Source organism: Atractosteus spatula, chromosome 1, assembly GCF_055471065.1.
Source record: "Atractosteus spatula isolate fAtrSpa1 chromosome 1, fAtrSpa1.hap1, whole genome shotgun sequence".
NCBI lineage: Eukaryota > Metazoa > Chordata > Actinopteri > Semionotiformes > Lepisosteidae > Atractosteus > Atractosteus spatula.
The window spans coordinates 6,516,785-6,650,883 of record NC_142706.1 but is presented as its reverse complement, the minus strand read 5'-3'; the positions used below and the strand labels follow the sequence as shown (position 1 = coordinate 6,650,883).

General features: G+C 36.0%; 8 protein-coding genes and 5 long non-coding RNA genes across 14 annotated transcripts in view; all 13 read right to left on the bottom strand.

The window, feature by feature from the left end:
• Positions 1–8,130: 8,130 nt before the first annotated feature.
• On the bottom strand, positions 8,131–9,705 carry LOC148840526 (uncharacterized). Its single transcript, XR_016090922.1, has 5 exons — positions 9,656–9,705; positions 9,390–9,456; positions 8,993–9,043; positions 8,483–8,585; positions 8,131–8,281 (listed from the first exon to the last, which is right to left on the bottom strand). It is a non-coding gene; the product is annotated as an uncharacterized LOC148840526 (long non-coding RNA).
• Positions 9,706–14,210: 4,505 nt separating this feature from the next.
• LOC148840525 (uncharacterized) lies at positions 14,211–15,698 on the bottom strand. Its single transcript, XR_016090925.1, has 5 exons — positions 15,649–15,698; positions 15,383–15,449; positions 14,986–15,036; positions 14,476–14,578; positions 14,211–14,274 (listed from the first exon to the last, which is right to left on the bottom strand). It is a non-coding gene; the product is annotated as an uncharacterized LOC148840525 (long non-coding RNA).
• A 4,503-nt stretch (positions 15,699–20,201) lies between these two features.
• Positions 20,202–21,663, bottom strand: LOC148840524 (uncharacterized). Its single transcript, XR_016091021.1, has 5 exons — positions 21,630–21,663; positions 21,365–21,431; positions 20,969–21,019; positions 20,476–20,578; positions 20,202–20,274 (listed from the first exon to the last, which is right to left on the bottom strand). It is a non-coding gene; the product is annotated as an uncharacterized LOC148840524 (long non-coding RNA).
• A 5,224-nt stretch (positions 21,664–26,887) lies between these two features.
• LOC148840523 (uncharacterized) lies at positions 26,888–28,487 on the bottom strand. The gene is made up of 5 exons (XR_016094321.1): positions 28,448–28,487; positions 27,977–28,043; positions 27,601–27,651; positions 27,160–27,259; positions 26,888–26,962 (listed from the first exon to the last, which is right to left on the bottom strand). It is a non-coding gene; the product is annotated as an uncharacterized LOC148840523 (long non-coding RNA).
• Positions 28,488–52,369: 23,882 nt separating this feature from the next.
• Positions 52,370–54,397, bottom strand: LOC148840522 (uncharacterized). Its single transcript, XR_016090806.1, has 4 exons — positions 54,310–54,397; positions 54,032–54,098; positions 53,198–53,275; positions 52,370–52,651 (listed from the first exon to the last, which is right to left on the bottom strand). It is a non-coding gene; the product is annotated as an uncharacterized LOC148840522 (long non-coding RNA).
• A 7,317-nt stretch (positions 54,398–61,714) lies between these two features.
• On the bottom strand, positions 61,715–66,831 carry LOC148840521 (uncharacterized). The gene is made up of 11 exons (XM_088915493.1): positions 66,744–66,831; positions 65,779–65,843; positions 65,633–65,677; positions 65,178–65,231; positions 64,720–65,028; positions 64,542–64,595; positions 64,309–64,434; positions 63,893–63,928; positions 63,669–63,770; positions 62,494–62,562; positions 61,715–62,029 (listed from the first exon to the last, which is right to left on the bottom strand). Exons 2-10 carry the CDS (start codon positions 65,830–65,832, stop codon positions 62,527–62,529), a joined length of 816 nt encoding a protein of 271 aa, XP_088771619.1. The 5' UTR covers positions 65,833–65,843; positions 66,744–66,831; the 3' UTR covers positions 61,715–62,029; positions 62,494–62,526.
• Positions 66,832–71,288: 4,457 nt separating this feature from the next.
• On the bottom strand, positions 71,289–76,035 carry LOC148840520 (uncharacterized). The gene is made up of 10 exons (XM_088924527.1): positions 75,979–76,035; positions 75,720–75,764; positions 75,552–75,617; positions 74,975–75,322; positions 74,339–74,386; positions 73,404–73,535; positions 72,898–72,933; positions 72,309–72,416; positions 71,956–72,017; positions 71,289–71,462 (listed from the first exon to the last, which is right to left on the bottom strand). The coding sequence occupies exons 1-9, from the start codon at positions 76,033–76,035 to the stop codon at positions 71,988–71,990; spliced, it is 870 nt and encodes a 289-aa protein (XP_088780653.1). The 3' UTR covers positions 71,289–71,462; positions 71,956–71,987.
• Positions 76,036–79,731: 3,696 nt separating this feature from the next.
• LOC148840519 (uncharacterized) lies at positions 79,732–85,134 on the bottom strand. The gene is made up of 9 exons (XM_088924058.1): positions 85,090–85,134; positions 84,726–84,792; positions 84,577–84,594; positions 84,201–84,326; positions 83,393–83,533; positions 82,784–82,855; positions 81,145–81,210; positions 80,852–80,902; positions 79,732–80,187 (listed from the first exon to the last, which is right to left on the bottom strand). Exons 2-9 carry the CDS (start codon positions 84,774–84,776, stop codon positions 80,173–80,175), a joined length of 540 nt encoding a protein of 179 aa, XP_088780184.1. The 5' UTR covers positions 84,777–84,792; positions 85,090–85,134; the 3' UTR covers positions 79,732–80,172.
• A 4,959-nt stretch (positions 85,135–90,093) lies between these two features.
• On the bottom strand, positions 90,094–94,895 carry LOC148840518 (uncharacterized). The gene is made up of 9 exons (XM_088924876.1): positions 94,829–94,895; positions 94,465–94,531; positions 94,316–94,333; positions 93,940–94,065; positions 93,132–93,272; positions 92,523–92,594; positions 90,866–90,931; positions 90,573–90,623; positions 90,094–90,172 (listed from the first exon to the last, which is right to left on the bottom strand). Exons 2-9 carry the CDS (start codon positions 94,513–94,515, stop codon positions 90,143–90,145), a joined length of 555 nt encoding a protein of 184 aa, XP_088781002.1. The 5' UTR covers positions 94,516–94,531; positions 94,829–94,895; the 3' UTR covers positions 90,094–90,142.
• A 4,312-nt stretch (positions 94,896–99,207) lies between these two features.
• On the bottom strand, positions 99,208–104,213 carry LOC148840517 (uncharacterized). The gene is made up of 11 exons (XM_088924110.1): positions 104,166–104,213; positions 103,907–103,970; positions 103,779–103,811; positions 103,210–103,317; positions 102,755–102,922; positions 102,544–102,630; positions 101,871–101,966; positions 101,443–101,487; positions 100,993–101,046; positions 99,897–99,963; positions 99,208–99,259 (listed from the first exon to the last, which is right to left on the bottom strand). Exons 2-10 carry the CDS (start codon positions 103,955–103,957, stop codon positions 99,925–99,927), a joined length of 681 nt encoding a protein of 226 aa, XP_088780236.1. The 5' UTR covers positions 103,958–103,970; positions 104,166–104,213; the 3' UTR covers positions 99,208–99,259; positions 99,897–99,924.
• A 6,021-nt stretch (positions 104,214–110,234) lies between these two features.
• On the bottom strand, positions 110,235–113,506 carry LOC148840516 (uncharacterized). Its single transcript, XM_088927170.1, has 6 exons — positions 113,432–113,506; positions 113,278–113,331; positions 112,537–112,758; positions 112,114–112,143; positions 111,126–111,161; positions 110,235–110,291 (listed from the first exon to the last, which is right to left on the bottom strand). Exons 1-6 carry the CDS (start codon positions 113,489–113,491, stop codon positions 110,235–110,237), a joined length of 459 nt encoding a protein of 152 aa, XP_088783296.1. The 5' UTR covers positions 113,492–113,506.
• A 4,623-nt stretch (positions 113,507–118,129) lies between these two features.
• LOC148840515 (uncharacterized) lies at positions 118,130–124,462 on the bottom strand. 2 transcript variants are annotated; one of them, XM_088922560.1, is made up of 8 exons: positions 124,332–124,462; positions 123,675–123,760; positions 123,382–123,414; positions 121,813–121,854; positions 121,153–121,188; positions 120,383–120,502; positions 119,338–119,381; positions 118,130–118,314 (listed from the first exon to the last, which is right to left on the bottom strand). In XM_088922560.1, the coding sequence occupies exons 2-7, from the start codon at positions 123,732–123,734 to the stop codon at positions 119,361–119,363; spliced, it is 312 nt and encodes a 103-aa protein (XP_088778686.1). In that variant the 5' UTR covers positions 123,735–123,760; positions 124,332–124,462; the 3' UTR covers positions 118,130–118,314; positions 119,338–119,360. The 2 variants fall into 2 exon arrangements, with proteins under 2 accessions (XP_088778686.1, XP_088778694.1); XM_088922568.1 differs by lacking the exon at positions 121,813–121,854 and having other exon boundaries at positions 118,156–118,314.
• A 1,072-nt stretch (positions 124,463–125,534) lies between these two features.
• sparcl1 (SPARC-like 1) overlaps positions 125,535–134,099 on the bottom strand; it is a 10,202-nt gene continuing 1,637 nt past the window's right edge. The window contains exons 3-10 of the mRNA XM_088916123.1: positions 132,906–133,643; positions 131,652–131,754; positions 130,798–130,919; positions 129,990–130,110; positions 129,305–129,441; positions 128,098–128,246; positions 126,727–126,875; positions 125,535–126,063 (exon numbers count right to left, since the gene is read on the bottom strand). Coding sequence (XP_088772249.1) covers positions 126,035–126,063; positions 126,727–126,875; positions 128,098–128,246; positions 129,305–129,441; positions 129,990–130,110; positions 130,798–130,919; positions 131,652–131,754; positions 132,906–133,643 — 1,548 coding nt within the window. The 3' untranslated portion in view covers positions 125,535–126,034. The remainder of the gene's footprint in view (positions 126,064–126,726; positions 126,876–128,097; positions 128,247–129,304; positions 129,442–129,989; positions 130,111–130,797; positions 130,920–131,651; positions 131,755–132,905; positions 133,644–134,099) is intronic.

The following is a 134,099-nucleotide window of genomic DNA, read 5'->3' as shown; positions in this document are numbered from 1 at the left end:
GCATTTATAAGATTTAAACTGATCCTATTTTGTTTTTGTTCCAAAGAATAAAAAATACTTTACATGTACAATATTGTACAGTATGTATTGGTACTGTACTGTACAGTATGTGTATTAAGAATACTCACAGCTCCAGGAAATACCACCAGGAGGATCAATAAGAATAATGAAGCTCTCATCTTGTATTCTCAGAAATTTAGAGCAGTGAACTGTGTCAGTGCGAGTACTGCAAAAGAATGAGTAAAGGTTAATTTTATGCTGAAAAGTAAAAAGAAAAGAGAAAATATTCTAATTGCAGAACTCCACAGCTGAGACTTTCATCATGTATTCTGTTATAAATTCTCCAAACTTTAGAAAACCAAATACTTTAAAATATGACTGACACCAGCACTGCTACAGTCAATTTCTAAAGAAGGTACATTTTATCTAACAACATCTAGTATTGTTCTAACATAATATAAAGAGAGACATAATATTCAAAATTTCTTATTATTTCCCTTTATATTATGAATATTATGTTTTGAAATAATTTACCTTACTTCTTAACAGGTAAAATAAATGCTTCTGATAAGACACTGGAAGACGTTTGTTCGTGTGATTTGTCCTGTGTGAATCCTTGAGAGATGACTGTACGTCATTTATACTGTATGTTCCATAACCAATGGCAAGCCATAAACCTAACAGGAAGGATTAGCAGTAGTTTAAAAAAGAAAACAGTCTGCTGACAATTGTTATTAAAATTGCATTAATATTAATTAATTACACATAACTGAAATTTCCATCAAGTTTCCTCTTGCACAATTGTGCTCATAGGGAATATTGTGTCATCATGTTAAGCAAGCTTTGTTGTCAGTTAATCCAGAAGGAAACTATTGCTAAGGTTATTTTAAATAAATGAAATGTATAAAAATAAATGTACAGTATATATCATTGATATTTTAGGTGTATATCTACATCTATACTGGATATATTGCTGTGAAGAATTCTAAACCGAATGTATTTCCAATCATATACAGTATATACCAGTATATACCAGTTTGGATCCACAATCTTTTCAGAAACTTTCATACAGTTTGCACAAACATTTTTTTTAAAAAATTTAGCAAGAAACAAAGTGGAGTTCCCTAGTTTTAAGACTGCAATGGTCATTTTCCAATTCAAAGTTAATGTCTTTAAAGAAGTTCACCACATGATTATTGTTTTAACAAAAGTTGTACAGTAAAATACAAATTCAGTGGGGAACAAGAGAGCATATTCTAAAAGAAGTGTCATTTTCAGTAGCTTAATGAGTAATACATAATCAGACTACATGTGGTGCATTAAGGCTGAGATGTCTTGTAAGAGTAATATCAGTACCCACATGTGACTAGGATCCACCAAACAGGGGAAGACAGTTGGAAAAGTGCCGCAGGAGAATGGTTTTATGAGTTTTATCAGTCAGGTGCACTTATTCCTTATTCTCCTGCAGATACAGGAATTATTGCTGGAAAATCAAGACCTAAAGAAATCGTGATCCCATTGTCCCCTGGACAGATGCCCACTGACATACAGTAGACAAAAGAAGTGGTCTCTTTCAAATGATTGTTGCTAGCGTTTGGATGGAATCCAGCATTTCTTTGGAGACCACCATGTGTGACTTTCCAATGGCTCCATTCCCTCTTCGCACAACACAACCCTGCCAAAACCTGAGGATAAGACCACTGATCACAAACTCTATCACTTCTGTCAACCACATAAGATATTCCCATTGTTTTGTTTTGAAATCATAAATCAAAACATTTATCCCATCCCGTATTTTTACTTTAAAATCGCATTTAATACATATATCATAACATATTGCATAAAGTATATTGACATTATAAGACATTTTTTTATGATTTATAGAAAGAAAGGCTTACCTGTTATTTTGGTTCAAACACATAAAGTCCTGTCAGGCGATTTGTTGCTCTTGAAGTTAGTAGTCATCTAAATGTATGCATAGCAATTACAGAACTTTAATTGTAAATAAACAATTTGTTTTTATTTCTGTTCAATTCAATTTGTGACTCTACGTCAGGAGGCATTCAGGTTACTCTTAGAATAAGTCTTTAAATATGGAACTGAGAAACAAAGCTTCAGGGGAAAATATTCCTAAGACATTCGAGTATCCCTAGTTGTTTTGGTTTTAAGTTACCTACAATTAACCTGTTTTTTTTTAGTAAAATACAAAATAATAACTACAGGTACGTTTTTAAGAAAAATATCTAGTAAATATCTTAATAATGTCTTTGTTAGTGTCAGTGTTATGTTGTGTTTTGCAATTAGGCATTCTTTCATGTTTTGATTGAGGGGCATTTCAAAACAAACAAGGACAAACAAATCGAATGATGCTGTCAGTGAATGCTTTCACAATGATTCTCTTTGCCACTGAATGTGTTGTGCTAATTCCAAATAAGCCATTCCACCACTGTAAACAGAATATTGTGAAAATTCCCCTTGCAACATTAGATCCATTTCCACACTAAGAGATCATTTATTATGCAACGCTCTTCTCAATCATATGTTGGTTGTGATCTTGTTAGTTTTTGCTATGCATGTGCCCAGTTATGGGAAAATCTGCAGGGCAATTATTATATGTGATTATATGTGCACACAATTACTTAATAACGTAAAGAAACAGTACATCATTTCCATGCCTCCCTTTATAGACAGACATATTTCATCCCAAGAGTTTGAAAACTCAAATAAAGCAAAGCCTCCCATAAATGAAGGAAAACAATATCAGATTTATTATAAAAATGAACATGTTAACAATTCAGATGATAACATTTCAGAGATGAGATATGCAGAGTAAGGTACAGTATATTTGGCAGTTGGCTCCATTTGTTAATAATACATTATAAAGCAGCATACATTAACAAGAGAAGTATGCATTGAGTAGTTTATTGAACATGCATGTCATATGCACATCTAAGCACATTCCCATAATCACTGAAAGGAAAACTATGATTCAACACAAAATCTAGAGGGAAGTAACAAGACTGTTGACGACTGATTTTAGGAAGCTGGAATTATTGTTATTGTTAATTCCTGGTGATTGGACAAAGTAAGTGGAAACACTATGTTTTTTATATAGGAGATCTAGTTATTTTTATAGAGGAGAATAAGACAATTTTTGATCACACACAGTGGGTGGCTAATTAACTTTTAAAATAAAACTCACTTACCATGTTAAAGCCCCAGTGCATCTAACAGGGTTTTCAGCATCTGGATAAGCTGGGTTAAGTTTAAAGATGATGTACCAGTAGTGGCAGGACTGATTACTCACACCTGTTGGATAAGGAAGAAAATGTTAATAGTTATGATTCCTAAAATTATCTTATCAACATATATTTTTAACAATAGATAAAAAAACATTTTGTTCAAAAGGTTTTTAAAGAAAAAATATTTTAGATGTTAAACAATGATTTATATATTTTAAGAAAATTTCCAAAATACATCTTTAAAGGCTAGTTATTATGGAAAAGTGACAATCTTGGTGACTGGTTTAATTGCTTATGGAGAAGACATGGTGGGGTCACCTGATTTGATATAAAGCAATACCTTTAGTCTTTAGTCTTTAGTTCTGTATTGTGGTAAGCATGTTTTTTAAAGCCACATAAGGAAAGGTACAGTACATGGTCTTTTTTGATCTGTTAAAATACTAACATATGTCAATCTGGTAATAGCTTTACTTTACAAGGTATTGCATATCTTTCTGCAGAATGTATGAGAAACTAACTAATATAAAGAAAATAATATTTTCTTTAGAAACATAAGTATAGAATAATGGTAAATTATAAACATGCATTTGAAATAATATACATATACAATATATTCATCTCTAGTATCTCTACAACAGTTTTTATTTTGCTAATCTCTGGAATGATTAGCCTTTCATTCACATAGTGAACACTCACTGGAAGAGCAATTCTCAGCCCAATGAGGAGCATCAGAAAGAGAACCTAGAGAACTCGTTTGTTGCGATGTCCCAAGCACCTGCCACAACGTAAAAGGGATCATCTTATTACAGCTCCCCTGTGCTGTTCTGCCCTGTTTTAGCGGAGCCAAGCCTTCACAGTCTGATCAGCCTGGTTGCACAGTACATTTCCCATTTGACTACCTTAATCAGCTTGCACATTGCATTCTCTGTTGTCTGTCAGCACAGATTGTTCCCTGTCTGGCTATCTTCGTCAGCCTGCACAATGTAACCCCATTCTCTCACCGCTCCTCCTGCCTTCACAGGGACCAAGCACATGCATTCATCATCCTGTCCTAAAGATGCAGCTCTCCCATCATTTAATTTCCACATCATAACACCCATAACCCACTTTGGATCATGCTATAAAACTCCTTATTGGTTGTGAGCTAGCATGCTGTGATTTTCATTTACTCTATGTGCACTCTCTTTAGATTATGTGTTCAGTTAATAACTTCTCAATGAAGACAATGAAGATGATTTGCATAGTGAGAAACTATGGTGGAGGAGTGGTGCCACAGATGAAAAAAAAATCAATATCATGAGAAATTCAGTGAGACAGACCATGCTACTATGGCTGTAGTCACTCGGTAGTCATTCTGATTGGATGAGCTAAACTAAAAACTACAAGCATTTCATTTTAAATTACCATAGCTGCAAACAAACATTATGTTACATATAGAAATATATATAAACAAAGAATAATTAATATTACTGATAAAATTACTGAATTGGTTGCAGAGGAAATGAAGACAAACTAATCTCAAGAATTTCAAAATAAAACAATACAAATAAAAACACTAAATAAAACTTTCACATAATTACAAAGAAAGAACTAAAAAAGCATACCATAAATTAAAACAAAACATTTTGTCCAATTATTGTGGTATTATTGTAGCAAAAATGTGATTTCCCTAAAAAACATAAATATTTTTATTATGCAGACAATCAGTTTGCAGTATTTGTTATTATTAACAAAGGAATTGTCTGACATCCACACACAGTTGCGGTTCATTAAGGATTTACTGCATCACCTGACAGTTTTACAGAGTACAGCAGTAATGCATCTGATGATTTGAAAAAATAAAAACTGGGAGAGATGGTTTGGATCACCATCCTGCAGCACTTACTGTGGTATGCTACCTGACACCTCACACATTTTAAATGGCTATGTCTGTATGCATGTAGCTAAGTGGAAGTGTGCAAGATTAAGATCCAAGTATCCTCCTGAATTTATATTACACTGTTATAACTCTAACATGTACACAAATTATTTTCTTTTGTTTTAAATTAAACAGTCTGATATTTCGTAAAACCATATACAGTACATATCACAACAGACATTGGTTATTTTTTTTAGGCTTTGTAAAGGAATATATATTGGTAGAGGAAATATTTCACTTGGATAAAGTCGGATCAGTTAAGATTAAGACAAATATTTCATAGTTAATATATAATGAAATTACTGACTATTATGTAATATCACAAATCAGTTTTGTTATATGGTTAAAAAATAATAAAGTGTTTATAATGAGATGGTATGCTGTGATTTTGGTAAAAATACTATTCCAGTGTTTGTTCTCTAGGAGTGTACTTTTGAGCAATGTACTGTATGTATCACAGAATGCCAACAGTTGAAGAAGGGTCAGGCTTATGGGCTGTGTTTAATTAAGATTGCACTTGGTGGCCAGGATTGCGTCAATGTGTGTATATCTGTCTGTCCTTCTCCTGTGTCTATTTGTTCCTCCAAAGTCTTCAGCTTCAGTGTTCAAATACAAGTAGTGGGGCAGGACACAACAAGGATTGAAGAGTATACTATTTCCCTAGACATAACGCAAAACACCACACCTTAGGTATTTGCACATAGAAGTGTGTGGGTTTTCTGAGCCAATTTGGACCAACGTGGGGCAAGAAAGGAAAAAAAGAAGTGATGGGAACAAGGACACCTGGACATCTGCACACTGACAATTCTAAAATGATGCAAGCTATCTCTTGATACTCAACTGGACACTCCTGTCTCCGATGGAGACTGTCAATAACCCCCTCTTAGGGAATTGGCTAACTGATAGCGAAAAACACATCTGAGCTTGAACAGATGGGCGTTCTCTCTTCCTCTCCTGAGCCCCTAGACACAAGACAGACAGAACAAGGGGAGCTGCTTTCTGCGAGACCGCAGGACAGAGTTGACAGTTGATCTGCGGAGGAAAGGAGATATTAGTGATAGAACCGAGGTACTGTGCCTAGAGAGCTGATATTGGGGCAACAGAAATGTTCAGCTGAGTGCAGCCTGTGAGAAGATTTTCATTACAGCCTGGCCAGTGCAGAGACTGGAGAGACTGGACATTGTGGAAGATGTTTTTTGGTGGTTCTCGTTTCTGCTTCTGAATGGAGGCTAATTTGGACAAATGGTTTCTTTCTGTTTGATTAGAAATATTTATGTTGTATAAAAAGGGGAGATTCCTGAGCCATTTGTTTTCATTCCCAAATGTGCTGTTCAACCACTAATAACCAACTGTGTCCCTTGGACATACTATTTGTGTTGAAGAAAGATATGAGATGTGAAAAAAGTGGTTAACTGATTTCTTTCTGCACACAGACTTCTTTTGGTACAAAACATTCCATGCTTTAGCTCTTTTGAGTTATGGCAGAGACGGGAGTTAACTGATAAGAGATTCCAAGTGCGAACCAGAGACTCCCTAACTATGGGAAGATGAGACCAGCCTTTCAAGGTGTTCAATGTATGGAGAATGTCCGAACACAGGCGGCCTGACCCCATTACCATGGTAACAATTTGCGTCAGAAATGGCTGAAGTTTGTTATATAAATTGGAGTACCTATAATCTTTGAACGATTTCGATAGTTCCTTGCATGCAATAAAACGCACTTGTTCAAATTCATCTCGGGGTCCAGAACTTATTTGTTTGTTACAACAGTGTCATGGGGTCTGTGTTTGGTGTAGAGATAATTGATGTGATTAATAAGAAAATAAAAGGGCAATTAAGCCATATTAATGTCTGTTTCTGGTCTGTGGGTAAATTGGTGGTTCTGGGAAATGTAAGGAACCTGTTGCAAATATAAAAGGATCTTAGCACTTTTAAAATTGCTATTTGACATACAGTAGTCTGCTACCAAAACAAAAATAATTCTTCTTTTTATGGGGTCACCTATCCATGATATACACACTTTAAAGAGGGACATGTAACGTAACCCCTTTAGTAGTATTGTCACACTCTTATGAAGGTGAAGAAGAAGCATGATTGAAACGTAAGCTTTTATTGGGGTAATTTATCTAGTGATCTAGGTGAACAACAACCTGTCCATAAGAATGGGACAGTCAGAACCACCCCAACTCCTTTATTGAAGGATGATCCAGGGAGCTGCTGCAAGATCAAGGATCTATGTGTTATGTCTATTTCCCTAGACATAACACAAAACACCACACCTTAGGTATTTGCACATAGAAGTGTGTGGGTTTTCTGAGCCAATTTTCTGAGCCATCCCTCCTTCCAGCCCCAAGGAGGGGCTGGAAGGAGGGATGAGGAAACAAAACACAAGCAAGTCCACAAGAGGCGTGAAAATTACAGAATTTATCGGGTCTGATGTTCTTTTGAATATTTGTTTTGAACTCCATTTATTATGTAAGACTCAGTAATGTAACACCTTTAATAAATGTTTTAGGGGATTTTAAAGGTATGTGCCTTTTGATTTTGTAATATACAGACACATTAAATGCACACAGCATGGCCATCTTTTCAAGTGTCACCTGAAAGCTGTCAATGCTTCAACCTGGCACAATAAAGAAGGAATGATGACAGCATTGCAGATAGTGACAGAGGATAGATGTGCTCTAAATTCTTCTGACCCACTTCAGACACGTGGTAAATCTATACCATATAAGTCAAATACCTGTAAGAAAATACGTCTTCTATTGGATATGTGATATATTGTATGAAAACTATGTGGCTCTAATATGCAGACCATAACATGACCCAGTTAGTAGTTTCCCCCCCAAAAAAATTTCTGCTACACCTGTAAACCCATTTGTTTATACATTAAAAATAAATGATAAAGCAGTACGCATTAACAAGAGAATCATGCATTGAGAAGTTTATTGATCATTGCATGCTGCATGCACATGTAAGCACATTTCCATAATCACTGAAAGGAAAGCAATAATTTTACACAAAATCTAGAAAGGAGAAACAAGACTGCGGACGGTTGATTTTAGCCAGCTGGAAACAGAGTTTGAGATGCTGCAGGAGTTTGTGAAGCCTCATGTCCTTCCTGTGGAACACAGAAGATTACAGTATATTGTTAGTTTTCTATGCTTATTTTATAAAGTAAGTGTGAACCTCTAGAGAGGTGTTATTTCTTTAAAAAAAGAGAAAGAAGAATAAGCCAATTTTGTACTTACATCAGTCAAAGCTCATTTTATGATCACACATAGTGTATGGCTAATGAACATTTTAAATAAAACATACTTACCATATTAAGGGTTTATTGTATTTAACAGGGTTTTCAGGATCTGGATAATCTGGGTTAAGGATAAAGATGATAAACCACCAGTGCCAGTACTGCTCGCTTCAGCCTGTTGAATAATGAAGAAAGTACAGATAGTTATGATTCTTAATTATGAAATTCGATAGATGCATTTTGTTCAAAAGGTTTTTAAAAACAAAAACATTTAAGTGTTGCACAATGACTTCTATATTACAAAAAAATAATTGAAAAAATACATCTTGGAATGCTAGTTATTATGGAAAAATAACAGAAAACTATAATTTTTCTTTTAACTATAATTGAAATTAAGATAATGAAAGGAAACTTTTGAAACATGAGCTGCTGCACATTTCATTCATCTAGACTGTTCTAATCACCTATAGACAAAACATGGTGAGGCCACTTGATTTAATATGAACCAATTTCTATTTTATTTACTCATCAATTTCATAAGAAGGCTTTTTTAAGCCAGATAATTAAAGGTACTGTACATACTGGTTTAAATATAGAGCTAGCTCTTGCTTCCCGGTGATGGTCTTCTTCGATCTGTTAAAAGAATAACATATTCAAACAATGTTTCATAGTAAAAATGTTGCTCTGGCAATACCTTTACTGTTCAGTAAAAAGTTTCAGCATTAGACAATTTGCTCTACAAGCTCTCTGTAATTTAAGGTATTGCACATTTTTTTTTGCAGTTTGTACAGTATGAGAAAGTAATATAAAGAAAATAATGTTTTCTTTATAAACATAAATGATAGATAAAAGCAAACAACAAACATACATTTGAAATAATATACATATACAGTATACTCAGCTCTAGTATCTCTGTGAGGTTATTTATTTTGCTAGTCTCTGTAAGTAATAGCATTTCATTTATGTAGTGAACACTTACTGGAAGAGCAATGCTCAGCCCAATGAGGAGCATCAGAAAGAGAGCCGTCTTCATGATTCACTGGATTCTAAGGAAGACAACAAAGAATTAAGTATCAAACAGTTTAAACAGTTATACTCCATATAATAAATGGATCTCTGATAATGAATGGATGCATTAATAGCATACATTTTATCTTTGAGCTTTTAAATACTATTTTGGATTGTCTAATACAGTACTCATAAATGTTTGTCAATGTTAAGGAAAAGAAATGTAGAGTTTAGTACCTGTTAATTGCTGTAATAGCTTAAAAAGAATAAGGTAGTGTGTGCAATATATCAGCTTGGTGAAAATGCTCTATTCCCCATGTCCTATTTATATACATTTCAGACTATGAATGACCAATGAAATTACATGTCCCAGGCCTTATTTCAAAACAGCCAACATTTCAAAATACATACAGTGTTAGCTAAAGGAGAGGCATACAGTGCTTAATACTTTGGATTAATGTCATACCTAGCCGATGATGACCTGTAACGTTTTGCAGTTTCTGGTGCACTTTACACCTTCAGTCTTTGACGTACACTGTCATCTATTTGAGAAACATGTTATATCATATCTTAATTTCATATAATTATCGTCTTGTATATTATATTATCGTATTAAGATAATTAACGTGTAATGCAAAAAGTATTATCTTAATTTATCATATTAATCAGTATTACATATTAGTGCAAAATTACTGTCCATACATCACTCATCTACAGCTTGGCAAGAGGAATAAAGATTTCTTGCCTTTATAAGCAAAAGCCTAATAAAAGCTGGATTTTCACACAATGTCAATCCAGTGATGGGTAGATTTAAGGTTGGATATTTAATTTACCATAATTTACAACTAACTAAATAAAAAAGAAGGCTATTTTAAGGCCATTAGTTAAACTAATAATCAATGAAAAAGAGGAACAATTATGACAAAATCATGCTGATGTTTGCTGTCTCACTTCTATGTACAGTATCTAATACACTACTTAATTCTTGCTGTTTTTGAAACATCATAGTGACAAAATACTGTGCCTTGCAAAAGTATTTGTGTTTCTATCTTACTCCAAAAGGTGCAAGAAATGTAATACTACATCTATAATTCACTGACAGAATAACCGAATTAAGGAAAAAAAGAGAAACAAATGATGTGGTCATTCAAGGAGGTTTTTGACATCACCTTGAGTATTACCTTCTCGATGTATAAAATTGCAAAGGCGGGGATAGGGCAGAGGAGGGGTACCACAGATGAAATGTGAAAACAGAAATTCAATATCATGAGAAATTCATCCAGACAGACCATTCTATGACCGTAGTCACGCGGTAGTCACTGTGATTGAACGAGCTAAATTTAAAACTATAAGTATTTCATTTTACATTACACTTCAAAGAAATATTATATTATATATAGAAACATATACAAACAACAATTGATTGAAATGACTGATGTTATGATTGCTTGCAGAGTTAGTGAAAACAAACTAACCTAAAGTATGTCATTCAAATCGCTACTTGTCCCCGTTTTTTTACGCTTATTTGCTTTTAAATACAAAATGTTTTAAAGCTGCCTTGTATATATTTTTAACAATTAAGATCTAAAATAATCAGTTTTCAATTTTTATTAAAATACGATTTGTCTGAGAACCACACACAGTTCATTAAGGAGTTACTGCATCACCTCGTAGTTTTACAGAGTTTGCAGTCCTGCATCAGAGTACTTGAAAAAATAAAAACAGGGAGACACGGTTTGGTTCACCATACTGCAGCACTTGTTGTGGTATGCTACATTGCACCTTGTGCATTTTAAATGGGTACAGTACATCTGTATAAATGTAGTTGCTCAGAATTGTCCAAGATTAGGAACTAACCATCCTGGTGAATTTATATAATAACTTTGTTACAATTCCATCATAAGTGCAAATGTTTTTTCTTTTGTTATAAATGAAAAAGTCTGATATTTTGTAAACTTATGTGAATGACAACAGACACTGGTGAAGCTTTTTAGGTAGGCTTTGTAAAGAAGTATACAGTATTTGGTAGGGGAAATAATTTAATTAGATAAAGGCAGGAAAACTAAAATTAAGATTAAGACAAATATTTCATAGTTGATATATAATGAAATTACTGACTATTATGTATTATCACAAATCAATTTAGTTATATGGTTAAAAATACTTAAAGTGTTTATAATGAGATGGTATGCTGTGATTTTGGTAAAAATACAATTCATTGTTTATCCTATTTGAGTGTACTTTTGAGCAATGTACTGTATGTATCACAGAATGCCAACAGTTGAAGAAGAGTAGTCTTATGGTCTGTGTTTAATTAAGATTGCACTTGGTGGGCAGGATTGCGTCAATGTGTATATACCTGTCTGTCCTTCTCCTGTGTCTATTTGTTCCTCCAAAGTCTTCAGCTTCAGTGTTCAAATACAAGTAGTGGGGCAGGACACAACAAGGATTGAAGAGTATACTATTTCCCTAGACATAACGCAAAACACCACACCTTAGGTATTTGCACATAGAAGTGTGTGGGTTTTCTGAGCCAGTTTGGACCAGTGTGGGGCAAGAAAGGAAAAAAAGAAGTGATAGGGTACAAGGTCACCTGGACATCTGCACACTGACAATTCTAAAATGATGCAAGCTACCTCTTGATACTCAACTGGACATTCCTGTCTCCGATGGACACTGTCAATAACCCCCTCTGAGGGGAATTGGCTAACTTATAGAGAAAAAACATCTGAGCTTGATCAGATGAGCTTTCTCTCTTCCTCTCCTGAGCCCCTAGACACAAGACAGACAGAACAAGGGGAGCTGCTATCTGTGAGACAGCGGGACAGAGTTGACAGTTGATCTGCGGAGGAAAGGTGATATTAGTGATAGAACCGAGGTACTATGCAGGACTGTTTTTTCTGGGACCCAGGGTCGAAAGTTACAGAGGAAGAGGCCTAGGGAGCTGATAGTGGGGCAATGGAAATGTTCAGCTGAGTGCAGCCTGTGAGAGGATTTTCATTACAGTCTGGCCAGTGCAGAGACTGGACATTGTGGAAGAGTTTTTTTGGTGGTTCTCGTTTCTGCTTCTGAATGGAGGCAGTTTTGGAAAAATGGTTTCTTTCTGTTTGATTAGAAATATTTATGTTGTATAACCTGAGCCATTTGTTTTCCTTCCCAAATGTGCTGTTGAACCACTAAGAACTGACTGTGTCCCTTGGACATACTATTTATGTTGAAGAAAGATATGAGATGTGAAAAAAGGGTTAACTGATTTCTTTCTGCACACAGACTTTTTTTGGTACAAAACATTCCATGCTTTTGCACTTTTGAGTTATGGCAGGGAAGGGAATAAACTGATAAGAGATTCCAAGTTTGAGCTAGAGACTCCCTAACTATGGGAAGATGAGACCAGCCATTCAAAGTGTTCAAGGTCTGGAGAATGTCCGAACACAGCTGGCCTGCCCCCTTTAGCATGGTAACAATTTTTGTCAGAAATGGCTGAAGTTTGTTATATAAATTATAGTACCTATAATCTTTGAACGATTCCGATTGTTCCCTGCATGCAATAAAACGCACTTGTTCAACTTCATCTCGGGGTCCAGAACTAATTTGTTTGTTACAACAGTGTCATGGGGTCTGTGTTTGGTGTAGAGATAATTGATGTGATTAATAAGAAAATAAAAAGGCCAATTAAGCCAAACTAATGTCTGTTTCTGGTCTTCGGGTAAATTGGTGGTTCTGGAAAATGTAAGGAACCTGTTGCAAGTATACAAGGATCCTAGCACTTTTAAAATTGCTATTTGACATAGTCTACTACCAAAACAAAATAAAAATCTTCTTTTTATGGGGTCACCAATCCATGATATATGCACTTTAAAGAGGGACATGTAACGTAACCCCTTTAGTAGTATTGTCACACTCTTATGAAGGTGAAGAAGAAGCATGATTGAAATCTAAGCTTTTATTGGCGGTAAATGATCTAGTGATCTAGGTGAACAACAACCTGTCCATAAAAATGGGACAGTCATAACCACCCCAAGTCCTTTATTGAAGGATGATCCAGGGAGCTGTTGCAAGGTCAAGGATGGGCTGGAAGAAGGGATGAGGAAACAAAACACAAGCAATTCCACAAGAGGCGTGATAATTACAGAATTTATCGGGTCTGATGTTCTTTTGAATATTTGTTTGAAACTTCATTTATTATGCAAGACTCAGTAATGTAATGCCTTTAATCGTGGTTTTAGGGGATTTAAAAGGTATGTGCCTGCAGAGAATATTACCTCAATGCATGCTTTAATTTTGTAATATACAGACACATTAAATGCACACAGCATGGCCATCTTTTCAAGTGTCACCTGAAAGCTGTCAATGCTTCAACCTGGCACAATAAAGAAGGAATGATGACAGCATTGCAGGTAGTGACAGAGGACAGATGTGCTCTAAATTCTTCAGACACACTTCAGACACGTGGTAAATTTATACCATATAAGTCAAATACCTGTAAGAAAATACGTCTTCTATTGGATATGTGATATATTGTATGAAAACTCTATGTGGCTCTAATATGCATGCCATAACATGCCCCAGTTAGTAGTTTCCCAAATTTCTGTTATAATTTCAGCTACACCTGTAAATCCATTTGTTTATACATTAAAAATAAATGATAAAGCAGTACACATTAACAAGAGAAGTATGCATTGAGAAGTTTATTGATCATTGCATACTGCATGCACATGTAAGCACATTTCCATAATCACTGAAAGGAAAACAATAATTTTACACAAAATCTAGAAAGGAGAAACAAGACTGCGGACGGTTGATTTTAGCCAGCTGGAAACAGAGTTTGAGATGCTGCAGGAGTTTGTGAAGCCTTCCTGTGGAACACAGAAGATTACAGTATATTGTTAGTATTCTATGCTTATTGTATAAAGTAAGTGTGAACCTCTAGAGAGGTGTTATTTCTTTAAAAAAAGAGAAAGAAGAATAAGCCAATTTTGTACTTACATCAGTCAAAGCTCATTTTATGATCACACATAGTGTATGGCTAATGAACATTTTAAATAAAACATACTTACCATATTAAGGGTTTATTGTATTTAACAGGGTTTTCAGGATCTGGATAATCTGGGTTAAGGATAAAGATGATAAACCACCAGTGCCAGTACTGCTCGCTTCAGCCTGTTGAATAATGAAGAAAGTACAGATAGTTATGATTCTTAATTATGAAATTCGATAGATGCATTTTGTTCAAAAGGTTTTTAAAAACAAAAACATTTAAGTGTTGCACAATGACTTCTATATTACAAAAAAATAATTGAAAAAATACATCTTGGAATGCTAGTTATTATGGAAAAATAACAGAAAACTATAATTTTTCTTTTAACTATAATTGAAATTAAGATAATGAAAGGAAACTTTTGAAACATGAGCTGCTGCACATTTCATTCATCTAGACTGTTCTAATCACCTATAGACAAAACATGGTGAGGCCACTTGATTTAATATGAACCAATTTCTATTTTATTTACTCATCAATTTCATAAGAAGGCTTTTTTAAGCCAGATAATTAAAGGTACTGTACATACTGGTTTAAATATAGAGCTAGCTCTTGCTTCCCGGTGATGGTCTTCTTCGATCTGTTAAAAGAATAACATATTCAAACAATGTTTCATAGTAAAAATGTTGCTCTGGCAATACCTTTACTGTTCAGTAAAAAGTTTCAGCATTAGACAATTTGCTCTACAAGCTCTCTGTAATTTAAGGTATTGCACATTTTTTTTTGCAGTTTGTACAGTATGAGAAAGTAATATAAAGAAAATAATGTTTTCTTTATAAACATAAATGATAGATAAAAGCAAACAACAAACATACATTTGAAATAATATACATATACAGTATACTCAGCTCTAGTATCTCTGTGAGGTTATTTATTTTGCTAGTCTCTGTAAGTAATAGCATTTCATTTATGTAGTGAATACTTACTGGAAGAGCAATGCTCAGCCCAATGAGGAGCATCAGAAAGAGAGCCGTCTTCATGATTCACTGGATTCTAAGGAAGACAACAAAGAATTAAGTATCAAACAGTTTAAATAGTTATACTCCATATAATAAATGGATCTCTGATAATGAATGGATGCATTAATAGCATACATTTTATCTTTGAGCTTTTAAATACAATTTTGGATTGTCTAATACAGTACTCATAAATGTTTGTCAATGTTAAGGAAAAGAAATGTAGAGTTTAGTACCTGTTAATTGCTGTAATAGCTTAAAAAGAATAAGGTAGTGTGTGCAATATATCAGCTTGGTGAAAATGCTCTATTCCCCATGTCCTATTTATATACATTTCAGACTATGAATGACCAATGAAATTACATGTCCCAGGCCTTATTTCAAAACAGCCAACATTTCAAAATACATACAGTGTTAGCTAAAGGAGAGGCATACAGTGCTTAATACTTTGGATTAATGTCATACCTAGCCGAAGATGACCTGTAACGTTTTGCAGTTTCTGGTGCACTTTACACCTTCAGTCTTTGACGTACACTGTCATCTATTTGAGAAACATGTCATATCATATCTTAATTTCATATAATTATCGTCTTGTATATTATATTATCGTATTAAGATAATTAACGTGTAATGCAAAAAGTATTATCTTAATTTATCATATTAATCAGTATTACATATTAGTGCAAAATTACTGTCCATACATCACTCATCTACAGCTTGGCAAGAGGAATAAAGATTTCTTGCCTTTATAAGCAAAAGCCTAATAAAAGCTGGATTTTCACACAATGTCAATCCAATGATAGGTAGATTTAAGGTTGGATATTTAATTTACCATAATTTACAACTAACTAAATAAAAAAAGAAGGCTATTTTAAGGCCATTAGTTAAACTAATAATCAATGAAAAAGAGGAACAATTATGACAAAATCATGCTGATGTTTGCTGTCTAACTTCTATGTACAGTATCTCATACACTACTTAATTCTTGCTGTTTTTGAAACATCATAGTGACAAAATACTGTGCCTTGCAAAAGTATTTGTGTTTCTATCTTACTCCAAAAGGTGCAAGAAATGTAATACTAGATCTATAAATCACTGACAGAATAACCGAATTAAGGAAAAAAAGAGAAACAAATGATGTGGTCATTCAAGGAGGGTTTTGACATCACCTTGATTATTACCTTCTCGATGTATAAAATTGCAAAGGTGGGGATAGGGCAGAGGAGGGGTACCACAGATGAAATGTGAAAACAGAAATTCAATATCATGAGAAATTCATCCAGACAGACCATTCTATGACCGTAGTCACTCGGTAGTCACTGTGATTGAACGAGCTAAATTTAAAACTATAAGTATTTCATTTTACATTACACTTCAAAGAAATATTATATTATATATAGAAACATATACAAACAACAATTGATTGAAATGACTGATGTTATGATTGCTTGCAGAGTTAGTGAAAAACAAACTAACCTAAAGTATGTCATTCAAATCACTACTTGTCCCCGTTTTTTTACGCTTATTTGCTTTTAAATACAAAATGTTTTAAAGCTGCCTTGTATATATTTTTAACAATTAAAACCTATAATTATCAGTTTTCAATTTTTATTAAAATACGATTTGTCTGAGAACCACACACAGTTCATTAAGGAGTTACTGAATCCCCTCGTAGTTTTATAGAGTTTGCAGTCCTGCATCAGAGTATTTGAAAAAATAAAAACAGGGAGACACGGTTTGGTTCACCATACTGCAGCACTTGTTGTGGTATGCTACATTGCACCTTGTGCATTTTAAATGGTTACAGTACATCTGTATAAATGTAGTCCCTCAGAATTGTCCAAGATTAGGAACTAACCATCCTGGTGAATTTATATAATAACTTTGTTACAATTCCATCATAAGTGCAAATGTTTTTTCTTTTGTTATAAATGAAAAAGTCTATTTTGTAAACTTATGTGAATGACAACAGACACTGGTGAAGCTTTTTAGGTAGGCTTTGTAAAGAAGTATACAGTATTTGGTAGGGGAAATAATTCAATTAGATAAAGGCAGGAAAATTAAAATTAAGATTAAGACAAATATTTCATAGTTGATATATAATGAAATTACTGACTATTATGTATTATCACAAATCAATTTAGTTATATGGTTAAAAATACTTAAAGTGTTTATAATGAGATGGTATGCTGTGATTTTGGTAAAAATACAATTCATTGTTTATCCTCTTTGAGTGTACTTTTGAGCAATGTACTGTATATGTCACAGAATGCCAACAGTTGAAGAAGAGTAGTCTTATGGTCTGTGTTTAATTAAGATTGCACTTGGTGGGCAGGATTGCGTTAATGTGTGTTTGTGTGTCTGTCCTTCTCCTGTGTCTATTTGTTCCTCCAAAGTCTTCAGCTTCAGTGTTCAAATACAAGTAGTGGGGCAGGACACAACAAGGATTGAAGAGTATACTATTTCCCTAGACATAACGCAAAACACCACACCTTAGGTATTTGCACATAGAAGTGTGTGGGTTTTCTGAGCCAGTTTGGACCAGTGTGGGGCAAGAAAGGAAAAAAAGAAGTGATAGGGAACAAGGTCACCTGGACATCTGCACACTGACAATTCTAAAATGATGCAAGCTACCTCTTGATACTCAACTGGACATTCCTGTCTCCGATGGACACTGTCAATAACCCCCTCTGAGGGGAATTGGCTAACTTATAGAGAAAAAACATCTGAGCTTGATCAGATGGGCTTTCTCTCTTCCTCTCCTGAGCCCCTAGACACAAGACAGACAGAACAAGGGGAGCTGCTTTTTGCGAGACAGCGGGACAGAGTTGACAGTTGATCTGCGGAGGAAAGGTGATATTAGTGATAGAACCGAGGTACTATGCGGGACTGTTTTTTCTGGGACCCAGGGTCGAAAGTTACAGAGGAAGAGGCCTAGGGAGCTGATAGTGGGGCAATGGAAATGTTCAGCTGAGTGCAGCCTGTGAGAGGATTTTCATTACAGTCTGGCCAGTGCAGAGACTGGACATTGTGGAAGAGTTTTTTTGGTGGTTCTCGTTTCTGCTTCTGAATGGAGGCAGTTTTGGAAAAATGGTTTCTTTCTGTTTGATTAGAAATATTTATGTTGTATAACCTGAGCCATTTGTTTTCCTTCCCAAATGTGCTGTTGAACCACTAAGAACTGACTGTGTCCCTTTGACATACTATTTATGTTGAAGAAAGATATGAGATGTGAAAAAAGGGTTAACTGATTTCTTTCTGCACACAGACTTTTTTTGGTACAAAACATTCCATGCTTTTGCACTTTTGAGTTATGGCAGGGAAGGGAATAAACTGATAAGAGATTCCAAGTTTGAGCTAGAGACTCCCTAACTATGGGAAGATGAGACCAGCCATTCAAAGTGTTCAAGGTCTGGAGAATGTCCGAACACAGGCGGCCTGCCCCCTTTAGCATAGTAACAATTTTCGTCAGAAATGGCTGAAGTTTGTTATATAAATTATAGTACCTATAATCTTTGAACGATTCCGATTGTTTCCTGCATGCAATAAAACGCACTTGTTCAACTTCATCTCGGGGTCCAGAACTAATTTGTTTGTTACAACAGTGTCATGGGGTCTGTGTTTGGTGTAGAGATAATTGATGTGATTAATAAGAAAATAAAAAGGCCAATTAAGCCAAACTAATGTCTGTTTCTGGTCTTCGGGTAAATTGGTGGTTCTGGAAAATGTAAGGAACCTGTTGCAAGTATACAAGGATCCTAGCACTTTTAAAATTGCTATTTGACATAGTCTACTACCAAAACAAAATAAAAATCTTCTTTTTATGGGGTCACCAATCCATGATATATGCACTTTAAAGAGGGACATGTAACGTAACCCCTTTAGTAGTATTGTCACACTCTTATGAAGGTGAAGAAGAAGCATGATTGAAATCTAAGCTTTTATTGGGGGTAAATGATCTAGTGATCTAGGTGAACAACAACCTGTCCATAAAAATGGGACAGTCATAACCACCCCAAGTCCTTTATTGAAGGATGATCCAGGGAGCTGTTGCAAGGTCAAGGATGGGCTGGAAGAAGGGATGAGGAAACAAAACACAAGCAAGTCCACAAGAGGCGTGATAATTACAGAATTTATCGGGTCTGATGTTCTTTTGAATATTTGTTTGAAACTTCATTTATTATGCAAGACTCAGTAATGTAATGCCTTTAATCGTGGTTTTAGGGGATTTCAAAGGTATGTGCCTGCAGAGAATATTACCTCAATGCATGCTTTAATTTTGTAATATACAGACACATTAAATGCACACAGCATGGCCATCTTTTCAAGTGTCACCTGAAAGCTGTCAATGCTTCAACCTGGCACAATAAAGAAGGAATGATGACAGCATTGCAGGTAGTGACAGAGGACAGATGTGCTCTAAATTCTTCAGACACACTTCAGACACGTGGTAAATTTATACCATATAAGTCAAATACCTGTAAGAAAATACGTCTTCTATTGGATATGTGATATATTGTATGAAAACTCTATGTGGCTCTAATATGCATGCCATAACATGCCCCAGTTAGTAGTTTCCCAAATTTCTGTTATAATTTCAGCTACACCTGTAAATCCATTTGTTTATACATTAAAAATAAATGATAAAGCAGTACACATTAACAAGAGAAGTATGCATTGAGAAGTTTATTGATCATTGCATACTGCATGCACATGTAAGCACATTTCCATAATCACTGAAAGGAAAACAATAATTTTACACAAAATCTAGAAAGGAGAAACAAGACTGCGGACGGTTGATTTTAGCCAGCTGGAAACAGAGTTTGAGATGCTGCAGGAGTTTGTGAAGCCTCATGTCCTTCCTGTGGAACACAGAAGATTACAGTATATTGTTAGTATTCTATGCTTATTGTATAAAGTAAGTGTGAACCTCTAAAGAGGTGTTATTTCTTTAAAAAAAGAGAAAGGAGAATAAGCCAATTTTGTACTTACATCAGTCAAAGCTCATTTTATGATCACACATAGCGTATGGCTTATAAACATTTTAAATAAAACATACTTACCATATTAAGCCTTTAGTGCATTTAACAGGTTTTTCAGGATCTGGATAATCTGGGTTAAGGATAAAGATGATAAACCACCAGTGCCAGTACTGCTCGCTTCAGCCTGTTGAATAATGAAGAAAGTACAGATAGTTATGATTCTTAATTATGAAATTCGATAGAAGCATTTTGTTCTAAAGGTTTTTAATGACAAAAACATTTTAGTGTTGCACAATGACTTCTATATTACAAGAAAATAATTGACAAAATACATCTTGGAATGCTAGTTATTATGGAAAAATAACAGAAAACATATAATTGAAATTAAGATAATGAAAGGAAACATTTGAAACATGAGCTGCTGCACATTTCATTCATCAAGACTGTTCTAATCACCTATAGACAAAACATGGTGAGGCCACTTGATTTAATATGAACCAATTTCTATTTTATTTACTCATCAATTTCGTAAGAAGGCTTTTTTAAGCCAGATAATTAAAGGTACTGTACATACTGGTTTAAATATAGAGCTAGCTCTTGCTTCCCGGTGATGGTCTTCTTCGATCTGTTAAAAGAATAACATATTCAAACAATGTTTCATAGTAAAAATGTTGCTCTGGCAATACCTTTACTGTTCAGTAAAAAGTTTCAGCATTAGACAATTTGCTCTACAAGCTCTCTGTAATTTAAGGTATTGCACATTTTTTTTGCAGTTTGTACAGTATGAGAAAGTAATATAAAGAAAATAATGTTTTCTTTATAAACATAAATGATAGATAAAAGCAAACAACAAACATACATTTGAAATAATATACATATACAGTATACTCAGCTCTAGTATCTCTGTGAGGTTATTTATTTTGCTAGTCTCTGTAAGTAGTAGCATTTCATTTACGTAGTGAATACTTACTGGAAGAGCAATGCTCAGCCCAATGAGGAGCATCAGAAAGAGAGCCGTCTTCATGATTCACTGGATTCTAAGGAAGACAACAGAGAATTAAGTATCAAACAGTTTAAACAGTTATACTCCATATAATAAATGGATCTCTGATAATGAATGGATGGATTAATAGCATAAATTTTATCTTTGAGCTTTTAAATACTATTTTGCATTGTCTAATACAGTACTCACAAACGTTTGTCTATGTTAAAGAAAAGAATGCAAAGTTCAGTACCTGTTAATTGCTGCACCTTAAAAATAATGAAGTAGTATGCCCAATGTATCAGCTTGGTGAAAGTGCTCAATTCTGCAAGTCCTATTTAAATACATTTCAGACAATGAATGACCAATGAAATTACTTGTCACAGGTCTTATTTCAAAATGGCCAACATTTCAAAATACATACATTGTTAGCTAAGGGAGAGGCATATTTAATACTTTGGATTAATGTCACACCTACCTGAAGATGACCTGTAATGTTCTACAGTTTCTGGTGCACTTTACGTCTTCAGACTAATATTAATCAGTATTACTGTACATATTACATATTACTGTACATATTTACTGTCCATACATCACTCATCTACAGCTTGGCAAGAGGAATAAAGATTTCTTGCCTTTATAGGCAAAAGCCTAATAAAAGCTGGATTTTCACACAATGTCAATCCAATGAAAGGTAGATTTTGGGTTGGATAGTTCATTTACCATCTTAAAGGGACAAATAGCTGTCTTCTGAAGTTTTCCTTCTCAAAACTTTGCTTCCGAAAGAGTAACTAACTTAATGAAAAAGAAGGCTATTTTAAAGCCATTAGTTAAACTAATAATCAATGAAAAAGAGGAAGAATTATGACAAAATCATGCTGATGTCTGCTGTCTCACTTCTATGTACAGTATCTAATACACTACTTAATTCTTGCTGTTTTTGAAACATCATAGTGACAAAATACTGTACCTTGCAAAAGTATTTGTGTTTCTATCTTACTCCAAAAGGTGCAAGAAATGTAATACTAGATCTATAATTCACTGACAGAATAACCAAATTAAGGAAAAAAAGAGAAACAAATGATGTGGTCATTCAAGGAGGGTTTTGACATCACCTTGATTATTACCTTCTCAATGTATAAAATTGCAAAGGTGGGGATAGGGCGAAGGAGGGGTGCCACAGATGAAATGTGAAAACAGAAATTCAATATCATGAGAAATTCATCCAGACAGGCCATTCTATGACTGTAGTCACTCGGTAGTCACTGTGATTGAACGAGCTAAATTTAAAACTATAAGTATTTCATTTTACATTACACTTCAAAGAAATATTATATTATATATAGAAACATATACAAACAACAATTGATTGAAATGACTGATGTTATGATTGCTTGCAGAGTTAGTGAAAACAAACTAACCTAAAGTATGTCATTCAAATCGTCACTTGTCCCCGTTTTTTTACGCTTATTTGCTTTTAAATACTAAATGTTTTAAAGCTACCTTGTATATATTTTTAACAATTAAGATCTAAAATAATCAGTTTTCAATTTTTATTAAAATACGATTTGTCTGAGAACCACACACAGTTCATTAAGGAGTTACTGAATCACCTTGTAGTTTTACAGAGTTTGCAGTCCTGCATCAGAGTATTTGAAAAAATAAAAACAGGGAGACACGGTTTGGTTCACCATACTGCAGCACTTGTTGTGGTATGCTACATTGCACCTTGCGCATTTTAAATGGGTACAGTACATCTGTATAAATGTAGACCCTCAGAATTGTCCAAGATTAGGAACTAACCATCCTGCTGAATTTATACAATAACTTTGTTACAATTCCATCATAAGTGCAAATGTTTTTTCTTTTGTTATAAATGAAAAGGTCTGATAGTTTGTAAACGTACATGAATGACAACAGACACTTGCGGAGCTTTTTAGGTAGGCTTTGTAAAGAAGTAAATTTGGTAGGGGAAAGAATTCAGTTAGATAAAGGCAGGTAGATTAAGACAAATATCTCATAGTTGATATACTGTATATTGGAATTAATGACTATTATGTAATATCACAAATTATTTTTGTTATATGGTTAAAAATGTATTTGAAGAGACCATAATGCTGAGGTGGTATGCTGTGATTTTGGTAAAAATTGAATTACAGTGTATGTTCTCTAGGAGTGTACTTTTGAGCAATGTACGTGACACAGAATGCCAACAGTTGAAGAAGGGACAGGCTTATGGGCTGTTTAATTAAGTTTGCACTTGGTGGCCAGGATTGTATCAATGTGCATTTTTCTGTCCATTTTCTGTGTCTGTTAGTTTTCAACTTCAGTGTTTAAATGCGGATCATTGGGAGGGAAACAGCAAGCATTGAAGAGCACACTATCTGCCCAGACATAACGCATTTCTCACACCTTAGGTATTGGCACATACAGTATATGTGTGTGTTTGCTGAGCCAGTTTGGACCAGCATGGGGCAGGAAAGAAGTCAATTCTAACAATTCTAAAATGACCCAGGCTCCTGATACTCCTGATACTTCCTCCTGATATTCACTGCCTGGCCAGTGCAGAGTGTACTTTTGAGCCATGTACAGTACTGTATGTGTCACAGATTGCCAACAGATGAAGAAGGGTCAGGCTTATGGGCTGTGTTTAATTAAGATTGCACTTGGTGGCCAGGATTGCATCAATGTGTGTATATCTGTCTGTCCTTCTCCCGTGTCTATTTGTTCCTCCAAAGTCTTCAGCTTCAGTGTTCAAATGCAGATAGTGGGGCAGGACACAACAAGGACTGAAGAGCACACTGTTTGCCCAGACATAACACAAACACCACACCTTAAGTATTGGCACATGGAAGTATCCGACTGTAAGGCACTGCAGTGGGTGGTCAGAACTGCCCAACACATCATCGGCAGTGCCTTACCATCCATCCTGGAAATCTACAACACCAAGAGTCTGAAAATAGCCACCAAAATGATGTCTGACCCCACTCACCCCAGTCATAACTTGTTTGTCCCCCTGCCATCTGGTAGAAGGTTCCGGACGCTCCAGTCGCACACAACAAGACTCCAAAATAGCTTCTTCCCCAGAGCCGTCAAGCTGGTGACGCCCCCACTCCCTCCCATCATACTGTGATCTCTCCTCACTTCTTCCTGTACCCACATTGACTGTACTCCTACACCACTACATACACAACAACTGAATGTAAGCTGAAATTGTACTTGAAACTGTACTAGTTGTGCTATTTATTAATCACCGTATTAATTTTGCACTTGTTGCCGTATTACTTTTGCCCTGTTTTTGTCCTGTTTGTTTACTTTTCTCTGCATATTTGCACAGTTTTTGACAATTTTGCAATGGCACTATACTTTTGTTAACACTGTTATTGTTATTGTATTTCTGATGTTGTCTTGTCTGCTGTTCTATTTATATACTGCATCTGAGAGTCTAATGAGAAACACGTTTCACTATACTATGCACCTGTGTAAGTATAATGACAAATAAAGTTGAATGGAAATGTGTGGGTTTGTTGAGTCAGTTTGGACCAATGTGGGGCAGGAAAGGAAACAAAGAAGTGATAGGGCCTAAGGACAGTTGGACATCTGCATAATGACAATTCTAAAACTACCCAAGCTTCCTCCTGATACTCAGTTAAACACTCCTGTCTCCGATGGAGACTGTCAATAACCCCCTCTGAGGGGAACTGGCTAGCTGATAGAGAAAAAAAAAACATCTGAGCTTGAGCAGATGGGCTTTCTCTCTTCCTCCCCTGAGCCCCTAGACACAAGAGAGACAGAACAAGGGAGCTGCTTTCTGTGAGACCGCGGGACAGAGTTTGCAGTTGATCTGCAGATGATAGGAAACATAGGTGATAGAACTGAAGAACTGTGCTGGGACTGTTTTTCTCAGGTTGGAATGGAACAGAGCAACAGGCCTAGAGAGCTGATACTGAGGCAACAGAAATGGTGAAAACAGAGTGTAGCCTGTGGGAAGATTGTCATTACAGCCTGACCAGTGCAGAGACTGGAGAGACTGGACATTGTGGAATACTTTTTTGGTTGTCCTCGTTTCTGCTTCTTAACAGAGACTATTGTGGAAGAAGGGTTTCTTTCTATTTTCATTTCCTTTCTAAATGTGCTGTTTAACTTCTGTCAATCAAGTGTGTCCCTTGGACATATTATGTATGTTGTGGGGTCTGTGTTTTGTGTAGATATAACTGTTGCAATTGTTTAGAAAATAAAAAGGGGACTTAACCTCTACATGGGTTTAATGTCTGTTGCTTGTCTGTGTGTAAAGTGATGGTTCTGGGAAATGTAAGTAGTAGTTGTTGCAAGTAGTCTGCTACCAAAACCAAAACAATTCTTCATATTGTGAGGTAATGATCTATGCACTTAAAAAAGAGACAGGTAACGTAACCCCTTCAGTAGCTTGGCCAACCTCTTATTAAGGTGGAGACGAAACATTATTGAAAAGGGAGCTTTATTAGGGTAATTTTGTTATTTAGGAGAACAACAACCTGTCCATAAGAATGGGACACTCAGAACTACCCCAACATCTCTATTTAAGAATGAGCCAGGGAGCTGCTTCAAGGTCAAGGAGGGGCTGGAAGGAGGGATGAGGAAACAAAACACAAGCAAGTCCACAAGAGGCGTGATAATTACAGAGTTTATAGAGTCTGATGTTCTCATCAATATTTGTCTTAAACTCCATTTATTATGTAAGACTCAGCTCTTTAATCATGGTTTTAAGGGATTTTACAGGTACAGTATGTTCCTGCAGAGAGTGTGACATCCGGAGTATGAACGGGTGCTGAAGAGTTTGTAATATATAGACACATTAAATGCACACAACATGGGAATCCTTTTAAGTGTCTCCTGAAAGCTGTAAATTCTTCAGCTTGGCACAATAAATTAGGAATGATGACAGCATGGTAGAAAGTCACAGGGGGTGGAAAGTGCTCTAAATTATTTAGACACATGTTGTGAATCTACAGTATACCATATACAGTAAGTCAATAGAATACATGTTCTATTGGATATGTCATAGATTGTATGATAACTCAGCATGGTACTAATATACATACTGTAGCATATCATGCATATTCATAAAATGACATAACATGCTGTGGTTCAGTACAGTGAAACCTAATATGGAAGTCAGTAGTTAGATTAGATCCTAATGAAAGAGAGATGAAGATGTATACATTATTTGGTGAGGCTTGCCTATCTAAGGGAATGACAGCCTATCCAAAGCTGCACAAACCCCGCTAAATATTTGGAGAGGTGAGCTAGGTACAATAGTTTCCCGCATTTCTTTCATACTTTCTGCTATCCCTGTAACTCCATTTGTTAGAACATTAAAAATAAATGATAAAGCAGCACACATTAACGAGAGAAGTATGCATTGAGTAGTTTATTGATCATTGCATGCTTCATGCACATGTAAGCACATTTCCATAATCACTGAAAGGAAAACAATAATTCTACAGAAAATCTAGAAAGGAGAAACAAGACTGCGGACGGTTGATTTTAGCCAGCTGGAAATAGAGTTTGTTCTGCTGCAGGAGTTTGTGAAGCCTCATGTCCTTCCTGTGGAACACAGAAGATTATATTGTTAGTATTTTCTGCTAACTGGAAGTAAGTGGAAACACCACTGTTAGAGGCATTATTTCTTTAAAAAAGACAAAAAAGAGAAAGGAGTAGAATAGGTAACATTTTGTCCTTATATTATTCAAAACTCAAACACAGAGTGTGGCTAATGAACTTTTTAAATAAAACATGCTTACCATATTAAAGCCCAAGTGCTGCTAATATGGCTTTCACCATCTGTAGAATCGAGGCCAAGTCTAAAGATGTACCAGAAGTGGCAGGACTGCTACCTCTTATCTGTTGAATGATGAAGAACATACTGATGGCTATTTTTCTAAAATTATTAAATTTAATGGAAGCATTTTGTTCCAAGTCAAAAACATTTTAGTGTTGCACAATGATTTATATAGTACAAGAAAATGATTACCAAAATACATCCTGAAATGCTAGTTATTATGTAGAAATGTCAGAAATCAGATAGTGGAAATGCATACTTAATTTATCTAGATTGGCTGAATCACTTACAGACAAAACATGGTGCAGTCACTTGATTTGATATAAAGCAATTTCTTTATCATTTACCCATTTATTTTGTAAGCATGCTTTTTTAGTCACATAAGGAAAGGTACAGTACGTACTGGATTAATTCCAGAGCTATGTCGTGCTTCACGGTGATGCTCTTCTTCGATCTGTTAAAATAATGGCATATTCAAACAGTGTAAAAAATGTTGCTCTAGCAATACCTTTACTGTACAAAAAAAGGTTCAGCATGAGACAATTAGTTTTACAAGCTCTCTGTAATTTAAGGTATTGCACATCTTTTTGCAGAATTTATGAGAAAGTAATGTAAAGAAAAGAATGTTTTCTTTCAAACATGAATAATAGAATCAAGGTAAACATTCATTCAAAATAATATACATATACAGTATACTCAGCTCTAGTATCTCTGTGAGGTTATTTATTTTGCTAGTCTCCTGGAAGTAATGGCATTTCGTTTACGTAGTGAACACTTACTGGAAGAGCAATGCTCAGCCCAATGAGGAGCATCAGAAAGAGAACCGTCTTCATGATTCACTAGAGGCTAAGGAAGATAAAAAAAACAAAGAATTAAGTATCAAACAGTTAAAAAGTGTTGGCTTCAGCTTTTGTATACCTTATTAAGGTTTTCTTCTGGTGCTCTGGTTTCCTACCACCTTTTGAAGATGTGCTGGCTGGGTAATTCAGTGTCTCTTAACTATTTGTGTGTGCGTGTGTAAATGTCTATGTGCCTCGCAGTGGACTGGCATCTCATCCATGGTGTCGTCCTGCATTATGCCCCTTAGTTCCGGAATTACACTCCAAGGAATAAGCGGATCTCTAATAATGACGGGATGGATTAACAGCTTTTAAAAGCACAAAGACAAAATCTATGCTTTTTTGCATGTGTTAATACAGTACTCATAAAAGTTTGTCTCGGTAAAAGAAATGAAAGGTAAAGTTCAGTACCTGTTAATTGCGGCACCTCAGAAATAGTAGTGTGTCCAATGTATCAGCTTGGTGAAAATGCTCCATTCTGCAAGTCCTATTTAAATACATTTCAGACAACGAATGACCAATAAAATTACTTGTCACAGGCCTTATTTCAAAACAGACAACATTTCAAAATACATTCAGTGTTGACTAAGGGAGAGGCATATTTAATACCATGGATTAATGTCACACCTACCTGAAGATGAAGTTTAGTGGGGCAGTTTAAAAGTGGTGCACTTTACACCTTCAGACTTTGACATACTGTACACTATTCTATACACTAGTCATCTATTCGAGAAACATTTCATATCACATCTTATGTTATATTATTATTGTGTTACCCACCAGAACTACCCACCTGAACTACCTATTATTGGGTTGTATAATATATCATCGTATTTATGTGAGAACTCCAATGTTGCCCGAGACTCTGAAGCCCAGGAGTAGAGTAGGATGCTTTTAATCCAAGGCAGTGCTGATATCTGTTTTCTTGTTGTTTTTTGTGTCGTGCACCTTATTGTCCTTTGCTGTATAACCTCTGATTTACACACGAAGGTTTGCAGAAGGGTTTGCACTTGTATGAGCAAGTGGGTTGAGATGCAGCACTTAAGAAGCACATACTGTATGCTGTGGGAACCAGGACGCAAGTCTACAAATGGCAGCAGTAGCAGCAGGATCCTCAATCTTGGTGAGAGTAGGGAACCAACTACTTGGTGACACAGTCTCCAGCAGGCCGTAAATTGTAATGGAATACATTAGGGAAGAATAGAGTGGTACATGATGTAGCAATGAAAGACGGCAGAGAGATAAATAAAACTTCTGGTGGAAATAAAATAAAACTCTGGTGATTCTGCCCCAGTGGTTGTCCCTGTGACAACACAAGGCGCAGAGTGCTTAGGAAAATCTGCACCGTATGAGAGGCAAGAGATACAGGAAGTCCTGAGTGTGAGACTTACAGATGCAGCCATTCAAAAAGCGCATCAAAACTCATGCCTGCAGTACGTTAGGTGTGTTGTACTATGTTATGATTCGGCATGCCAAATTTAGCTTTTCACTGCCAAAAGAAGATAAATAGGTGGCATTTGTGGTGTGTTAGATGTTAGTGAAACGGTAGTTAAATGAGGTTAATTTAATCTGCTGCACTACCTATTAAGTCCACTACATACTGTATGAAATATTAATATGGAATAATGTAATTAAAGGGTGTATTTGGTAGCTGTAATTAAAAATAATCAACGTATGATTACTTTTCTGAATGTCATTTACAATATTAATTTATGAATATAAACATTGTAACGCTGCAGGAGGTTGGAAACGGCTCTGCAGCAGGAGATGCTTTCGAAGCCCAGGTGCAGGACTCAGTGCACTTTTAAATGTGATTAAATGGACACTAGGGTACTAGGGTAAAGTAGTAATGAGTTGGATGTAGGCAGACGTTAGGACTTCGGTCCAAATAAGAAAGATGTGTAAGAAAAAGAAAAGAAAAAATTGGCGAGTTGGAGTTGTAAAAAAAAAAGGGAAAAAAATCTCCCTTGAGCTAAGATGGAAACTGAACAAATAAAAGGAAAAACTTCGTAACAAAAATGAGTCTTCAGAGATGTAGTTCCAGGGAATAAAGCAAGGATGAGTACAGGAATACATTTCAGTAGAATGTGAATGAATTGCTAAGTTAAGCACTAATGACAGAGCAAAGATTCAGTGGTCTTAAATAAATGACTAATTAACATGATTGGGAACTATATCGGAAGAGTGATTGAAAGTTTGAAGGTGTAAAAATGTAAAAAACTTTGAAAAACATCCTAACCTAGTTTAAATGACAGGTTGAGAGCTTGTGGGAATGTTGCTGTTACCAGTGGCAACAGAAGGATGTGAGTCAGTCCCGGCCTGGGCGTTGCAAATATTACATAATATACTGTACTTATATAGCTCATTGTGGTAGCTGAAAATGAAAAATAAAGTGCATAAAATAGTATTCTATCTTATTAATGAACATTTTCTGCATCATATTCTTTAACTCAGTCACTTGCTGTGGTTATTTTGAGAAAAATGTGTTTGTTTTAACTACATTTTCAATTAACACTTGCTATAGCTGTTGTAGTAATGGAAAATAAAACACTTACAGTTTTGAAATTAACTCACCCAATCAGAGTGATACATCGACAGTTCAGGGGTAAAATTCTTGTGTGCTATGCAGGAGGTCTGGGTTCAATTCCCAGCCAATAAGCAAGTAGTAGTTTAAACAAATTGCCCTTGGGCAGAATAAAGACTCTTTCTCTAATAATCAAATACAATAATTCATATTTTTGGTATCACCATATGTTAAATATTAATGTTAATTAAAAATAATATGAATGAACTTCTGTAGATTTAGCAAATGTGTGATTACTGCCACATGGGGAGTAAAGAAACCAGTTCTATCTGGCTTTTCACCACCAGACTCACATTTTTCAGGAGTCTTGGAGATAGTAAAGGAATTTAAAGATGCCCTTAAGAGAAATCACAACTGAGGTTTTTACATGTATATTTGCTTTTAAATACTAATTTTATAGCTAAAAAGTATGCTATATTTTTATAATTATAATAAAAAATATTTACATTTTAAATATGAGGCTGAGGAGGGGTGCCACAGATGAAATATGGAAAAGAAAATTCAATATCATGAGAAATTCAGTGAGACAGGTCGTGCTATGGCTGTAGTCACTGTAGTCACTCTGATTAGATGAGCTAAATTAAAAGTAGAAGCGTTTCATTTTACATTACACTGCATAGAAATATGATATTAAATTATATATAGAAACATATATAAACAATGAATGATTAAACTTACTAACTTTAAAAAGACATGTTGTCAGAATTACTGTCACATTATCGTAGCAGAAGAATCATTTTCCTTAAAGAAAATGCTTTATTAAATGTAGACCAGTGACCATGAGGCATCCTGTGAAAGTCATTCAAACCACCACTGACCCCCATTTTGTTATTTTTTATGCGTTTATTTCCTTTTAAATACAGTATGTTTTAAATCTTCTACATATAACGTTTTTATAACGTTACATATATTTTGTATATCATATAGTGTATGAATGACAGCAGACACAGGTGAAGATTTTTAGCCTTTGTAAAAGAGTATATTTGGTCATATGGTTAAAAAATTAGTTGAAGAGTTCTTATAATAATGCTGAAATGGTATGCTTTGATTTTGGTAAAAATACAATTCAGTGATTATTCTCTAGGAGTGTACTTTTGAGCAATGTACTGTATGTGTCTCAGAATGCTAACAGATGGAGGGTCAGGCTTATGGGCCGTGTTTAATTAAGTTTGCACTTGGTGGCCAGGATTGCGTCAAAGTGTGTTTGTGTGTCTGTCCTTCTCCCGTGTCTATTTGTTCCTCCAAAGCCTTCAACTTCAGTGTTCAAATGCAGATAGTGGGGCAAGAAACAGCAAGGATTGAAGAGCACACTATTTGCCCAGACATAACACAATTACCACACCTTAGGTATTGCCACATGGAAGTGTGTGGGTTTGCTGAGCCAGTTTGGACTGGCGCAGGAAAGAAAAAAAAGAAGTGATATGACCTAAGGACAGCTGGACATCTGTACACTGACAATTCTAAAACTACCCAAGCTTCCTCCTGATAATCAATTGGACACACGTGTCCCCGATGGAGACTGTCACTTACCCCCTCTGAGGTGGATTGGCTAACTGATAGAGATAAAAAGATCTGAGCCTGATCGGATGGGCCTTCTCTCTTCATCCCCTGAGCCCCTAGACACAAGACAGACAGAATAAAGGAATCACATTCTGTGAGACAGCAGGACAGAGGAACAGTTGATCTGCGGAGAAAAGGAAATATAAGTGATAGATCCGAGGTACTGTGCTGGGACTGCTTTTTTCCAGGGTGGAAAGGAACAGAGGAACAGGCCACAGAGCTGATACCGAGGCAACAGAAATGGTGAAAACAGAGTGCAGCCTGTGGAAGGATTTTCATTACAACCCAGCCAGTGCATAGACTTTGAAGATTAGGCATTGTGGAATACTTTTTTTGGTTGTCCACATTTCTGCTTCTGAATGGAGGCAAATGTGGACATATGATTTCTTTCTGTTTGATTTGAAATACTTGTGTTGTGAAGTCTTTAATTGTTGTAATTAATTAGAAAATAAAAAGGACACTTAAGCCATCCTAATGTCTGTTGCTGGTTTGTGGGTAAAGTGGTGGTTCTGGGAAATGTAAGGAACCTGTTGCAAGTATAAAAGGATCCTAGCACTTTTAATATTGCTATTTGACATAGTCTGCTACCAAAACAAAAATAATTCTTATTTTTATGTGGTCATATTCATGATGGTGCACTTAAAAAGGGGAAATGTAATATAACCCCTAATTCTTTAAACTTCAGTAGTTTGGTCAAACTCTTATTAAAGTGGAGAAGAAGCATGATTGAAACATAAGCTTTTATTGGGGTAATTTATCTAGTGATCTAGGTGAACAACAACCTGTCCATAAAAATGGGACAGTCAGAACCACCCCAACTCCTTTATTGAAGGATGATCCAGGGAGCTGCTGCAAGGTCAAGGAGGGGCTGGAAGAAGGGATAAGGAAACAAAACACAAGCAAGTCCACAAGAGGCGTGATAATTACAGAGTTTAGCAAGTCTGATGTTCTCTTGAATATTTGTTTTAAAGTCCATTTTTAATGTAAGACTGAGCTCTTTAATCATAGTTTTTGGGGATATTACAGGTATGTGCCTGCAGAGAATGCTACTTCAAAAGTATGAACTATTCAAATGTGTGAAAGCAGAGGTGGAAAGTAAAGCATCCTTGTGAGTTTGTAATGTTTATACACATTAAATTCACACAGTATGTCAATTGCTTTTAAGAGTCTCCTGAAAGCTGCCAATGCTTCAATGAGGCACATAAGGAAGAAATGATGACAGCATGGTGGAAAGTCACAGAGGATGGAAAGTGCTCTAAATTCTTCAGACACATGTTGTGAATCTATACCATATGAGTCAATAAAATACCTGTTCTATTGGATATGTCATATATTGTATGATAACTCAATATGGTACTAATACTCTGTACACGCCATAGATTGACCCATAATAATGACTTGACATACTGTGGTTCAGTACAGTGGAACTTAATATGGAATTCAGTAGTTAGGTTAGATCCTCGTGAAAGCAAGAGAGAGATGAAGATGTATAAATATGGTGAGGCTTGCCTGTCTAAGGGAATGACAGCCTATCCAAGGCTGCACAAACCCCCTCAATAGTGGGAGGGGTGAGCTAGGTAGTTTCCCACATTTCTTTTATACTTTCTGCTGTACCTGTAACTCCATTTGTTAAAACATCAAAAATAAAAAAGTATAAAACACACATTGACGGGAGAAGTATGCATTGAGAAGTTTATTGATCATTGCATGCTGCATGCACATGTAAGCACATTCCCATAATCACTAAAAGGAAAACAATAATTCTACAGAAAATCTAGAAAGGAGAAACAAGACTGCGGACGGTTGATTTTAGCCAGCTGGAAACAGAGTTTGTGTTGCTGCCAGAGTTTGTGAAGCCTCATGTCCTTCCTGTGGAACACAGAAGATTATATTGTTAATATTTTCTGCAGATTGGATAATGTAAGAGTGATAACTATGTTATTCCAGAGAGGGCTTATTTCTTTACAAAACACAAAAAAGAGAAAGAAGGAGAAAAGGCCAATTGTTGTTCGTACATCAGTCAAAGTGCAATATAAGATCACATACAGTGTGTGGCTAAACAACTTCTTAAATAAAACATACTTACCATATTAGAGCCCTAGAAAAGTTAACACTGTTTGCAGCAGCTGAGGAAGCTGGGAAATATATGATGTAAAAGAAGTGCTAGGACTGGGAACTCCCACCTGTTGAGTAAGGAAGAAAATACTGATGGTTATGATTCTAAAATTTTTCAATTCTATAGAAGCATTTTTTTTAATTGTTTTTAAAGATAAAATACATTTGAGTGTTTCACTATGATTTATATATTTAAAAAATAATTACCAAAATAGATCTTGAGATGTTAGTTATTATGATCAAATGACAGAAATCAAATAATGAAAATTAAAATAATGAAAGAAAACCTTATAATTGAGACATGAACATTTACACATTTCATTTATTGGTTTAATTACTCATAGAGAAAACACAGTGAGGATACTTGATTTGATTTAAAGCAAATTCAGTTTTGTAAGCATGCTTTTTTAGCGACACAAGGAAAGGTACAGTACATACTGGATTAAATCCTTTGCTAGACTGTGCTTCACGGTGATGCTCTTCTTGATTCTGTTAAAATAATCACATACTGTATTCAAACAAAATCATAGTAAAAAATGTTGTTGTGGCAATACATTTACCATACAAAAACGTTTCAGCATTAGACAATTAGATTTAAATGCTGTCTGTACTTTGAGGTATTGCACATCTTTTTGCAGAATGTACAAGACAGTAACTAATACTGTATAAAGATAATAATGTTTTCTTTATAAACATAAATAATAAAATAAAGGCACACTACAAAAATACATTTGAAATAATATACATGTACAGTACTGTATATTCAACTCTAGAATTGCTGTGAGACTTTTTATTTTGTTAGTCTCTGGACATAATAACATTTCATTTACGTAGTGAACACTTACTGGAAGAGCAATGCTCAGCCCAATGAGGAGCATCAGAAAGAGAGCTGTCTTCATGATTCCCTGGAAGCTAAGGAAGATATTAAAAACAAAGAATTAAGTAGCAGTTAAAAAGTGTCAGCTTCAGCTTTTGTATAACTAATTAAGGTTTTCTCCTGGTGCTCTGGTTTCCTCCTTCCTTTCAAAAATGTGCTGGCAACATAATTTAGTGTCTCTTAACTATTTGTGTGTGCATGTGTAAGTGTGTATGTGCCTTGCAGTGGACTGGCATCTTGTCCATGGTGTCCTCCTGCATTGTGCTCCTTAGTTCTGGAATAATACTCCACAGAATAAGCGGATCTCTAATAATGACTGGATGGATTAAAAGCTTTCAAAAGCACAAAAACTAAATCTATGCTTTTTTGCATGAGCTAATACAGTACTCATATAATTATGTGTCTGTAAATAAAAATAAATGCAAAGTTCAGTACCTGTTAATTGCTGCACCCTAAAAACAATGAAGTAGTACAGTATGCCCAATGTATCAGCTTGGTGAAAATGCACTATTCTGCAAGTCCTATTTAAATTCATTTCAGACAATGAATGACCAATGAAATTACTTGTCACAGGCCTTATTTCAAAACAGACAACATTTCAAAATGCATACCCTGTACAGTGTTGACTAAGGGAGAGGCATATTTAATACTAAACATGTGCTGTACCATGTTATGATTTGGCATGGTGTGTTAGATGTTAGTGAAACGGTGGCTTAAAGAAGTTAATTTAATCTGCTGCACTACCTATTAAGTCCACTACATACTTTATGAAATATTAATATGGAATAATGTAATTAAAGGGTGTATTTGGTAGCTGTAATTAAAAATAATCAACGTATGATTACTTTTCTGAATGTCATTTACAATATTAATTTATGAATATAAACATTGTAACGCTGCAGGAGGTTGGAAACGGCTCTGCAGCAGGAGATGCTTTCGAAGCCCAGGTGCAGGACTCAGTGCACTTTTAAATGTGATTAAATGGACACTAGGGTACTAGGGTAAAGTAGTAATGAGTTGGATGTAGGCCGACGAAAGGACTTCGGTCCAAATAAGAAAGGTGTGTAAGAAAAAGAAAAGAAAAAATTGGCGAGTTGGAGTTGTAAAAAAAAGGAAAAAAAAATCTAAGATGGAAACTGAACAAATGAAAGGAAAAACTTCGTAACAAAAATGATTCTTCAGAGATGTAGTTCCAGGGAATAAAGCAAGGATGAGTACAGGAATACATTTTAGTAGAGTGCGAATGAATTGCTTAGTTAAGCACTCATGACAGAGCAAAGATTCAGTGGTCTTAAATAAATGACTAATTAACATGATTGGGAACTATATCAGAAGACTGATTGAAAGTTTGAAGGCTTAAAAATGTAAAAAATGTAAAAAACTTTGGAAAAACGTCCCAACCTAGTTTAAATGACAGGTTGAGAGCTTATGGGAATGTTGCTGTTACCAGTGGCAACAGAAGGATGTGAGTCAGTCCCGGCCTGGGCATTGCAAATATTACATAATATACTATACTTATACAGCTCATTGTGGTAGCTGAAAATGAAAAATAAAGTGCATAAAATTCTTTAACTCAGTCACTTGCTGTGGTTATTTTGAGAAAAACTGAACATGTTTGTTTTAACTACATTTTCAATGAACACTTCCTATAGTTATGGTAGTAATGGAAAATAAAACACAGTTTTTAAAATTAACCCAATCAGAGTGATACAGTTCAGGGGTAAAATTCTTGTGTGCCATGCAAGAGGTCTGGGTTCAATTCCCAGCCAATAAGCAAGTAGTAGTTTAAACAAATTGCCCTTGGGCAGAATAAAGACTCTTTCTCTAATAATCAAATACAATAATTCATATTTTTAGGTATCATCATATGTTAAATATTACTGTTAATTAAAAAATAATATGAATGAACTTCTGTAGATTTAGCAAATGTATGATTACTGCCACATGGGGAGTAAAGAAAACCAGTTCTATCTGGCTTTTCACCATCAGACTCACATTTTTCAGGAGTCTTGGAGATAGTAAAGGAATTTAAGGATGCCCGTAACAGAAATCACAGTTGAGGTTTTTACATGTATATTTGCTTTTAAATAATAATTTTATAGCTACAAAGTATGATATATTTTTATCATTATAATCTAAAATATTTACATTTAAATATGAGGCTGAGGAGGGGTGCCACAGATGAAATTGGAAAAGAAAATGCAATATCATGAGAAATTCAGTGAGACAGGTCGTGATGTGGCTGTAGTCACTCTGATTAAATGAGCTAAATTAAACGTAGAAGCTTTCATTTTACATTACACTGCATAGAAACATTATATTACATTATATATAGAAACATATAAACAATGAATGATTAAACTTACTAACTTTAAAAAGACATGCTGTCAGAATTACTGTCACATTATTGTAGCAGAAGAATCATTTTTCTTTTAAAAAATGCTTTATTATATGTAGACCAGTGAACGTGAGGCATCCTGTGAAAGTCAGTCAAATCACCACTGACCCCCATTTTGTTTTTTTTTTCATGTGTTTATTTCCTTTTAAATACAGTATGTTTTAAATCTGCTACATATAATGTTTTGTATGTAAAATAAAGTATCTGTTTTCTAATAAGTATTTATACACAATTACTAATAACTCTGTATAATCTATGTATTGTATTTTAAAAAAACAAAAAATTACGTTAGTGTTGCTGCATAGTATGATCAGTAATTTTTATTATTAAAAGCAATTTTTATTATTTTTTGCTAACAACCACATGCAGCTGCTGCTCATTAAGGATTCACTGCATTACCTGGTTTTACAGAGTAGTGCAGTCCTGCATTTGATTATCTGAAAAAATAAAAATGGGAGACGTTGTTCATTCTCCATGCACTGCCACTTGTTGTGGTATGCTATCTAATTTATATTATAATTTTGTCATGATTCCATCATGTGTGCAAATGTTTTTACTTTTGTTTTAAATTAATTTTGTATATCATATACTGTATGGATGACAGCATACACAGGTGAAGATTTTTAGGCTTTGGAAAAGAGTATATTTGGTCATATGTTTAAAATATTAGTTGAAGAGTTCTTATAATAATGCTGAAATGGTATGCTTTGATTTTGGTAAAAATACAATTCAGTGATTATTCTCTAGGAGTGTACTTTTGAGCAATGTACTGTATGTGTCTCAGAATGCTAACAGATGGAGGGTCAGGCTTATGGGCTGTGTTTAATTAAGTTTGCACTTGGTGGCCAGGATTGCGTCAATGTGTGTTTGTGTGTCTGTCCTTCTCCCGTGTCTATTTGTTCCTCCAAAGCCTTCAACTTCAGTGTTCAAATGCAGATAGTGGGGCAAGAAACAGCAAGGATTGAAGAGCACACTATTTGCCCAGACATAACGCAATTACCACACCTTAGGTATTGCCACATGGAAGTGTGTGGGTTTGCTGAGCCAGTTTGGACTGGCGCAGGAAAGAAAAAAAAGAAGTGATATGACCTAAGGACAGCTGGACATCTGTACACTGACAATTCTAAAACTACCCAAGCTTCCTCCTGATAATCAATTGGACACACGTGTCCCCGATGGAGACTGTCACTTACCCCCTCTGAGGTGGATTGGCTAACTGATAGAGATAAAAAGATCTGAGCCTGATCGGATGGGCCTTCTCTCTTCATCCCCTGAGCCCCTAGACACAAGACAGACAGAATAAAGGAATCACATTCTGTGAGACAGCAGGACAGAGGAACAGTTGATCTGCGGAGAAAAGGAGATATAAGTGATAGATCCGAGGTACTGTGCTGGGACTGCTTTTTCCCAGGTTGGACTGGAACAGAGGAACAGGCCACAGAGCCGATACCGAGGCAACAGAAATGGTGAAAACAGAGTGCAGCCTGTGGAAGGATTTTCATTACAACCCAGGCAGTGCATAGACTTTGAAGATTAGACATTGTGGAATACTTTTTTTGGTTGTCCTCATTTCTGATTCTGAATGAAGGCAAGTGTGGACATATGATTTCTTTCTGTTTGATTTGAAATACTTGTGTTGTGAAGTCTTTAATTGTTGTAATTAATTAGAAAATAAAAAGGACACTTAAGCCATACTAATGTCTGTTGCTGGTTTGTGGGTAAAGTGGTGGTTCTGGGAAATGTAAGGAACCTGTTGCAAGTATAAAAGGATCCTAGCACTTTTAATATTGCTATTTGACATAGTCTGCTACCAAAACAAAAATAATTCTTATTTTTATGGGGTCATATTCATGATGGTGCACTTAAAAAGGGGAAATGTAATATAACCCCTAATTCTTTAAACTTCAGTAGTATTGTCACACTCTTATTAAAGTGGAGAAGAAGCATGATTGAAACGTAAGCTTTTATTGGGGTAATTTATCTAGTTATCTAGGTGAACAACAACCTGTCCATAAGAATGGGACAGTCAGAACCACCCCAACTCCTTTATTGAAGGATGATCCAGGGAGCTGCTGCAAGGTCAAGGATGGGCTGGAAGGAGGGATGAGGAAACAAAACACAAGCAAGTCCACAAGAGGCGTGATAATTACAGTTTAGCAAGTCTGATGTTCTCTTGAATATATGTTTTAAAGTCCATTTTTAATGTAAGACTGAGCTCTTTAATCATAGTTTTTGGGGATATTACAGGTATGTGCCTGCAGAGAATGCTACTTCAAAAGTATGAACTATTCAAATGTGTGAAAGCAGAGGTGGAAAGAAAAGCATCCTTGTGAGTTTGTAATGTTTATACACATTAAATTCACACAGTATGTCAATTGCTTTTAAGAGTCTCCTGAAAGCTGCCAATGCTTCAATGAGGCACATAAGGAAGAAATGATGACAGCATGGTGGAAAGTCACAGAGGATGGAAAGTGCTCTAAATTCTTCAGACACATGTTGTGAATCTATACCATATGAGTCAATAAAATACCTGTTCTATTGGATATGTCATATATTGTATGATAACTCAATATGGTACTAATACTCTGTACATGCCATAGCATGACCCATAATAATGACATGACATACTGTGGTTCAGTACAGTGGAACTTAATATGGAATTCAGTAGTTAGGTTAGATCCTCGTGAAAGCAAGAGAGAGATGAAGATGTATAAATATGGTGAGGCTTGCCTGTCTAAGGGAATGACAGCCTATCCAAGGCTGCACAAACCCCCTCAATAGTGGGAGGGGTGAGCTAGGTAGTTTCCCGCATTTCTTTTATACTTTCTGCTGTACCTGTGACTCCATTTGTTAAAACATCAAAAATAAAAAAGTATAAAACACACATTGACGGGAGAAGTATGCATTGAGAAGTTTATTGATCATTGCATGCTGCATGCACATGTAAGCACATTCCCATAATCACTAAAAGGAAAACAATAATTCTACAGAAAATCTAGAAAGGAGAAACAAGACTGCGGACGGTTGATTTTAGCCAGCTGGAAACAGAGTTTGTGTTGCTGCCAGAGTTTGTGAAGCCTCATGTCCTTCCTGTGGAACACAGAAGAATATATTGTTAATATTTTCTGCAGATTGGATAATGTAAGAGTGAACACTATGTTATTCCAGACAGGGGTTATTTCTCTACAAAACACAAAAAAGAGAAAGGAGAAAAGACCAATGTTTGTTCTTACATCAGTCAAATTTCAATTTAAGATCACATACAGTGTGTGGCTAAACTACTGTACTTTTTAAATAAAACATACTTACCATATTAACGCCCTAGTAAAGTTAACAGTGTTTGCACCATGTCTAAAATCTTGGACAAATATGAAGTAGTAGAAGAGATAGGACTAGGAACTCCCACCTGTTGAATAAGGCAGAAAATACTGACGGTTATGATTCTAAAATGATTAAATTTAATAGTAGCATTTTGTTGAAAAGGTTTTTAAAGTAAAAAAACATCTTAGTGTTGCACAATCTTGTATATACTGTAGTGTATTACAAAGAAAATAATTACCATAATACATCTTGAAATGCTAGTTATTATGGGGAAGTGTCGGAAATCAGATAATGAAAGGAAACATCATATTTGAAACACGAAGTGCTTCATATTTCATTTAGCTAGTTTGGTTTAATCAAACACGGCAAAACACGGTGAGGTCCCTTGATTTGATATACTGTAAAGCAATTTCTTTATTTTTACCAATTTATTTTGTAAGCATGCATTTTTAGCCACATAAGGAAAGGTACAGTACATACTGGATTTAATCCAGAGCTAGCTCTTGCTTCACGGTGATGCTCTTCTTCGATCTGTTAAAAGAATAACATTTCCAGACAATATTTCATAGTAAAAATGTTGCTCTGGCAATACATTTACTGTTCAAAAAAGTTTCAGAATTAGACAATTTGCTCTACAAGTTCTCTGTAGACAATAATGTTTTCTTTATAAACATAAATGATGGAAAAAAGCAAACATACATTGGAAATAATATACATATACTGCATACAGTATACTCAGCTCTAGTATCTCTGTGAGGTTATTTATTTTGCTAGTCTCTGGAGGTAATAGCATTTCATTTACGTAGTGAACACTTACTGGAAGAGCAATGCTCAGCCCAATGAGGAGCATCAGAAAGAGAGCCGTCTTCATGATTCACTGGAAGCTAAGGAAGATAATAAGATCAAAGAATTAAGTATCAAACAGTTACAAAGTGTTGGCTACAGCTTTTGTATACCTTAGGTTTTCTTCTGGTGCTCTGGTTTCCTACCACCTTTTGAAGATGTGCTGGCTGGGTAATTCAGTGTCTCTTAACTATTTGTGTGTGCGTGTGTAAATATCTATTTGCCTTACAGTGGACTGGCATCTCATCCATGGTGTCGTCCTGCATTGTGCTGTTAGTTCCGGAATTATACTGCAAGGAATAAGCAGATCTCTAATAATGACTGGATGGATTAACAGCTTTTAAAAGCACAAAGACAAAATCTATGCTTTTTTGCATGTGTTAATACAGTACTCATAAAAGTTTGTCTTGGTAAAAGAAATGAAAGGTAAAGTTCAGTACCTGTTAATTGCTGCACCTCAGAAATAGTAGTGTGCCCAATGAATCAGCTTGGTGAAAATGCTCCTTTCTGCATGTCCTATTTAAATACATTTCAGACAACGAATGACCAATGAAATTACTTGTCACAGGCCTTATTTCAAAACAGACAACATTTCAAAATACATTCAGTGTTGACTAAGGGAGAGACATATTTAATACTATGGATTAATGTCTTATCCACTGGAAGATGACCTGTAAAGTTCTGCATTTTCTAGTGTGTTGTAAAGAAACATGTCATATCATATCTTAAAATCTTAATTATCTTAAGTAATCATTTTAAATCACTCATTGATGCCTTGTAAGAACAACAACGTTTTCTTGTCTTCCAAAAACATGCTACAAGCTGAATTATCTCACAATTTTAATCATTGAAAGGTAGATTTCTAAGTGGGGTGTCTTTATAGCATTGTATTTTAAATGGATTTAAGTAGTTAAAATAAACTTAGAATTTGTAATGTCTCACATTACAAATTCTAACGTGTACACTCTGGCTGTTTTTGAAACATCAAAGTGCCTTGCAAAACTATCTGTGTTAGCTGTCTTGTTCCAAAAGGGGCAAGAGATGTAATACTACACAGAATAACTCAAATACACCGACACAATAATTGAAATAAAGAAAAAAGTGAAAATGAGGTGGTTTTAAGGCCATTAGTTAAACTATTAATCATTGAAAAGAGGAGCAATTAGGAAAAAACATGGTGATTTTTTATGTCTCACTTCTGTGTATCTACTGTAATACAGTACAGTACTGCATTCAGGCTGTTTTTGAAACATCATAGTGACGAAATAGAGTGCCTTACAAAAGTATCTGTGTTACTAGAAATGTAATATTAGATCTTCATTTCACTGACAGAATAACAGAAATAGGGAAAAAAGAGAAAATGAGGCTGTCTTAAGGTCACAAATTAAAGGATTCATCAATGAAAAGGAGGACCAATTAAGAAAAAAAACATGCTGGTTTTATTCCCCAGCCAACTGAGCCTGCTGTAACAAAACAGTATAATTTTGTCACTGCTACAGATCACAAGCCACAGCTTGCAGACCTCGGTCTCATTGGTGCCGTGAGAACTCATTGGAGGCGGTGATCCCAGCCACCTGCCCCTACTTAATGGGTAATCATTTAAACTCCAGATTATTTCCACCCTGATCTACCTACGGCCCAGTGCTCTCTCATCAAGCTTCCGAACCAGTTCAGGAGGTGCTCTTAGCGCGACGAGTGTGTCAGAAGAATACTTCTCCTCCTGATTCAGCCCATCTGCCTGATCCTGAGACAGATCCACTCTGTCAGCCGGACCTCCATCTGCCCTCCTTTCACTAACCCAGCTTAGCAATATACCAGACCAGCGACGTTGTGCGGTATCCAGTATCCTGCTCTGCCCTGTTTTAGTTGAGCCAAGCCTTCACAGTCTGATCAACCCGGCTGCACTGAGCATTCCTTGTCCGATTGTCTTCGCCAGCCTGCACCGCGTATTCCCCCGGCTCTCACCTCTCCTCTTGCCCTCAGTGGGATTCAGGATTCTGGATTCTTCAGGCTGTCGTACAGAGGCAGCTCCCTTCGTCTCCTTGCTGAGTCACAACACCCCGTAACTTGTTTTGGATCATGGTAGAAATAATCAAACTTCTTATCAACGTGAGCTAGCATGTTGTGATTTTTGTTTATGTGCTCTTTGCTTAGATTGCAGTATCTGTTTAGTCAATAACTTCTCAGTGAAGACAATGTCCCTGTGAAGCACCCTAATGTTGGACAAGTCTTTGATGCCCAGGGGTAAAGTATAGTGCCTGTAATCCCAGGTGACAGGGAAACAGCTTTCAGCACTACAGTTTCTGTCATATGTCTATTTTGCTTTATAACCTCTGATATCCGTAAGGAAAGAAATCAGAAAATGTTAAAATAAGTTAACCAACTTTGCATGTTTTTTTCTTGTAAGTTTATTGTTTTTTGTTACTTTATTACTTTTACAAACTTAAAGGTAGTACAGAAAAAGTTAGATTAGACTAGGATTTATAAGACACATTCATTGTCATTTTCATTTAATGGCTTTTTTGTTGTAGGTGGTGTAGTCGTTGTTGGAGTTGTTGTTGTAGCCAGAGCTTTCATTATGTTCTGGATAAGCTGGAACAGTGCAAAGAATGACAACTGTGAAATACAAAAGTGACATACTAGATTAGGGTCTTTTTGTGTAATGCGTTCGTATGCATGTGTTCTACTAACCTAAGATAAAAGATCATTGTTGGGGCAAATCCACCTTTCTTGTCTAACATGCTCTTATGGCGACTCCCTAGTGTGAGACTTATACAGTATACTGTATGTAGGTGAGTGGACATGCGAGTTCCGCACACATTTTTTATTAGAACTTCTAAGTTCAGTAGTTCAGTTATATCCTAATAAATGCAAGAGAGATGAGATATACAGAATATATTTGGCATAGCTCTCTTGGCTGAGAGAATGGCCTCAAAGGCAAGCCTCCCCAGACCTCCCAAAAAGAATACCCAAAAACACCTTTGCAAAGTTCAAAATGATGAGCTGAAAGCAAGTCCCTTTGGCTGCGTTTTCCCTGGAACCTATGGGAATTTTAGCCAATAACAAAACGACAGAATGCATATGATGCAAGTATGATACAAGCTTGTGCTTGTGTGAGCAAGTGTGTTTGGATGCGGCACTTGAGAAGCACTTACCGTGTGTTGTGGATGCAAGTATGAGAGTTGGCGGATGGGTGGCAGCACTAGCAGCTAGCAGTAGCAGCAGGCGTTGCTTGATGAGTGTAGGGAACCAACTGCTGGGTGATGCAGTCTCTTGAAGGCCATGAATTGTGACAATGTAGTGAGGAATTATAGAACGGTACATGATATAGCAATAGAAGACTATGCGGACCTGACAGCGAGAAAAACAAAAACTCCCAGTGGGAGAATTTAAACCTCTGGGGGTCCTGGCCCAAGGGTTGCCTCCCTTCCGCTGTGACAAAGCAAGATGCAGAGTGCTATGAAAAATGCACACCGTGAGAGGTGAGATACAGGAAGTCCTGAGTGCGAGAATTACAAAGGCAAGTGGAAGTGTGAGAGATTAGCATCTAACCTTCCTCCTTAATTTCTGTTATAACTTTGTTATAATTTGATGAAGCTTGCAAATGCTTTTACTTTTGTTTTGTGAAGCATATGTGATTGACAAAAGACATTGGTGAGTTTTTTGGCTTTCTAAAGAGATATGTTTGGTGGAGGAAAGAATTCAGCTGGATAAAGCCAAGTCAGTTAAGATTAAGACTAAGACAAACATTTCATACTACAGTATATAATAGAATTACTGATTATTATCTAATATTACAAATCAATTTAGTTATATTGTTAAAAAAATTTGAAGAGCACTGAGTTGCTAATGCTGAGATGACAGGTTGTGACAACAAAAATACTGTTACAACTTACAAAACAATACAAATACAGTGTTTATTGTCTAGGAGTGCACTTTTGAGCAATTTATGTGTCATAGAACGCAAACAGTTGAGGAAAGGACAGGCTTATGGGCTGTGTTTAATTAAGTTTGCACTTGGTGGACAGGATTGCGTCAATGTGTGTTTGTATGTCTGTCCTTCTCCTGTGTCTATTTCCTCCCCCCAAAGTCCAGAAAATGAAACAAAGAGGTGAACAGGCCCTTGGCACCTGGAGATCCGCAGACAGAGTTCTCAAACGACCCAAGCTTCCTCCTGATAATCAACCGGGCACATGTGCCCCTGACAAACAGTAGAAAAACCCCCTCTGAGGCGGATTCGCTAACCGAAACATTATAAACATTAAAAAGATCTGAGTCTGAATAGATTGGTGCTCTTTCTTCCTCCTATGAGCCCCTCGGCACAAGACAGACAGAACAAGGGAAGCCACTTTTTACCAGTCCATAGGAAAGAGGGACTGGTGATCCAGGAGCTGCAGATACTGTGGTGGGATTGTTTTTAACAAAAGGAACAGGCCTGAGGCAACAGAAGCGGTGCAAATGGAGGATTTTCATTACAGTCCGGCCAGTGAAGAGACCAGAGAGATTGGATATTGAGGAATATTTTTCCATCAATTCTGCTTCTCAATGGGGTCTGTTGTGAACAGATGGTTTCTTACTGTTTGATTATAAACAATTGTGTTGTATAAAAAGGGGTGATTCCCATTCCATTTCCTTTCCTTCCTAAATGTACAGTTGAACCTCTAATATTCAGGTGTGCTTCTTGGACATACTACGTGTGTCGATGTTTTGTGTCGAGATATATTTGTAATCAATAAGAAAATAAAAAGGGTATTTAAGCCATACTGTCTCTGTTGCTGGTCTGTGGGTGAATTTGTGGGAAATGTAAAGAACCTATTGCAAATATATAAGATTCCTATCATCTGTAAAATTGCTACTGTGGGTGGCATAGACATGCAATGTCACCCTTCATTTTTAATACTTCAGTAGATTGGTCAAACTCTAATTAAGGTAGAAAATAACTATTATTTGAAAAATGAGTTTTACTGGGGGTAACTTAGCGAGTCGAGGAGAACAACAATCTGTCCATAAGAATAGGGCAGTCAGAACCCAAACCTCCAGACACAGCTGTGCTGAAGGATTAGCCAGGAAGCTGCTGCAAGGTCAAAGGGCTGGAGGAAAGGATGAAGAAACAAAACACAAACAGATCAGCAAGAGATGTGATCGTTATAGCGTTTATAGAGTTTTGATTTCTCCCAAAAGTTTGTTTCAAACTCAATTTAATATATGAGACTAGACTCTTTAAACATGGTTTCAGGAGATATTATGTGCCTGCAGAGAACCCCCAGAGTATGAAATGACAAAATGTGTGACAGCAAGAGTGGCAGGAAAAGCATGCTTTGTGAGTTTGTAATGTTTAGACATATTAAATGCACACAAGATGGCAATCCTTTTAAGTTTCTCCTGAAAGCTGTCCATGCTTCAGCCTCGCACAGTAAAGTAGGAATGGTGATGGCATGATAGGAAATCATTGTGGTTGCAGTTATAATGTTGTTGTCCTCAGTCCTGTTTCTTCCTTTGTCCATATCAATTCTCCGTGAAAAATAATCTGCAGAGGATGGGAAATACTCTATGTTCTTCAGACACTTGTTGTGAATATATACCATATAAATCAATATTTTTACACCCTGGTTAGTCAGAGCAGCCCCTGGTCTCCCTGGCATCCAGCCACATTCACATACAGTCAAACCAATGCCAGGAGGAGAATTGTCCAATCCACCTGCCACCACTGGGTTATCATTTTATTTATTCCAGAATACAACCCTGATCAGCCCATGGTCAGGCGCTCTGTCATTGAGTTTCTGTCCCTGTCCTGTCTGCCCTCTGTCTGCTTCTGCTTCAGCCGTCCTCTATCTACTTGAACAGTGCTCCCCTGTTTCGTCTTGTCTTTGCCACCTTCTCTAGCGCATGTCCAGGCTTTTGCCTCTTTATGCCTTCACTGGGACCAAGCACTTGGACTCCTCGGCCTGTCCTTCAGATGCGGTGCTTTCCACCTCATCACCATGTTGTGACAACTACTTGTTTTATCGCATATATCACATACTGTATGATACTGTACCTCTATATGGTAATAGTATATACAGTATACCATAGCATGACCCATAATTATGATAAAGTATACAGTACCATGGTTCACTAGAGTAAAACTTTATATGGAATTCAGTAGCTTGGTTAGATCTTAACAAATGCTAGAGACAAGATAAATATGTACAAAATTATTTGTCGAGGCTTGCTTATCTAAAGGAATGGCAGCCTATCCAAGGCTGGATTAGCTACTAGAACGACCCCTCTGTATTGTGTAGAGTGAGTTCAGGAGTTTGCTGCGATGGTGCAGATTGGGAGGTGTGAGGATGCAAGATCCAACCTCCCTCACCAATTTCTGTTATAACATCTGCTAAAACTCCATTTGTTCAAACATTACAAATAATAAATTATAAAGCACACATTAACAAGAGAAGTATGCATTGAGGAGTTTATTGATCGTTACATGTTGTATGTATGTTAGCACATTCCCATAACCACTGAAAAGAAAACAATAATTTTACACAAAATCTAGAAAGGAGAAACAAGCCTGCAGACTGTTGATTTTAGCCAGCTGGAAACAGAGTTTGTGTTGCTGCCGGAGTTTGTGAAGCCTCATGTCCTTCCTGTGGAACACAGAAGAATATAGTTAATATTTTCTGCTGATTGCATAAAGTAAGTGGGAACAGTATGTTGTTCTAGAGAGGTGTAATTTCTTTAAAATTAGTCAAAAAAGAGAATGAAGTAAAATATGCCAATTTTTTGTTCTTACATCAGTCAAAATTCAATTTAGGCTCAGACAGTGTGGCTAATGAGCATATAAAAAACATGCTTACCATATTAACGTCCGAGTGCACCTAATATGGTATTCAGCAGCTGGATAATCTGGGTTACGTTTAAAGATGTTGTAGGATTAGTGAGAGTAGTGATAATTCTCACCCGCTGAATAAGCAAAAAAAATGTATGATAAAATATTCAGTAGAAGCCCTTCGTTCCAAAGGTTTTTAAAGACAACAAACACTTTAGTGTTGCACAATGATTTGTGTATTTAAAGAAGATAATTACCAAAATACATCTTGAAATGCTAGTTATTATGGAAAAATGCCAGATATCAGATAATGGAAATTAAGGTAATGAAAAGAAACATCAAATCTGAAACATAAACGTCTGTATATTTCGTTTATCTAGCTGATTGCTTTAATCACTTGTGGACAAGTGAGATCACCTGATTTGAAAATAAAAATCGAATTAATTTAGCCAAGTATTATAGTAAGCTTGTTTTTTTAAGCCACAAAGGAAAGGTACATACTTCGTGAGATCCGGAGCTAGACCGTGCTACGCGGTGATGCTCTTCTTCGATCTGTTAAAATAATGACATATTTAAACAGTGTTTCATAGTAAATAATATTTTCTGGCAATAGCTTTACTGTATAAAAAAAGCTGTCAGCAATAAACCATTAGCTTTACAAGCTCTCTGTACTGTAATGTATTGCATTCTTTGCAGAACATATGAGAAAGTGGCTAAAATAAGAAATAATATTTTCTTTTCAAACCTAAGTAATAGAATATAAGTAAACTACAACCTTGCAATTGAAATAATATATATATATACAGTACATTGTCTCATATACAGTGTCTCTCTGTGAGGTTATTTATTTTGCTAGTCTCTGGAAGTAATAGCATTTCATTTACATAGTGAACACTTACTGGAAGAGCAATACTCAGCCCAATGAGGAGCATCAGAAAGAGAGTCGTCTTCATGATTCACTGGAGGCTAAGGAAGATAATAAGATCAAAGAATTAAGTATCAAACAGTTACAAAGTGTTTGCTTCAGCTTTTGTATACCTTATTAAGGTTTTCTTCTGGTGTTCTGGTTTATTTGGCTGGGTAATTCAGTGTCTCTTTAACTACTGTATTTGTGTGTGTTTAAGTGTGTATGTGCCTCACAGTGGACTGGCATCTCATCCATGGTGTCATCTCACAATGTGCTCCTTAGTTCTGGAATTACACTCCAAGGAATAAACGCATCTCTGACAATAAATTCATGGATTATTGGCTTTGAAAAGCACAAAGATAAAATCTATTATTTTTTTTGCACATGCTCCTACAGTACTAATATGTTTTCCATAAATGCAAAAGAGAAAAAAAGTAGTAATACAGTACTCACAAAAGTTTGTCTATGTAAAAGAACATAAATGCAAAGTTCAGTACCTGTTAATTGCTGTAGCTTAAGAATAATGAAGTAGTACTGTATGCCCAATGTTATCTTCTCGGTAAAAATGCTCCATTCCATAAGTCCTATTTATATAAATTTCAAACAATGAATGACCAATCAAATCTTATTTACAAACAGCCAACATTTCAATATACATACAGTGTTGACTAAGGAAGAGGCGTACTGGGTTTATGTCACACCCACCTAAAGATGACCTGTAAACTTCTGCAGTTTATGGTGCACCATACACCTGTAAACATATTTTCCACACACAGTGAAATACAGTACACTTTCATTTAATTGAGAAAGATATCTTTTTGTATTACAAATTTAAAATCCTAATTATCTGAAGTAATCATATCAATTAGGATTATAGATTACTCCATAACACTGTCCATACATAACTGATAGACGTCTTGGTAAGACCAATAATGTTTTCTTGCCTTTCTGTTAAAAAATATGATAAAAGATTGAATTTCCTCACAATGTCAATGTAATGAAAGGTAGATTTTTGGGTTGGATATTTTAGTTACCATTGTAAAGGGACATATGCATTTTTGTGTAGTTTTGCTCCTGAAAAAATATTACAGTGCATATTTATAAATACTTTCACAAATGAAAATCTCACTTTCAAAGCTATTGTTGTCAGGGTACAATATATTTATGAATTTAAGTTAATAAAATAAACCATTTCTAGCACTCTCAGATCATTGTAGCAAATTAAGTGCTTTATTCTGGCTGTTTTGGAAACAAAATACAGTGCCTTGCTCCAAAAGGAGCAGAAATGAAATACTCTACAAGTCACTGACACAATAGCTGAGATAAAAAAGAGAAAATAAGACTATTTTAAGGCTATTAAGTTTAAAAAATCTAATCAATGAACAATGAAAAAAACATGCTGGTTTTATAAGCCAGCCTAATGAGCCTACTGTAACTAAACAGTATTAACTTAAATTGGTAGAGTAAAATTTGTTCAATACGCGATATCACTCTCTCCTCTTCAGGAAGTCACAAATCACTGCCTGATTTTAATATGATGAAATGGTTGAGAAGGGCACCTATTGTATAATCTCCTGAGAGAAAAGAAAGCTGGGAAACAGTATTTTGTTCTTGATCCATAAGCACAATGGGGAAATAATGAATTAGAAAGAGATTTAACCCTTGCAGATCTGGTTTCCACTCCAGACTTGTTTAAGAAGTGATGACATTTCCCCAACTGGATGGGTTCTCTGCTGAAATTCATCAGCCTTTCTGGGTATTCCTGAAGTCAAATCTAGAGCATGTCAGAGGTGGCTGTATAGTCACATGCAGACAAGTTGGATTCAGGTGGAGATGGGATGGATAAAATAAAATACATTAAAATTCCTCCTATTATTAACTTCTTGTGTAAGCTCTATTTTGACATCTGTTTCTCTGACATGGGTTTGTTTAAAAGTTCATTTAAACAGCATACTGAATTTTCAGGAAGAGGTTTGGCAACAGTGTTCAGGGATCCAGGCATATATTGTACAGTATCTGCATGGTTGGGAGTTTCAAATCTTGAACATTACAAAGGCTCTGGAAGGTTAGTACAGTAAAAAAGGAATTTACATCTTAAAGTAAAGGAATCTGTGGCATATCAACACTTAAAACTGAAGAAAATATGTACCTTTCTGCAATGAAGAAAACTATTTATTCTTTTTATATTGGTACTTCAATATTTATTGGATTATTCCTTGTCTTGACTATCAGATTAAAAGGGTTTTTGTTGTATTTAGCCCCTGCAAATCTAGTTTCCACTCCAACCTCTTTTAACCACATTATATTATATGCAGTACATCATCTAATTTGAATGTTCTACATGAGAAAGTGGTGGAGTTACAAAAAAAGTGGTGTAATTTATTATAAAATGGTTGAAAAGAAAAACATGTTTTAACAGTAATGTGAATTTAAAAATTCTAAATACTAAATACTAAGTACAGTCTCCATAAAGGGGTGCTCTAATCGAGGAGAACTGATTCTTTTAAAAAGTGAAATACAGTTTTTACAAATCTAATATTCTTTACTGTTCCCATATATAATAAACAATATTTTCAATGTATTTTCCCATACTGTAACTTGTTTCGGATTATGGTAGAAATCTTCAAACTTCTTATCTGCATGAGCTTTGATTTTCACTTACAATATGTGCACTCTGCTTAGATTATTTGTTTAGTTAATAACTTATTAGTGAACATAATGTGGTTGTGAAGCACCCCAGTGTTACACAAGTCTCCGAAGTCTCTGAAGAACCGTGCCTTTAATCCCAAGAAGTGGTGATAGCACTTCGATTAACATGTGTCTAATTTAACGCTTCATTCTGGCTGTTTTAGAACCACCATAGTGACAAAATACAGTGCTTGCCTTTCTCGTAAAAAAATAAGCAAAACAACTTTGCATGTGATACTTTCTGTAAGTTTATTAATTTTTTGAGAAGTTGTTACTTTTAAGAATTTTAAGGTAGTAGAGAAAGAATTAGTTCAGAGTAGGAATGATACAGTAGGATACAATCATTGTATATTTTAATTTATGGCTTTTTTGTTGTAGGCAATGTAGTGGTTGTTGGAGTCGTAGTCGTTGGAGTTGTTGAGGTCGTTGTAGTCATTGTAGTGGTGGTTGGAGTTGTTGCAGCCAGAGTTTTAATTATGTTCTGGATCAACTGGAGTAGTTCAGAGATAGGCACCTGTGAAAGACAAAAATGAAGTACTAGATGAGACTCTTTTTTGTGTTGTTTATTTGTATTGTTCTAATAACCTAAACTGCTCATTGTCAGGGCATTTTCCACCTTTCTTATCAAACTGCTCTTATAGTTTGCTTTGACACAGAAGCAAAACTCTGTGTACTACAGTATAGCATCAGAGGAACTTTTTTTACTCATGCCTTTACCACTCACACATTGAGGCACAATCCCTCTCTAACTCTATAAACAGGTGTGTTCTACTGTCATTATTAAAAACAGAACAACCTATCTGCTGTTGAACAAATATCATGATCAGAAATAAACATGCAAAAGAATAAAAATCAATATTGCATAATTTAATTTCACACCCTCTCTGTCAGAAGAGGTACAGTAGCTGTTTTCTCCTCTGCTTCCCTTATTTTTCTTAAAAAGCCCTTTTTATTCCTTACAAGTGCATCAGGCTTCATAAGGAGTTGTTTGTCACTGTCTACCGAATGAAAATGATTTTAAAGAAAGTCATCTTCAAATATGTAGCATGAAAGGACTTACCTGATTTAGTTCCAGTGAGTTTGAGTCTGAGTTTGAGAATGAACGTGAACGTTCAACTCGTTGATGGTCATGATTAGCCTGTAAGAACAAAGAAGTTCAGATAATATTTACTATCTGTTTAATTGACTTTATATCCTGAAAACGTTTAGTATTTTCTTCTAAATTTTGAGTTATCTGTACAGTATATCCCATATTACGTACTGTATATTTACATTTTTTTCGATTTTACATTTCTGTCAAATAAAGGCATATGTCCTGTTCGGTTAGAGTTTAGATTTTAAATTACAGTCCTTTACAACTTTTAATCATTTGTAAAACCAATAACTTCACAGTAACTAATTTTACTGTACAGTATATGAAGGTGCCAATTAAGATTTTGGCCATCTGCCCACCTACAGCACAAACCTCTCATTATTCTCTCATTTGTATTACAGAAAAAATATATCCAGTTCAAAGAGTAACATACTGTAACTGATTTCATTTTTCCAAATAATTTTGGTACACAATTTGATTCTTGTTTCAGTCCCTAGTTTCCTCCAATTTAGGATTAGACCAAATGGCCACTCTGAAAGGACACAGACCGAAGAATGGCAAAAGCTACTCTTGATGGAAGTGGTAATGTGTGACCTCAAAATATAGTTTCATTATATTTAATAATGGTAAAGTAATTCAGGTATAAAATTGTGAAAAGAGCTCAGGCAAAGACAAAACAGCCCTGGAATATATTTGGTTAATCAGTCTGAGATAGATCGCAGATTATGAAGGCATAACAAGACACATTTTTTTACATAGTACAAATTAAATAACATAGAGAATAAACTAGCATCAACTTACCGGAATGGCAGTGGTTAGACCAATAATGCACGACAGGAAGATTGCGGTCTTCATGGTGTATGGAAGTCTGTAAAAAAAGAAAAAGAAAAAGAAAATGTTCATTTCAGTAACAAAGACATTCATCATCATGGTAGGGTTTACAGTATGTTCCATTTTATTGTTTTTTCAAAATATAGTAAATCGTTTCATGATAAAGTATTTTTACCAAACAGCAATGTGGTAACAGCATAAACTTAAAGTTCAGATCAGCACAGATGTGGAAGAGGCAAGAAACTGACTTGATAACTGTAGCAAAGATCTGTTGCTCGACCTGGATGAGACAGCTGGATCAGTTCGATTGCAGCCCCCCCCACTTTTCTGGGTTGAATTTATATACAGTTCATCCTGTGAAGAACCAACCACGACGGTTGTGACTCATTAACTTAATTAAATTCTTTCTCTTTGAAGATTATTGCCAAACAAGAAAAATAATAAACACAGTGAATGAGTGGCAGCTCCACGTGGGAGAGGATCCTTATTTGTTATTTACTGGGGTTGTTTTGGCTCATAACACTCTTTCTGGGTTGAACTGGGTTTCTGTCGTTTTATAACTCGGAGGTAAAGCTGACTATATGTTTTAGATTTCGGTGTAAGAATAGCCAATTTATATATTTTATCTCATGACAAAAATCTATATTTAGTAAAGCCTATTATTCAGTTAACCCAAAAAAAAGAGATTTTAAAAGCTATAATGGGAAAATTATTCCAAGGACAGAAGTATATCTGGAATTGACTTTAGAAGCAAATACAATTATAATTTAAAAAAATTGTTACTTCTACACATAAATGTAATACGCTTTTTTCAACAACTTGAATTCTGGAATTTTGATGGCTCTGATTAATGTATCTGTATACAGAATAGTATAATTATATATTTTGCACAGATGGTTTTAGCATTGTGTGCATATTTAGCACAGAATTTAATTTAGGTTAGCTCAAAAAGAGGAATTGTTATAAATGGAATTGTACTCTGTGTTCTTTAATTATATTTTAGTTCTCAGCCTCCTATTCTGCCAATGAAGTAGTATTAGTCTTCAAAAGGATATTAGAATATATAACATCAGAATATAACAGACTTCACAGTACTTGTAATGTGAGACAATACTTAGAAAAATGCAGATTCCCATTGTTAAAAACAGCATTTTTATTTAGTTGATTTAAAGTAACATGAAGCTGGTCTCATACCATTTCCATGATTTATGTCTTTTTTAAGAGTTGAATTAAAATTAAACATTATTTTGTTCAGGGGTGTTAGTCGTTCATTCCTTTAACAAGTGTCTCTTCAAAGGCTGGTTTTGAACAGAGTTTATTACTAGGAAATCATGTTCTTTGTGGGCATTTTTTGCAAAACATATTGCATACTTAATACAAGAATGAAAATAAACCTTACATTTCAAAAGAGAACAAGTTGCTCAATAGCTTACAGATTGTTTATGTGAGTTTAATTAAGTCCTGGGAAACATTTTAAATTTTTCAGTTCTCCTACTGTTTCAAAATATAAATTGAAAATTAAAATTAAACATTATTTTGTTCAGGGGTTTTAGTCGTTCATTCCTTTAACAAGTGTCTCTTCAAAGGCTGGTTTTGAACAGAGTTTATTATTAGGAAATCATGTTCTTTGTGGGCATTTTTTGCAAAACATATTGCATACTTAATACAAGAATGAAAATAAACCTTACATTTCAAAAGAGAACAAGTTGCTCAATAGCTTACAGATTGTTTATGTGAGTTTAATTAAGTCCTGGGAAACATATTTTAAATTTTTCAGTTCTCCTACTGTTTCATAATATAAATTGAAAAGGCCTTAAAAATACAGTAGTTGCATTACTTTTGTACGTGCTTTAAATGAAATGGAGCTTAAACAATGTGCATTTAAACTCAAGGTGTTTAAAAAGTGTAACAGTCTGTAAATGTCAGGTCACTTTTTTCAGATAAATAATTTTGGCATTATGCTGGGCAGTTAGTACAGCTGTCTCACAGTTCTGAGTTCAGTTCCAGGCTATAACTTAATCTGTGTGAAGTATCCAATTTTTTTTAGCTTCATCCTTTTTCTCCATTTCTTCATCCCATTTTCTCCTGGTACTCCAGTTTTCTCCATGACCCAAAGACAAGTTGATAAGGTAGAGTGGCTGTGCAAAATTGTCCATTTTAAAAGCATAAGGAGTGTGGCTCTTTTTGTATTAATTCACCTTGTCTGGAGGAATGCCTTCCACAAAGCTGGGGATCAATCGAAGGATATACTAGATTTTTAAAATGAGATTAAGAGCCTTGCATAAAGCTGAGGTATTAAAATGAATACCTAATTAAATAACAGGAGTTTGGAAAACGTTACCTAAATATTAGATTCAACAGAAGGAAGTTATTATATTTTGTTTTTTATAACTCCACTTTCAAAAAATGTTTTCTCTGTGGCTCATTCATATTTAAACGAAATACGAAGCAAATAACAATAAAAGACATAAAAATAAAATGAGTTATTTTTAAATAATTTAGTATTCAGTAGTCGATTGATCAGAGATGCAATCAGATGTTTCTTGAAAGAACCCAGGGAGTCAGCTTTTTCACCTTCGCTAGGGAGCTTGTTCCAGGCCCTCACAATCCTTTGTGCAGCAAATTGACCCCTGTTCTCGGCTTTAAATGCATTTCTCCATAGTTTTCATCTGTTCTGATCCTTCTTTCACCGTGCATTGGAAAATCCTGCACTTGTCCTCTTCGAATGCTGTCTTGAATTTCATCCAGCATAGTCTGGATTTTCACCTACTTCTGTGTTAGCCAGTCCTTCAGTTACCACATGGCTGTGGACAATGTGCAGCCATGGTGGTGATCAGGTCGGATTCCAAGCACTTGTGTTTAGAGAGTTTCGGAGGCTTACAATGACACCCGAAGGCAGAAGAGACAAAGCACCCCAGAGACGGCCGAGTGTGCAGTAGAGGAAGCAGGTAGTGAAGATAACAACAGAGATGGGCTGCGGCCTAGCAGTAGACCAGCGTTGCTGTAGTAGTCGCAGCACAGACTGGTGGCAGACTGGCTGTGGCCATGGCCGACACTGCAGGGGTAGGCTGCCAACTCAGCAAAGGCCGGCCTAGGTGAAGGGTCTGCAACTAGAGCTGAGCAAGCAAAACATACATCATCAGAGGGGTCAACCAAGAGCATGCCAGGAGCCAGGCTGATCAGGGTGTGTCCTCATGGGAGCCTAGTCCAGGGGGATTACAGGGCAAGTTGTAGGAAGTGGGCCCTGGACCAGGCCGAGATGTGCAGTGACTAGCTGCTGCCTTGCAGTGGACCAAACTAACTGCATAAGTTGCAGCAGAGATGGTCTGCCGACTGCCAGCACACTGTTGGAGCTGTAGAAGCCGTAGCAGGCTAGTGTGGGGGCTGGAAAGCTTGTATCTGGAGCCGGACAGGACAGGGCACTCGTTGTCAGGGCGGTCTACTGGTAGCGCAACAGGAGCTGGGCTGACCGGGGACCAGGTCAAAGCATGTACTGTCACGGTAGGCTTCAGCAGGCTCTCCCTGGTCTGGGCAAGGCACTGTGCCCACTGAGGACCAGAACCAGTGCAAATCTCCAGGGGAGAAAAGGATGAAGGTGGAACGTGATGCCAGTTTGTAGCAGACTGGAATGGCTGTATTGTATAAACCCCTGAAGGCTAGTGAAGCTGTATAGACCGCAGTGGGCTGATGAGGTGATCGACTGCCAACTTGTAGTGGACCAGGGAGGCTGTAGAAATCGCAGCAGAAATGGGCTGCTGACTTATAGAAGCCCAGTGAAGCTGCAGAAGTTGCAGCAAAGCTGGTGAAGCTGTATAGCTCGCTGCAGGCTGCTGGAACTGAAGAGACTACAGCAGGCTGGTACAGGGACTGGCTGCCAGCTTGTACAGAACTGGGTAGCTGCAGAGGTGGGCTGCGATTTGTAGCAGACCGATGAGGCTGTAGATGCTGCAGCAGGCTGGTGCAGGGATTAGCTGCTGACTTGTACGGGACCAGAGAATCTGTATTTGTTGTAGTGGACTGGGGCAGTGATTGGATACTGGCTTTTAGCAGACCAAAATGGCTGTAAAAGTTGCGGCAGAGATTGGCTGCTGACTTACAGCAAACTGGTGAGGCAGTAGAAGCAGCAGAGACCAGATTCCTCCTCTGAGATGCTGAAGCAGCTGCTGCAGGGGTAGGCTGCCGGCTGGAGTAGCGGCTGTCATATGGTTGCAGCAGAGGCTCACTGCCGACAGACGACTGGGGCAGCGAGTGGATCAGGTGCAGTAAAGGCTGGCTGCTGACTGGGGTAGATGACACTGGGGAAGAACATGTCCGAGGCTTAGACATGACCTTTTGGGATCCGCTATCCGAAAAGGGTGTACTAGCACATCTGGAGGGGAGTGTGGTCAGAGCAGTACCGCCAGTGAGAGATCAATGATAGAGGTGAATTAATTGTATAAGAATATGCCTGATTAGTGGGGACAAATGACGGACTGAAAGGCGAACTGACAGCGCCCTTAATCCAAAGGAGGACCATCATTCCTTGCAGGAATGCAATATGTTTTCGATACAATCTAGCCACCCTTTAAATAAATTCAAAGTAATAAGATCATTAGAAAGGCTACAGCAGCTAATAAATCTAAACATCTCATCCACCCATTTCTTGAAGGATGCCAATTTATCAGCAACATTGCTGGGCAGCTTGTTTCATACTTCCTTAACTCTCTGTAAAGAACTACCTCTTATTCCCAGTTTCCAAACGAACTTCCAAAAGAATCTGCAAGTTACACCAAAATCAGTAGTTTTGTGGAACTGAAGTCATTTGACTTTGGTCAGAATATTTTTTGTGATTGTTAACTGGTATACTAACTAAATCCGTAGTATAAATATTATTAATCCGTAGTATTATATTAGACACCCCTCTCTCAAAAAACGAAATATTGTAATGATGTATGTGCAACAAATAGGTAGCTCTGTAGATAACTAACCTCCCCCTAAGAACCTAAGACAAAATAAATTAGTTACAAATACAAATGGAATTATTGCAGAAACAGACACACCCAGTGCTGCAGTGATTCACTCTAATCATGGGTTTAAATGTAAGAATAAAACGACAACTGCTCAAAGCCTGGTGAAATCCTAAAATAGCCACAGTCAAGTGGGAGATTTGTTGAGTAATGGAGTAATTGTAAAAATGTGTCTTTTTAAAACATTATTTTATTACCTACTTCTGATTTTGAGATTCAGCTTGATCCACTTCCTCTTCATTTAATCCAAGTGTTCATACTAATTGTGCAGTATGTTCTTATTGTGTAGTTTCCTGTGTGTTAACTCAAAGTTCTCATTCAATAGCAACTACAGAACAGTTGTTACATTTTATTTGACTGACCACATAGGATATAATAGGGATTAAGCGTTTTACCTGAAAATCCAAGTTTGATCCATAGGTAAAATAAGTGGTAAATGGAATCGTCTATTGAAGTCTGAACGATGAATCAGTGTATGTATGTAAGCAATGGATACATCAGGCACGGTATAAAATAGTTGTAATTGGCTTTGAACAGGAAGAGAGCAAGACTGAAAAGTTAGCTGTCGGCAGAAGGTAATATTTATGTTTTCTGTTATTTAATTTTAAGAATTGTATTTTACAATTGTTGGTACTTAGGCCAAAACTGTAGTTTCTACTAAAGAGGTGTTAGAATTTTTATATTAATGTGTAATAATCATAGGAATTAAAAAGTAAAATATTGACACAGATCATTAGCTGAATCAAACACATTCTTTTTATTGACTGTCTATTGTTTATAATTTTAGGACTTTTTATAAAAAATAAAACCTTTTCTTTAACAGATTAACATAGCATAAAATGTAAAATTTTAATGTACCCGTGTTTAAGGCAAATTTTAAAAATAATTACTGTGTAATTGGCAGTTTTAGCTGAAAAAAGGTATGTGTATTTGCAAGATCCTTCATAAAATTGAAAGAAACCTTGTTTTAATGGAATTTTAGACATAAACATTTATAACAAAATAGTGCCACTATTTAAGTCAGTCCTAAATTTTCTTTGCTCTTCTAACAATCATAGATCATAGATTTTATTAAAAAAGTTTGACAGAAATATCTTCAACATTTATTTTTTATGAGTTTTTAATTCCATCAAGTTTGTCTTATTCATCTTGTTTTTATATAGGAGAAGCAATATTTTAATGACTATGATTCATGAAACTTTGAGTATCTAAGAGCAGTTTGTTTTAAAAACAACTTATCAAAATTAATCTATTTTTATAAATGTGAATGCTGACTGTGTTTGACTTGAGAAAAGTATAGTACCATCAGTCCCAAAATTAATTTCAAAGGTGTATTTTCATACATTTTTACTGTTGTCTTTCCAGTTTAATGTTCATATGAATATGGATTAACATAATTTGTAAGTATGTACTTATAAGATAAGATTTTATCGGTATATTAGTTCACACAAAATAAATATGCATAAAGTAAATCTTAAAATGAAGCCTCGTTTCAATGATAAATAGTCCATCCATCGTTTTCTAACTGCTTCATCCAATTCAACACAGCAAGCAATAGGCACAAGTCTGGGTACACCCTGGACACGGGCAATGATGAATAATATAAATCCTTTTAAAATGCAAAACAAGATCCCAACATGGTACAGAACAAAATAAATAAGTTGATTGATGCTGAATAGAGAGGCCTTACACTGCAAATGGGATATGGCATACAGTAGATAAACATCTCAGCAGTATTTATTTTTATTGATTTTTGGAAAGGATTGCATTAATAGCCCTCTATTTTCATTATCAGTCAAAATTATAAGGTATCTTTGGATTTTAGTATTCGGCTGAAAAAACATGCTTTGTCTTCAAGTGACTCTTGCCACTGACAGAGACTGCCAAGCTGGTTGCGTCCTGCTTGTTTTCATCTCATTTGCTATTGTGAGCCTTTGCTCTTTCAAAGCAGAGCTAGACAGCTGTGTGAGTCACCTCCTAATAAGAGCTTTCCCATGTTTCTTCTGACGTCTAGGACTAACATCATTTGGCTTTCCTTTTTAATGCCCCTTTAGCATGCCTGGCCCTACACATCATGTGAAAGACTATGATTTCAGTACTGTATTTGTTCATGCTAAAATGTTTCTAATAGTGTCCTCCAAAAGTGCTGAAACAACAAAGTTGAGTCATGTTTTTTTTGTTTACAATCATGAATTTTGTATTTTTTAACTGTGAGAATAATTGTAATGATCAGTAATTAAAGAAAATGATATGCCTGTTCTTTTTGCATACTAACATGCATATATTTGATCATATTAGAACATTGTGTTTTTACACAAAGAGTTGAGGGAGCTCAGTGGGTGGCAGACTTCATACATATTGTATAATATACAACCAGATAAAGACTTTTACTTTCTAAAAATTACTTAAAGTGATTGTAACAGTACAATTTAGATACATAGTTACTTGAAATCATCGTGTTGAACACAAAGGGTTTTTCAACCAAATTACATCTTATATCTTTTGACTGATGATGAAAAATATTCCCTTAATTTTCAATTGTAAGTTATAATTTTATCGTACAGTACATAATAAAACAAAATACTTTAAAAAGAATAAATTGTTCCATGATTATGCATACATGTATTCAAAAATGGCAAAGAGCATAGTGGTTAAAAAGTTTTATTCAATTTGGAAATGTTTACATGTGTTGAGGACAATTAAAGTCTTTTCTCTAGACACATTGGCACAGATTAGTATTGATATTGATATTGATATTGATATTGATATTGATATTGAAAAGAACACTCTAAAGAGATTCATATGGCATTTTTATCATGTTTATTATAGCTAAACTATTTATGTTAAGCAGTTTCATTAATACGTAAATCTGTTTTGGACGGATTAAACTATTATTTAATTAAAGAACTTAATAAATGAAGAGCTGCCAGTTGTTTCTTCAACTCACAGGATGCACTTGTCCCTGTAGAAAGAGGTCACAAACATACACGTTAGGAAAGCTTCAGTTGAAGTTCATGGAATACTAGCGTCCACTTTCAATACAAATAATTATAGTTTCATGTATGAATGAGACAGTTGTTTACGTATTATTTGCATAGTCTTTTAAACAAGTGGTTTTGAACCTGAAAACTACAGAATGATTCTATGCTCACCTTTTGTGAATAAAGGACTGTAGAGGGTACTAACTATATTAAAATTGCAAGGCAGTTACCTTCTTGTGGACAACTGACATTTTATTCCTAACCTAAAATATGCACTTCAATGTCTGTTTCCTAAACACATCAAAATTTCACCTGAGTTCCTAAAATGATTTTAAGTTCTTCTCTTTGGATTATTTTATTAACTATCCTTTCCACTTAATTCCAGAGGTACGGTCTGCAGTCCCTAATGCAGTCATATTAAGCTTTTTTTGTATTGGCCATTTACCATTTAGGATGTCATCTTCTTGATTTGGGGATCTTAAGGTTCAAAAGGAAATGAAAAGCTGGGATGAGTCTGCAAAAAAGGAAACAACAACAATGGTTGAATGTTTTTTGGTTAATTTGTTTAAAGAGTTCTAAGAATATTGGTATAGGGTACCAGGATAACAGTTTGGTAATCCAAACAGTTAAAAAAAGAAGATCTATTTGAAAAGACAAAATAAAACCTGCTAGGTCAAAGTTTCTACAAGCTGTCTAGCCACACACCCAATCAGAAATGTTTAGGCCTCCTATTTGTAAATTCTAATCATGCCTACTTTTCATTATTGTTGTGTGAGAGCCCCTGTGTATGAATGTTTTCAGTGTGTGAGTAATCTTTGGTGCTCCTTTATACAATATCTTGGGTTCCAGCTTCAGAAGACCATCAGAAGGTTGTTTTTTTTTCCTGTTAAGGGTCATGTTGCAACCCAATGTCCTGGAAGCACAGTGTGAAAGAGAAGACAGGACATCTGTCCGTCATGTCTATGCTCACAGGCACACAGGGACAATGTAGAGACACCGCTTAAAGTAGCCAGTATGTTTTCAGGAAGCACCGGTGACGATTCAAAAACCCACTCAAACATCGGAGCATGTACTGTACTATTCACACAGAATGCAGCACTGTGCAGAACTGAGCTATGAGGTAGCAATGCTAACTCTGCAATGCTATTGTGCTGCTTAAATCTTTCTTTCTTCTCTGGAGTTTGGCAAATGCCAATTGCCAAAAGCATCATGTCGTATATTAAATCAAAACTTCAACTACAGTATATGTAAAGCAAGCTTGAATGGCACTGGATGTTCAGAATATTAGTAGGAAGTTTTTTTAATTATTTTTTTGTGGATGTAATTTTTTTTGTTATTGTCTATTAAGAACAAATATGAGAGAGTGAAAAAAAAATCAAATAAAGAAGCTATATTCTGTGGCTCAGTGGAACCAATCAAATCCTCAAACAAAACCAAGGGTTGTACTTAAGAAGCAGTTGGATTGATGCTGTGATTTAACCCAGACCTTCGTTCATTTTGTTACTGAAACGTACCACTCGGTATCAAGAAAGAGCATTAGACGACTTGGCTCTATTGATTGTCTGATTGTCAAGTTTAATAGCAGCAGTGATAAACTGGATTTCAAATATAGTACTGTACCTCCTCAGTCCCAGTAGTAGTAGCTTCCGTAATCTGCCAAGGAGCAGATGTAGTTGGCCATATCTCTGCTCCAGTTTCAGGTGTAACCTGGCCAAATTTTTCCTAAAAATAGACAATAAAAAAGTGAGAATAATAAGACAAATGGAAACATACCACACATACGCACACAAACAGACTTACACATACTGTACACTCATAGCGCAGGTCATGTTTTAAATACTTACCAGTTCCACCTGTCCCTGTGGCTGCTGGGATGCTTTCTGAAAAGAGAATTATAAGATAAAGTGAATGAACCGCATAATCTCGTGTTTAGATGATCATTTTCATCATATCTGTTAGTTTCCTATGCGATAGTTTATTTTTTTGCCAAATGCTATTTTTGCCAAATAAAAAAGGGTTTTGCTATCTTTGTTTCCAAAACTGTTTCCCCTTTGTAATTATTTACAAAACTAAAAGGAACTTTTAACCTCTCTGGTCACATCTTTAATGCCTCCATTAAAATTATTTCTGGGACTGGTGAAGTCAGTCTAGTACAAATGAATCCTAATGCTAAGAGTAAATCTTACAATAGGCACTCCTAATGCTTTTCTTTTCTGCTAACACCATACAGACCACGATTATTCCTTATTCTGTACAGTACCTGAAATTGCAGCTGAGGCACCTGTGTTGGCTGCTCCAGCTGCTGTTGAACTGGGCTCTGTGTTGGCTGGAGGATTGTGGGTGGCTGTTGGTGAGGGTATCTATACGCAATGTAGTAAGGAAAGCCCTGTGCACAGAAACAAACAAGTTCCTCTCGTGAAACATCAATACTTTTAAGCTTGTTTCTCTTGTAGAAGTCAAACATGGAGGCTAAGGTAGGAAACATGACAGTACCTGTCCTCCAGGCTGCTGAGGGAATGTGATAGAGGGATAGTACTGGGGCAGCACCTTGGGATGAACAGAAATGGTCATTTTAAGTTTAGACGTGATACTGAACCGTCACTGTACAGGTTCAATACAGAGAAAAAGCCTCCAGCTTTTGGGTGAGGACACGGACGGGAGCAGGACCGACCTGGTTAGGAGTCTGCGGCTGTTGAGGCGGAGCCGGGTCTTGTGGGCTCAGGGGCTGCTGTGGGCTCGCGGGGAGCTGCTCCTGCTGGGTGGGGGGGAAGAGCATCTGGGGGGGTAGGTGTCCCTGGGAGGGCACGAGCACTTGAGGCGGCAGGAGCAATTGCGGGGGCAGAGGTCCCTGAGGAGTCAGGGGTCCCTGGCCGGCTCCCGTTACCTGGGGGTTAAGGGACAGCTGGGGTGGAAGAGCGACCACATCCGGAGGCGGCTGCTGCTGCTGCTGGAACATGTATGGCGGGATGAAAGGCAGAGCCTAGAGTTTGGAGAAAGGATCGTAAGTCCCGGGAATGCCTCATCTTTTTCTGTACTCGTTGCCTCTCATCCTAAGATTTAATTGTTTGGTCTGGCCCTAGCAGGCTGCTAAAATGCATGGGGGAAAAAAATAATATTAAAAAAGAGTACCTGCGGCTGACCATATCCAACACCACTGTATCCAAGCCCGGATAATCGCAAGAACTGCAAAAGAAAAAGAAGTGCCTGGAACCAGGAGGAAGGAGCATTGCACAGCTGTGATTTACATTACATTGCCCTTATCTGAAAAGCCAGGGTTATGAAAAACATTTGTATGTTTCTGTACAAATTAAACCAATCAATGACTTCATTTTATTAATATTTTACCAGAATAATATTACATATTAAAATGTCCTGACGGGTCTACGATCCCAATGCCCAGCTTTGCCTATCTTCTGAGGTCTGATGAGATCAGGGCTACAAAGTGCCTGTGTATGGGACACTACCTGTATGTTTCGTATAACTGGAACATTTTTTTTCTTTCTTCTTGCAATGTCTTGCACCAGTACTCTAAATTAATCAAGTTATTCATTTCTTGATGTCTTTAGACCTCATTGCTCATTTACCTCATTGCTGTTACTGGTTGACAATCCAAAATGCTGACGGTACACCTAGAGGAATAAAAAGGCATTATGGCTTTTGGATTTTTCTGCGAAAAATGTTCTTAAAGTAGGGATTATATCTGAAAAGCAGTATGATTAACATGACTTACTGGAATTGTGAGGCATGTGCTCACAAGGCTGAGGAAAACCAGAGCAGCATGCATTTCAATATGCCCTAAAAAATAAAAAATATTTTACTTGATTGAAAAATTCATACAATCCCCCCCCCTTTATTAAATTTAAGCCTTTTGTGTATATACAGTACATGTTTATTTTGACAACGATTTTAATAATATAATTCTGTGAAGATTATCAATAATTTTGCGGTCACATAAGTCATTTCATATTTATACAGTAGCTCTCAAATGCATATGCTGTTGAAAACACACACATCACTGGTAAGTCCACATTAAAGAAGAAATCCATTTAATTTAGGAAATAGGTTAGTTTTATTATTTTTCAAGACTTTTCTAGCACTTTATGACCTCATAATCCTTAAACACGTTTGAATCCTTAGTGCATATACTTTACCTTTTCCACCAAAATATAATACTGTACAGTATGTCATCAATACCCAACACTCAAAGACAGTTTGCATTTCTTATACAGATGTGATTTCATTAGCAATAGAATTAGAACATCACACCTCCTATTAGTAATTCTTTTACTAGGCACCCACACATTTATTACTTTCACTAGGAGTGCTGTCAGGTATAGAAGAACTAACAAGAATCACATGTGATCCAGGCTTTCAGACTTTGCCCGAGGAAAAGATGCTAAATAATTTTAAATACTGTATTTTTAACATGACGTTTTTTTCACCTCACTGGTTTTCTATGAATGTTTTGAAAATACCTGTATATTATGGGGTACAAATATACAGTAAATCCACAATCATTTAATTAATTTTGATTTATCAAACTATAAATTGGTATTAATCAATTATTAAATGTTACTTTAAGAACTCTTAAAATGTTTGTTCTTGATCCAGATTGCTGTATTATGGATATTAAAACAATGTGTAGTATAGGCAAAAACAGTGTGTGGAAACCACGTTTATTTTATTTTTTTTTACCTTTGTGCAGGTGTTCAATTCAAATCCAGGACAAGGAGTTTAATCTGCGTTTTCCCTTTCTCTGCTTGATCTTCTTTGAAGATGTCCTACATCTCTGTATTCCTTTGCTTTTTAAGCTTGTGTTGCATCCCGACTCCACCAATCAGCTCTTGGAATCACAAGATGCTAGGCAAACTCCGTGTGACATCATTCACCCCATCATTGGGATTTAGGCACCTACTGTAAGCAGTAGACATATGAATTATAGTATTATGGAGAACAGATACATCCTGTCCTGTACCCGCACAGCGTCTGCTGCAATTATAGCAATAGTGTTCATTTTTCTGTTGTAATTTTTTTATTTATAATGTTGAATTGTGCAAAGAAAAAAATAATCACTTATATTTAGTATATATCCAAGCAACTTCAAAATAGTTTTGTTTTTTCATTTGTTTTGTATAGCAAGAAAATAAAAATCTGCAATTTACAAAAAACATAGGGCCAAAATTGTCACCAGTAACACAGTATCTTAAATCCCCCAGAGAAAGTGACCATTATAATTGTCTTTTTACATCCTGTGTAATATTATTCCAATTGTTCGTGAGACCAGTTTTTAAAGACAGCCGGATTTTCATGATTATATTCTGACATTCAAGGATTGAAATATCCCTCTACATATTACCAAAGTTATTTCTTGTTGGATGTAATTTTGAATAATCATGACAAATCTTATACTTCCTGTATATGAAGAAGTTACTTTTTCTTGAAAGGCAGTTAAGATGTTTTGTTTTTTTATACCTGTGTCTTGTAATTAATTCCAAGAATAATGTAATGCAATGAGGCAGACAGTGAACTGTGTACTTACTTTATATGGGAACACAGGCACTTGAAAGCCATTTGGGAAAAAGAGTCAATGTGCCACTTGCCAGTGATTTCAAGAGATCAGGAGGTCACTAGGAGGCATGGTACCAACCGGTACGAGATTCACTGCCCACCAAAAAGCACTGAGACAGCAAAGACAAGACTATGAATAGCACTGTACTCGCAATCACAAGATTAATATTAAAGGTAAGTTCAAAATAATATAGTTTTATTTTGTGGTAATTCTATGCATACATTTACATTTGTAATTATCTGAGATGCTTTGGTTCATCTAGAGTTCTTGCTTATTCTTGGAGTGTTCTGATTTTACTTTTTTTTTCAACAAATAAAATGCATTTTCTCTTGAATTTAAATCCAGAAATTGATTTTTGAGACCTGGAAAAACTGCTTGTTTTTTCGGCTGTATGATTTAGGTCACTGCCTCATGGTAAAGAAAAAAAAAATACTTAAAGTGTCCAGATATGATCTGTGTGATCACTTGAAATCATTGGGCTGAGCACAGTATTTTTTTTTCTCATACGTAAGAATGCTTGCATGGAATTACCTCCCAAAAATAGATATTCAGTAGTGCTTATCATTCATATAAATTTTAAGATCACAGTACAAATTGCTTCAGTGTAAAGCAAATATAACTCTTCACTTTTTTGTCCAAATAATTTTGGACAGCACTGTACTGTACATGTACAAAAAATGGCATATTCACTGGCATGCCTATAGCCTCAGATCTGCAGGGTTAAACCTCACAAACAGCTTTGCATCTTTTCATATGCCTATGCCAGATTTCCCCTGGTCTGTCAACTTTCCACTGTCTCAATCCTAAAATTCATGGGGCTGAAAGTGTCCTTGTTTGCTCTGAGACAGGTCTGTAGTAGGCTGCCTTCAGCTTCAGGTGTAAACCCACAGAAAGGCTGCATTCTGGCAAGGGAATTACAGTGTTATCTTCATACAGTTCCACTGCAGGCTCCAAAACACGACAGTCTGTCATAAAGGAGTGTGACTCCACAGCACCATTCCTGATTGGACTGTGTTTTTTCGGCAAACTTGGTTATATCATCGTATCATACGTCTCTGGCAGAAACTTGTCAAGGACAGGACGTACAACTGCTCGATGGCAACTCTGCCCACGCTCAGAGTCAGTAATTAACATTCCCAGAGAAGTGATTATGTCCATATTTTGTTAACAGCTACAGTGATGTAGTACCAGCAGATTATCAAGTTTAATCCAAATGCTCAGAGCGCATAATGTACTTTGTTAATTAAAACGGACACTTTGGTTATTGGAAAAATGCATAACACCAAGTACATCCTGCAGTCACTTATGTCATATTTTATCTGTTTGATACTTTGCAAGTGAGTGATAAAACGAATTTCAATGATTGTACTGTTGTTTGTAGGACCAATATTAAGGAATGGTTTCATGAAGATTTTAGAGACAAAGATGGAATAGCAGTTAAGGAGAATAAAGTTTTGTTGTGTAACTGTACTACAATACCATATCAAAAAGCACAGACAAGGACAAGCAAGTTCAAAACATTTTTTTTATATTTACATTTTTAAAAAGTCAATCATATGTAACAAAATTGTGCCAGTGTATGTGAGTTATGATTTTACTATCTATGCCTACTATTTTATGTTTGAATCTTGGGAGTCAAATATGTTGTTACAAGAAAAGTAAATCCAATGCCTCTCATAATTAAAAGCTTTAGAATGCTATCTAATACAGTATTTACTATTATGTTAACCCAAATTAAATGGCTGTTTCATATATAGATCAATTTATATCTTATCTTTGAAAATAAGGGCTGCAACAGACTTTCAAATACAACCAAGCGATTTGCAAAAGGTCAATTGATGTTTTAACGGAGTGTTTTTTTTTAATTTGTGCGGTATCTACAGTGATTAGAGAAGATGAAAAAGAGGGAATTTTTAAAAGTTTGAATTTGAACGTGAGTTCAGTACAATAGCTACATAAGTACAAAAAATTGAGTGTAAAATAATAAATAGTGGGATTTTATGTCTAGTCAGACGCTGCTTTGTTATGGTATCCTGATTACTCCAAACGTCATCCAGCATAATCTCTGACAAATACATGCTGAAGTCACCTTAGTGTTAAGCTGTGTCTGGCTTTTCCACCAACCACTTACTACTTCAAGGTTATGTGTCATAACTGCTGTACATTCATACCAAGCCCCAATGACTCCAAATTATGTGTGGTAAAATAGAGATTAGGTTAATTTGAATTCTGTAATTTTACGTTTAGTTAACTTTTGCTAGACTTGCAAAATGTTGGTTTTTAACATTAAATTAGACTTGGGTTCAAGGTGAAATACTGAAAATAAAGTTCAGAACAGAGCATGGATGAGCTAAAGGAGAAATGAGGGGAAAACACAACAGTTTGAGATAATGATACAACAGCTTAAGTAGAAGGTTTCAGGAGATAAATGGCATGTCTGTACTATTTAAATATTTATGTAGGAAAAAGGAGGATATAGAAGAACACCTCTTGTTAAAAACTGTAAAGTACATGAATCAGATATCTAATATGCAAGTTGTTATTGAGGAATACAGGGGCACTGCTTCAGGGAAAGTCTTCACTGATACGCTCTGGTTCCTACCAAAGGCATTGGTCCAGAGAAAATCTGAGAATCTTGAGCTGCTGCTTCATCACACTTAGCACCTAAAAGCCAAGGTAGGGATAAAAACCATAGTTTTAAGATTATGCAGTAACTTCCACCTGCATTTTTTATGTTCAAGTGCCTCCAATACTTTCCACACTTTGTGGCTGTTCTGTGATGCCATGAATCTTCTGTACATGTGTATGTACTATTGAGAAAGGTGCCCTGGGCTAATCTAACCCACCAGTGAGCTGAGAAATTGTCAAGCCTGTGCTTGTACAGTGCTTCAGCTGTATGAACAGCACAATTTAAGCACAAGGCAAGGTATTTAGACACAACAACAGCAGCCTCAATGCCAGTGGTTTGGTGGAGGGGAAAGTGAATTTGTAGTAAAATGTTCATCTGAAGCATGGTCGCCATCCATTGTGATGAACATGCTTCTGATGAACTTGGTAACTGGTAAGGGCTCTTGCGTCCAACTGGAAGGATGTGGGTTCAAATTCTAGTGGGGGACCCCTAAGAACGGTAACCATGCAAATGGGTATATACAGTATGTAACTCACCTAGGATAGTGACAAGCCAAACCAGTGATGATAAAGCCAAATTATTTTTATTAAAGTATAATTTGGAGAACAGACTGGTACTGTAAATCATTAATACACTTAAAATAGATTAAAATACCGAATATCTAATTTTCATTATCCAAAATATATAGAGCATTTAGTACATGTTTTCTGGAGAGATAGATCTTATTATATTCTTAGTTTTGACTCCTACATGATTATGCCTGTTTGGGCCTTTTGTCTCTCTGCTTTGTTAACATGAGAATCGATAAGTAAAACACTACAGCATGTTTTAAAAATTCAGCTGTTAAAATTGATCATGACCGAACAAATACAAATGTGTTACGCTTACAGTCAGTGAAAACACAAATTTGTGGGGCTACAAGAACAAAACTTTATTGATTTTTGTTTTGGACATAGCATACAGTATGTACAGTACCAAGAAAGGACATGCAGATTTAATTAAATAGTTTTTTGTTTAACAAAACAGTGTTAATGCTGGGAGCTTGACAAGAGGTTTTATTTTTTCATGTAAAGCAATAAAAACAATGGAAGGATTCCAGATATTTAACATGCTTGCAACAGTGTTACTGTGGTTAATACTGTACATCTCACAGATTCAGCTTTTTTACTTTACGAGGCACTCATCCAAAACATATCTGTGGTGATTTTCCTTCACCCTGTAAAAGAAATAATTAAAATTGTTTAGAAAGAAGTACTGTGATATTTGGAATACGGTCAATTTGCTTTCAAAAATGCAACACGCAGATCACTATTATCTGTTGTTAGAATTGTTTTTAAATACAGAATCTGCGTCAATAAAAGAAGCATATAATATTACAATCCATCCTCCAATTATGAAAAGTCTGTGATCCCTACTAAAAGACCGGAGAAATACGGAATCTCTTTTTAGAAAACAGGACACAAGGTGAGACATTCTTGGTCAGGAGGCCACTCTCTGACAAGACACACATACACACAGACACGCACAAAGAGATAATTTTACAGACTCCTACTAATCTATCCAGAATGTCTTAGATGCTTTGAGAAAACCACTGCACCTGGTAAAAACTAATTTAATTATGTCCCATAAAAATGCTTAATGAAATGCCTTTATTAAATATTTGGGTTTTCAGGTTCACAAAGTCTATGTGTGATAAAAAAAAATAATACCTTTTAGCTACTGTCTGGTCAAAAGTCTTCCTCTATGGCTCCATGAGGCTTGCAACATTTGGCTGGTTCAATGATAAATGAACAAACAAATTAATAAATTATTCACCTTTGTTTACTCTGTCTACTTTAATTTTATAATAACTAACAAGTTGTATGTTGTTAGAATGTGATAAATTAATTTGTGACAGCGACCTTATCACGACTAGCATTCTTTAAACAGACATATAAATGCTAACAATGAAGAATACTTTACTGTGTATTTTATACTCGCAACCCTTAGTGTTATATATTATATATACTATGCATTTTCTGTTTATAGTATGTACTGTATACATATATTAACTGTACTGCACCTCATCTGTAACTGCATTAACATCCTGATCAGAAGGAGTGGTACGCATGTGATAAGCTTCTGGAAAAGACACAGTGGTAGACTCCTGTGCTGCTTGAGTTTGCGTTTCCTGCAGTAAAATAATAATAATGTAAGATATAATATAATATATAATAAATATAATATAATAATATAATAAAAACCATTTAGGTGACAAGGTCCTCTTTTCAATGTGATAATACAGTTATAGATTGCATGTTATGGACAGTGCACATGTCTACATTGTAGTGCAAAAAATTCCGATAAGCAACATACCAATATAGGTAGACTTATTAATTTTACCTAGATTTCTGGATATATCTTAACAATAATAAAAGCCATATCTTTTACACACGACCATCTGAGCAATTAAAGGATTTTTTCAGTCATTAATTAATTTAAAAGGTGTTATTTCTTCTCAAACTTACTACTCCTAACCTTTGGAATATAATCTTATCCCTGGCGTGATTGTTGCATAATAAATAAATCAAATGACGTAACTTTCACCTATTGCTATTAAAATAAAAAAGTAATATACAGTTAGACGAAACTAAAACAAAAATTGAACTTACTTTTACTTCTTCTTCTTCATGATTTAGAGGAGTTCTCTGTAAAATTAATATTTTTCTTTAACTTAAGACACAAGGGTCTTTAATTTGTATGGCTATGCAGTTTCTTATGATTTTTTTTGCTCACTTGTTTATTTAAAGCATCTCTGCATGAACTGGATTATTTTTTTCCCATGCAGCAGAACAGTCTTGTTTGCACTTCTTGGCCACATCCTGTTTAAACAGACAAAGGTTTTTCCATGCACTCAAACCTACAGGGATGAGTCTGGAAGATCCTAAACACCTACTCAGTCTGCATATGTCTGAAAAAGTGAGACATCAGTTAGCTCAACATTCTACCACTGGACTGGATAAAAAAGCAAAATGGGCATTTTATTCCTCCCCAAGGTCCCTGACTTAGAGAAGCAACTTGACACTGCAAGTAAGACAAGTGCTGTACTGAACGCATGCAACAAATGACTATCGTATTTTAATTTAGGATGATTAAATCAGTACTGTGCTATAGGCACCTGTAAAGGTCCAGGTGTTGGAGGAAGGATTGCGGGTTCAGTAGGTGTCCCCTCTGTCACTTGGGTTGGGAGTGACGAGCTACTTTGCTGTCGAAGGAACTGATAGTAGTTGTAGAGTGGGTAGCCCTGGAACTGAAAATCATCACTCAGTCAGGATGGACACCGAAATAATATCGTTATTATGACTGGAGTCAGACCACTCTCATGTTTTGCTTGTCCTACGTGTTTTTCAGCTGTTGCAGGTGCAAGTGTCGCACCTTAACCTGATTAATGATTGGCATATTGTTTTATGTAAGTCCAAACAGTCTATACTTTATTCATTTACATCATAAATAATAACAGTCATTCAATAAATAACTACGTAAATTGAAATTATTGGATATTTTTTAAATCATTTTATATTTTTAGCTGAATATTGTATACAGTAAAACATTCAATAGGAATGTCTAATATGTCTAATGAAAAGGTAGTATTTTAACCTTTTTACCAGTATTTTGTTATAATGTACTTAGAATGGTTGGCTGGATTGTTCAAATAACAGAATTGTGAATACCGTGAATTGACAATCAAAGGTGCTTAGAACACATACAAGGAAATTACAGTGAATGCTTGTCGCAACTATGTACACCGGAGGGGGCTTACATCACTGGTGTCCAAACAGTGTGGCCTGTAGGCATGTATGCAACAGCGCCCTCTTGTGTGCATGACAGTTGTTGACTGGTACATGACCCCTGTTTTAGTGTGGTCTAGATTTCAGTCTTTAAAGTGCATATTTTTGCCTATCAACTTAGTCTATAGGAGTACTCTATAGACAACTATAACAACTATAGACAACTCTTTGTATACGTACTGTACTTTTTTTCTTTCTATCTTTGAAATTCAGATATATTTTGTGTAAAATCTGATTGATGCCCTTGTAAAACATTATTCATTACCTGTTGTGTCTGACGTGGATACATTGAAGTGGGGTTGATTGAAACAACCTGTGTCAGAGAAGACATGGAAAATGGCATGAGAAAATCAAATTATGTGAATTCTCATTGCCTAGATGAATGAACATATATACAGTAGAACATCTATATTCATATAAAAGTATGTAAAAGCTACAAAGTTCATTTTCACACATTATATGCATCATATGACTTCCCATGTAAGACAACATAAAATACTGTAAATAGAGTAAGAATGTGCAATTCTGTTAACTTCTGTTACATTTTATGTGGTAGTGGGACAATTATTTCCTTTTTATAACAGTCTGGTGTTTGTGTAACTGCGTTTGGAAATACTGTAGCAATCCCGTTATACTGCTTCTGTTTTTTTTTTTCATACAGCCCCTACTTTACAACCACACAATAAACAGTACAGTACACTGTTCAAAAAGCATTCATGGACAGCCACCAGAGTTAAAGTTAAAGGACGCGATCACACTGAACGCAGTGAGGTCATTCACACACGAGAACAAGGAGCCACAACGGTATTGTAATTCTGAGTTTTGAAACGCGAATAGGCTGCAGAAGAGAAACGATGTGTCGTTTTCTTGCTCTTTCCATTAGAGCCCGCTTCTGCCCTACCTGTGGCTGCGTCTGTTGTGGTTGCTCCGGCCCCAGGGGATCCAGCGGGCTTGGACCCTGCGGCATCTGGCCTTGGTCGGTGCGGGAGGAGAGGATCACTGGGGGAGGCAGCGCGCCCACGGGGAGAACGTTCCGCGGGGGGAAAAACACCCGCGATTGTGCCGGCAGAAACACAGCCGGGTGCAGCGGGGCCTGCGCAGGCAGCAGGAGCTGGGGGCTCACCGGGCCTTGTCGCTGAAACACTACCTGAGGACCCACGGGGCTGTGGGCTGCCAGGGGCACCTGCGCTGGTACTTGGCCCCCGCCCTGAGGCAGCTGGGGCACCAAAGACTGAAGATATGGCAGGGCCTGTGAGGAAATAAAAGCAGTCAATAAATGATGTAAAATAAGCAGCACGTTTAATCTTAAACATGGCGTATAGTCTGATATTGAAAGTGATTTGATACTGATTTGGCTAAGACTTAATTTGTTTTGATTATTTAATTTCTGAAATGTCTAACAGTCCCTGCGCCCCTGACTATTGGTTCAAACCAAATATCTCTTCACAGTAAAGAAGAATGCATTAAGAGGACGTTACCAGCGATTGTCCTAAACCAGTGTAGTCAAGTCCAGTAGTGTAGCCAAGACCATTCATCCGCAAGATCTGGATAAAGAAATACACAACGTAAAACAAAATCAGTGCGGAGACTCTTGAACGCGCAATTTCAATATATCAAATGTAGGAAATACATTTAAAGGCATTTACCTCCAGGCTGTTACTTGCGGACAGTCCAATGTTTGCTTGATACAGCTACAGTTTAAATAATGGAAACAATTAAAATAAAAGGTTTGCATTTGAAAAAAAAAACTTGGAATTGTATTTTTACTTACAATATTTAAGGCTATTTATAAGGACAATTTGTCAAACGATATTTGCATATTTAATGTCCGTGATTATTCCTATTTATTCGTGACAAAGTAGAGGTGTTGGTATGAAAATCGACTTAGATAAGATGTTTACTTACAGGAAAGGCAATATTTGTGCCTATGAAACAGACTAGCAGTACGACAGTCTTCATCATTCCGAGTGATTTCTACAGTAACAGTGAAAGAAAAACAATTTAAACTATAAAGCTGAAAAAAATGAAGATTTTGAAAAAAAAATCTACATACCACCAGAGTTTTCTTAATTTTTCCACTAGATGGCGATATAACTTAAATGATGGAAGGCATAATAGCTCGCAAGACGTTTTAGTACAGGGCTAAGCTTGAATTCAGCAGGTTGACAAATTGACAGGTTTGTAGTAATTAACGTAGATTGAACCTCTTAACCTTATTGAAGTAGCTTTATCTAAATTAACAGTAGTTGTATGAAACAGTTAAGAACTCACTGTGTATCTGAATTAAACAATCCTTTGTTATGATCTATTGTATAATGAAAATATCAAAAAGAAAAATCAAAAACTAATGATTGCATGCACAGCACTTACAGTATTTTATTTTCTGTTTTATTTGTTTTATACACTGTATATGATAAAGTATGCTTTGATGGCTGGTTGTTCATTCAAATGGAAAAAGAAACAACTTACTGAGAAGCCTCACTAATTGTTGTTGCCTGGACTCCAGACTCACTTCAGAACCTCTTCAGAAATTCCCTTGCAACTAATGCTCTCTTTGTCCTGCAGCTTTTTAAACTTTCTCTCTTGTTTGATTCAGCCAATCAGTAGTAAAGAATCTGTGAGTATTCATTATTTGAGACAGAGATCCCACATTACTGCATTGTCTGCTGGTAATGTCAACATCTTTACAGAAATGAAATAATTATATCCATTACCTCACCTACAGTACCTGCTGGATGGAAACAACATCCGTCACCAAGTATTAACCTCCCAGCTTAATCAGCTTACATTATTCTAATACTTATTATTAAGTGGAAATAAAAATCTATACCCCTGTGGGCAGATACAGTATCTTAGGACATTCTGCACTTTGTTTCATAACAAAGGGGAGTCACTTTTCATAACCTCTCAGAAGAAATTGTATACATTCATCCATTTGAGAAAGCCCATTGTTCCTAGCAAGGGAAGACCTGGAATCTACCCCAGAAGCACAGAATTCAGGACAGAACCACACATGGCACAGGACGCCAGACCATTGAAGTGCACAATTCAGCGACACCTACTGTATGAGCCTGGCCAGTATGAGCATGAGAGGAAACTGGAGCACTGGGAGAAGGCACTCATGAACATGGGGCAAACATGCAAGCTCCAGAAGCACAGCTTTTCAAACCAGAATCAAACTCCAGACAAAGAGGTGCAAGGCAGATTCTGCAATGCAAATTCTTGCAAATCCCCAGTCTGTTTAGAACACAATATTTGAAGGTTTTATGCATTAAATTATTTTTTTTTGTCCACCATAATAACAAGTAGTTGTGATGACAAAAAAGGGCCAACATACTGCCATTAAAGTATTTTGACTTTATCCATTAAGAAATTTAACGCATCCATTGACAGAAAACTTTTAATATTCAAGAAGCTGATTATACATTCCGTAGCTCTTAAATAATGTTATGCGTGAAGCCATTATTATTTCAGGGTAGTGGCAATAATTAAATTACAAAAACAAATGAATTCCAGCAGTATACTCTAATTGATTAAATTACTGATTTTATATTTAGTATTTAACTGTCATTCAATTTTATTTAAAATGCTGCAAACATCAATTAATTTAATTGTATATGACATTTCACTGTGACCTTTGAAGGGCTATTGGTCATGAAAATGGAAATTGGAAATTGGGATATTGGAATGAAAATTAAGTAACTGCTGTCTTGAATCATTCTGTGAGTTATTTGTTTGTTTTTATCTTAAAATATATTTTGAATGATGTATTGTATGAACACAAACTTTCGACTAAACATTAACGGAATGATGAATCATTCTTCCTAAATGGAGCAAGAAGTTAGGTAAGCCATGATGATAAGAATCAGACACTTCTGAAGCCACTTCACCAGATGTCTTTGTGGTCTCATTTTATCTTCATTTAGGTAAACCATCTACATCTTTGTCGTGTCTTTGCATAATAATTACAACTTAGTTGCAGTGAGTAATATCACCTGTTTTCATAGGTGAGACACATATTTTCAGCAGGGGAAAAATGTACTGAGTCCGCAGATTTATGGCAGAGTCATTACAGAATAGCTGTAAGAAAGTCAGTAATTCCTTCACCCATTTAGAACACCCCTTTTATACAGTACAGTTGGTGCTGAAAAAAACTGTAAGGCTGGGTACTTCAAACTGACCTGTTTAAGTAATAAATGGTCTTTTTGTTTGGGAAAAATCCTACTTGTTTTATGTTTGGTCTTCCTCTGTTTGATCAACACATCTGTAAGGATGGGGTTTCTAAAAATGCAGTGGAACAGTGGCACTAATGATTTTATAAATGATTTTATCCAGATCGTATATCGAGAATAATTGAAACACACAATGCCCTATCAACCTGTGTGACATTTCCACTTCTAACTTTCAAAAATAATCTTGCTAAAAATTGAGTGTGTGAATGTCAGAACAGAGAGAAGAGCTGACCACAGCTGACACACAGAGAGGTTGTGCCCTCTGGCCTTCAGATGGTAGACATCCACTGGCTCACTCAGGAAGCACTAAGACACCTGACAAATTGTAAGTGCAAGTGGTCAGGAGACGGAGAGCAGCAATTCATCCCCCCCCCCCCAGAGGTTTCTGGGAAATGTAGTCCTGGTGGGGCTGTGCTCTCACAGGGACCACATATGGACAGAAATCTATAACCTGATGCCATCAGTACAATACATACACCACTCACTCATCAAGAGGCCACATGTTACATCTTTCTTACATTTTTATTGTACACGTGGCTTCATTATGTTGTCAAAGAGTGCAGTTTGAGGATGGCAGTCATTATGTATTTACTTGTTGTAATTAAGAAAAAAAATGTTAAATAAAGTTTAATTTTAAAATATTTAGTTTGTGTTTTGAAAAAGATTCATAGGACCTTCTATATGTCTATACATGAGTAGGATACCTCACGCTGTGCAGAAGAAAGAAAGTGAAGGCCTCATGGATTTACAATACATTTTTGAAACACGTGATGTTTTTATGTCATATCAACCTCTGGTGATTATGGAGACTTAATTATGATATGTGGTAGCTGTGAGGTTTTCATCACCTGCCTGCATTTCTCGTTTCACTGTTAGTCACTGTAACACCTGGGCACGCATTTCTCTAAGAAAGGTCAATTGTTCAATAAAAAGGAAATCTAGCGTCTCATTACGAAGACCAGTAAAACGTGCCTTGTGTATGTAAAGCACAAAAATGTTGTTATTATTATTCTTCATAATTTTGTGTAATAACAAACTTCATTTTTGCCATCATAGGGTTTATACAGTAACTGGGTGTGAGTTCTGGATTTGTTTCTGGTCAAAATTAGATAATGCTGCAGGAATCTGAGGAATCTCTCGTAGAAACTGAACATTAAAGATTACATTCATAGAAGCTAAAATTAAACAGGTTTTTTTTTTCTGACATGTAGCAAAATAGACCTCAAATCTGATTAATGAAAAAAACATTTGTAATGTTATACCCTTAATATTGGTCCTGTTTTGTTACTCCAGATATATTACAGCAGCAGATGATAAGTACTCAAGCAAAGTTTATTTAGTAGTTTGTAAGACAGCACAAGCACTTTAAACAATAGAACAAAAAAGAGCTTTGGTATTTTTTATGCAGTCATTTTTGCACCTGTTGATTACTAATTAATTTAATTTTACTGCTTGGAGCATACAGTACATTTTCCGAATATCTACTGTCTTGAGTAGATGTGTTTTAGGTTTAGCTATTAGGGAAAGAATAAAGAAATATTAGTTTGTAAAATTGAATCACCTGAATCTAATTTGTGAATTATTAGTAAATACTAGTCCGGCAATTGCCTGATCTCCTGTCCAAAGTGTCTGACAGGTCAAATACCTATTTTTTAAATGAATCGTTAAAATGATTGAATATTAAATACCAGACAGAACACACTAAAACAGAAATATGTGACAGATTTATAAAAACATTCTGTATACAGTACACTATATAGGCTAAAGAGACTAATCTACTGTACATCTATGTCTATGGCATCATTCATCTACAGTTTGCAGGGTATCATCAAGTTCAGCAGTCTTCGACAACGGCCGCTGTTGGCTTTCACTCGACTTGAATCTGGAAACAAAGCATCATGGAAGAACATCAGAACATCATGTGAAATAGGACAGAGCACGATTCATTCACAGAAAATACTGAAGGGGAGTGAAGTGAGATATCCCTCTTTAATTGACTTTTTTATATGGTAGCTTAGCAAATTAAAAAAAAATGAGTCAAATTAATTGATTTCGTGCACTCAGTTACAAAAATGCAGGGTTGGAAAATGTGATCTCTGTGTTATTCCTATAATTACAATTGAACTAAGGTGTTCTAAAAGACTTTTAAATGGCAACTCATTCTGTTAGTCTCAAGATGGCATAGACAATTTTTTTGCACATTATGTTTCTCTATATATGTTAGGTTTTTGAAGATGAACAGTGATTTACAGTTACAGCATTATATTAAGGCAGACTGAAAATGAATTTATCAGATTAATGAATCCCAATAATACCATCAATTTTACTTAAGGAAAGGTACAGGATGAAATTAAACAATTTAACAACTTGCTGTGCTACTTGATTAAGCTACTAAGAATGTGTTTTGACCAATGAAATACAGCAGTGCTTATCTGAACAACTATGATGACACACATAATTATCTGTTTTTATGTCAATAAGATTTAGAAGACTGTAGCAGAGTTAAGAGGGTTGTTTGCAAAGCAAAAAAATGTCTAAAAACATACCTGCGTTTCTGCGGCTGACTGTCCTGCATCGGCCTTTTCATCAATAGAGCGCTGGAAAGAACAAAATATTACTTTACTGTACATCTTGATTACCTTTTTGTGAAATTTTCAAAGAGTTGGATGTTGGCCATGAATTGCCTTTTTCTTAATATTTAAAGATATTAGATAAGGCATTTTTGTAAGCAGGATAAAAATACATGAAAATGTAATTAAATCTAATACATTGAGCAATTTCCTTTACCCTTTGCTTGTGATATGTATTATATATAAAACTCAGTAAGGTATATTCATACCTGGGCTCGTTGCAAACCTCCAGCTGCTTGCTGCTGTGGAACATTCCCAGCAGGGACTGGTCCTCCCTGATGAACATTGCAAGTAGGATATTATTGAAATGTCTGCAGAGTGTGACATCCAGTTTTTTGGTTTGAGAATACTACACTTGTGTGGTATAGCAGTCCTGTTTTCCTACTGAAATCTGGCTAGTTGGCACTAGAGTGCACAGAAGGACCAAAAGCTCGCCCCACTTTCAGTACTTTAACAGCTGCGTGCGAATGCTACAGTAACGAGATTATCGGCAGCTGCGTGTCCGGATAGAGGCTGCTATAAAAGATGCTCACGCAGTCACTTCAGTGTTTGCTATGGATCCTCAGCAGTTAGCCCCGGAGACAGGATTAATTCTCCTTTTCCAACGGAAAAGCTTTTGTCGTTTCCCTTATGCAGTAAAATACAGCCCCATTACATTGTAGAAGACGTATCTGAACACAAGATGAAAGAAGATGCCTGACTCGGTTTTCTCTCTCTTATCGGAGGTGTTGATAGAAGACGGTTAAAGGCGCAACTCTGTCTTCTTACCTGTTACGATTATTACTTGCTTCATACATACTTTATATACTTATCTTAAAATTTGGGTATCGGCAACTGCGTTTCTCATTTTATACTTGTCTCTTACACACCCCAAAAAACAATAACCCAATTGATTTAACCTTTACCACTCCCAAAGCAACATAAGAGGGCCAAGAATCTGGAATGTTTTTGTGATTCTGCCAAAAATCTGCTCTGAAGTTACAGTAGTTTTGATTGGATGAGTAACAACACTCTTGACATCACTGTTTGCTGAAAGGCCTCTGGCAGGTCACAGGGGTTTTGGCAAGCTTCATGCACAGACCTGTGAGCGTTAAGCTAGTTGGAGAATCTCAGCCTGCTAATGACATAGCCCAGACTCCCAGGTGGAGATGTCTGGACTACAGGACTCAAGCTGTGCTCCAATCATGCTCCTCTACTTCTAAAGATATGCTACAGCCCTCGAATTAAGCATTTTACCTGTATAATAAAAATTAATTCTTTTAGTTTGTATTTATTAATACATATTATTTCTTTCATTGTAATAGGGATAATACATTTTTATATGTTACATACAGTTCATATACTGTATGTGCACTTCTATAAAACAGTTGCAATAGTTAATGTAATAATAGTAAGGATCTACACTGTAGGTTTGTTTATTGACTCATAAGACATCAGACTAGTTTCAACCAAATCAGCATAGCAACTGCACTATGACTTTAAGAGCAAGTTCGTCACTCCCAGAAAGCATGACAATACCCTATTACCAATTCACAGTTACTGTAAATAACATACAAAGTTTGCTTCATTGTTTTATAAGTGTCACCCATATTTTTGGTGTCATTAAAAAGGAAATGACATACTTTGATCTGTTTTGCAAAGCACTTCATACTGTACAGTACATCAAGGACATTGTGATTTAAAGCAGAGAAGGGCTATCGGACCTGTGTATTCCTGATAGTACTTGAATTATAGCCCCTTTCTCTCTGTGATAATTTCTTCAGTTTTATTGGAATCCTGAGCTATCTCAGCTAACACAGCCGTTGGGGTGAAGCTTTTATAATGTATTAAACACTGGAGTCACCATACCATGATTGGCTGTTGCAGAGGGTTCATTCCATTCTGGGCTGTTTGAGGAAGTGCAACATAGTACATCAGGCCCTTTCAAGGGAACAAAAAATGGGATGCTGTGTGAAAGCTTGCATCGTTCCTCTAAGATCATTTTCATTACAAATTTGAAAATGTGAATGGATATAAAAACACAAAATATTATTAAAAGTATAAGGAGTCACTATTTGCACAGTTCCTTCCTCAACACATTTGCTGGGATGGCAAGTGAAAGAACCTTAATGCAAACCTTAATTTAATTTTTTTTAAACAAAATAAACATATATATTCCACAATACATCAAACTTACAATGAGTACACACTCTAACATACAGTAATGCAGAAGCGCTACTGGGTAATAAAGTGTCCTTGAAAAGGTGATTGTCTTTATTCAATCCGTTTACTGTGCAAGTGGTTGCTGGGGCTGGATTTGCACAAATGAAGAGTCCCTCCAAGCCCTGCCACCTGGTATTGTCCCTGTCCTGGCTCTGAAACTGCGGTTCTTTATCACATCATAGTACGAATTAAAATATATTGTATTTAAGTTTAACTTAATAACACATCCCGAGACTCCAGTTCCGTAGGCCTTACCCCATTGGGAGGTGGAGGTAGCTGTCCCTGAATCTGAGGAATGCCAGGCTGCATTGCCAGACCAGGGGAGAAGGGCAGGCCAAACTGAGTCACAGGGAGTCCTGGTTGTTGCATCAAAAATGATGGAACACCAGGAACCACCTAGATAAGAAACGTACATTAGAAAATCATCTGTACACCTGTACAGCCTCCTGTCGTTCCCTAAAACGTATCGATAGAGTGGATATCTTACGAAGAACGCCCTTCACGTTTGTGGTGGGTATTAACAGCACACAGTTGCCATGGCTTCAAGGAATGGATATTAACTAGCTTTTGCACTTTATAAGGCTGAGGCGTCAGAACCATCTGAACAGACTTCTATTACTGTCTATTCTGTACGGAAAGTCAACGTTAGCAGCCACCAACAACTGTTCTGCACTTATTAAGTCACACTGCTGTGACATATCTAAATTTCAACAGTGAAACAGACGTACTGTATATATGTATTTTAAAAGGAACACCTTTCTGCTTTTTAGTGTGTTAGATGGATTTCTCTCTTTTTTTACATGCTGAAGAAGAACATTTGTGTGAAACATCCCAAAATATCTTTTCACCTCATTTATACCTTGAGTAATCTGAATTTTTTTTTTCTTCAGGCTTTTATTTGTACACTGCAATAAACCTACTCTAAAAACCTACTCCTGTTTGAATATCTGATTGTCATCAGAATATGTATCATCGCATAATAGCATTAATTAAAATATATTGATTTAGGTATAACTTAATCACCACCCAGGAGACATAAAGTCACAGTTAGCAAAATGCTTACCTGAGCAATCTGTGGTTGTAGAGTTAATCCACCACCATTCAGTAAAGCTGGAGTCAGACCATTTACAACCAGCCCTGGATTAAGTCCATTTACCAGCCCTCCATTAAGGCCAACAAGCAGTCTCACCTTTTTATACAAAAAAGATCATTAGCACCCCATTTCAAATCCTCCCCTTTTTAAACTAAATATCCAGTTAGAACAATGCTTTTAATAAATGTTAATTAACACGGAAAAAAAACAAATGGTTACACAGTTGTGAATATTAGGAAATGTCTGTCTGTCAGGTGACTTGATATTCCCTGCCATGACAAATCATGGAAGAAAAAAACTTATATTGGAAAAGCTAGTACAGTATGTCAAGAAAAAACACCCTTACCTTTGAATCAGTTCCAACCTGTATGATGAAAAGGATAGACTTGTAATTAGCTTGAAACAGAAGAGGGACAAGACAATGTAGGGTAACACAAAAAGACTATCAAATAGTTTTTCTGTAAGTAAGAGATGTTACTGAAATAACATACTCACAGGAAAGATGGCTAAGAAGCAGAGCATTACTGAAAACAGTACAAGCTTCATTCTTTCAGCCTGAGTCCTGGTTGAGAAAGAAAAAAAGATTGCAGTTAAATAGCATGTTAATCTGTCTGTTTATACTGTTTTTCCAAAATGTTAAGGTTTAATCTCAAATTTTGTTACTTTGCTTAAGTTAATCAATAAAGACTAAAAGCCTGAAAGTTTGCAATATTTATGCATTTTAAAGTATTATATAGATCAGAGCAAACATTATGATAATATAATGTACAGTATATTTGTTTATAAATTGTACATTAAACCTTAAACCTTAAGAAGTTATTAAAAAAGAACTATAAAGACAATATTTAACAAAACCTACCTTTTTGTGTGGATGTGTTTCTTGATACAGTCAGGAATGCTGACGGGTTTCTGTCCTGTAAATTTGTTGTAAACCTCACCTTTTTAAAGAATTGTCATTAGCTTTCTATTGATTTTTACCCAATCAGAGTTAAGGATTCTAACATGATTCATAAGATTTGTCACATCATAATTATCACAACCACATCCTTTTAAAAATTTGAGAAAATATTGAAAATATCATTACAGAAATGTGTAATAGTGATTAAGGATTATAAAAATTGACGTTTCGTGTGACATCAGTCCTTGCTTTAAGTCCATTTTAAGCCTTGGTAATGCTATTTTTCAAGTTCATATATCTGTGTTTAGCAGTTTTGGAAGGATGCAAGTTGGATACTCACATTTCCCATTGTCATATGTTGGTAAATACTTCAGTACATAGTCTTAAGCATATAATTATAATGTTACCGTGTATTGTACTCTGGGTGTCATGATGGCCCTGCAGTTAGCATTGACTCACAGCTCTTGAGGACCGAGTTAAATACGTGATTTAAATATCTATCTATCTACCTGGCATCTCTGAATAACTCCCTGCGTGCATGTGCCTGGTGATGAACCAGTGTTTCCTTCCGTGGCACACTGTACACTGCCTTGCAAGCTGATGCAATAAGGCTATATAGGAAGAAAGCAACCGGAATGTCCTCAAGGAGCCATTTGTCCCTTTTGGACAGTGCTTGTTTTTTTCTTTCAGAAGGATAATGAACTGAAAGGCTTCAGGTTCAGCCTGGATTGTCTGAAATACAATCAAGTGGACAGGGAGGAGACGTTTGAGGAGAGAATGAAATAGGCCAGAACAATCCATTAATTTATCTGCGCTGAGTGTGGATGATATTGTTCTTGCCTCGGAGCTCCAGAGACTTGATTCCAGTTTCAGGCATCTGTGTCTGGACTTTGGTCCTCTCTGTGCTCATATGGGTTTTCTTCTAGTGCGCCGATTTCCCTCTATCTCCCAAAGCAGACACCCTGCCTAAACATCTATTTTCACCCTCTTCTGAACTGCCCCTTTTACTCATGTAACTGGGCTTTCCAATAATGGAGGATAGCTGTGGACGAATATGTGTGACATCAAATGGATGCAGCAATGCTTGTCATGTAATAAATCACGGAGTCCATCTTGTCCATCTACAAGATGGACAGAAAGAAAAATATTTACCCAAGATGGTACCTAAAGTACTAAAAATCTGTAAGCCTGCAGTAAATTTGAAAGTACAGAAGATAACAGGTAATAGGTTTATTCCATGCTGAAAAGAGAAGAAAGAAAACATAACGTTTCGACTGTGGAGCCTTCTACTTGTTTAAGCACCCACCTGAAGAAGGCTTCACAGTTGAAACGTTGTGTTTTCTTTCTTCTCTTTTCAGCATGGAATAAAACTTTACTTGTTTGAACTACTACAATAGGTCATATTGGTTAATCTAAAAACTAAATACAAAGTTACAAAATTAGACAAATATGATTTTCTGTATTTACTATTGGAAGTTTTTGAAGAAGTGAATTGTGGCCTGTGATTTTCATTTTATACAGTTTTCATCATATTTGTGTCCAAAAATAGGTGTGTTTCCATAACATTCAGTGGCACTGTCCAAAATAATAATAATTGCCCTTTCACAAATGATGTATTAAGCCCCAAGATTTCCTCCCTGCAATTTTTCACCACAAAGATCTAGAACCCTTGAAATGTGAGCTTCCCTCTTCCTGAATCTCTGAAATGTGGTCTGATGTTCATGGAAAGCAGATGGAGATTAAAGATTACTTTATTAGAGGTTCTTGGTCAGATTGCCTAAAAAGGAAGGTGTATTATCTCTTGAGATGAATAACGTTGGTATGACTAAGAACATGAATAATGACAGGTTAGGCTGTGGTCTGTGGTCTCAAGAGGGGCACTTCTGCAATATGCATTCAAAATATACACCAGATAACTAACTCAATGGAGTATGCAAGCTTCTGCAAAGATATTACTACCGTAAATACCATGTTTTTCCTTATTATTTGTTTGTTTCTACTGTAGCTACTTAGTATTGAGACAGAATTATTAGAAAGTAGATGAAGCGACGTTTTATTTTTAAACTAATATATAAATAATATTCTCATTTTCTATTTTTTATGTCTTTTTTTCTCTTTAACCTGAAAAAAAACATGACATTGATAAAAAATAAACGTGGACAAAAGACAGTTGAAATAATTTAAAAATAAGACAAAAATCTTCTCAAATTTTTTTTTTCAGATCATATCAAACAAAATTTAGCCCTCTGATTACGTATAGGGATATAAAAAATATGACTACATCTCAGTAAATACAGTTGCTCTTTCCTTGGGTGTTGTATAGTGGTGAGCATAGCTGCCTTCCCAGCAGTTGACCCGGGCTCGATTCCCGGCCAACGCATCGCACAGACTTTTAACGGCCAGCAGCCATACTGTATCACCCTGCAACTCACAACTGGCAACCCACTGATGCTAAGCAGGTGTGAGCCTGGTCAGTACCTGCATGGGAGACCTCCTGGGAAAAACTAAGGTTGCTGCTGGAAGAGATGTTAGTGGGGCCAGCAGGGGACGCTCACCCTGCGGTCCATGTGGGTCCTAATGCCCCAGTATAGTGACGGGGACACTATACTGTAAACAGGCGCCGTCTTTCAGATGAGACGTAAAACTGAGGTCCTGACTCTCTGTGGATTAAAAATCCCAGGGTGTTTCTTGAAAAGAGTAAGGGTGTAACCCTGGTGTCCTGGCTAAGTTTCCCATTGGCCCTTACCAATCATGGCCTCCTAATAATCCCCATCTATGAATTGGCTTCATTACTCTGCTTCATTGCAGAGTTATTGGTTTCTCCTCCCCACTGATTGCTGATGTGTGGTGAGCGATCAGGTGCACTATGGCCGCCACCACGTCATCCACGTGGATGCTGCATATTGGTGGAGGGGAGTCCCCATTACCTGTAAAACGCTTTGAGTGGAGTGTCCAGAAAAGCGCTATATAAGTGTAAGCAATTATTATTTCCTAAAATGAAATTGTGGGTTCAGGTTCTCCTGACTTAGTGATCTTACCAATATGGTAGCCACTCAGTGACACTGCTGTGGTTTTGAGAAACAGACAGATAAAAAAAACAGAAAATGGATAAAAAGGTTAACATAGAGTTTAGAGCAAACAAATTACTTTAATATAATAACACTGCCAAATTTGCTATATTGTTATCAGGTAAAGCTATCCATCCATCCATCTATTTTCTAACTGCTCTGTCCAATTCAGGATTGCGGAGGAATGGGAGCCTTTCTCACCTAGCAATGAGTGTTAGGCAGGCTACATCCTGGGTGGGATGCCTGTCCATCACAGGGCACACACAGACACGCACACACCAGGGGCAATTTTCCCCAAAGCCAATTAACCTTCCAGTTCTGGGCATCTCTGGACTGTGGGAGGAAACCCATGTGAACAAGGGGGGGGCATATACAAACTCCCCATAGATAGCACCCCACGTGCGGAACTGAACTCGGGGGGCGCCAGCACCTCAAGGCTGCAATGCCACTGTTCCACTGCGCCACCCCCAGGGAAACCTGCTGAGGTTATGTTTGAATGTATTTACTTTTTTCACTGCTGCGTAACCCTAAACCCAACCTAAAACTACCTCCACTATCATTTACCCGAGAGCAAAATCCTTGATGCACTAGGCCCGACTTCGAAATGAGTTGCAGACCCCCTACTGAGACCCTGTTTTTATTCTCCCACCATTGTCTTCCTGGAACTGAAACATCGTTCCAACTGGCTGTAACACTGACTCTCATCACTCTATTGCTTAGATACCTTTAAAAAGGGTATTTCTGGTGGCTTTCTCATCTGACCAGGGGTTTTCAGGCTTATCTGTTATATGAGCATCCCAGACATAGTTCTTTACATTGATGCAATTGATGAGAAGATTTGATGTGGAACTGTTAAGAAACAATTGAGCTTACCTTCTAATTAAATCTGCCTGGTATCACAAAAACAATCACGTTGTTTCGTAGAGCTACTGTATCATTTGTTCTGTATGTGTTGATTGTCCTTAATCTTACTGTAGAGAGTATAAGTTGATTTTTGTTTTAATCCCTTTCTAAGATTTTAGATGGGTACATTTAGTTCATGGTCATCATGTTCTACATTATACACTCCTCTGAAGCCTTGGTAACCCAATTTTTTCACATCTCTCCTTCGCTCTGATCCACGCCTTGTTTTTCACACCCCTTCTGTCTTCAGACTTCTAATTAAAAGAGGAACGTTCATGCTAATACCCATTCAATCCAGGCTGTTGAAAAGTCTTTGCATCACCCCAGTGTCATTAACATATGATTGGCTTAATCAACATAATTGCTAGAACAGGCAGCAGTCTACAGTACGTTAATAAAGTTTCAATGGCTACTTGCAGCTAAGGTATTTAACTCTTACGTCTCTATTAGTACCCTTAGGAGCTTCTTCTTTATTTAAAGTAATATGTAGCTTATTTTTAAGTTTAAATTCAGAATTCACAAAGGTTTAGTAAGAGATATCACAAATTGTATAATACCTTAATTTTTTAACCTCTAAATAAGTACAGTACATGTGTTCCAGTTCGTAAAATAATTAAGCTTTCGGTAGGTTTAAATATCATATGGTCCACTTTCAGTCAATGAAATTCCACTAATGTTTTTATGATACCTGACAATATCCTTGTACATCTGATAGCAACAGTAGAATTAGCTATAATGATAAATTACTAGATATAAAAAGTAATTTATAAAAAATAATACATTTATGTAATCTTGAAATCAAAGGATGTACCAGTTGAAAAGACACATGAAACAGAAATTGTGATATTAACATATTTATTCATCAATCATTTTAAAATAGACTGACATCAAGCACAGAAACTATTAGTCTGTATGTTCAACATAAGAGCAGAATTTTATTTTTCTAATCTTAAAACAGTAGTAATTAGACATCTTAAGTAACATTTAAATTGCATGAATATTCTTTGTAGTATCATTTAATGCTGCAGTATCCTGGTGTGCCATCACGATGATTCATGCAGTACCTGCAGAGGCTGGAAACATTAAACACATAAACATTCACTAACAAACGAGCAGTAAGATTTGGCCTTAAAAAACAATCACCTGTAGATCTACTTCATGTACTGTAAATACTGTACTTGACTTTGGTGTCTGTGGTTTTGGGACTTAATGATTAATGGGATTAATGAATCCCAATAATACCATCAATTTTACTTAAGGAAAGATACAGGATGAAATTAAACAATTTAACAATTTGCTGTGCTACTTGATTAAGCTACTAAGAATGTGTTTTGACCAATGAAATACAGCAGTGCTTATCTGAACAACTATGATGACACACATAATTATCTGTTTTTATGTAAATAAGATTTAGAAGACTGTAGCAGAGTTAAGAGGGTTGTTTGCAAAGCAAAAAAATGTCTAAAAACATACCTGCGTTTCTGCAGCTGACTGTCCTGCATCGGCCTTTTCATCAATAGAGCGCTGGAAAGAACAAAATATTGCTTTACTGTACATCTTGATTACCTTTTTGTGAAATTTTCAAAGAGTTGGATGTTGGCCATGAATTGCCTTTTTCTCAATATTTAAAGAGATCAGATAAGGCATTTTTGTAAGCAGGATAAAAATACATGAAAATGTAATTAAATCTAATATATTGAGCAATTTCCTTTACCCTTTGCTTGTGATACGTATTGTATATAAAACTCAGTAAGGTATATTCATACCTGGGCTCGTTGCAAACCTCCAGCTGCTTGCTGCTGTGGAACATTCCCAGCAGGGACTGGTCCTCCCTGATGAACATTGCAAGTAGGATATTATTGAAATGTCTGTGACATCCAGTTTTTTGGTTTGAAAATACTACACTTGTGTGGTATAGCAGTCCTGTTTTCCTCCTGAAATCCGGCTAGTTGGCACTAGAGTGCACAGAAGGACCAAAAGTCGTGCCCGACTTTCAGTACTTTGACAGCTGCGTGCGAATGCTACAGTAACGAGATTATCGGCAGCTGCGCGTCCGGATAGAGGCTGCTATAAAAGATGCTCACGCAGTCACTTCAGTGTTTGCTATGGATCCTCAACAGTTAGCCCCGGAGACAGGATTAATTCTCCTTTTCCAACGGAAAAGCTTTTGTCGTTTCCCTTATGCAGTAAAATACAGCCCCTTTACATTGTAGAAGACATATCTGAACACAAGATGAAAGAAGATGCCTGACTCGGTTTTCTATCTCTTATCGGAGGTGTTGATAGAAGACAGTAAAAGGTGCAGCTCTGTCTTCTTACCTGTTACGATTATTACTTGCTTCATACATACTTTATATACTTATCTTAAAATTTGGGTATCGGCAACTGCGTTTCTCATTTTATACTTGTCTCTTACACACCCCAAAAAACAATAACCCAATTGATTTAACCTTTACCACTCCCAAAGCAACATAAGAGGGCCAAGAATCTGGAATGTTTTTGTGATTCTACCAAAAATCTGCTCTGAAGTTACAGTAGTTTTGTTTGGATGAGTAACAACACTCTTGACATCACTGTCTGCTGAAAGGCCTCTGGCAGGTCACAGGGGTTATGGCAAGCTTCATGCACAGACCTGTGAGTGTTAAGCTAGTTGGAGAATCTCAGCCTGCTAATGACTTAGCTCAGACTCCCAGGTGGAGATGTCTGGACTACAGGACTCAAGCTGTGCTCCAATCATGCTCCTCTACTTCTAAAGATATGCTACAGCCCTCGAATTAAGCATTTTACCTGTATAACAAAAAATAATTATTTTAGTTTGTATTTATTAATACACATTATTTATTTCATTGTAATAGGGATAATACATTTGTATATGTTACATACAGTTCATATACTGTATGTGCACTTCTATAAAACAGTTGCAATAGTTAATGTAATAATAGTAAGGATCTACACTGTAGGTTTGTTTATTGACTCATAAGACATCAGACTAGTTTCTCTTCAAACCAAATCAGCATAGCAACTGCACTATGACTTTCAGAGCAAGTTCTTCACTCCCAGAAAGCATGACAATACCGTATTACCATTTCACAGTTACTGTAAATAACATACAAAGTTTGCTTCATTGTTTTATAAGTGTCACCCATATTTTTGGTGTCATTAAAAAGGAAATGACATGCTGTGATCTGTTTTGCAAAGCACTTCATACTGTACAGTACATCACGGACATTGTGATTTAAAGCAGAGAAGAGCTATCGGACCTGTGTATTCCTGATAGTACTTGAATTATAGCCCCTTTCTCTCCGTGATAATTTCTTCAGTTTTATTGGTTCCTGAACACTTCTGTGAATCCCGAGCTATCTCAGCTAACACAACCGTTGGGGTGAAGCTTTTATAATGTATTAAACACTGGAGTCACCATACCATGATTGGCTGTTGCAGAGGGTTCATTCCATTCTGGGCTGTTTGAGGAAGTGCAACATAGTACATCAGGCCCTTTCAAGGGAACAAAAAATGGGATGCTGTGTGAAAGCTTGCATCGTTCCTCTAAGATCATTTTCATTACAAATTTGAAAATGTGAATGGATATAAAAACACAAAATATTATTAAAAGTATAAGGAGTCACTATTTGCACAGTTCCTTCCTCAACACATTTGCTGGGATGGCAAGTGAAAGAACCTTAATGCAAACCTTAATTTATTTTTTTTTAAACAAAATAAACATATATATTCCACAATACATCAAACTTACAATGAGTACACACTCTAACATACAGTAATGCAGAAGCGCTACTGGGTAATAAAGTGTTCTTGAAAAGGTGATTGTCTTTATTCAATCCGTTTACTGTGCAAGTGGTTGCTGGGGCTGGATTTGCACAAATGAAGAGTCCCTCCAAGCCCTGCCACCTGGTATTGTCCCTGTCCTGGCTCTGAAACTGCGGTTCTTTATCACATCATAGTACGAATTAAAATATATTGTATTTAAGTTTAACTTAATAACACATCCCGAGACTCCAGTTCCGTAGGCCTTACCCCATTGGGAGGTGGAGGTAGCTGTCCCTGAATCTGAGGAATGCCAGGCTGCATTGCCAGACCAGGGGAGAAGGGCAGGCCAAACTGAGTCACAGGGAGTCCTGGTTGTTGCATCAAAAATGATGGAACACCAGGAACCACCTAGATAAGAAACGTACATTAGAAAATCATCTGTACACCTGTACAGCCTCCTGTCGTTCCCTAAAACGTATCGATAGAGTGGATATCTTACGAAGAACGCCCTTCACGTTTGTGGTGGGTATTAACAGCACACAGTTGCCATGGCTTCAAGGAATGGATATTAACTAGCTTTTGCACTTTATAAGGCTGAGGCATCAGAACCATCTGAACAGACTTCTATTACTGTCTATTCTGTATGGAAAGTCAATGTTAGTAGCCACCAACAACTGTTCTGCACTTATTAAGTCACACTGCTGTGACATATCTAAATTTCAACAGTGAAACAGACGTACTGTATATATGTATTTTAAAAGGAACACCTTTCTGCTTTTTAGTGTGTTAGATGGATTTCTCTCTTTTTTTACATGCTGAAGAAGAACATTTGTGTGAAACATCCCAAAATATCTTTTCACCTCATTTATACCTTGAGTAATCTGAATTTTTTTTTTCTTCAGGTTTTTATTTGTACACTGCAATAAACCTACTCTAAAAACCTACTCCTGTTTGAATATCTGATTGTCATCAGAATATGTATCATCGCATAATAGCATTAATTAAAATATATTGATTTAGGTATAACTTAATCACCACCCAGGAGACATAAAGTCACAGTTAGCAAAATGCTTACCTGAGCAATCTGTGGTTGTAGAGTTAATCCACCACCATTCAGTAAAGCTGGAGTCAGACCATTTACAACCAGCCCTGGATTAAGTCCATTTACCAGCCCTCCATTAAGGCCAACAAGCAGTCTCACCTTTTTATACAAAAAAGATCATTAGCACCCCATTTCAAATCCTCCCTTTTTTAAAGTAAATATCCAGTTAGAACAATGCTTTTAATAAATGTTAATTAACACGGAAAAAAAACAAATGGTTACACAGTTGTGATTATTAGGAAATGTCTGTCTGTCAAGTGACTTGATATTCCCTGCCATGACAAATCATGGAAGAAAAAAACTTATATTGGAAAAGCTAGTACAGTATGTCAAGAAAAAACACCCTTACCTTTGAGTCAGTTCCAACCTGCATGATGAAAAGGATAGACTTGTAATTAGCTTGAAACAGAAGAGGGACAAGACAATGTAGGGTAACACAAAAAGACTATCAAATATTTTTTCTGTAAGTAAGAGATTTTACTGAAATAACATACTCACAGGAAAGATGGCTAAGAAGCAGAGGATTACTGAAAACAGTACAAGCTTCATTCTTTCAGCCTGAGTCCTGGTTGAGAAAGAAAAAAATATTGCAGTTAAATAGCATGTTAATCTGTCTGTTTATACTGTTTTCCCAAAATGTTAAGGTTTAATCTCAAATTTTGTTACTTTGCTTAAGTTAATCAATAAAGACTAAAAGCCTGAAAGTTTGCAATATTTATGCATTTTAAAGTATTATATAGATCAGAGCAAACATTATGATAATATAATGTACAGTATATTTGTTTATAAATTGTACATTAAACCTTAAACCTTAAGAAATTATTAAAAAAGAACTACAAAAACAATATTTAACAAAACCTACCTTTTTGTGTGGATGTGTTTCTTGATACAGTCAGGAATGCTGACAGGTTTCTGTCCTGTAAATTTGTTGTAAACCTCACCTTTTTAAAGAATTGTCATTAGCTTTCTATTGATTTTTACCCAATCAGAGTTAAGGATTCTAACATGATTCATAAGATTTGTCACATCATAATTATCACAACCACATCCTTTTAAAAATTTGAGAAAATATTGAAAATATCATTACAGAAATGTGTAATAGTGATTAAGGATTATAAAAATTGACGTTTCGTGTGACATCAGTCCTTGCTTTAAGTCCATTTTAAGCCTTGGTAATGCTATTTTTCAAGTTCATATATCTGTGTTTAGCAGTTTTGGAAGGATGCAAGTTGGATACTCACATTTCCCATTGTCATATGTTGGTAAATACTTCAGTACATAGTCTTAAGCATATAATTATAATGTTACCGTGTATTGTACTCTGGGTGTCATGATGGCCCTGCAGTTAGCATTGACTCACAGCTCTTGAGGACCGAGTTAAATACGTGATTTAAATATCTATCTATCTACCTGGCATCTCTGAATAACTCCCTGCGTGCATGTGCCTGGTGATGAACCAGTGTTTCCTTCCGTGGCACACTGTACACTGCCTTGCAAGCTGATGCAATAAGGCTATATAGGAAGAAAGCAACCGGAATGTCCTCAAGGAGCCATTTGTCCCTTTTGGACAGTGCTTGTTTTTTTCTTTCAGAAGGATAATGAACTGAAAGGCTTCAGGTTCAGCCTGGATTGTCTGAAATACAATCAAGTGGACAGGGAGGAGACGTTTGAGGAGAGAATGAAATAGGCCAGAACAATCCATTAATTTATCTGCGCTGAGTGTGGATGATATTGTTCTTGCCTCGGAGCTCCAGAGACTTGATTCCAGTTTCAGGCATCTGTGTCTGGACTTTGGTCCTCTCTGTGCTCATATGGGTTTTCTTCTAGTGCGCCGATTTCCCTCTATCTCCCAAAGCAGACACCCTGCCTAAACATCTATTTTCACCCTCTTCTGAACTGCCCCTTTTACTCATGTAACCGGGCTTTCCGATAATGGAGGATAGCTGTGGACGAATATGTGTGACATCAAATGGATGCAGCAATGCTTGTCATGTAATAAATCACGGAGTCCATCTTGTCCATCTACAAGATGGACAGAAAGAAAAATATTTACCCAAGATGGTACCTAAAGTACTAAAAATCTGTAAGCCTGCAGTAAATTTGAAAGTACAATAGGGAACAGGTAATAGGTTTATTCCATGCTTAAAAGAGAAGAAAGAAAACATAACGTTTCGACTGTGGAGCCTTCTTCGTGTGTAAGCACCCACCTGAAGAAGGCTTCACAGTTGAAACGTTGTGTTTTCTTTCTTCTCTTTTCAGCATGGAATAAAACTTTACTTGTTTGAACTACTACAATAGGTAATATTGGTTAATCTAAAAACTAAATACAAAGTTACAAAATTAGACAAATATGATTTTCTGCATTTACTATTGGAAGTTTTTGAAGAAGTGAATTGTGGCCTGTGATTTTCATTTTATACAGTTTTCATCATATCTGTGTCCAATAATAGGTGTGTTTCCATAACATTCAGTGGCACTGTCCAAAATAATAATAATTGCCCGTTCACAAATGATGTATTAAACCCCAAGATTTCCTCCCTGCACTTTTTCACCACAAAGATCTAGAACCCTTGAAATGTGAGCTTCCCTCTTCCTGAATCTCTGAAATGTGGTCTGATGTTCATGGAAAGCAGATGGAGATTAAAGATTACTTTATTAGAGGTTCTTGGTCAGATTGCCTGTGAGGGAAGCTGTATTATCTCTTGAGATGAATAACGTTGGTATGACTAAGAACATGAATAATGACAGGTTAGGCTGTGGTCTGTGGTCTCAAGAGGGGCACTTCTGCAATATGCATTCAAAATATACACCAGATAACTACTGTAGCTCAATGGAGGATGTAAGTTTCTGCAAAGTTAAGATACCGTAAAAATACCATGTTTTTCTTTATTATTTTTTTGTTTCTACTGTAGCTACTTAGTATTGAGACAGAATTATTAGAAAGTAGATGAAGCGACGTTTTATTTTTAAACTAATATATAAATATATATATAAATAATATTCTCATTTTCTATTTCCTATGTCTTTTTTTCTCTTTAACCTGAAAAAAACCACAACATTGATAAAAAATAAACGAGGACAAAATACAGTTGAAATAATTTAAAAATAAGACAAAAATCAAGTGAAAAATACTTCCCAAATCTTCTTTTTTTCAGATCATATCAAACAAAATTTAGCTCTCTGATTACTTGTAGGAATATACAAAATATGACTACATCTCAGTAAATACAGTTGCTCTTTCCTAAAATGAAATTGTGGATTTAGGTTCTCCTGACTTAGTGATCTTACCAATATGGCAGCCACTCAGTGACACTGTGGATTTGGGAAACAGTCAGATAAAAAAAACAGAAAATGGATAAAAAGGTTAACATAGAGTTTAGAGCAAACAAATTACTTTAATATAATAACACTGCCAAATTTGCTATATTGTTATCAGGTAAAGCTATCCATCCATCCATCTATTTTCTAACTGCTCTGTCCAATTCAGGATTGCGGAGGAATGGGAGCCTTCCTCACCTAGCAACGAGAGCAAGGCAGGCTACATCCTGGGTGGGATGCCTGTCCATCACAGGGCACACACAGACACACACACACCAGGGGCAATTTTCCCCAAAGCCAATTAACCTTCCAGTTCTGGGCATCTCTGGACTGTGGGAGGAAACCCATGTGAACAAGGGGGGGGGCATATACAAACTCCCCATAGATAGCACCCCACGTGCGGAACTGAACTCGGGGGGCGCCAGCACCTCAAGGCTGCAATGCCACTGTTCCACTGCGCCACCCCCAGGGAAACCTGCTGAGGTTATGTTTGAATGTATTTACTTTTTCACTGCTGCGTAACCCTAAACCCAACCTAAAACTACCTCCACTATCATTTACCCGAGAGCAAAATCCTTGATGCACTAGGCCCGACTTCGAAATGAGTTGCAGACCCCCTACTGAGACCCTGTTTTTATTCTCCCACCATTGTCTTCCTGGAACTGAAACATCGTTCCAACTGGCTGTAACACTGACTCTCATCACTCTATTGCTTAGATACCTTTAAAAAGGGTATTTCTGGTGGCTTTCTCATCTGACCAGGGATTTTCAGTCTTATCTGTTATATGAGCATCCCAGACATAGTTCTTTACATTGATGCAATTGATGAGAAGATTTGATGTGGAACTGTTGAGAAACAATTGAGCTTACCTTCTAATTAAATCTGCCTGGTATCACAAAAACAATCACGTTGTTTCGTAGAGCTACTGTATCATTTGTTCTGTATGTGTTGATTGTCCTTAATTTTACTGTAGAGAGTATAAGTTGATTTTTGTTTTATTCCCTTTCTAAGATTTTAGATGGGTACATTTAGTTCATGGTCATCATGTTCTACATTATACACTCCTCTGAAGCCTTGGTAACCCAATTTTTTCACATCTCTCCTTCGCTCTGATCCACGCCTTGTTTTTCACACCCCTTCTGTCTTCAGACTTCTAATTAAAAGAGGAACGTTCATGCTAATACCCATTCAATCCAGGCTGTTGAAAAGTCTTTGCATCACCCCAGTGTCATTAACATATGATTGGCTTAATCAACATAATTGCTAGAACAGGCAGCAGTCTACAGTACATTAATAAAGTTCTCAATGGCTACTTGCAGCTAAGGTATTTAACTCTTACGTCTCTATTAGTACCCTTAGGAGCTTCTTCTTTATTTAAAGTAATATGTAGCTCATTTTTAAGTTTAAATTCAGAATTCACAAAGGTTTAGTAAGAGATATCACAAATTGTATATTACCTTAATTTTTTAACCTCTAAATAAGTACAGTACATGTGTTCCAGTTCGTAAAATAATTAAGCTTTCGGTAGGTTTAAATATCATATGGTCCACTTTCAGTCAATGAAATTCCACTAATGTTTTTATGATACCTGACAATATCCTTGTACATCTGATAGCAACAGTAGAATTAGCTATAATGATAAATTACTAGATATAAAAAGTAATTTATAAAAAATAATACATTTATGTAATCTTGAAATCAAAGGAATGTACCAGTTGAAAAGACACATGAAACAGAAATTGTGATATTAACATATTTATTCATCAATCATTTTAAAATAGACGGACATCAAGCACAGAACTATTAGTCTGTATCTTCAACATGAGAACAGAATTTTATTTTTCTAATCTTAAAACAGTAGTAATTAGACATCTTAAGTAACATTTAAATTGCCATGAATATTCTTTGTAGTATCATTTAATGCTGCAGTATCCTGGTGTGCCATCACGATGATTCATGCAGTACCTGCAGAGGCTGGAAACATTAAACACATAAACATTCACTAGCAAACGAGCAGTAAGATTTGGCCTTAAAAAACAATTACCTGTAGATCTACTTCACGTACTGTAAATACTGTACTTGACTTTGTTGTCTGTGGTTTTGGGACTTATGGTTTTTAGTATCAGGAACCAATGACAGTGCTTTACTGCACTTGCAATTTCTAAGCTGTAAATTGATTCAATTTGAAATTACTGCCTCTAGTATTTAGGTGCTTATTCAGTATGATGATCCTACTTGATGCCACCTTGTTTGACATCAGTTCCTGAGGGATTGTAGTCAGTATTAACAGTTGGAACTCCACTTACTAAAATGCTTTGGTATTGCAAATTAAAAAGTTACGGTAGTAGTTAGTTTTGAGAAAATGAGTGCTTAATTTTTAAATGCAGGATTAACTAAGAGTACATTTTTACTGATAATTTTTGCGTAAAGAAATGACTTTAGCCCTTTGCATATCTGACCAGATATCATGTTTGGCCCCATTTGAATTCTACTTTGAAATATGCTTAGTCCTGTGTTAGATAAAACCCAGAAAGTGGATCAAAGAGTAATGTAAGTCTTGGATTGTACTGTACGTGAAGATTGTAAGACATATCTCTTTAACTATACTTACAAGGTTGGTATTGATGTGTTCCAGGTATTTACTTGGATGGATTTATTTTGGATTGAAATGAAGGAAGCTGGAATGTATAAAACAAAACAATCACAAAAAATGATGGTGATATGCAAATACTGGCAGTCAAAATTATGAGAAAGTTTACTGAAATCTTGCATACACAGAAAATGATCAATTATCCATTGACTCATTCAAAAGTTTTAAATTTATTTGAACTAAAAATAAAACAGTCAACACCTTTTACTGACATTTTATCACATTACTTCCATATGTCATCAACCAGTGAAAGAATGCACATTTTCCTTTATGTTAGAGGGTTTAAGACCATTCATGAAAACACATGAGATTGGAAAATATGTGAGCACCTGAAAGATTGGTTCTTCATTTTAACATCAACTGTTAAGATGATTTCAGAATTTCTGTTAAGTCAAGTGCCCTCTGAACAGAATCTGGAGTAGGAATATTAAATATTGTGCATGCTCTATACCACTCAAATGTGGATATGTGGGGATAGTGCAGTGTCAAAATTATGGTGTCCTAGAATTTCTTTAGTAGACACTTCTGAAAACAACAAGGTCTATAAGGTACAGTAGATGCAGTGCTGAACTCTGTGTGGAAGAGTTTAGTCTTGCTGTAAGCGAGCTTCAAAACAGACAAATCTTGAGAAGTTGAAGAATGCATTTTACTGCCACTGAAGTAAAACTACAGGTGCAATCTCCGTTGTCTGAATATTGTTTCTTAAAGACTGTCTGCAAGATGCTGTAAGTGTGACAAAGACAACATCGACAGTAGCTTGCAGAAAGGAAGAGAATGGACAGAATGGAAATGAGAAGTGTGTAAAATGTGATTTACGAGCCTCTAAAGAAAGGAAAAACATGATTTTGTAACCTTTATTACCTTTCGCAATGGAAGGTGACTTAAAGAAAACATTCACAATACGAAAAATATTTTATTTTAGTTTTCAAAATATCAGTCTGGAAATTCAACTTTAAAAGTTAATCTCAAATAGAGCTGTTTCCGACCTACAGTAAGGGCAAAAGTGTCAAAGACTGTGATAGAAATATAAATGATCAATACACTTTTAAAGACGTACCTTTAGAGCTTCAGCAAGAGACATTGCTGGCCGAGCACTGGAAAGTGATGCAGCCTGAATGGAAGAAAATACGTATTTGAAGAACATTAAGGGCATGGAAATAACTAATTCAACATTTCAAAGGGTCAACACGAGGGCCTGATTGAAAATTGTTCAATTTTAGAAATCATTGTTATCGTCGGTATCTCAACAAAGCTGACCAATAATTATTGGCATCACTGTAAGCTCACTCTCTGATTATTTTAACCTTTTGAGCCATTTGTACATTAGGTACAAATAATAAACAATAGCAGGTAGTATAGATATGACCTGTATTAAATGTGTTTTTCCATATTATCATATGCAACAGCTTTCATCAACTGCAGTGTGCATACTGTATCAGCGTATAAGCTATCAAAACATCAACATACTGTATGTAGGCTGAACATTTGCAAGGGTTACCTCTCGTACCTCTGAGCCTGGCACTGCTGGATTTGGGTTTGCAGGTGCTGAATGCTAGAAGCAAAGAGAAATTAAGAGAATAAGCAATAAGTATATAACACTATACTGTATGTCATAGTAAGTACAGTACATGTGGCATTTATATTTGTTTTAACAAAGCTGATAAATCTACAGATATCTTACTGTACTGAATATACAGTTAATTACAATTGCTTCCTGCAGCACTAAAGTGGCTACAATATCTGTTTTGCTTGTGTTGCTAATCGTGTCAATGAAATAATGAATAAAGTATTGTAGTTCAACCATAAGTATTTTCTTAGCATAGTCTACAACATTCTTTCTTTAATTCTATGTTATTGGACTCTGGGTGAGAGCACTGTACTGTATTTGACAGTCCAATTGGCACAGTGTAAAGAGCTGGAAGACACCCTTCGTACCTTGACTCGCTTTGCTCCATTGCCAGCCGCCTGTCCACCAGCTGCTTGGAGTGCCGGTAGCTGCAGGTTGCCATTTGCTCCGGCAACTGGAAGAATCTAAGCAGCCAAAAAGTATAAAATCCACGAAACCTTACTCCTGTTTCTGAAAATATATGCAACACTATTCCTGGAAGCAGACCTGGAAGCTTTTCACAAGTTACAAATGATTTTTTTTGTAGCTGAAACAAGCTGCATGTTGGAGACAACTCACAGATAATTTGCAATACAAAAAAAAAAGGACTGGAAAATGCAAACTGTGTTTCAGTAGTTTGGTCAAATTACAACTTAACTTGCCTGGCTGAATCACTGGCCAAAGATCAGCGTTGCCACACCTCCCCTTGCTTAAAAGGAATGAACTAGTAAGCCAGCGAAGACAGTGAAGTTGAAGGAGGCAGGATTATCCAGAAAAGAGTTGGGGGTAGCCATAGAAGATTACCTCCTCTCAAACTTATGTTAAATAACACCATTGCTTAGCAGCTTTCACAGTAATAGTATACCTTTTCTCCTATTAAGTTTCATGGATAAGCTCAGGATGGCACTGGCTCTTACCAGGAAAAAGCGAGTGATCAGGGACGGATATTTCAAACAGGTTTTTAGACTCACTGTTCTGAGAGAAAATACATAATCATCTTACCTTTATGAGTTGTAGTTGGTTTGGTGCCGGTACCTGCAGCCCTGCTACTACATTTGCTTGTGGTAGCACTGCTAATAAAGGCGCCCCCTGCCATGAGTATAAAACAGGACGAAACGTTAGAAAAGAAGAGACGGGGAGCTTTCACAACGTGTACTATGTGTAAACCAGAAGAATAATGTCTATGAACGCAAATATATAGAAGGAATGTTACCCCATTGGGCAGTTGCAGCAGTTGGCCCTGGGGGATGCCAAGCTGCTGTTGTTGTAGAGGAAGCACGAGGCTCTGCTGTAGTGCAAGATCAGGAATGATAGGCAGTCCGGCCTGAGCCAGACCAATGCCAGGCTGCAGGACAACAATAGGTGAAACACCTGGGATGACCTGCAAAGTGGAATTTAGCAGGTCAATGAGAGCGTGTTAAATTGAAGGCTTAACACAGTATTCTAGATGCAAAACTTTGGAAATCTCAAAACTCAACCTTATTCTGCCTATATGACATAGGGTTATCTTAATTTTCCTGCTTTCTTGAAAGATATTCACTTTCAAGAACAAGATATTGTTTTAGTATGCAGCTGGCTTGAAACATGCATGCAGAAAACAATTCCAAAGCCACTAACACTATATTTAGCTTGATAGATTATGAATGATATATAGTAAGGTGCACCTACCTGTGCTATCTGAGGCTGCCCACCCAGTAAAGCTCCATTAACAATACCTGGGTTAGCTGCATTGGCAATCAAGGCTCCATTAAGAAGGCCTCCATTTATGCCCACAATCTGGAAGAATGAAAGAAAGTGTTCATCATCATCACAAACAGGTCTTAAGGTTAAATACAGTACTTTGGATAACAGGTATTATTAGTTTGGACAGATTGTTAAGACACACTGGGTACTGTTAACAGTTCATTTCATTGTACATATTATCATAATGTGATGTAAAATTAAAACCAGTGATTAAAAAAGTTAATTGAGTTAATTGATTAAAAAAGTTCTAATATATTTCTGTTAGGATTCTTATGTAAATTATTTGAATACACTGTATTCTCTCTATAGCTGTAAATATTGCACTTTCACAGTTATTCTAAATACAATATATTGTCTTCCACCTGTTGCTCAGAAACACCCAGCAGCAGAGAATATATAAACAAGTAACACAACAAAGTACACAAGTGCTCTGAGAAAAATACAGGATGCAGATACTTGAGTGAAAGGAAAAGAGAGTAAGAGGACTCAGATACCTCTGCACTTGCAGACAATGCTCCTGCATCCACCTAAAAATAAGAACAATTATTGTTTTAAAAATATAGACTGCATGAAAACAGATATATCATCAACCTTTTTCCTGCCATTAATTTTACATACTTACCAGATGCATGAAGCTTTGGAAGAAGAAACAAATGAAATAAAGTGTCTTCATTTCTGAGCAAATCCTGCAGAAATAAGGGAGAGAGAATGGAATGTTTTGGGAAATACACAGGTTCTTGGCTGTAGCGAAAGTTAGCAGGTGAATGATTCAGACATTATTTTAGCTTAAACAAATGTCTGTGGAGATTTCATGACATGTGCTAGTTCTTAATATTCAATTTACAGTTGAGATTAAATCCTTTAAAAGATTGTTTTTCTACCCTTGGATGCAACAGCAGGTTAATGTGCAAATGATGTGTCAAAAAGGAGAAGATTTCCCTGCCATTGCAGTGTAAAACTCTGCTTTTTAAAGCATTTTTTCCCATATCCACAAGCATCCAGCCAATCAGTGCTGAACACTGGAAAGTGATTCAGCAAATTTATGTCACTAACCACCAGCAGTATCTGGGGTTCTAAACAACAAAGTTCTCAGCCCATTATAGTAATCTTTTAATGAACACCAGCAAATGAAGATTACTAATTAAAAATAAATCTTATTCATCATGACATTTCAAAATATCCAGAATCACATTTTATGGTGTATATCATAGACTTTAGACAAAAAAGCACAATTGATATATAAAATTAAAAGAAAAGACTACTGCTCGGAAGTAAAGAATTATTATAGGTATTTATTTTAGATTGAACAAACAATGCAAATCAAAACAATATGTTAAAATGGAAAGAGAGCAGAAAACATTAATAATTGCTCATTCAACTGTCTCTTGTGCTGTTAATACAGAGAAAGGACTGAGCTGAGTGTGAAAGCCTCAGCTGTCCAATCATCAGAGGTAACCCCACTGAGCTTGTGTGAAATTTTCTTGATTCATCCCAACCAAAGCAGCTCAGTAATCTCACCTATAAAACTCCCTTAAAGAACCCCATCATTTAAAAGTAAATGTGCATTGCTCTGAGATTCCAAATTACTTTAGTTCCTGGAAGTTTTGGCAAAATGTATACCAGGTAAAGAATATTTTCTCTTTATTAATGTGCTATGAGTCAAGAATTATACACAGCACTTTCAATTCCAGGTTACCTGTGTTTTACATTGCCAAGCGTGGATATCTGGAAGGGTACTAATCAGTCTCAAGTCACCAAACAGCACAACCAAGCACTGTATCTCCAGCATATCCACAGACTTGACGCCACACTACTGAGCTCAATCTTTCCACCCAGGGGTGTTGGACACAAGATGCATGAGGTGGGCAACACACAGACGGTGGTGGTGTGGATGTTCACTTATCAAAGGACACATAAACAACAACATGAACCATATTTCAGTAATATATTTCAATATTAACACAAAACATTCATCAATATTAATACATAATTCCTTAATTTCTCTCTTATTTTGCTAGAATATCCAAAATGAACAGATCCCTTTTCCAAACTTTGGCATTTATTAATCAAGTCTGGGATATCTTTGTACTGTAGCTCTTTTACAGAAAACGGATGTTGTTACTGTACATCAAGCACTTCATCTTGTTTGATTAAACAAGTATATTGTTTGCTATTGCTGCCATGTGTTGGTACAGTACATCTTGAACACTTTTAACTGGGCTGAAACTTGCAGACAGCTGATGTCATACTGGGTGTTGTGGTAGCGGACTCCACCTTGCAACTCTTTGCTCACCATGAACTCATTTCTGTTTGGTTTTCTAAAGGTTGTTTAAGGGCACTTATAAAGGTAAAACTGTTTTTGTGTTTGGTGTGATTTTCGAAAAAACAAAAAGGTATTTGATTTTTTTTTGTTTCTTGTTGAGAGGAAGTTATCAGTTGCATGTATGCTTTACTGTGGAAATTAAAAAAACTGCTTGAAATTAAAGCTTAAATACACAAGTCAGACTTATTGTGTGAACACATACAGTAAGCTACTAACTGTGGTTTCTTTTTGACACACTTTAATAAAGTACTTGAATAGCACAATATTAAGAGGAGTCTTGCACTCATCTCTTCGATGACAGAAAAACAACAATTTTAATCCAGTGGGATTTATTAATGAAAGTGTGTACATTTCAATGGTGGTCCCATTCCTTTGTCAGCTATTCAGAGCTGAGTAGAAGTAATTAAAAAAAATAATTAAAATCTAACACCACCTATGCTTTAATATAAATCTTCTCATTAAAGCAGAGTTACAATTAATTAAGTATTCAATTTTCAAGGATTTTGTAACATTTCAAGCCAATATTGAATTAAATATTAAAATATATATATATAAAATTAAATACAAAATTAATTAATTCATTAAATTCTCAGTAGACAGTTTTAAAAACTATACTTTTCTGAATTTTGGTGGAAAAAAATGGAAAACAATGAAAGTAATCAGAAAGACATCAGAAAACCTTAACCATATAACAAGTGTATCTATTATTGGAATCGGGTATTAAAGCAATTTTAGTTTAAGGGATAGGTGTTTTAAAGTGCCTAGGCAAATTTTATCGACACCTTTCAATTAACACCCGATTAAGACCTGGAAAACGTCTTACTGGATTAATTGGTTCCCCAAAGTAATTAAATTGCGGTGAAGTATGATGAAAGTCAGAGATCTTTCAACTGTTTTAACACTGAAACTCTTGGACCTGTACCACAGCGCCATCTACTGCCCGTGGCTCTTATTGACATCATATTATTTTCAGTAACAAAAGTATTCTGTTAAGTAAAACATCTCATTTATTAGATTCGTATACGTTCAGGTTTATATGCATTTTCACCCTTTATAATTTTAATTCATTAGCTTTTAGTCATGGATCTCCTCCTAAAAAATAACAACTTTTTAAAAGCTGTCTGCTTGTATTATACTCCAAAGCTACCAGATTGAAACTGATATCCAACTATCCCGTGAAACAGAAGTCCGACAAATGTCAATACATATCTTAAAACTTTGAATGATATTAATGAACACCCAAAAATACAAATGCGAAATATATTTAATTATATATTTTTACATTATCTGAAAAGTTTCATACATATTATAATGTATTTACCGTTGTCAGTCAGAAACAGGAAAAAAATAATTGTTTCTATCATTTCTCAGATTGAATTTTCTCCATTTCTTAAACCATGTTAAGTAAACCATTCAACTCAATACCTGTAAAACCTTTTCAATTATTAATTTTTGTTGAATCACAAAGGCAATTTGTAACATTTTCCATTGTTGTTTATTAATACAAACATATGTATTTTCATTGTGTGTTAATTTCTAAATCATATTATAAAACACTTAAGGTATTATATGTATATATTAAAAGATGTATTGGAACAAAACATTTCCTGCTGATGTGATTCTTGAAGATCTGTAAAATACAACACAAAATTAAATCGTCATAAGCATAACCCACTATAGCTATGAATCCCATAATTAAATTAAAGTACCTAAGTTTTTGTGAAGCAATGAGAGGCATAAATATACATTTGATTAAAGGGATTGTTAGAAATTTAACACTTACAGAATTCTGGATCAGTGATTCAGCTTTTAACCGTGAAAAGAGATCTGTAATAAAAACCACAATGCAAAGCCTCTAAAACTCTTTATTTGACAAGTCATACAGTAAAATAAGCTCTGTGCTAGAAGGGTTGCAATTCTTAACAAGCCTTTTTTAAAATTTGCTTTGACTAATTAAATAAATTTCATATAAGTTAAGTTGTGGCTATAGAAAATGAATTAGTGTGTAGCCAAAGTAACACTTTCACAAAGTATGTGAAACTGCAGTATGTATTAAAGTTAGTGTCAGAGCTGGAGTTCAGGTTAGCTTTAGAGCTGAAAAATTGATTATCATGGATACTTTTGTGTTTTACTGTATATGTTTCTTCATTTAAAAAAATGCATTTAATGGATATATTATAATTATATATTGTAGAATATTATAATACATTATAATAGCATGTTTATGTATGTGAAGGTGTTACAGTATATTTGCTACGCAATGATAAAATAGATAAAAAAATTCAACTTTGCAATAAAATAATAATATTAGTAACTAATAGATACTGTATGCTTGCTTGTGTCTGTATTATTGTATGATAATTTGGTCTGTGTGTTTTCAACTGCAAGATCCGTTTTTTGTCAGTAGACCAGATATTCAGAATGGGTATTTGTTGGGGAGCATCAGCTACTGCTTCCACAAGTTATCCCTCTATTTGTCCTTTTTGTCTCCACAGTCAGAGAAACTGAAAACTGAGCTTTAATTAATACAGTGAAATGTCCCAGCATCACTAGGGTTCTTTGAGACAGGGCAAGAGTTAAATGATGCATCTAAACTACAGAAAACCAGATGTGACATATTCTTTTTATTACTGTGAAATATATATTGTATCTTAACTGTTTTCTGTTCTCACCCCCAGTGTGCAGCACACAGCAGCAGTTTTCAGAATAAATTGTTCAGTTTAGCAAAGGTGTTAAGTTTTAATTTCACCTTCATTTTAGGGCAGCTTTACAATCCTGCCTTGTTTCAAAACTTTGATCATTATTGTGCTAGAAGGTCATCACACTCTTCATTACTTTGAAGTAACACTCATTCTAATCAGTATAACATAAATAAGACAGAAATCCAAATTCCTGCTTACTTGCTTCGGTGCTGTTTTCGAATTAGGTTTAAGGCCCTAGAGGGAGAGAAATCAGCCTCAAATTAACATTCAAAAGTCACAGTACATGCTGTTTCTAACTTCATTAAATATTCTACAGTTCTTATCACTTTAATTGAGATATACAGTTACTGTGGGCTGTTTTCAACTATGCCCGATGTATATTTTGCATTGACCTCCTTGGTTGTCCTATAATCCAGGATAAGCAATGCAAATAATATCCATTATATATTTTGTTAATACTAGGAACAAAATATTCACTAATATAAATATATATATATAAATATAACAATGTATTTACCGCTCCATTAAAATCATCAAAACCAGTAACTGGAAAGATCTGGAGAATAGAAAGACAAGACAAAGAAAACATGGAAAAATATGGTAAATTTGTTCTCTGTCTGGAGCTTGTAGTGATCATCAGCATCATCTGGATCTAGAACAGCTTCTGAAATTGGTTGTGGGTTATTATTCAGGTATTATTACTGTGTTCTTCAGTGTTAATTCTATATCTTCATTATCATTTTTCCATTGCTCTACCGGGTAAGTTGAATGAGACTAAATTCTCATTTACAGCGACAACCAGGAGAAACATCTACAGTACCTGTACATAGCAGAGCATTGACTGGAGCGATCTGAGTTAAGCACCTTCATCGAGAGCTCAACTGCTGTGTCGCTCCTGGAATCTGAAACCACATCTTCCTGGTTCACAGCCCTAATCACTCCTGCACATAGTAATTTATTTACTCTAATAGCTTAAATCAAATAAATGCATTTATTCATTCTGAGAGTTTACCCTGTGAGTCTTGTAACATCAAACTTCATTTCAAAATGGGGAATCAGGCTGTATGAGCATTTTGAATCAGGAAAGGTAATAGCATTGTGAAATGCACCTTTTGTTTTTATGAATGTTCTTTTAGCCTAGCAATTTCCAGAAGGCAGCAATGCATGATATATTGAAGAATTGGGTATGTTGCCAGCATCCTGACAAATCCCTTTCCTACAGGTGCTCTACAAGCTAAAGCCCCCAAAATAAAACTAATCCCATTTTAACAGGCAGCAGTGTTTATGCATAATGTGGAAGTCTGCAAGCAGCTGCTTAATTATGTTTTTGAAGCTTCTTTCAGGGAAAGAAACTGCAGGATGAGATCCTTGGATCAATTAAATTCAAAATGAGTTGGGTGGGCTGAATTACTTTCCTTGTTTATAATGTTTCTTCTGTCCTCATGATTATAAACTCTTTGTCTGTGTACAGTGTAAGGTGTGTAAGACGTATGCTAGGTAGTTTTAACGCTCACTGAGAAAAATGGTCCACAAGTTGTTCTTTTTACTCACCTCTCCTCCAAGTCCCGAAAAACCATCAAATCCATTAAATGGAAGACCCTGAAAATACATTTTAAAATAATGTGACTAAATAATGCTCGATTTATTTGAACTTATTATGAAAAAGAAAACTGGTTAACTGGTCTGTTACAATCTTGGCTTTGTGCATCTGCTTTAAAGAGTAGCTTTCTAATTATACATAAACTGTATTTCATTTGTATATATTATTCATCCTTTTTCTAAGGGCTTCATCCATACACGGTAGAAGGTTGTGGGGCCTCACCAGGAAAACTAGTATGCAATATATCCGTTTTGGTCAATTCTAAAATAAAAATTCCAGGCAAAGGTTTTCAATGTTGACCTAAAATTGCTCAATATTTTTTGGATTAACTTACTCCTCCTATGAATCCTGAAAAACCATCGAATCCATTAACTGGCAGACCCTGCAAAAACACATTAAAACAAACACAATGAGCTCAAAGAAACTTTTTTAAAAATTCTTCAATTGTCTACAGTATGTTTACACATTAATGTCATCGTCTGTACAATATGAAGGAGTGATAAGACAGGTAGACAGAATGTATGGATATAAAGATAAAAGTGCAGAATTAAAATCAAGGGAGGATCTGTTTAAATTGTACAGTGAGCTAACAAGACCACATTTAGAATATTTTTTTACAATTGTGGATTGTGGTCACCATGTTAAAAAGTATGTAACTATATATAGCTATGCTGGATTTATTCAAGACAAAAGCAACCAGATACATTTGTGGGATAAAGGGGATTTAGCCTCTGATTACTAGGATACAGAAGTATTCCTAATCTGAGAAAACAAAATCAATCCTTGGACGTCAGAATGGAAACAACAAGGAAGTGCATTAAAAACCGAGAACTAAAGACACTTCCTTCAACAATGGGTTTGAAGGAATATGGAACAAGCTACACAGCCACTTTGTCTTAGCCGATACAGATATGTTCTAAGAAATGAATGAATAAGATCCTGTTATAACATACAAAAACTATAGTATTAGCAACCAAACAAGCTTGATGGCCCCAATGGTCTGCTCTAATTTGGTAGCTTTTTATATGTTCATATGGTTTTAACCTTTCTGTGCACTTCAAGCAGCTATCGTTATAAAAGGCAATATAATATTACAAAATTGTCGATGCAGCTTACTAAGTGCAAAGTGTGTGCGCCTGTGTTTATTTGACATATACAGTACTTATTGTTCCTCAAAAACGTAACTTCAAGACAAAAGAAAATAAAAAAAACATACCCCTCCATTTCCTTCGAAAATGATAATAGGTAAATTCTGGGGGCAAAGAACAGGACATTTGTGAATATTTTATTATATTGAATGGTATTATTGTGAAGGACCATCTTCTTTTCTGAACAAATGCAATGTGTACGAGAGCTCCAGCACATTGCCCTTAAATAGTAAGAAATAGAAACTACAGCATTATTCTTCCTTACACATTGCTAGAGCTGTTTAAGCAACATGTCTATAATATATAGTTTTCTTCAGACATCTTCCCCTATACATTGCTGTTGGTATGGAGGGCAGAAACAAATCTCACAGTGTTAGGCTGTGATAATGAAGCCACACCTCAGGACTCCCCATGGTGTCCAGGTCTCTCTTGGTGAGATATCATCCTTTCTGGGGTAGCTATCTTGTCTCATGTTTGTGTGGGCAGGGAGGATGCTGAGAGAAGGCAGCTTAGATCCCAGGAAGTAAATAAGCTTGGTATGTCCCAAGCTTTGGCTTTTTGGATTCCTATGCTACTGCAAGTGCAAGTGTTCATATATTTTAATAATTGCTCTGGAGGCCTTTAAAGGACACTGTGTTGTAGGGTCATGTCATGCCTCTCATAGGCACCAATGTATTGTAGTAAAGATCATCAGTAGCAAATGCAGATGGAATTAAATGCAGTGTAGTTGCTGTTTGAACAGATATGTAAATAATGGTGTTTTTCCACAATATGTAGCTGCAGAAAAATAGCATAAGAAGTGTTCAAAGGAGGAAATACATAATACGTTCTCCATTTCATTGTGATCTCCATTGTGATCACAATGAAACTAGAGTATTTTCTAATAAAATTGCTATTCAATATCTATTAATTCAATTCAAATGCCAAAGGAGAACAAAAAGAAGAAAAAAATACATTTTTCGCTTGGAACAACAAAGCCACAGAAATGATACTTATATTTTTTTCCAGCTGAAAGCAGATTAACTTAGAATTAAGAATTAGAATTTTAAAACTTACGCCTCCTCCATCAGGTGGTACCGGGGCAGGCTTAAAAGAAACAGAAGACATGATGTGAATCACTGTCTAAGACATTTCTGTTCAGCTCACAGTGTTAATGTCAGCCCAGATGCTATGTATCCTAGTAACTTTGAACATATTTAATATCATTTAACGAATATATTTAAGTTATTTACTTAATCAATTACTGTATATCAATTTAAGAACTAATACTGATATCCATAATTTTTTGTATATTGTATATTATACTGATATATTCATAATTTATCTCAACTGTTGTTAGAAATTAGAAAGAAAGATATCCCTTCTAATATACAGTAGCTATCTATCCAGATAGGTATATGTATTTTTCACTCTTTATAATACTGCATGAAAACTTAAAAATAAATTTAACAGAAAATATTTTTGATTTTAAAAAATTACCTCTGGCACAACCTGTGGAATGTATTGAGGTATAACTTGCGGGACAACCTGTGGGACATACTGTGGGACGACTTGTGGGACGTACTGTGGGACGACTTGTGGGACATACTGTGGAATGACCTGAGGGACGTACTGAGGAATGACCTGAGGGATGTATTGAGGAATGACCTGAGGAACCACCTGAGGGACGTACTGAGGGATTTTCTGCGTTGTCTCAGTTTGCTGAAGGGAAGGAAATTAATTGATTAAAAACAGGATACTGTATTACGATATACTTGTAGACTTGTGTGCAGTCAATATCAATGCTTTTTTCATTTATTTGCCCAATTGACATAAGAAGTTGTCATTTCAGATGTTGATTTTTGCAAAGATCCAAGAGTGCAACTAATTTTTATGTGTCTGTGGAGATATAAAATGAATGGTTTCACTGCTGAGAGACAGTGATTTCTTAATAGCACTACTCCTCCGGAAAGAAGTATGTTTTTTTTGGTGAAAGTGAAAAAGTATTTTAGAAAAATTTTTAGAAAAAAAATTATCAGCATTTTCTGAAGAAAGATAGCTCTTGAGATTTACTTTTGAAGATTTGATTCATCGTACGAAATTGTTTTTTAATCAACGAAGATAAAATAGAAGAAAATAAAAAGGGACATTTTTTAAAACTGTGAAAGTAAAGGTGTTCAGTGGAGTTTAATATCTTGCTGTCGGGCAGCCATGAAGCATTATAGGAGAAGCTTACATTACCTCTACCTCAGCACTTTCACTTTCTCCATCTTCCTCCTCTCCATTCTGCTCAAGCTAAAAAAAAAAAACCTAATCTCTTAATGCTGCCTCACAGAGGTTAAGCCAACAGCACTTGTGTGAAAATCAAAATAAAAGAAACTAAAATAAAACTTACTGGGACTGGACTTGCGAATGCCGCACCAAAGAAATACAGCAATAATATTGCAGATTTCATTTCTTGTCAATCAAACTTGAAAAACATGAAAAACAATTAAATAAGTGTTTGCAAAACAGTTTTTTTCTCATCAGTCCTTTAAATAGTCCAGCTTCATTAATCTCTGGATGATTATTTTCTACCTAGTAGTACCTAGTAGTAAGCCTAAATACAGTGCAATTATTATTATGGTAAATGTATGAAAATAATAACAATAATAATAATAGTGGTGTTGTCTATTATAGCTGCAGAATTAAAATTGCTTTAATCAAGTACCACTAAAATAATACATCTGCTGAAGATAGGAAAATATACACATCACCTTTATAATTTAATAAAAAAGAAACAACTTAGTTACTACCGATGTTTAACAGGGAGGACACAACAGGATATAGAAGGTGATACCCAAATGAATAAAATAAAAGGTCCCTTCACGTCTTCGGATTTATATATTAAAGATATAATGCAAAATTAAAAGCTTTTTTCAACCTTTTACCCTTTAGTCCAGAATACTTCATCAGGTAACATTTTTATTCATACTTTTAACATTTAAATTATTAAAAAATAATACTTGCTAACAACAGATCTGGTTAAGGTTAAATTAAAAAGATAGTTAAGTTAGAAACAGAGTAAATTAAATCTTGAATTATTACCTTTGTAGGGGAGCTACGGCAAATTCCCTTTAGAAAACAGTGATGTTGTAGAGTGTTAAAATATCACTGAAAAGTTAGCTCCAAGTGGGATTTAAACACTATGCATGTTAAGTGTTTGTCCAATCAGGAGATGTGATGTATTGAAAACATGTACAGTAGTTTAAAAAAAAAAACCTGTTGCTTGACAACAAAGAACCCCCAAATTTCTCTGAAAAAACAATGAGTGACTTAACACAGGCCACAACATATGATGCACAAACGTCTCAGTTGCCTTCCAGGGCATGAAAGCCTGTCATAACAGACACCGCAGTCGCATTATGATGCAAAAATTTCAATAACAATAAAACGCAAAGCTCTGTAATTAGATATTCATTCAACACATGATCTTCTCATTTGTTCCAAAGCATGACAAAGGTGTGGGGCTTGAGTGGTAAACGGCATCAGTGAGCTCAGCGCGAAGGAGAGTTGACAGTAATTCCAGGAATAAAAAGAAACACAAAAAATGTAATGGTGCGTTGTCAAGCGCTTGAGCGGATGAGGAAGAGACAAGAAGGAGGGAGGGCAAAAGTAGTAAAGCATGAGAATGGGATCATGAAAATGTAGCCATCTAAACTATTTGGGGTTAAGAGGTACAGGTATAATAAATAATTCAAGTTACGCCATTATGTGCGATTTTCAGAAAATGTCTGATGAGAGGAGTACAAGGGCCTGGCGCAGGATCCCAGCACTACATTCCAGCACGTTACCACGTTCATACTGTAAATGGGGTCGGACCCCACTGAGGAGATCAGCAGTCGTACCTTTCTCATCTTACCTCGCTGTGTTGCTTTCCCATGAGCAAGTTCCCTGGCCCTCCTGGTACAGTCGCTCTCAACTGGCAGTTTGCCGAGCCAACTCTTTCAGTCCAGCGCCTTGTCTGAATCTGGTCCAGGCCCTGGGTGTTGGCATGGGTTTTGTAAGCGCTTCTGCGTTTCATTATTATGTGCCAGCAACTTTGACACCTGGAGTGGAGGTAATCATTCCACAATCGTAAAGACAAAGTTGTCGAAATTGTTCTGGTGAAACCACCTTTATGTCTTTAAGCACTCTGTGTTATACAGTAGTACACATGATTAAAAGTGAGAATAGGAGGTATTGCTTTAAACAGAGAGATATGGGAGTGAGAAATACTACCAAACAGGTAGTATTAACTGTTCTTATCTCTATCATGAACCACATAAACCCATAAGAAAGTTTGGTCCATTAGAAATCTTCCCAAGAACGAGTCTAAGGATGACTCTTCTAAGCATAAAGTCAGTCATCATGATCACCATCAATGTTCCTTTCCTCTGTTCCAAACTTATTTCAGCACAGACAGCTGTTGAATCTACAGAGGTGCTTCAGGGGCTTATTTTCAATATAAGGAGAGCCCACATATTCAAACTGGACCTACATAAGACCAAATAAAAATTGAATGCTCATTTTCCAGAAAGTCCTCTAATTGTAATAGCAGTAATAACAGCAGGAATCTCATTGAGAACAGAGGACAGTGGGGGAAATGGAGCTTCAGATCATTCTAACAACTTAATAATGTATCCAAGTGCACAGCTCAACAGACAGGCAGTACAATATGCGCTTCTTTTAAAGTGCTTTTCAGACATGTCCCATAGAGCTTTACTTTAAGAGATCATTTAAGGGAGAATTTGGGCTTTAGCCTGGCTAGAGTAACAGTCATGGAGCTCCTGCATGCTGATGCAGCTACCTACTGTACTTGAACTACTTAAACCTACCAATGCAAGCAAACACAGGGAGAACATACAAGCACCCCAAGTCTGGTATTGAACCCATGGCTCCAGCACTGTACATTGCTGCCATAAATGTGGCACACTCATATACTGTACAGTGTGTGCAGCATATATTTGTTTAGATAAAACTAAAGAAACCATGAAAGAGAGAAAGGGGCAATCATTCAGGTACTGTAGTATAGTGCTTCCTCACTTTAAATCAAAATGTGCTTTATGAAATGCATTGCAGATCACAGTATGTAGTTTTCCCAAAACATATGGATGACACTTTGAAACAATAAAGTAAGCTGTGTACTGTACAGTATGTTATGTATCTGTTAAATGGACATACAGTAGTGTCATGCTTTCTGAGAGCCAAGAACTTGCTTTTGGAATTACAGTGCTGTTGCAGCAGCTGTGCTTTGAAGAGAAACTAGTCTGATGTCCTTTGTACAAATAAAACAACAAAGTTCCTTTTATTATTTGTGCAGATAGCACCCCAGGTCTGGAATTTAACACAGGGATATATCCTTTGATTTCAGTATTTTCGATATTTTATTTGCCCAAAATGTGGGTTCCCATTACTTCAAAGGAGAAGAATGACACATGAAAACTGGTCATTAAAATAAATTTAATCTTGCCATAGACTTACCTCATGCCTGGTCCTGGAGGGCTGGTGTTCCTACTGAGCTTGTAACAACCTGAATCAGCTCATTGTTCACTTAATTGGAACACTTTAACAACTTTTTCCAGCACTCCAGGTGCTGGTGCTTTAAGGAGACTGACAAAACTTACACACACGCTGACTCTCTGTAACTCTCCAGGAGTCGGAACCCCTAATTTAGAGGAATTTAGACAGAACAGAATGGAATCTCAATCTGTGAATCGCCTTGCATTTGTTCCCAAGCTACTTGCATAAAAAATTGATTTTGATCAACTTTAGAAACACAACATTCTCACATGGTCTAATTGTTGTGAAGGAAGTTCCATTAGATAAACACCCAGATTGTTTAATCCATACAGTGTTTACTTAGCAAAGTTCAAGATGGGAAAACATTAATCAGGGCTTCCAAAGAATCTTACCCTGGGGCTAAGGCTAGACCTGTTATTACATTTAGTTTGAGAAAGTGCTGTGGTTACTACAGTGAATCACTAGCACGTATTTACTACTAGTTATACTATAACTGTATATACAATTTACTAGTACTGGCATTTTATGCTACTGTAGCAGTTTACACTCTGCTGTTGAAATCCAACAAAAAAGTTCTATAAATATCACTCCAATCCCGTTGAACATGGAAAACTATACTGTATGTGGCCTTTTTTTAAAACATAAGAAAATGGCAAGAGATGGCTGTTCTCTGTGATGCAGTGATGTGATGCAGCAAGTGGTCACATGACCACCCCCAGGCGGCTGGTGACAACCGTTTTTTTTGTTGTTGTTGTTGATTTGTGTGTGACAATTCAAAAGGGATGCACATGACAGTTTTTTTTAAATAAATGTTCAGCCCATTTATTCCCATGTGGAAGTTTGGAAATATTTAGAAGAAACCAGGATATCAGCTGTGACAACAAGGCAAGGCCCAGAATATTCAATAATTAATATTTACAACAATTTAAAAATAATTATTGTCTTTGTTATTCTCATGACAGGGCACCGCTGGCAGCGTTCAGCTCCTTTAATTTAAACTTGAAAACTGCCCCTTTTTAAAACAATTTTAAATAAGTCAAGTTTGCAGAAACTATTAATCCAGACAAATATTCAATTAGTTAGTGAATGTGTTGATTACTGAGTTAGTCAAAACTCAAAATGTGGTATAAATTCTTCTGTATGACCAACAAACACTCACTTTAACGTACAGTATGCTTCACGCAGAAAATACATTAAAAGTAATTATATAAACTGAAAATCTGTTGTAACAGCAGCATCACATGTGCACCACCATTTTAAAATGAAATAAAAAAGAACAAAATCTTTCTGGTGATGTAAAAATGTTAATTGTGAAGTTCAATGTTTTATATATGGTTTTCATGGTTCTTTAAAAATATTTTAGTTTTAGAATATTTAGTATGACTGCCAGGAAAAATGTTTTGTGACATGCTGCTGAATTATAATATTTGTGCCATGAAACAATTAATGATTTTAAGATGTCATGTTTTCTACAGAACTACAAGCATCTGTTATACATAATTTCCTTAAAATAAAATCAGTTCAAATGCTGAAAAACCAAAGCAGAATTATATATTTTCTTACATGTTTATTGTAACATATTTTGATGTCTCATAACCATATTTTGCCTTTCATATACAATCATATTTGCTTATGCATTGTTCACAACATGTTTAGGACCAATAAACACACAAACATATGCAGACATCTTTCATTATTTTCCCTGCAGGGCACATGTACTATTCATCAGCCAAACGTCTGGAAGAAAAAAGAAGAAACTGAGTCACTAATAACTTAGAATACTGCTACTACTAACAATGATAATAATAGAAGGCAGACCTTCATGTGTATACTAAGTGTGAAATATACATACATTTTCACTAATATCCTGAAGACTACAGAGGTGATAAAATACACATATCTGTGAATCATTTCAAAACATTGGTATAAATGATTAGGACTCTAGATGCTGAATTTACAGTTTGTGAGGCACTACTGTTGTACAGTACCCTTGTACTAAGTTTCTACCTAGTGCTAATCCAGCACAACAGTGGATGCCACTGTCTGAGATTTCCAGATTCTGGAAAATTGTATTTTTTTCAATTAAAATTGTACCTCTGTTTTACAGTACTCACTCCATAACAGAATCACAAAATATAGACTTTAGAAAAGAAAAATACAAACAACAGAAAATACAATAATAACATGTGTTACTACTACCTGGACTAAACAATCGTTAGAGTTTTATTAAATAAAAACTATTTGCACTTGTGTATATATTCATTATGTGTATTATAAAATAGGATGACATTGTATAGCAGATGTAATTTCACAGACTAAGTGCAGTCATGGCTACTCGACCTTTCTTTCTGTTCCTAAATCTCAGACTGCATAACATGACATCACTCATACGGTTTCCCGTCAGAGATGTCCCCAGTATACTGTACATCATATACAGTACTGTACACTGTGAGTGTCAGACTTGCACACAATAACTAGCTGTATTCTGAAACTTGCTTTCTTCCTCTTCCAGGCTCTTCTGAAATATTTAATGAGCAAAGCAAACTGTATCACTAGTATCAATAGTAGCCCATGAACACTTGTACGAATAACATAGGTACTCATTTCATATTTCCAGGGCACTAAACAAAAAAAGCTGTTATTTTAGTTACTGTACCTCTTAAATATAGAAGACATCTTAATGTCAAAAATGTTGTGTCACAATATTACAGAAAAGCAAACTTCCAGCAGAACAGTAAAATAAATTTAGATATTGTTTACCTTTTTTCTCATGGTGCTGTCATTCAATAAGTGCGGTACCTTTGCTAAAGGTAAAAATATAATTTGCTCATTATTCAAAGCTAGAACTTCATTAAAGCTCTTTTTGCTACATCAAAAACTATCTATATTGTCTGTGTTTAGTGGTTTATTTGCTTATCGTTTGTTTCACACTTATGAAGCTCCATATAATACTAAAATAAACCTATTACAGGCTTCACCTACCTACAGGCTCAAATTACCAACCGGAAAGAGGCATTTAATTTCATGTCTTAATGATAAGAAAATGTATGATGTAAATAATTTATAAGAGTGATCTTTTACCTCTATTTGCTAAATTTTTTCACAGTATTTTTCAAGATAAATATCTTGGTTGCTTAACGCATCTGTTTGTCATGGTAAAAATGTCCTAAAGTACTGCAGATATTACCATCACTGTCACTGCTAAAGCTCTAAAAACAACAGTATTAGCACATAAACTTGTGGGGTAGGGTCTCTAAACTCCTACCGCACAAGTTTTCCATTATTTTCACTCGTAAGGATTAGGTAAATCATGATTACTTAGAAAATCCAGTAATTAATTTTTGTGTTTTTTTGAAATTATATTGGGTTTAATTTTGGTTTCTCAAAATTATATCTCTTCCTTCTCTTTACACCGATCCAGTAATCCTGTTTTTTTGAATGAGGTTTGTGGATTTTTTTTCTGAGCCCTTGTAATGTTAATTGTACAGCTCATCTTGTTCCTGTGAGGATATGTATGTTTCACTCTGAGCCGTGTGTAGCGCGATACAGACAGTCTCAGTGGCTGTATGTGTACTGTACCTGATGACAGCCCGAAAGCCAAGAGTAGACACCTCTCCAAATTGATATTTTTGTACATTTCATAATCACTAAAAAATGAGCCATGTAGTCAAATAAATAAACAAGCAATAAAACATCTGAAAAGACATTTTTAAAGGTGAGTGCACCTTTAAACCGCACGGTAAAATCAATTATGCTTTAAAAAGCATCGTTGTTTTTTTAACTGAATCATTAACAGTCGTCTTACCCGTGGTGCCCTTAGACCATATGGAACTGCTCCGTATCCATTGTATCCATTATATCCATTGTATCCATTGAAGCTGCCATAGCCTCCATACCCATAGCCCAAACCCAGCAGACCAGTTCCCTAGTGTTGGACAGCAAATTAAATTGGGACACAGAGAACATCATAGGTGATGAATGCATATAAACCCCTAAATACTGAAACAGCCTGTTAAGTGGATGTTAAAATTCATATCTATTCTCATTCTTTGATGATATTTCTATTGAACTAAAACCTGCGTTTTTCATCACTGATTAAAAAAATAAATGCCGCTTTAATCCAAATGTTTTTTGCAGGGTCTTATTCATAGGGTGTAAAGAAAATTCAGCACTTTCAGTTTTATGGCCACTTCAGGTGTTACATACATGCAAATACCTATGTTACTGTTACTGTTACTTACATGGGATATACGGTGACATAATGCTGGTACATTATGTCTAATTTGACAATTACCAGTAAAAAGCTGATTTAATCTGTATCCCAATATACATCCCTTACACTGTTTAAATTGCAGATGTAATTTTTATTGTTAAATTTCTGAAGCAGTTTTTTACGTATTTGCAATACATGATCTGCCAACTCCAAGGCTTTGTGTGACACTAATTCCAATTTCCTCTAACATGCACAAAAAACATTACAGGAAAGAAGAGACGCAAGTACACAAAACAACTGAAAATCAGCTGTAAGGTTTACTACATTCCTGTCTGTCGTTAGAATGAACGGCTTTAACATACCAACGTTGGGTCATAAGGAATAGGAATAGGTATTGGCTGTAATGAGAGTGTAGAAAAGAAAGTATAAATAACACAACCATGAGATATAAGTTCGTAATTTCTGTTTCTGTCACTCACTAAACTGGTGGTACCAGCTCATTACATCTTATTTAACGCTTTTAGGTGCAAGCAATTAAGCAATTTGGTGATGTATTTAGTTGTTGAAAGACATAGAAGGTGTGAGTGCATTATAATTGACGAAAAAAAGTTACCAATTATTTAGCACAAGCCCTTTAAGTCTGCACAGCATAATAACTTGAAGAAGAGGAACCAAATTTTAAAACAAAATCTGTAAATACCTGTGCTACTACTACACCTACTATCCCTGTTACTATTACCATTACAACATTTATTATTACTACCCTTAATAATGACAAGAACTCTTATTTTTTGTGTGAATAATGTGTTGGTGTATTAATAAATTTGTGGTTTTACCAATTACCTGTTCTGAATTTATATCTAATACTGGGAAGTACTTGACTATAGCTCTGCTCAAATAAAAAATTGAAACTGAACAATATAAAAACTCTAAATGAGATTGCCGAGCAGAGCATTTTGGTGAACTCCAGTGACAAAGACATACAGTAATTAGGGAGAAAAACACCAAAAAGTTAAAATTACCTGTGGGATTTGAATTGGTGGCTGGTAGAATGCACTAAAACCCTGTAAAAAGAGACTAGTGAATATATTAAAGGAATATACGCTGGTCTGTATGTGAACATGGCGTGTTTGTTCACAAGGTACTGCAGCCAGATTTTAGAAAGGCAATGCTTTGGTAGAACTGCTTTGGTAGAAGTGCAGTTTTTCTTCTGATGTGCTGCAACACAGACTAAAAATGATTTTTAGTCTTTCAAACTAATTCAGATTTCAAACTACTCTTTCAAATTTCAAACTACTGCCATAAATTTAGCTCAAAATCACTGTTTCTATGCATAGGCCCCCGAGCATCCCTGATTGTCTGTCAAGCCTGTAAACAGCGAAGACTAGTATTGACATTTAAACTAGGCACAAGTAGTGTCAAATACAGTATATGAAGGTACTGAAAAACAAGGCTGTTCCTGTATGTGATTGAAGAAACACTTACAAAATATACAAAATTATCTGGTGCTTAATCCTTTTTATTATTTTCTATCTTGTTTCTTCAATGTCAATATCAATAGTAAGCTGTTAAAAAGCTAAGCATCCTAATTGATTCATTATAAGAATAAACAATACAAAATAAAATATTAATAAACATTTATGGATATGAGGGCTTAGTATGAGTTTCTTCTGAAAATCATAAAAAAATGTGTTCTCCAATTTCTAAGCAATTTTAAAAAACAAACAAAGCTCAACAAATATTCCTAGAGCAGGGGAATTCCCCATACTGTAGATAAGTTAGGAAGTTAAAAGACTGAAATGTGAGCAAAAGTAATCCTGGCAGAGATCACATAATGACATTTATGAACTCTGTACCATATCTGAAAGAACAGATTTGCAGAAAAACTAATTTTTTCTTAGTTTAATTGAGAAGCCAGTATTGGGTCAAAATAATTTTAAAGTTGCGTCTCTTAATCAACAATAAAACCTGGAAAGTCCTAGCCTAGATAAAGATGTTAATTATCCAAAAATTGTAACACTTGACAGCACACCATCTCATAAAGAATTATTTTTCTAATTTTAAAGTCCATTTATAAAGTACTTCTTCAGTTGGTTTCTGAAAATATTATTACATGTATATGCTGTACTTCACTCTTTTGCTGCAATGAGGGCATGTAATAGTTATTTTCTTGTAAGGATAGCCTTGGTTTGTTTTCATACACTCATTCCGCTACTTTTCAAAATATTATGGTTAATATTAAAAAAACAAAGTTTAATGCTCAATCTTTAGTAGGGTATGCAATAAAATCTTCTTTCTTGATTTTTTTTTTGCTTTTCCGTATTCTCACACAACTAATGACATTTATAACTTTTTCTTTTCTTTAATAAAAATTATTTTTTTAAAATTTTCATTTATATTTGGAAAATTTTTCAACTGGAATTCGGGAGTACTGTATATGCATACCAATTATTGGTATTCTTTTATTTTAGTGATTTTTTTTAAAAGGTGATTGGTCAAACACATCAAGTGATACTACATCCATCTACATCTTTTCAGGTGTGTTAAAATAAATGAATTTGAAAAGGTAGAATTTCCTACAATGTGCTTACCTCATAACTTGAGCTTCCGCCATATTGCTCAGACTAAAATGAGAAGAAAAATTGTCTCTGAGAATGCAAGAAGGGAAGATAAAGTTTGTATTTTCATTTTGATTGTCAGCAGTGTACCGCAGCATGTTGTGATGTCATGCTTCGAGAATTAACGAAACTTTCTCCTGTTCTGAAATCAAAGGTAGCCGTACTCTTTATCCCACTCTCACCTCTTCGTTGGAAATAATGGTAATAGTAATCACTTGAACAACATCATAGTTTCATTTATGAACACAAGAAGTTTAATTACTTACTGGGACTGGCATCAAATAGACAACTGGGAGTATGCAGGCAAGCAGAATGAATGTCTTCATGGTTCCAGACTCCGTAGTTTTGGTTCCTAAAATATACATAAAATTCTGCTTTATTTGTTGTTGTGTGATTCTACATACAATATACAGTACATTAAACCCTTAATGCTTGTTTTATAGTATGTATCCAACTTTTAGAGCAGGTATAACTACGGTAAACAAACAAAATAGTCCATCCATGACCAAAATTGATTTCAGGATATTTCAAACAAAAGTAAAAAAGATTTGTTTGTTTTTTTACTTTGAGGCCTGTTTTAAACATGCACACATTTACACCTAAGGACTCATAAATATCTTTGTAAAGAAAATAATACGAAAAGGCGTAAAGATAAAAAAGTATTGTAGATTCCAATATTTCCGTCAAATATCAATACTATATTTTTTAGCAATGCTATATTTGTGTCATGCAAAATGATAATAATGCAGTAGACAGTTCTGCATTTATAGTATATTTACAGTATATGACTCTCCTATATTGAAACAGTAGATCATAGAGTAATAAAGCACTGACAACATTTACAAGAGAAAAAATTAAAATCAAAGCACTTAAAAAAAATAGAGAAGTACCATTAATGGTACTTTAGGGATGCTCAGCCTTACCTGTTGTGTAAACTTCTGTTCTCTACTGAAGAGTTTCACATGCCAACACTGGTATTTAAAGCTTGCCAAATAAACACAATTATTTAATAACCACAGACTATTGAGAATGCTATAGTCACAACAGACAGCTGTTTCAACAGCCACGTAAATTCCAACAACATTACTGTTCTCTTGGCATAACATTTAAAGCCATAGAAGATCAAAAGAACAAGTGTCTTCATTTAGTTCAGTATTGACTTTCACTGTTACAGACTTATTAGCACAAAGGCACAAATGTTGAGTCTATAATGAAACAGAACAACTGAGTCTCCTTTGTTTTAAGAAGAGTTACAATCAAGAGAAGGCTATTCAGTCCATGTAACCATTTCTGAAGTTTTAATTGATACAAGGATCTCATACAGCCATTTCTTGAAGGGTATGAGCTTCAACAGTATACTGTAGATGGCTAACTTTTTCCATGCTGCATTCTTTGCATTTACAGCACACAAAAATTCTCGTTTTTAAATGCACTTCCACACAGTTTCCACTTCTGTCCTCTGGTTCATGTTTCACTGTTCTGAAGAAGGCCCGCTATTTTGACCTTTGTTAGTGTCTTTGAGGGCCGAGTCAGGGACACATTGGAGACGACCACCAGTGAACGGAGATCTACCCGCAAACGAGCTAACCAGTTTCAGCGGCTGACTAATTACAACAAGCGCTGCCACACGTGTTAACCATCACCATCGCTCATCTCTAGTCACAACTTATTTAAACCCTCAAATGTCTCTGCTCTTCGCTCTGTATTGGTTTCTCTTCTCAAGAGCTCCTACCGCGCCCCTTTTTTTCAGAAAACTCTTGTAAATGACTTCTTTGGCTTTGGACTTTGTTTTTGTTCCTTGAGCACAATCTCGCCTTACAATTCGGATTGGACTCAAATGTTTACCATTGCCTCGACTCTCTCTTTCTCGTCTGCATAGGATCCTTCTACGTTCTGACTTGGATTCATAACACACATCTTGTTCAAGCAAAAGTACCTCAATTGGTACATTTTACTTCATCATTTTCCCCATATGCTTGTTGAGTCCTCACTAATTAACATAAAAAAACTAAATTCCATAAAATAATATTCTTTCATTCATGTAAGTAAACATCCATAGGATCTCACTGGGTATTCGAAGAAAGACTCACAAGGAAAATAGATTTAAAATTAAAAAGTCTGTTTATTAGAAGTGTTAATACATAGTAGCATGACACTGAAAGAAAGCATTTTAGAGCTACTGCTTGTCATATAAACAGTACTGAGTGTGAAGAACAATAGGAGGATCATTACTGTACTTCCAAAGATGTACCAAGTTTTACCTGTGCTCTTACAACACAAAGTATTATTCCCTGTGACTAATACACACAACATTTGTTTAATAATGGTTATATACTCACATACAGTTAACATACTGTAGATTTTGTAAAAATGCAATTGCATATTTTCAGACTTCAGCACATTGTAGTAACCCTAACATATACCATCTATTTGTTCTTCTTTGTCTGTTCGGTGTTTGAGAGACAGCAAAGGGATGGAGATCATCTTTGTATTCTGTTGTATTTTGCATACATACATCTACAAACTCATTTCTCCAGACTCTTACAGTACAGAAAGTGAGAATTTTGCATCTTCAGTGCTACAAAATCCACTTGTTTGAGCTGCTTTTGGACATCGTCGACTGGTGTTAGAATAGGAGCTTGTCATCCATGTCCACTGTAAAGATGCAACAACCAGACATGTTTAGGCAAAACAATGATTGGGGACCTAAATGATAGGATTTCTTTTTTGTTTATGTGACTTAAACTATTAAATACAGTATATTTCCTCATCTGTTGAGCAATGTTACATTTATACTTGATTGTTGTTAGAATATTTTATTTTGCTTTCCATTTTAAGATCAATATTCAAGATCAATATTCCTGTCATTATCAGGATGTCACTTTTTCCTGTGTTACCGTGAACAGGACAGTCTGCCATAAGCATAGAGCACAAGGTGGAAGTACATCCTAGATGCGATGCCCATCCTTTGCACACAGGGTTATACACAGGCCTAGTTTAGAGACTCCAATTAATCTCCCCAGCATGTCTCCAAGTGGGATGAGGAAACCAGTACGAGCTCACTTTGGAGAGGTTTTCCAGTCCCTGGTAAATGAATTGGCTACTTGCTAGATGCGCTTTTGATCAGTCACTATTAAATTTTAAGTTAGGATCTAACCAAACAATATGTAGTCATTGTTTTTTGTTTGTTTCATGCATCTCATTTGCAATACGGCTCGACGTATTGTCAAACGCTGGAATAGAACGGTCAGGCATAAAAACGAAGCTCGCACCGCCACGTATACGCAAGACTGGAGGGAAAGTTGAACACGCTCTCACCTTCCTTGATGCCGAAGCAGGCGCACCACTCCCGGAAAGACACCTGCTTGTCTTCGTCAGCGTCACACTCCTGAAAGAAGCGGGAGGTGCAGTGCTCCATAGGCACCAGGGGCACACGCAGCGGAGCCAGCTCCGAGTGGGAGAGGTACCTGCGGACACAGCATGGAACTAACCTTTTCCTGTTCCTTTGCAGCCCATGCATGCTGACACAACTAGGTACAGTACTCAAGCTTCATACCAATATAACTGCTCATCAGGGCTGCACAGAACATTTTTTAATATAGGGAGCTCAGAAACAGGCCCAGTAGTTTGCACAGAGATATTACCAAACGGTAATGGTGTTTAAAATTCAATTTTACCTATCTACTGAGACAGATGACAACACAGCACCATAAAAGGACACATTTAAATATAGAAACCTTGAGCTCCGAAATCTTAGTGTTAAATAGACAAGCATTTTTTTGGATTCTTACATCACTTAGTGCTGCAATTGAGAGGGAATAAGAAATAGAAGAAACTGTTTCTCCTGTCAAAAGAAATGTATATAAGGTCATAGGATTCCATGACCAACAGCAGTGGAAAAAGACCTACTGTATAAAATGCTGGTGTCGGACTGTCAGAAGTTTGTAAAACCTGCCTTAACGCTAAACCAGAATACCATCTCCACTCTAATACACCAAGAGTTAAGACCTGCAAAACACATCTTTTTGATTTCTTTACACCTTCCAACATAACAACCCAGATGCTCTATTGCCAAAGTGTGCTTTTTGCAGTTGTACTGTATTCCTGTTTGTGCTTTTCTCTCAAGACTTTTCACCTAACAAGGCAGATGAAACATTTGGTATAAATGGAGGTGCTGGCTTCAAAATCATTTAACATTTTATTCCTCAGCTGTGTCGATGGGGACAACAGGACACTCTGTTTGGTCTCCCATTTATTAATGATCTCAAGCTTTGTGCAGACTACTGAGTTCTTAACTAACTAACATGTCACCTTACTAGACTATCCTAATTAAAGATGATTCACTGACAATCAATGTTTGTCACGTCATTAACTTTTTCAAATGAATTTCTGCAGGAAGGTTAGATCCTGATCTCACATACTTCCGCTTGCCTGCATATATCGGTCTCGCACCCGTGACATCCAGTAGTGCATCTCTCCAGTGTCCCTTCCGCCCCCCCATCTACAGTACACCCCTGCAGCAACTTCCTGTCACGATCTTTGCAATACTTAGGAGGTCTGGGCCATAAGGCAGGGCTGCCAGTTCCCACAGCCAGGTGAGCTTTGCCCAAATGTACCCTGCCTATCCCACCTCTCTGGTTTATGAGGATCTAACCGAACTGGTGGAATCCATTGTTTCTGTGTTCTGACCTGTCAGCAGGGTGTTGGTCCATTTGTGCAAACTGCCAGTGCACTGGGTAGATATACATGTTGTAATTTTTTTCAAAGTCTCTGACCAGCGTCTCAATGGGGTGATCACCTGCCTGAAGCCGTCTCTCACTCTCATGCATCTTCTGAACCTGTGGAAGCAAAGCACATCTTCAGAGTACTGTGAATGATCACAAAGTGAAACTACATCACTCGAAAATCAGAAAGAAAACAATATATGAGGGCCAAAAAATAAGCTTCACGTTGATTATGAGAAAGAAGGAGTAAATCACATATTTGCAGACTGCTTGTTTTCACACCTCCTCCTCCTTCTGTGAATTTTGTTGGCAAAATCATCTTTCAAAACTCAATTCTACTTTACTAATGTGAAAAAAAACATGCTTACTGCAATTATTTAATTTGGAATAAAAATACATACTGTATGTACTAGAGGGGCATATTGACTTAAGGGCTCTAGCCTCTAGCAAGAGCTCGGGCCATCATGTATCAAGTAATACAATTGTAAATCATTAAAAACTTTCAGAAATTACAATACTGTATATGTAGGTTATAGAGTGGTTTAGATAGGTTGTGTTTTTATGTGTTGCTGCAATATTGCCTGTCATACAAGGTTCAATAATTTAAATAGAATATTATATTATTTTTTATTATGACTGTACTCTGTTCTCTTTTACGTTTGGTTTAACCTTTAAAAGGTCCCAGAGTGTATTTCCATTTCTGGTGTTCCCTCGAAGTATTCTTTCTGATATACATTACACCTCATACCTTATACACCACTATTTGTAAGTGAGTGCAAAAGATTCCAATATTCAAGATCAAAGAATGATTGTCTTTCCTACTAAGGAAAACTTTAACGTCAGGTATTTTGAGATGTGCCCAATCTTGTGACTTTACATCACCAAGTATACACATTTTTGCACTGAAAGGGTTTGATATGCCAGGCTTGCTTTTTTTGTTTTATTTACTTTAAATCACAAATGTGAAAATGACAAAATCATCTGAATAATATCTCTAGGTGGGAATTTTCATCTCTACCCTCCATTAACATAAGCAATCACATTTTATATGATGTCATTTGAGAGAAGAATGCTGTGAACAGCCAAATATTGGATTAACATAAATTATATCCAGCAAGATCCATTCTGAATTCAGCTCCTTTGTTATGCAGTACATCATTTCAATTGCTTACCCTTGTGCGCTGCTTAGGGGTAAGAAAGCCAGGAGACTTCATGTCATGTTCATAAAGCTGTAGCAAAACATTTTTCAGCCAGTCACGCATGCGCAGAGGGAACTGTGCCAGCTCATTGGCCTGACAAGGTGCAATGTCTGTTAAAGCACATAAACCCACATTAATACCATAGCAATCACATCCCCTTTCAACTACCCAGTTTTTAATGGGATTCATGAGAAAACTTCAATAGAAAGGCAGACCCCATCTCCTATCAATCACTTGCTTGCAAAGGTATTGCACAAGGTAATAGCATGGTAAGGTAACATAATTGCATAAATGCAGACTTTTTCTATCTCACATTTCTACACGTAAGCATCTCTCCACAAATTACATCCATCTCCACTGCCAAAGCAGTCACCCTTTGGCTCATTTAAGAGACTGGCCAGAGGTTGCCAGAAATCATTAGTCACAGGTTATAGAAAATTTCAAGCGTATTTTTAAATGCATTTTAAAATAAAAAACCCAAGACTTAAGAGAGCCGCACCTGACATACATTTGAAGAATACAATCGACAGTGCCATTTAAAATATGCCTTGTAAATTAGAACGCAATAAAAAAATTAAAGATAAAAACTATGCTTTTGTTTGTGAGAAAAAATAACTTTTGTGCCCCCCCCAAAATAAAAGTAATGTTTATCCCATACATTTGCAAGGTCCAGCGTAATCTAAATGAAGTCTATGGCCTTTTTTCGTTCCGTCAAGATTGCACTTTGTAGCAAAAAGCTGACAAGATGTGTCATAGGTCTTGTTGTCAGTTCCACATACCTAGATGAAACAAATAAAAAAAATGAATTGCAAAGAGACAAAATGCATCTATAAAGTTCACAGAAGTTCTGTCATCATTGATATCCAGCTTCAATACTTTGAAGGCCAAATTGTCCAAGGTACTGTATATAAACAAAGTAAACACAAAGGATAATGTCCTCGGGGCTTACATATTTTTACCACTGTTTGAGATCATAATCCCCTCTTTATGCAAGTCTACAGAGCTGTCAGATCTGGCAGCCTGCATGTTTTTCTTTAACATCCAGATGTACCAGAGAGCATTGCTTAACTGACCCTCTTAAGGATCAGTTAGTGGCCAGCGCATCACATTTGTAGAAGCAGGCCTTTGTAGAAGGTCAATTAATTTTCAAATATAAGAAAACACAGTGGAGATGGATTTGTCTGGTCTCTTAGTAAAGTGCTAACCATCTGGAGTGTGCAAATGAGGTTTTTTGCCAATTGGCAACATGTTGTGGACAGATGAACCATGACTACATCTCCACAGGGACTAAATTAATCCACATAGATCATGTAATTACTACTACATGTTGGTAGGTTTACAGAAGAGCTAAATTAAGTTTCTTTCAGGTTGTGTTCCATCAGTTAAGCATTTTTTCGGCTTGTGTGTTTGCTTGTGCATACTGCACAGTATACAGTATGTGTACAATTGTCGTATGCAGTACTCACATGCTCAAATTCCCCTTTGCTGGAAATACATGAGGAGGGATCCTGACAGACACACTCGGGATCATTTTCTTTGTTAACTTGACAGATTTTGCCTCGTTTGCAACGGAAGTTTTCACAGGGACCTGAATTAATGAAAGAAGGATCAGAAATTCTTATCTGTCTTCTTAATTCCAGCCTTTTGTAAAAGCTTACCTTTAATTAATACACAGCAGAAAGAACATAAGAACTCGAAAACACCTTCAACAACATGACTAGGTAGCATTTTCCTTACTCCCACAACTCCTTGGGTAAATAAATGCCCAACAGGTTCCAGAGAAACAATATATTTTCTGTAATGTGGTGAATAAAACTGTACAGAATATTCTAAATAAGGGTTATTTGTGCGAAATGCATTATATTCTGAAGCATAAAAGATAACTTGCTGAATCTACATTAACTCTCATTGATGTTTCAGTTTAAACTAATAGCAGGAATCAGACCTGTGTCATTGATGTATGTTTGTGCAGTGTTCCGAGCTAACCAAGTGTTACCAAGCTAACCCGTCAGGTCCAAAAAGAAAAGCACACAAACTATAACCATCATTTAGAAATGATTTATAAATCATAAAATATTTCTGTTATGTTTTAAAGAATGTCTCTGTTTCATTGTTTAATTAGTTCAAATATTTTCTTTACTCCTTATTCCAGTAGTTCATTCTTTCCATTCTCTTGAGCAATAAAGAGAAATGGCATAATCATTGTTGTTACCGAGATTCCTAATGAAGTTCTAAAAGAGATGTACCTTGTCAAGAGATGAACCTTGTTACCAGATTCCTGAATTCCTACCATGTGTGCACTTCAGGAAATAATACTTACTGACATCTGCTTCCTGTGTGTCCTTATCTCTGGAAAGCTGTTCCTGGAGGTAAACCTCCTCTGCAGCCCTTTTCTGAACAGGATTAATCCCAATCACTGATGTCTAAATTGATTGGAAAAACGTGTATAATCAAGCAGTGCTACAGTAAGTACACATGATAGGCCTTAGTTTTCCTCTTGTGATTTTATGGGAATAAAGTTGAATAATGTAATGAACTGGTCAGTTTGAAATGCAAACACACACCAGTGCATCCTGATTATCTTGTAGATTTTTTCACACTATGACATGAAAACCTTGAATTTAGAAGCAGAATTTAAATACAAGAAAAATGCTCAATCGAATGATATAAAGGTGATCTCGATAACTATTTCAATCCCAGTAATTTTTTTTTATTTCTTATTTCCCCCTTAGTTGTTAATCAAATGTTTTAGGGACTTTTTTCAAATTTTTTTACACTGTGTCATGGATAAAAGTATATTATTTCTATGCGTTAATATAATTCTATTATAATTAAACTGAAATATTCTAGATGCAATTGGGATCACCTTCATGTCAGTCAGTTGTGCAAAGGTTTCTGTTTAAATTTAATTTATGTAATGTACTGTAAATAACTCTTAAGAAGGTCTGAAACATGCCCACTAGTTCTTATTGTTCAATATTAGAAAAAGAGAATATGAAGAATATTTCTGAAAGTTTTGTGTTCTGATGTACACGAGTGTAAACCTTTCTTTAGCTGTTGATTTTGTGCAATTCCAAGTTTATTATAGCTATAAGAAATACTTCTAGAACAGGAATGTGACTCCTAATATTTTAATTAGAAATGTAAACAGTAGCAATAATGCTATCTGAAATACTGTACATCTGGAGGTCTGCATACAATTCAAGCTGGACAGGAAGCACATACTGTTGTCTGCATTCCTTTTATTTAAAAAACCTGGGATATAGCCACTGCCTACTAATTAGAGAATGAGTGCTGACTTACATAGATAGCAAAGTACTTTTGACTAGGTATACAAATTCTGTTTGTGGCCATTGAAATAGCACTTCAACATTCCTATTTAAGGAGGTCACAAAGCTTCACCCACATCACAAACACTGTTTGAGCTGACTCCTAAAGTGACTTGGATAGTTTTGTTGGATTTTCAAAGAGAAGCCTTCAAGCCTTATTGTTCTGTGTCTGCCAGAGATACACAATGATCTGACATATGTACTTATATGATTTGCAGTGTTCTGTATCTACAGTATATAATTACCCATTTTCCTGATTTCCTCTTTTTGGTTTTAGGGACTGTGTTCTCCCTCTTCTGAAGAACCCCATGCCCCCAATCCGGTCTTTCTTGAGCTCCATGTTCACTAGATGTTTTTCCACTGTGGCTTTTCTTTTCGTTTTTTGATATGCCATTCATGCGACTGGCATTGCTTTCCTGCTGCTCCTCCGCACTGCTCTCTGGTTCTGTATCTGTGGCCTCTTGCAGGTTGTTGTTACTGTCTTTGGATTGACTGCTCTCAACGTCATCACCCTCTTCTTTGTTGACCTCTGGACTTTCACTCATGCCCTCTTCCAAAATACCTCTTGGTTCATATTGGTTCCTACCTCTGTGTTTTCCTTGGGAATCATAGTCATCGCTGTCAATGTATGATTCTCCATCATCTTCCCTGACCTCTCGGCTGTCCTGATTATCCTTGCCTTCAGTATAGCCCATATCTGTAAGTATTTCAGTCTTTGTACTGCTGCCAATCTCCTGAAAGCTGCTTTCACTATCATTGCCTTTATCATCTGGTTCATCTGCTGATAAACCATCTGCCAAATCCTGGGATCCCCTTCGTCTGTCCAGGTCATCATCTTGACTTGTCTGTGCTTCTTCACTGAGTAGCACAGGTGAAGCATTCTGCTCAGTATCTTCTTCATCCTCTTTTTCCTGACTGCTTGCTTCTAAGGATATTACAGCAGGTAGCTCTTCTCCTTCACTTAACTTGTCAGGATCAGTTTCCTTGGGATTTAACATCATAAAACAAAAATAGAAAGTTTGAAATTATACTTTTTTTTCAAACATTAACATTTTCAAGCATGAACATTTAAAACAAGAATGATTAATTTATCTTTGCTCATACAGTATGTTTCTCTTAGAAATGAATTATAAATTGACCTCAATGTATTTCATTTCCCAATGTTTTTGGGGGGAGGCTGCAGTACTTTATATATTGGTATATATTGGGTACTTTATGTATTGGGTAAGAGAAAAACTGAAAATACTGAATTGTCACACAGCCTTTTCTGAAAACAGCTAATAGTTAATGTGTTAGTATCGTTGCTCTTGTTGCATGTAGTCAATAAAGCATTCTCAAGAATACAAATACAAAAAAGTCTTAGTGACATGTTACTCCTTTCAGTCTGAAAAAATATTTTGTAGAAGGTACAGTAAGGTGAGAAGAATGAAGAAGATAAG

What these genes read in the sequence shown, in the direction of transcription:
- LOC148840521 (XM_088915493.1), bottom strand. Translation starts at nt 65,832, where the DNA reads ATGCATGCTGCTCTGGTTTTCCTCAGCCTTGTGAGCACATGCCTCACA. An exon ending in TTGGATATGGTCAGCCGCAG is followed by an intron (nt 65,029 to 65,177) that starts GTACTCTTTTTT and finishes TCCAAACTCTAG; the next exon opens with GCTCTGCCTTTCATCCCGCC. An exon ending in TGCCTCAGCTGCAATTTCAG is followed by an intron (nt 63,929 to 64,308) that starts GTACTGTACAGA and finishes TTCTCTTTTCAG; the next exon opens with AAAGCATCCCAGCAGCCACA.
- LOC148840520 (XM_088924527.1), bottom strand. Translation starts at nt 76,035, where the DNA reads ATGATGAAGACTGTCGTACTGCTAGTCTGTTTCATAGGCACAAATATT. An exon ending in CAACACCTGGACCTTTACAG is followed by an intron (nt 72,934 to 73,403) that starts GTGCCTATAGCA and finishes TTAATTTTACAG; the next exon opens with AGAACTCCTCTAAATCATGA. An exon ending in TTAATGCAGTTACAGATGAG is followed by an intron (nt 72,018 to 72,308) that starts GTGCAGTACAGT and finishes TCATTGAACCAG; the next exon opens with CCAAATGTTGCAAGCCTCAT.
- LOC148840519 (XM_088924058.1), bottom strand. Translation starts at nt 84,776, where the DNA reads ATGAAGCTTGTACTGTTTTCAGTAATGCTCTGCTTCTTAGCCATCTTT. An exon ending in TACAACCACAGATTGCTCAG is followed by an intron (nt 83,534 to 84,200) that starts GTAAGCATTTTG and finishes TTTCTTATCTAG; the next exon opens with GTGGTTCCTGGTGTTCCATC. An exon ending in TACCTCCACCTCCCAATGGG is followed by an intron (nt 82,856 to 83,392) that starts GTAAGGCCTACG and finishes TTCCCTTGAAAG; the next exon opens with GGCCTGATGTACTATGTTGC.
- LOC148840518 (XM_088924876.1), bottom strand. Translation starts at nt 94,515, where the DNA reads ATGAAGCTTGTACTGTTTTCAGTAATCCTCTGCTTCTTAGCCATCTTT. An exon ending in TACAACCACAGATTGCTCAG is followed by an intron (nt 93,273 to 93,939) that starts GTAAGCATTTTG and finishes TTTCTTATCTAG; the next exon opens with GTGGTTCCTGGTGTTCCATC. An exon ending in AGTCAGCTGCAGAAACGCAG is followed by an intron (nt 90,173 to 90,572) that starts GTATGTTTTTAG and finishes TAATGTTTCCAG; the next exon opens with CCTCTGCAGGTACTGCATGA.
- LOC148840517 (XM_088924110.1), bottom strand. Translation starts at nt 103,957, where the DNA reads ATGAAGACACTTTATTTCATTTGTTTCTTCTTCCAAAGCTTCATGCAT. An exon ending in TCCAAAGCTTCATGCATCTG is followed by an intron (nt 103,812 to 103,906) that starts GTAAGTATGTAA and finishes TCTTATTTTTAG; the next exon opens with GTGGATGCAGGAGCATTGTC. An exon ending in TGCTGCAACTGCCCAATGGG is followed by an intron (nt 102,631 to 102,754) that starts GTAACATTCCTT and finishes TACTCATGGCAG; the next exon opens with GGGGCGCCTTTATTAGCAGT.
- LOC148840516 (XM_088927170.1), bottom strand. Translation starts at nt 113,491, where the DNA reads ATGAAATCTGCAATATTATTGCTGTATTTCTTTGGTGCGGCATTCGCA. An exon ending in GTGAAAGTGCTGAGGTAGAG is followed by an intron (nt 112,759 to 113,277) that starts GTAATGTAAGCT and finishes CCTTCCCTTCAG; the next exon opens with CAAACTGAGACAACGCAGAA. An exon ending in TTTTCGAAGGAAATGGAGGG is followed by an intron (nt 110,292 to 111,125) that starts GTATGTTTTTTT and finishes GTGTTTTTGCAG; the next exon opens with GGTCTGCCAGTTAATGGATT.
- LOC148840515 (XM_088922560.1), bottom strand. Translation starts at nt 123,734, where the DNA reads ATGAAGACATTCATTCTGCTTGCCTGCATACTCCCAGTTGTCTATTTG. An exon ending in GCGGAAGCTCAAGTTATGAG is followed by an intron (nt 121,855 to 123,381) that starts GTAAGCACATTG and finishes CTCTTTTTACAG; the next exon opens with GGTTTTAGTGCATTCTACCA. An exon ending in TTCCTTATGACCCAACGTTG is followed by an intron (nt 120,503 to 121,152) that starts GTATGTTAAAGC and finishes GTCCAACACTAG; the next exon opens with GGAACTGGTCTGCTGGGTTT.